This window comes from Tetrao urogallus, assembly GCF_951394365.1.
Source record: "Tetrao urogallus genome assembly, chromosome: 21".
Lineage (NCBI taxonomy): Eukaryota > Metazoa > Chordata > Aves > Galliformes > Phasianidae > Tetrao > Tetrao urogallus.
This window is the reverse complement of record NC_136834.1, coordinates 5,362,505-5,500,759: the sequence shown is the minus strand read 5'-3', so window position 1 is coordinate 5,500,759 and position 138,255 is coordinate 5,362,505. Positions and strand designations below refer to the sequence as shown.

Sequence of the window (138,255 nt, the reverse complement as noted above, 5' to 3'; positions counted from 1 at the left end):
AACAACCCAACAAACCAACACGCAACTGCACATCTATTTTTCAGAAAGCAGCAATGATTTTAATACATCTTACAATGACACCTGAGACTCAGCAAACCTGTTTGAGGTGTTTCACAGGACTGTTTTGTAGTATTCTGATTCAGTTTCTAGTGCTTTCTTCCCAAATTCAGGTTAAATCTAGTTTAAATTCTCATGTTGTCTGTCTACTTGCACTTTGATTACTGCTTTGATGTAAGAGATTGCTGTTTGTTTTCATTACCACGTGAGCTGTATGTTCACTGCTGCTGACTTCATGCAAAGCTGTACTCTTCTACTGCACTTGAGTTCTGCTCCAAAGAGCACCTTAAAGTGAGTATTGCCAGACAGAAAGTCACACTTAGAGGAATACAAATTCTGTTGTTATAGATAAAACTATGGGGTCTCTTCCTTTAGAGATGTATTTAAAAAGATGCTTATTCTTGTAGAAGTGTATGAAATACTTTTGGGCAAATAGCAAATGTGAAAGTGGAAACAATTAAGTTGTTTTAATTCCGTGCCTTTTCATTTTGCCATAGTCTATTTTACAGTATTTACACTTGAAGAATGTAATATCATTATTTTAATTAAAAAAAAATACAACGCAATAGCCAATTCAGCAAGGATTTTGATATAGAAGTAGTTGGGTGACCTTCAGTAGGTGTTCTAATACGATGATGATATTTTAAAATGTGAACATTTAATACAGTTTAATTAATCTTCCAGCAAATGTTTTTCTTTCTAGCAGAGGAATCACTGGAAAGCAAGATATTTACTGCTGGTGCTTAACTTGTGAAGTGCCAAATCACACTATTTGTTTGCTTCACAAATTTTGTTTGCAAACTAACAAAAGGTTGGATTATCTAAACCATAGGGAAAGAAATTAAAATCCCATAATAGAAGCAGCTTTGCCCATCAGAGGTGACCTACTGAAGTACTCTGGCCCACGTATAAGAGCATAAGACAATAAGAGCAGGCTAAATCACTGAGTAAAGCTCTCCAAATTCTTTGATGAATGTTACTTTCCCCTACTAACGTGAAATTGAGTTACCGGTGAATTGTAGCATTTGTAGCTAAGAATACATAGTTCAACTGCATTTCATTTCCATCTGAAAAGTAACTTTAGAAGATTACTTTCTGAGAGAATCAGTGCTACCTCAGGGATGAACCTCTCGTCCATGCCCTTCGAAGTCTCAGAGTTCAGTACAGAATAGGCAGTAAGCAGTCACATAGGGTTTAGTTCCAGGTTTATTTATTTCATCTCTTCAGAAGATGAAGAACTGCTCAGCCCATAGAATTGCCTGCAAACAAGTAGCACACAAAGCATGAAGTTTGGCTTTCACCTCAGCTAAGAGGAAAATTGCTTCATATCCAATTCTTTTCCGGGTTGCACCTCAGATGACTCTGTATGGAAATCTATTCCAGGAGATGCAATCCAGATCATATCAGGTTTTGTGTTAAAGCTCTGTCAGTCAACTGAGGACAAGTGCACTTGCGCACAGATTCTGACAAAGACGCAGATTTAAGGCAGGTAAGTAAGAGGAAGAGATGATTTTTCAGTGCGAATTGCTGGATTTGCACGCATAAGTGCCTGAAAACAGTAGGATTGACTCACACTCAAAATAAAACAAACAAAAAAAAGGCAAGGAGAAGAGTGCAGTAACGAGCTCCAAGAGTCCTTTCCACTAAATCGATAGCTACATAAAGAAAGTCCTAGATTGAATTACACCTGTAATAGGCTTTATTTTTCTCAGGTGTTACCTATATAGCTATCAACATGATCTAAAAGCCCCCTTAGAATGAAATGCTGTCCAAGTTTTGTCCTGACCAGGAAGCGAGGTTAACCTTTCTCATCACATCTAAAACTGATGCTTCACAGGAAGACCATTTCACTACTGTTTCCTATTTGACAGCATTTCACTTCTTTCAACATGAGATGTCTGGTTACAAGACAGTCAAGTGCTCCGATAGATCAGCTTTTGTCATTTAATTTGTGTATGGTGGCAGGCAAAAATAAACTGTATTTAACTGCACTGTGTCCATCTTCACTTACTCAGATTTTCTATGCCACACGTAAAGCTACATTTCACATTCATGCAGTAAAACCTCCTCCCTTGTGCGTGTCTCTTCCAGTGGCTCCTCCAGCAGGCTGTGCCCACACCGTTCTTTCATCAGCTCCTGCTCAGAGATCCAGCAGCACAGCTGGGGGCCCTTTGGAGCCTGGTGAGCACAGACCTCACAGCAGGCTGAGGCAGTTTTCCCACCATGGTGAAAACATTTTTGTACTCGGGTAATGAAGAAGAGAGTGACATTTTCAGTACTATGCTGTGTAGTAAACTGTCTACTAAGGCACCAGCAACACCTCACGGTAAACTACAGCTAGAATACTTGTTCAGGGAGAACAGAGAGGAGAAAATTTGAGGGGGAATTTTCAAAACTTCTATTGTAAAATCCAAGAGACAATATATGAAGAAAAAAAAACCACAGAAACCAACACATAGAGTTGATTGCTAACATGAACAGTATCACAAATTCAGGGATTCAGGGATAGAATTTAGCACCTTAGCTTGTTACACAGAGTATTTTTTTTGTATTTGCAGCTAGCATACAAAATTCATCATGCAAAAAGGCAGGTTTACCACAAACAGGCAGTAAAAGACCTAACAGAGTCCTTAGTGGCTTCCTTTTTGCTTTGGCATTACATCAGGTAATGAAAAACAGGAAGATGGAGAGCTCTCAATTGCATTGCAAGAAACACAAAAGTAACTGTTGCTGGGGAGCAGGTTATTTATCCCAGTATGTTCCTAAGGTGCTGGGGAGGTATTTTGCTCATGGGACAGATTACAGACTTACATGGTCAGGAGCAAAAAAATTAGGTTACAAGAAAAAGAGTCTGCTAAAGATATGAGCAGCAATACAGTGCTATTAACAGCTGTACCCAGCCTGTAACAGCTCTAAGTTTACTACAAACATTACAGTCCAAATGTACAGTTATCAGAAGTGGTCCTGGGGCTAGCCAGATTTGCATGTAATTGTTATGTGAAAGTACAAGCTACTGTCATTTGTTACTACATTCATACAGCAGTTTTGGCCTAGAGAATTGTTTTATATTCATTCACTTAAGTCTTAGCAGAGGGACTATGAAACTGTCTGATACTGATTGCTAGGAAGTTGTTTCCTACTGAGAAACTCAGGCAAATGACAACCATATATATATGCCAAGCAAGGGAAACAGCATACAACCGTGCAGAGGTCAGGTGGAGGAGGTTCACGTGGCTGACAATTTAATTACTCTGCAAAATCATTAAGCTCTGGAGATATGCCATTAGAAGTTCTGGCACATGCAAGTGCTGAAGGGATAATTAAAATATGCCTGGGAGGCTTCATTCCAAATTATTATTTCAGCACATGGAAGTTACTATATTTTTTCATGTACGTTTATTATGCCTCCCACCTGCAGAAGAATCTTTCCATCTGTCACTTTGTGCCTTTGCCAGCACAACCCAAGTGCATGAGCTACAACTTCCCATTACAGAGCACACGTGCCCTATTGCAGTCACACCCTCACCAGTTACAGCCTCCATATCCTGAGAGCTACCAGTGACCTTCATGGAACAAGAACAGATGTAAGCTCAGAGTAATTGTAAGCCAACTAGAGAATGGCACTACCTACTGACCTCTGTGCTTCTTTTTCATGGAATATAATCATGTGCAGGCAGCAGAATACAGTACAGAATCATGTGCAAAGAATGTCTTTCGAAAGAGTAATACAGAACATGTACACAAAATCTAACAAGCTGCTATTTTTCTCTTCTAAGTTTGGAGAGCATTGCTTCAGCAGTCTCAACAACTCCTCACAATCTGAAGCCTGGCATACCACAGTATTTTGGACAGATAAGACTGAACACAAGACTGAGGTAGTGTCTGGCTGGCAGTCTCGAGACAAGTTTGGGGGAAAAAAAACAACAAAAACACATGCACACAAAAAATCTAGTCATCATTCATACAATGTTACACAACATAAGCAACAGTGTAAACCAGAAAGAGCAAGGAGACAGCACGGCCCAGCCAACCCTGACTGAGGGACACATGCTCCTACCTGAGGTTTCATGCTTTCTTCAGCACATGCAGAGCTGTGATGACTTTTCCGTTGTTTTCAAAGGAACATGGTCACCTGGGAAGCCTTGAGTGTGATCATCTTTTTTTCTCTACCTGCCCAGAGAAGTAATGTATTTATTGTTAAGAATAAAATTGTTCTAAAAACAAGGGCTATTATATATTTTTTAAAGAAATGCCCAGTGTCCCAGAGCTTTCACTACTGAAATGGAATTCACACACTCTAGGAAGCAACAAGATGCCTGTTTTAACCCATAGAGCTTTCAGACACAAAGTGCTTTCCCACATATTTGCCCCTCTCAAACCAATAGGACCTGCCAGCCACTCACACCCAGCATTGCTTTTATCATTTGTAGCTGTTTCCAGGCTAGGCCATGTGCAACATGTTCGTGTCTGTCCTCTGCAGCCCCACTGCAGCCACCTCTAACACCCCTCACCCCAACCACAGCATCTCAAGCAAAGCTAAGCTAGTGGACAAACATACACAACTAGGCAGAAACTGCAGAAATTACATCATCCTAATGGGAAAAATCTTCATAAGGGTGTTTAGCTGCAGAGCTGATTCCATTTTATATTCCTGGGTATTTAAGCATCAGAGCAGTTTTGTTACACATCTAGAAAAATTCCAATCCCGTGTTTTCCATTGTAGGAAAACGAAGTTTTCCCTTCTCCCATGCTGCCACCTGGTGGCAAACGAGGCTCCAGCTCCAACAGCCCGAAAGACACGTTGCACGTCTGCAAGCGCTTTCAGACTCCACGTACATCGCTGGTACGACGAGCTGTCTGAAGCTTTGCGTGTCGTGCTGGAAATGTTTTGTGCCCAATACGGTACAAGATCAGATCCAAACTTTCCTTATTCGCATACAATTACAGTGCGATACACAGAAACTGGGAGCTGGAAAAGACTTTCTAGCACTGGCTGACATCCGATCATCAAAACGGAACAAACGCAGGCAGTCACAGCGGCACCTCGCAGAACCCCTCGAGGACTCCAGGCTCCCCATGCAGGGCTTTCCGTGAGCGCTGCGCCCCCTGGTGGCCAGACGTTGCAACACTGGCAAGCTGTCCGAGGACTGAAGTTCCACATTCGTGCTACCATCCGACAGCAGCGCTGGCTGACTGGACAGGGTTTTGCAATAAAGCCTTCTGCATAATAAATACTCCGACAATAGCTATGCACGACTACAGAAAATTACATAGAAAGCTTTCTGCATTGCAAGCTAATCCCTTCTGCCACCATTTCTGGTTCTATTTACATCACAGTAACACCACGTGCACGGCTGGAACGAAGGCCTCACTTCACAAAGCTACTGCCAAGAGCTCCAGAGTAAGAGAGTGAGGGGAGTGCACTTGGCAGTAACCCCTGCCACAGCCCCTGCATTCCCTACAGTGCTAAAAAGCATAGGCAGGATAAAGTAGTGATAACATGTGGCAGAACAAACCATCCCTAGTCATAACAACTGAAGGCCTGCACAGGCAGGGGATGTGAGATTTCTTGCTAGCATAACTGGATTATGGATTTCTAGCCAAAACAATCAGGCTGCAGAACTACCACATTTACTTCATTACCTAAAAACAATGCTTGCATAAGCATAGCCTTATTACCATGATCAGTATTGATCAGTATTTTGCCACAGAATGCGATTGGGCACTAAGCAGTTTGGCAGATGCAGGGCTGCCTGTGGATGTTTCCCATTGTGAACCATACTGCTGCTTCAGAAGCACCTGTATTCCACATTCTGAGCACTCAGAGAAAAAATGAGGAGAAGACATTAGAGGACACGCAGCACTGATGTGATCAAGGCTGCATCCCGTCAGCATCAGGTGAAAAAACTGCAGGACACTCAGATCCCAGCTGCTGCCAGCAGGGGGCCAGATGGCCAAGTTTAAGGCTGGAGCACTCAGGTGAGGTTCTGGGAGGGGCGGAGCCTAAGGAGGAGCTCTGTGCAATTCAGGTAAGAGAATACATAAGTAACAATTGCTTACCTCATGGGGGTAAAGGTGTAAGGCAGAAATGTGAATATATAGAGTAGACATGAACAGGAGCTCCTTTAACTTTAAAAAACACCCCTTCTTTGGAAGACTGACATGTGAGTGCTTTCCAGGGACCAAATGGTTACACATCCCACAGAGAACCCAGAGAAAAGTTGCACACAAATGCATTTTATTTCTCTCTACAAACACAGAGACGCATACACAGTATGCATGTAAGCCGTAGGGCTGTCCCAGGAATGGGAGAAACACTATCCACCATGAATTACAGCACTCAATACAGACAAACAATCATTATTATAATGAAGATGCTAGAAAAAGCATAACTTACACCCAAATATATAACATTGACAAATCGAGCCTTTTATCTACTCTTTTCTTTAACATAAAGCAGTAACACATTATTTTTCTAAATCGAAAAAAGCAGCAAAATAGTAGAAATATTCCACATAGCTTCCTAGCTTCAGTTCATCCATCACACTGTATGTGCTAGGACTATCAAAGAAGAAAAGTCCAGGACAAAGCAAAAACCACCTTTCACACAGTACAAGTTATGAGCAAATGGGAGGAACTGGAATTTAATTAAGTGTGCATGAACTGAAGTTGCACATTTATTCTCCAGAATGACTGAGCAAACAGGAGTTACCAGTCATACCAGAGCAAAGCCAATGGCTCTTACATGCAATATTAGGGAAATTCTCTTACTGCAATTCTTGCCCATCACAAAAGTAACTTCTACAAAAATATCCTCCTTCATTTGGAGACATTTGCCCACAAAGTGGGCAACACTCTGTGCTCTGTACCACCAGTACCTACACAGCTTCAATACCACACAACAGAATGCCTGAGCTTTTGCCAAAGGATCCCATAAAAGTCAAAAGCACACCATTCTTTTCACACATAAATAAAGTATATGGGGAAATAATGCACCCTACAGAAGAGAGGATCAGAGCTGGACTATCGGATGCAGTCAGTTTCTTCCTCTGGACTCTAAGAGGCAAAGGTTCACTAAGTGAGAGCTTCCCTGACTACCAGGGCCTCCAGAGAGTACCGGCGTCTTTTGGTGATGCTTGCTTCAGGGTGCTGGGCTTGCTGGGGGAAAAGGAAACCTCTGGAGCAGTGGATTGGCTCTTCTGGAAGTGACTTAGGAGCTTGGTTTGTGTTTCAGTTCGGACTTTATGAAGAGAGAGGAAATGGAAAGCCTCTTGCAAACACCGAGAATAACCCTCTCTGAAGTCAAACTGAGAGCTTTTATGGAAGGATCCTGAAGCTAGAGAAGGGAAGAAAGAGGGAGGGGAAAAAAAAGTAGTTTAGAGCAATTCTTCATGGCAAAAGGTTCAGAAAACCATCACAGATTTATAGAAAACTAAAGGCTGAAGTAAACTTGATACTCACTCTTCATTTGCAGCTGGCTCTGCTGCTTCAGGTAGCTGACAGTCATCTCCAGGATGTCAGCTTTCTCCAGCTTGGAGTTGGGTTGGTGTCTCTGGAACTCCTTCTCCAGGAGCACCTTCAGCTGCTCAATGCTGCTGTTAATCCGGTCACGGCGCATCTTCTCCACCACCGGCTTCCTGAGCTGTAAAAAGCAAAGGGAAAGAGACTCACTATTAGATCTCCTCTCTGCCATTTCACACTGTTCCTAAACAATGTGGACCAGTTTCTCAGCTTTTGGAAACTGCTACGAGAACAGCTGAGAGCATGGCTCCAAGCTGCCCCACCACGTCTGGACTTACTTTGTTTCTCTCCTTTGGCGTCAGCAGGTTGTCGGGCTCCAGGAAAACAACGCTGGGAGCCATCTGTCCCGAGAGGGGAAGGAATGTCTCAGAGTGGAAGTCCAGGAGAAATGTGTCGCTGGAAGCTGCCTCGGCCCTGCATTTATACTGTGCAGCCTTCCTGAGAGTCTGTGGGTCTGCGGCTTGGCGGAGTTTCCCACACTCTGTGGCCAATCAGAGAGATAGGCAGCACAATAACAGAAGCATCTATTCTTGCACGCTCCAGTGCCAGTGAATAGCCTGGGGATAATGACCTTCCCCCAGATGAGCAGGTGGGGAGTGCGTGGTACATGAAAGCCCGGGATCAGAATTACATGTCAGAAGCTGGGAAAGAGCTGGCCTTCAATGGGCAAAGGCTGCTGACTAATGCCAGAGATCAATGGCATTCCCAGCACTGGCCGGCGGCCACGGGTGCGCAGGAAGGAGGCGGCCAGCAGCCGTGGAGGGCAACGAGCCCCCCGTGCAGGCTGCGTGCGGCCGTGCTCCTCCCGGGCTGCAGGAGGCACACGCTAAGCGTGCACCAATGCAGTGCACACACGAGCAGCTTCTGGCTTCCTGAGATAAAGAGCAGAAGTTCTTTAAGGCTGTTTGCCTCGTTCTCACAGTAAGTCAGGGGCACACCAGTTTTGCCCAAGTGAAACAGAAAACAGCTTTTTCAGTTTGCCTCACTGCAAATACCTTTAAATGTATTTGTAAAATATGTACCTTTAAATACACACAGCTATCCAGAAAAGTTTCTGTGTTGATAATTGTTCTCTTTCCTTGAGATCTTATGAACCACTTTGAATACTCGCAAGCCCTGTCACAAGCACCCAATGTTGTTCAAACATCTACAAGATAAATCCAAGAGGAGAAATATTTGAGTTTGGGGATCAGCTCAGTCTCATATGCTGCCTTCATTTAATCCATGCACAAAGGAGTGCAGAACAAATTCACACAGCCTGTAAAACTGCTAGTAGTCAAGATTCTGATTCCTCATTATTTTGCACTGCAGTCTCTGTTCAAAAAGAGTTAACAGTGCTGCTATTTGCATCTTATAAACAAATGCTTTATTTATGAGCTCCAGCCACACACAAACAGCCGCAGGGAATGGCAGCAGTGTTTTCTGCAATCTCTACACATGCACCCAAGACCTGCACAGAGAAGGGCTGCAGAAGGGCAGAGCAGGCCATGAACCACACATCTGAGCTGTGCCAGCCCCCGATTTGCTCCAGGTGTGCGCTGCAATCACGTCAGTTCAGCTCCCCTTTAGGCGAGCTTCAGCATATCCCTCTGCAAGCAGCAACATGGGAATGTGAACTGTCAGATAAACGACTGTAAAGTAATGCTAGGGATTATGGCTGGGATCTCTTACTGAATCAGTGAGGGTACTACATAAATACTGTGTCTACATCAATACAGTTTGTGTGTTCGTCTATATACTGATACATTCATATATGTGATCATGCATGTGTATTAATGTGAATGCATAAACACGTCTACATTTCTCTCTGACCCTGCAACTCATGCATTTGTTCGCCCAGGTAAGGCCTAAATGACCTCTTCCAAGATCTGCTGTTCCATCCCCATTGTACTGTTGGTGAATAGCCTCCCTTCTTTGCGTACAGAGCAGCAGCTGTTGGGCTCTGAGTCTTTTATGTCAAGTTGTGGGAAAGTTTTTGTGACACCATTTCACGTGTTCTCCTTAAAGCTTGTGGATTATCTTTGAGCTCATGTAATGCCACCTCTGAAACCAATCTTTCTCTCTGTGCATCTCTCTTGGGGAGATTCTCTGAAAGAGAAACTCCTGAGTACCAACTCATTTTTTGAGCTCTTTGACAAGTGCATGAGGAATAAATGTGGCAATGCTGTGATCAATAGGGTCCGCTAGCAATTTTGCTAGAAACAGCTTCAGTTTCTCAGATTAACTCCTAGTAAACAGCCCTAAGAGTCATCATTGCCTCTCACAGTGCAAGTTGCTCAAACAGGCACTCCAGTTTTAGCCTTACACAGGTGGCCAGTGTCAGATGCCTTCTCTGCAACTACCTGCAGCACAGAACTTTGAAACTCAGGTTTTCAGGAAGCTGTGCATTATAGGGTTGCTTCACTGCAGGACTTTTATTCTGGGGAAGGACATATGAACTTCTCATAGCAGAACAGATGTGTGACTTGGGTCTCTTGGTCTGCCCTCGTCTTTTTTACCACGAGTGAGCCCCTGCTGTTCTGGGGTTTGCTCTGTGCTGCTGAAGAAGTGTACATGAGAGAGGGCAGGGGAACCCAGCGGGGCTGCTGCTGCCTGCACCAGGACAGCTGCTGTAGCCCCGTGCCTTACCTCACTGCTGCAACACACGGCCCAAGAGAAAAGAGAATAAGAAAGCAGTAATAATCATCATCATCCCTAGAATAATGCTAACAGAGCCAGTGGACTTTACACTAAGGCTCATGAATTCCCAATTATACACCTTTTACTGTGATTCCAAACATCCACAATATTGGATAGAGAACTTACTAGGATCCCAAGATACTGGATGTGGGTGTTTGAAATATGGCATGAGTAATGCCCCAGAACCTCTGCCAGATGTTAGCTCTGTAGGAAGACTTAAGGATGCTGCTGCTTTCCCAAGTCTTGATGCTCACTGCCCCCATTGCTTCTCTCCTGATACATGCAGCCCAGATGGCCTTTTGGGAGCAGGGTTTCCCACTGAACACAATGCAGAGGCAAGCACCGTTGCTAATGCGGTTTGTAGTCAGGCACACTTCCTTTGTGACAGGAATGAATATAGTTAAGAAATGGTGTGGGAAACTCTGAGGTACACAAACTTCCATGGCAGTATGTTAGAAAGTCATTGAGAATGCCAAAATGCTTGAGAGCAATGGCTCAGAGAACAGGAAAGCTAGCAAAATTTTGGAGACATCATTAAGTGCTTTGTCCTAAAAATCATACTAAGGTTAAAAAATAGAACTGTCCAGGTTTTGGAACTATTTGGGTCCTCACTAAAGCCAACAGGAATTCTGGCCTCCACAAAGAGCAAAGCAGACTGCAGCATTCAGCCTGTAGGCTTTGTACCTCCAAAGCTCCTTTCTCATCTCTTTGTGCACAATTATCCCTCCACCTACAGAGGAATTCATCCAAATTCTAATCGGCAGAATTTGAGCCTTAATTTTCCCCTGTCAAATATCAGTCCTAGAATTTGGTCTGTTCCCTGTTTTGTTCCTTGAACCACCCCGTTACAGTTTAGAATATTAATGAAGAGCTTCCCCATAGAATTACTGATATGAAATCTGAGCTAATTTTCGTAGTAGCCAAGCTCAGCTCCTGTGGTTTGTGGTAAAAGACTGAATACACATCAGGGGGCTGCAGACACGGATGCCTCAGCTGAGATGCAGCTCCCTTGGGGATCTCTGACAAGCACCAGCACAACATCTGCACAAAGCAGTCACCACTCTTCAGGTAACGTAAGGCCTGGGTGAGTGCACAGATCCTCATGGTGCACAGGAACCTTTTGCTCTGAGTGCTGTGCAGCAAAGAGATGCAAAAATGCCAAAGCTGTGGTGATGGGTGACTGAATGGAACCTACACTGGTTGTGTTTTAAAGCTCAGCATTTCCAAGCTTGTTCAAGGAATGGCCGCTGGCTGACACATGGAGCTAGGGAGCAGTGCCCTGCTGTTCCACAGGCAATGTGCTGTACTTATTTTTTCAATCATTCTGGCAAACATTTTTTTATCAAATGCAAGCCAGTCTTTAGTAAGGAGGCAAGACAGAATATGTGGCTCAGAAGTCGCAGTGTGAGCTGAAACCACCTCTGCTGCCTTCAGAGGGACAATTCTCTTTGGCCTTACTGGTGGAAGAGCAAGGTTCTGCTCCTGCAGCTCATTCCTCAGCCATTTCCTCCCAGCCCTTCCTCGCTCTGCTGTTTGGCAGTCCCCTGCTTGGCCCTGTCACAATTTCTGTTTCTCTGCATGGCTTTCTTCACTTTCTTCCTTTTACTCAGACCTAATTTTCCCGTTCAAGCAGGTTTTTATAATCTGATTTTTCGTTCTGTCACTCTTTTTCCCGTCTGTCACAGGCAGATGTGGTCTGAGGACAGCAGTGTCTTACAGCCACTCAGACTGTGTGAGTTTGGAGTCCCTTCCAGTTTCCCACACTGCTCTCCTATTCACTGCATTCAGGCAGAGGATAAAGGAAGTGTGCCATGCTACAAGCTGAATTAGAAATGGTGTTTGACTTCCTTTTGTACTTCACAGAAACCTTGCTCTGGGTAGACCATCTGCATAGCACTCACAGTGGAGAAAACCATTGATCAAGGCCTGTCAGCCCAGCTGGGGGAACTTGGGAAAGTAATTCCTTGTGCCACTTCAGTTCTTTAGGGCTTAACATCTGGCTGGAGGGGGAGGCGACAGTTGATGGTTTAACAGTCGTGCTTCCTTTCAAGTTTGGGATGCTGTTTTGATCCCCTATAAGCCTTTCTGAAATCCTGTTTTTAATAACATGGAAAGCATCCGCAAGGCCAAGAATAATGCACTGGCTTTGCATTTTCAAAGTGCTTTACAAATACCAACTAATGAATCTCAGCAACCTCCTCTGCAATGTAAGAATGTATTACTAGCAAAGTTTTTACAAAGGTAGAAAATGAGACAGAAAGGAGAAACCAAAATTTCAGTATTTCAGCCTACCTGCAGTCTAGTGGTCTAAAACAGAAGTCATTTTAGACTTGTTTTGCGAAGACGCTCAGAGCCCACTTTTGTTTTAATTGGCTTTATTATCTCTGAATAGCTGCCAGTACCCCAGCTTATGGGAGAACAGGGATTACCTGCATGGAGCACACTTGGAGCAGTGCCCCTCCTAGCTAAGCAGATGCAAAAGTTCTCCTCAAGTTCAATAATGCCTTTTGCAAATATGATTCAGTACAATTTGTTCAAACCAAAAAAATAGCTGAAAAGGAAAATGCACTCAAGTGCTCAATCAGGAAGTACTTAATGATCGAATCAATAGAAATGGACTTGATCTGTTTGGAAAGTAAATCAAGATTTAATATTAAAATTAATTTGTTTATTCATGCTCCCAGAGACCTACCAAAATCTCAGTGTTAAACTGCAGCTGTCCCCAGCCGTAGTGCAGAGCTGCCTGTCGGCACCACTCAGTTCATCCAGCTGCTTCCCAGCAGTAACAGCTATTCTGGGACCTCAGAAGAGAGGATACACTGTGCCCTGAATTACATCAACTCTCTGTAAGAAGCTGAACAGAGTTCATAAGAGAATTTCAGGTCTTAGGCAGCTGGGCTGGATGAAACCAGGGCTTAGAAATGCAGAAGGATCCATTCTGCTGTAGTGAACAATTCAGTGCTGTCTGTGTGTGGCTGGTGTTACATGCTGACCACTGTCCATAGCAAAAGGTGTCTGGACAACAGACCCCAGCAGCAGCTCTTAGGGCTTCTTGTCTAATTCCTACTCACAGCCTCAAGCTGCAAATGCTCATGGGCACAAGTGCTGCCAGCTACACAAGGTGGTGTTCTGGGGGTCCCAGTCCTATTCTCTATACTGCTTCTTCTTTAGGGTCAGAAACTTCCCCCATTGCACTACATTCCCTTGACCCTGAGGTCTGACAGTGCACCTTGCACTATGACATGATGGTGAGGGCAACCAACTCTACCTTATGTGCAGTTAGATCCTGCACGTGTCCCTCTGCCAGTCTTCTGGCAAAGAGAAAAAACGAAAAATGTCAATGCAAGCACAGTTCAAATGGTAAGTAAAAATCCATTAAAATACTTCTACTTTTATTATAACTATCAAATAAGTTTTGTTAAATCCCTATGACTTTCTATCCCATTGAATTGTTTGTTGAAACCCAAATTTTGACATCTGAAAGGTTAGCAATGATGCCAGATCAATGTAAGAACTGAATAGCACTATCTTCCAAAGACAAAACCAAGGAAGTGCAGGAGCTCAGCAGCAGCGACAGGCTGCTCCCCTGCCTTGGCTGGAGCTGAGCAGATGACTGCTGGGCTCCAGGTGTTCCTAAGGGCTTTGGAGAGTGCACTGAATTCACTCACCAAGATTTGGGATGCTTTACAGTCTCAAAACTGGCGGCATGTGTGAGCTAAGTGCTGGTCTCAGCACTCTCCCTGAGATGGGAACCGTTTCGTTCCTGAGATCATAACCAACAGGCCACTAACAGAGTAATTACAGAGCAAGGTGTAGCTGAGTCCCCTGCTAAGGACAGAAGGATAGGATATTTTCTGTGACTGTTTTATACGGGTTGCTGGAGAAGGAGGGTGGTAAACACATAACATGGTGGCTCCCGCGAAGCCTGCTCCCAGGGCAATGTGTTCCTTTGAGCCATAATTGATTCCTGCCATCAGGCACCAGCCTGCTCTCCCCCAGGGTCAGCGCTTTCCCACATCCAACCCCATTATCCCACAGACCGTGCCTTTTGTACAACACACTCCAGCTATTCATGTGCAAAGCAGCTGTAATCCCCAGACCTTTCAGAGTCAATATACCAGGAAATAATAAATCCCTCTTGTGCACTCTTGAATATGCTGAGAGGTGACTTGTGGGAATTTCAGCTGGGCAGAAAAATAATAAATTCTCCTTAATTTTTAATTATTTTTAATACTCATTATACAAAGACTATGTCATTGGGTGTATGACTATTTCAGGGTCAGCCACACAAGCAGCTACAGAAATTGCTTTTGCCTCTAACAACCCTGAAAATGCAGATCAAGTTGTCTCATATGTTTCTTAATGATAAAAGACCACTTATGCACCTGGGAATAACAGTACATTAAGTATTCGGGATCTGAAGAAAAACTAATTCAAGAGGTTAAACATGTAAAGAATGTACTTTACAGTAATTAAAGACATTTTTTTGCCAGGGCTCTGATGTTTAAAGAAGGCACAATAATGCCACATTGAGGTTCCTCTCTAACACAGTACCCTGTGGTGCACTCGTGCCCTGCACGCTCCTGCTTGCAGAGTTCTGTCCCCAGACCTGTTCCTTCTCCACTTTGCTCTCACAGGAGTTTGCAGGATTCCCAAGCAATGCCTCTTCTGCCAGGAAAGCACAAGGGCTCTCTAGCACCCACGGCAGTTCCTAACAGGCCTCTGTCCAGTAGCACTGCTCCCATTTCCCAAGAGAGCACCCTGAGGCACAGCACAGCAAACCAACCAGCCAGGGCTGCAGCTGAGCTCAGCACTCCTCCAGCCCCCCCTGAGTGTGAACCAGCATCCCTGCCCCCCGCCCCACCTCGCCCCTTTCTCCTAGTAAACAGATTCCTGAGTAACTGCTGCCTGCACAGCACAACATGAGCTTTTCAGCCTTACTCACTGAAAAAGCCTTGTGAGTTCATAGTGCCCTGACAGAAGCACAGGCTCCACAAAGGAGTTATTAGCACTAGGCTGTGTGGGTTTGAATTTCTCTGCCTTTCCCATACTTTTCCCCTATTGATAACATTTCTTGTAGGGACAATAGAAGTGTGCCTTGCAACTACTCACAACATTAGTGATGGTGCTTGAACCTGAATGATTTAAAGGGAAAGAATCCAACTCCCAAAAGACCATCTGGCTATCAGTTATAAGACAGCAATAAAGGTCAGGCTTGCTTCTCAGGAGTCAGGAAAAAGATGTTCTTTGACGTTGAAGAGTCTCTTAAATTTAACCAGCTTGGTACATGCCTACCTGTCACCTCCTAGCTTCAAGGCCTGACACCAGTGCTCATTTGCTAGGAGGGAGAACACAGGACGCCAAGTTTTGGAGGAAGTCCATTCAAAGGCTACAGAACAAAGGGTAACATCTTATGACAGCTGGCAAAAGCTATGGCATGGTCTCTGAGCTGTATCTTATCTTGTACCATAATCCTTTGACCAGTTCAAAGCGTTCATGAGATGACTTGTCTCCTGGCTTTCCCACAACACAGAAATAAAGGGCTCTCAAGACAACATCTGCCCTTAACAAAGAGCTAAGCCCATTCAGGCCCATACAATGAAAACCATGAAGCTGGCTACTTCAGCGACACTTCCCTCCTTCCTGTCAACTTCTTGTTAAACCTGGGCTTCTCTTAAGGACTTCCAAATAGGAATTTGTCCTTGGCTGTCTTACCTCACACATGCTTCCCTCCGCCGTTTCCACTTCTAGATCCTCAGGCATATTCCATGCACAAGCAGCACACTGGGAGATGAGCACACCTCTGCCCCTGCAGGCCAGGCCTCAGGCAATGGGACACAGCAGTTCGCTCCAGCAGCTTTAGATGGTTTTCAGTGCTGCCTCAATACACCCTGCAATCAGACAAAATCAGAGTTCATCTAAATTGTCCACAAAATTTCATTCATTTTCTTGCCTTTGCCAAAAAAGAACATTTACTTATTTTTGGTGAAACGTTTCATGCATATAAGAGCAAGCAGCACCATCTCCATCTTCCAGATGAGAAAACTGAGCAGGGCTGATATGGCTGATATGGCTGATATGGTAAACCAGTAAAGGTAAAGTATGGTAAAGCAGTGTGCTGGTTGAAGGCTCTTGGCAGGTCCAGTCTGTCGCAGTGCAGGGACACTCCTAGGTGGGATGAAAAGATGTCATGCCTCAAATCTCAGGTGAGCAGGAGAATTGGAGATCGGCCTTGGTTACTCAGTCCCTTGGACAACCTGCCTCTGCCTGCTCAAGCCTGGGGTTCTGGGACTGAACTTGATGCTGTTATTTAGCTCATCCCTACCATCATGCTTGAAAGAATCTGTATGAAAGAAAGAGGATAGAAAAGGGACAAGAAAGAGCTATGGGGTGACCGGGCCAGTTCTGCCAGGAGGCACATGCCTGTCTGTAATAAAAGCCATGCAACACTGTCCCAAGAGGGTCATGGTCCCAGTGTGTTAATGGGAAGAGGCAAACAGAGGTTACAATTTCCATTGGATTCTCATTCCATCTTTATTCAGCCATCCTAGCACCTGACTTCAGACTCTCCACAGCATTTAGACATGCCAGGCTAACAAACTCGTTGTTTCACCCTGATAACACATCAGTTCACTCATTACTGCAGTAAAAACAGTGCAACGACTGCATGCACAAGCACAAACATGCACACATGGCCCGGCACACTGCAGCTAGGAGGCTGGCTGGGAAGTGTGCTCTTCAGAAAGAGTAACAGGATGTGTCTGGTGCTGTTGATTTGCACCCTAACTCTGTTCCCCGCCTTCCTTTCCTATCTTCCCCCAAAAGCGTGCCTCCTCCACTCCACAAATGTGACTGGCACATGCAGGGACGCGGGAGCGCTACTGAGCGCAGACAACCAGCTGGAGGGTCAGTGTTTTCCCAGATCCCTGGGCAGCCCAGCAGAGCCAGGCTGCACACTCCACCAGTCGGTGTGGGCAGAAGGTTATTCTCTCCAGGGCATTTAGGATCAATGCACCGTACACTGATGGATGCTTCCCCTATTGTTCAGCTGCGTGCCTGGATTGGCTGACTGGCTGTGGGAAACACCAGCAACCTCAAGACTCACATATCTGCTAAACGCTTGGGTGTATAAATAGAGGTGGTCAGCACTGCCAGAGCACAGCCTCATGCTCAGCACAGCAGCCCACGTGGACGGGCAGCACCCAGGGCTGACAGCACCTGGAATGGCTCCCAGTAACACTCTCATGATCCACATGGATGAGAAACTGCTGCCAAAAGAGAAGAATAAAGTAAGTAAAGCCCTTGACAGGATCACATTGGTCAGGACTGGTCTGCGCTCTGTGCAAGGCACTCTCTCTGCCAAACAAGCATTACATGGGAAAAGATGGGAGAAGGAGAAAGAAGATGGTCTTGGGGAATACAAATGGGATTAAACATAAAATGAATGAGTGAGTAACAGGTAGGCAGCATGGCAAAGCTCTCCCACCAAAAGAAAGTGTCCTTGAACTTTGTGTGTACCAGGGAATGGGTCAGAAGACAAAGTAGGTCAGGCCACAGAAAATCTCTAATAAGTGCTGCATTTCTTTTACAGCTCAGGAAGCCGGTGGTGGAGAAAATGCGCCGTGACCGGATTAACAGCAGCATTGAGCAGCTGAAGCTGCTCCTGGAGAAGGAGTTCCAGAGACACCAACCCAACTCCAAGCTGGAGAAAGCCGATGTCCTGGAGGTGGCCGTCAGCTACCTGAAGCAGCAGAGCCAGCTGCAGGAGCCAGGTGAGCACAGAGCACCACCACATCACACGCTCCCATGAGCATCTGCTATCCCAGAAATCCCTGGGTTGCTCCCCCCCAGACCACGGCCCAAAGGCACATTCAAGTCTCAAAGACTCAGTCCCCTGAAAGAAGCTTCAAGCACAAGCTGCCACTGCCCCGTGCTTGGATAACAACCTTATCTCACTCTATTTGCTTTTCTTTCTTTTCTAGCATTCATTCACAAGAACCCAGAGCAGGACTTCAACAGCGGATACCTGCGGTGCCTAAAGGAAGCGATGCATTTTCTATCCTACTATGAACCCAGGAAGGAAACTCAGGCCCAGCTGCTCAAGCACTTCTGCAAAGCTCAGATGGGTGCAGACATCACACGCTCTCCTGCCACACGCAGTGCACCTCGCTCACCCTGTGTGTTTGCCAGAAAGCAGCCTGCCCAGAAAACTGCCCAGAAAACTGCAGCAGCAGCTCATACCATCTGGAGACCCTGGTAGACCTACTGATGAACTTTGCGTTATTCCTATGTTTTGCTAAAAAGAAAGAAAAAAAAAAATAGAGGGACTTGTGATTTAATAATCCCTCTTCAAAGTAGGAAACATTGCTTTCCAAAGGTGGGAGGGGGAAGGCTTTGTTTTTCTGTTGTGAGAAATGAAGGTCGCTGAGTAGTTTCCCTTCACACTGAAGGACTGTGTAACTCGCAGCAGATCTGCTGCTCCTGCCGGTGGCTCCGAGCCGAGAGAAGGCTGAGCTCTGCAGCAACCTGGAGCCAAAGCCCTTCGCTTCCACCTCGCCTCCTGGCTGCTGAGCCCGCGGCTGTCAGTGGAAATCTCTCTATGAACTCCCTGGGTCACTGGTTCAAGTGCTGCATTGTCTGCAGACAATGTCCCGACCTTCTCAAAGAAGGAGCACTTCTGAGAATGTACTTTGTATCATAAAGCCAGCATTGAGCTCTCCTGAGTGAAAGATGTTATTCAGAATCACTGATGCTTCTGAAGTTCCTATGCTATTCATAGCACAATTCCTTACAGATCGTTATTATGATAACAGATAGAGTAGGGAAAATTCTCTTAATATCCAGTATGCTGCTCTCCAAGGAGGGAAAATCGATGCCTTTTGTAAAGGAAATACCTGTAATATATCTTGGGTGAGGGTGGGGGAGGAAGGGAGGCAATCAGTACAAAGCATTTGGCTGAATGTGCTAAAGAGCTTAAGAAGCTTTTATAAAGTTGTGATGTATTCATCCTGTGCGATGCTCAACTTTGGTGTCTTTGCTGTACAATACAATAAAAATGGTTTTGGCCTGTAATCCTTTGGTTTTAAATGATTAAAATGGATAATGCTCTGGGACTCAACGCTGCAGGCAGACCCCTGCAGTGGGGAAGGCAGCAGATGCCATTTCCAAGCCCTTCATTCCAGGACAGTTTGTATCTGTGACACTTGGCAGAGCAGGATTTCAGATCCTGCAGAGAAGGATCTCCAGGAGAAGCAATCAGAACCAGAACTGGAGGTGAAAGAGAAGAGGCAATCTGAGTGGTGTAGCCCCAGGTACTTGCAGCAACCTATTTGGACCTCAGCAAATCACAAATCTCACAACCAGTTTATTTCTCCTCATTCTTCATTAATTTGCTCACCAATCTGTGCTCAGTTCCTTGCCTTCTGTCCAATTAAGAGGTAGTAGCACACAAAACAATGGCTGAAAGGACAGATAATTCGATAGCAATCCAAGATTAAAACAGTATTTCTCCTCCTAAATCATTTCCCCATAGTCTTTACTTCTTTTCTTTCCCTGACACCTACCTAGGAGTCCAAAACACACCAGGAATGGGGTTTGTGTCTCAGGAGCTGAAAAACACCCGCAGGCTTCAGAGTGCTCCCTACCCTCCTGCAGAAGAGATGCTTTCTCCACTGCCTCTCTTTCACATGGTCCTCCCTCGTTTTTCTCACCCCAGCTCAATTCAGCACACAAATCTGGCATATCCTCTTACAGGAGATTTACAAGAGGCTGCCTACATGCCTTGCACCAGCTGGGCGCCCCAAGCTAAGCAGGATTTGCAGAGGCACAGTGCCCACGTGCAGCCTGGGCAGGTCCCTGGGCACAGAGCACATGGGTCAAACTCAGATCATCCAAGCTGATCAAATCAACTGTTTGCAAGCCCTGCTATCCGCACCTGGCCAGTACGTGACCCGCCATGGACCCCCTGCCACCTCACAACCTTTTGCTTTATCTCATTATGGCTGCATGGCCCCTTCGGCTTCTTACTTTACACAGAGCACACAAGCCAGGTGAGAGCTGTTCATCCACCTGCCAATGAAGTACAGGATGGGTTTCTGGTACCGTTCTGCAATTCACCGGTGCTGATACCAGTGCTGAGACAGATCTGTTTTTCCTAACGAGATACGCAATAATTCAGAGGCGATATTCTTAGCTTTGCTGGTTGCTTAGTGATGGTGAAAAGTCACCACCTTGCTGCGCTCAACCTGCCTTTGTCAATTAGTACAAGCCTCTGCATCCCAACGAAACTCAAGCTGTTCATCCACGCCTGTGTATTTTTAAACCACACCCAATTAAGGCAGCAAGCAGCCCGGGGTTGGGGCAGCTCCGGCCCTCTGCCTGCAGGGAGCTGTGCTGGGCAGCGCGGGAAGGCGGCCCACGACTGCACGAGGCCCTTCTGCTCCTGGGCCACCAGAGCCTGCGGGCTTCACCTCCCCAATTACTGGTGAGCAAAAAGCCAGACCTCCGGTTTCACCCTTCCCAGCGAAGCAAAGGTTATGTTTACAATTTATTAATTATTATCACTTATAATAATTGAATGTAAAGCTCCTCTGTCCCCTGGGGTTACGCTCCCCTGCCCCAACACATTCCCGCCCCTCGGGAAGACGTTGTTTATTATGCTGATCCCACAGCCCAGGAATACTCTCCTGACAAAGCCCCTATTAACCTCAGAGTGTGGGCCTGAGTTTCTCAGAGTTTCCCACACTTTCTTCCCCATTTATGACATTCAAAGGGACCACAAAGGAAGCGTGCCTCACAACAGCCCGCATTAGTGACGCTTTTTGGCTCTGCATTGTGGTGACCAGCAATTCCTGTCCCGATAGGCCATCTGGAGCGCTATTTTCCCAAGGAGCACATTGATCGATCAGCATTATGTGAGCCCTTTTAAAACTTGGGAACGTTATGCTCTTTGACACTAAATAGGTGTCTTGAGAGGGGTTGTCAGAAAGATTTTAAACCATTTATGGAAGGCACAGAAAAAAATACTGTAATTATTTCTTTAAAAACACCATCAAAAGCATTTCTGAGACAGGCTGACGTGGATACAGGAAATGGTCCAAAATAAAGATGCTCTGTGGAAAGGCAAGGTGTAAGCCACCAAGCCATGTGCACGAAGCACGGCCCAGGGCACACAGGAACTTGAGGCTCCAGTCAGCCTGTGCTGACACTGCCACCTCCCAGCAGAAGCTCCACGGCCCAGCAGTGCTCCAGCTGTTTGGATATGGATGATCTCATGGGTGGTTTTGCAACTCGTGACCACAATGGGATTGACAGAGGAATCACTAAGAAAGCAAGCCCTTGTGTGCACAGCATGGCTGCTGCTTCCAACAGTAGGCCTACCCAGCACATCAGCCTCTGAGAAAAGGAATGACTGTGCCACATTCTGCACATCTGGCAATCTGGGGCCACGTTTCTGTGAACCCTGCTTCTGAGCCCCGCTGCCAGCCTTCCTCCTGGCTCCACACAACAGGGCACAGGTCCCTGGCAGAGAGGGGATGGGGCCTGGACCACCAACAGGTGTCAGTGGGACAGACCAGGAGCTGACAGCTGAATTTCAAGAGCCCCGGCTGAGAAAACTGCTTACAGAGGCTTTGGCACAGAGCAATCCTGCCTCCAGCAAAGGAGTTCTTCCCTTACTGAAGCATTTCCAGAGAGCACATCCCACACAGGATGCACAGCAGGGACACTCCAGGGAGTTCCTTAACCTGACGTTCATGTGGGGAAGTATCTTGTACGTCTCCAAGCCTCAATAATCAAAACAAACTTAAGAGGGGAATAAAAAAAAAGAAAAAAAAAAAGAGACTTGTTTCTCTTTTATTCCTCCCAAGCTACCAGGGTAGGTGAGGCAGATCTGCTGTCCTTTCAGGGGCGGGAAGCTGGGGCTGAAGGCGCAGGGCTGTTGTTTTGTGCACGCTGCAAGGCAGCTTGCCTGGTTCACCATTCACATCAGACGGTGCGAGCCCGCAATTCCAAGGGTTTCCCACATTGCCCCATTCACAGTGTTAAAACTGCCAACAAAAGAAGTGTGCCTCGGTGGGTTCCGAGCAGAAAGCTAACGCCTGCTGCACCATCTGCCCGCACCGAGGAACGGATAATGCTTTAATCAGCGCGAGCTGGTTTAGCCCTTGGGAGCCGTGGGACGTTGGTGATGGGATGGCATTATTTAAAACCACTCACTTCGTATCTCTGGAAATTGGGATGAACTGGAAATTGGGTCACAGCTTCCTTCCCACCTCGCTGAGCCCTTGGCCTTCCCACAAGCCACAGCCTTTCTGCGTGGGCCCAGAGCTGCACAGCACACCCAGAACGGACCTACAGCAGGGACTGCACCTAACAGTGCTGGCCACTGACTGACAAAATAATGCTAGGAATTGATTTCCAACAGGACTCACGCTCTCTGCTCAGCAATAGGTTTTTGCCAACCGTCAGCGATGACAACAGGTTGTGGCCTTGCTGATGGTGACGCTGAGTGCAGGGAAGCAGGCTGACCGCAGCTGGCACAGGAAATGAAAGGTTTCCTCATCAGTTTTGAAAGATTGGCAGAGGAAACAGAGAGGGCTTCCACGAACACTGCTGTAGTGAGAAATGGGTACTCAAGCACTAACAGTGCCAGCCTCTGACCTTGCATTTGCAAGGGCACGACTGCCCTGCCAGCTCCATATTGGATGGAGCTGGGGCAGAGGGCCCAGAACCTGCAGGTGCCTGGAAAACATCTCAGAAAGGCAGCTTTAGCCCCAGATCCTGACTGCTCCCTTCTGCTTCCTTACCTGCCCTGTAATGCACAAGGCAAGGTACTGAGAAAGCCCAGGGTGGCAGAGAGTCCCAGGGTATCCTAGCAGCTGTGCTTACATCCAGCAAATAGGGTAACGCACATAAATTGATAGCAAGAACTGACCTTCCTACACCTCAGCTGTCTGTACAGGGAAACTATATTTAGGGGCTTTGCTTAGAGGCTCAGAACCGAGGGAACAGGGAGGCATTTGCAAACCGCCGTGAAATCAAATAGGACACATTTGGGAAAGGCCTCATAATCATTACATGCCACAGGCTGCCATAGGAGAGCCCAGATTATCCAAACAAAGCAAGGAAGAGCTCTTAATATGCCTTACAGACGGACTTGACACATTTAAACAAGGGAAAGGAAAATATTGCGAGCTAACAGCTTAGAGCAAGTCGTTTCAAGGGTTCTTCCCTTGATTTCACTCTGTAGTTGTCTAAAAATTACCTGGTACTGTATTCATCTAAGCACGGTTTAATGTCAATGAGGGGGTTTACTCCCTCTAATTCTGCATCTTTTCCTTTTCAAGCTCTCTTTTGGTCATTTGGCATTATCTCTTCCTGGGATCAGTCTTCTGTGCTTAATTTCAGCACAGCCTGGGAAAAGGCAGCACATTGAGATGTCGCCGTTCCCAACATCAGGCAGAAGTTGGATTATAATGACGGCAAACGCTTTCCCACGTTCTTACCCCAGCGCCCTCATGCCAGGCCCTATTGTGTCACATGCTCCTCTGTCCACCTGCTCCTTTGGGAGCAGGGTATTATCCCCAGGCAATTCACAGTCAATTTACCATGCTGTAATAGATGCTGTCCCTATTGTCCCGGGGCACACATGGATTGGCTATCTTGACTGTGGGAAACTCAAAGTAGCTTTGGACCCATACATTTGTATGCAGCTCCTGCGTATAAATAGAGCAACTCTCCACTGCTTTCCCCACCGGCCAAGCAGCCAGCTTCGTGCTGACAGCAGCTCTCGGATAATGGCACCCAGCGCTCTCTCCCTGGAAATCCTGACACCCAAAGAGAAGAACAGAGTAAGTATCCGCTCTGACTGCAAGGGCACATGGCTGAGAAGGGCTGAGCCTCTTTAGCAGAGGATGACATAGAGATGGAAGGGGAAAATCATGTCACTAACTGTCCTCCTGCTTTGTGTTACAGCTCAGAAAACCCATTGTAGAGAAACTGCGTCGCGATAGGATTAACAGCAGCATTGAGCAGCTGAAGGTGCTCCTGGAGAAGGAGTTCCAGAAACACCAACCCAACTCCAAGCTGGAGAAAGCTGACATCCTGGAGATGACTGTCAGCTACCTGAAATACAGCCGAGGTGAGTGCAAACCCTGATCCCCGACTCCTTGCTGCCCTTGCTTTCTGACACAACAGCCATCTGAGTCTGCCTGCCTAACGCTTCTTTCCTCATCTCCTCTTTCAGCTTTTGCAGCATCTGCCAAAAGCCTACAGCAGGATTACTGCGAAGGGTATGCCTGGTGCCTCAAAGAAGCTCTGCAATTCCTCTCTCTCCATTCAGCAAACACAGAAACCCAGATGAAGCTGATCTGCCATTTCCAGAGGTCACAAGCAGTGCCCAAGGACTCTGGTTCTCCTTCTGCACCCACTTCCACTCATCACCCCTCTGCAAAACAAGCACCAGCAAAGCCCTCCTGCAACCTCTGGAGGCCTTGGTAGGCCAAGAGCACGTCCACCATCACCTGGACACTGATGCACATTCCAGAGGAGACCACGACTTGCTACAGAAGTCCCCCTACTCCTCTCACCAGTAGGAAAAAATGTTTTCCTTCTGCAGAGCATTACTGCACATGGATGCCTGCTTCCCTTCTTCCAGAAGGACTGAAACGTTCCCACCACGTGGAAAGAAAGTTATTCTGAAGGAATGCAGCACGTAACCCTCCTGCTAGGAGGACCGAGTTGTTCAGAGAGGAACACTGACTGTTCTTAACCTTAGTGAGGTTGCACGGGTACATCTGTTGAGAAAGCTGTAACTGCTGAGATGTTTGGGTCAGTGTTTTCAGGTGTCTGCTCAGCAGCAGCCCCCCCTGCATCCTGCCCCGCTCAGGACCCCCAGACCACCTGCACCTGAGCTGCAGGCAGCAGCTGGGGCTGGGCTAAGCGCAGACATGTGAAAACCTGGCTGCCAGCAGGTTCTATGATATTTGTAGACTGTACTGAGCTCCGGAAATGGTTACACCAGAACTCAAGCTGCGTAGAGGAAATTCCTCGGGATGTCTTGCTCGCAAAGTCAGAGTGCTGTTTGTGAGGTTCAGGATATGTATGCCTTTTATAAAGGCAAGACCTCCTTCTAATATCCTTATAGGAATGAAAGTTACGGCCGTGTTGTCGATTTTACATGAAATATTTATCAGTCTTTTATGAAAGGCAGTTGTACAAATTATATTTACTGTTTGGTAGCCCCACCGGGGAGAATGTAAAATCAGTGCTGTCCTTGGAGGATGTTATGATGTTATGTGCGAGCTGCACCACTGCATAACTCGTGTCAGAAACCATCCTGAATTCAGGGGTTGCACAAAATAAAAATTGAGTTAAGAAAGAATAACTTGTTGGGTTTATTGAATGATTTACACAGCTGATTTCCCTGCAGTTCCTGGCTCGCCCTCGGTTTGTGAGCTGAACAGGCAGATTATGGTACAAAAGCACACATTGCTGGGAGCAGCCGTCACTGCTCCACGTCCACTCAAACCCCCAACGCTGCTTTCCAGGAATGAACACAAAGCTCCACATTAACAAACAGGGCTCTCAATACGAGGCAAAACCAGAGGCCTCCCCACTCTGTGAGAGGTTTGGAAGCTTAGAGCCACATCTGTCAAAGGAGGTCAGAGCAAAGGCAAAGGGAGACTCACACCCCCCTCCCAGGCACAACCCACGGGCCTCACAGTTTGCTGAGGCACTCAACGCCCTGTTCAGCATCCCGTGTGAGCCACCCAACGGGCACTGCACACACTGGGCAAAACCAGCAGGGCTGCCACACAGCTGAGGACCGTGAAGAGAGTGCAGACATCGGCCGCATGGATGCAACGCAGCTCAGGTGAGGAAAGGAGCTTCGCACAAACAGCGCTTACTACAGAAAACGGCAGCCAACACAGCCCTGACAACACTCCTGCTGCCTGGGCTTACCTGCGGCCCACCAGAGACGAAGAAGGTCCACAGGGGCTGATGTAACAGCATCGACAACCGCACGGCGGCTGTGGGGACCCGCACAACACAGCGCCGCGCCGACGCCGCCCCGCTCCCCTCAGCACTGAGGCGGGAAGAGGCGCGAGAGCGACCGTTACTCCGCGCACGCGCCCAGCACGGCCGTTACCCGCCGCACGCGCTCAGCACGGCCGTTACGCCGCGCACGCGCTCAGAGCAGCGGACGCTCCGCGCACGCGCACAGGGCGGCCGTTGCTCGGCGCACGCACGCCCCTCACCTCCTGCCTCAGCCACGCGCCCCGCCTCGTTAACATGCAAATCTATGCACATACGTTTGCATACCGATGAGGCCGGGCGAGGAGCGGGGCTAGTGTTCAAAATGGCGGAGCGGGGAGGCAGAGGGAGCGGCGGGCACGGCAGTTTGGATAAGAGCATCACCCTCCCGCCTGATGAAATCTTCCGCAACCTGGAGAACGCCAAGCGCTTCGCCATCGACATCGGTAACCGGGCGGGGACGGTGGCGCGGAGGAGGGGGAAAGGGCGACGGCTCTCTCCCCGCTGCGGGGACTCACCGGGGCCCGTTTCTTTCTGGCGCGCGGGGCACTCTGGGACGTGCAGTCCCATGCAGTCCCCCGAGCTGCCCGCGCCGCCGCGGAGCCCCGGAGTTTGACTACAGCTCCCATCACGCAACGCGCCGAGGGGGCTGCGCGGGGCACGACGGGATTGGAAGTCCCGTCCCCGGGCGGCGGCGCTGCGCGGGCGGAGAGCAGCACTACAGCTCCCGGCGTGCCCCGCGCGGCGGTAATTGGCAGCGGGGGAAGGGGGGGAAGCCTAGCTGGGAACAGTGCGGGGCTGCCCTTGGCGGCGGAGAGGGGCGAGGAAAGGAAAGCCCGGCGGTTTGAGGGACGCGGGCTGCTCTTCCGCGGGGCTCGCGGGCTCGGCTGCTCCCCACGAGACGGCGGGGCCGGGAGCTGCTTGGTGGCAGCAGGCCCGAACGGCCCCGGGAGCGGCACAGCTGAGCGGAGCCCTGGTGGGGGCCGCGCTGTGAGAGCTGTGAACCGCAGTGCCCCTTCACACGGCCCGCTGCTGTTGTACAGAATGCTGCGGTCAACACAAGCGGTTTCTGTCCCACAAGGTTTGCAGGAAAGCTTCTCCACGTAGCACACAAAATCACTGAGGGTTTTTTTTTGTTGTCCCTGTTTCGCTTTTTAAAGAAGAAAAACCTCACCTGTAAGCGATCAGCAGCTTCGGGTTTTGTGTACCAGGAATGTTATAGCATTGCCCGGTGCCCTGAAATAACATCTGGGGGCAGGAAAGCTTTATTGCTTTTGTTACTATAAGTGTCTGCCGGGGGTTGCTCTGCACTGACCTCGCTTGAGCACTGCTGGAGAATTCCTTCCGTTTTTCTCCTAGATTGCTGAAAAATTCCATGTTGATCTCAGCACTGTGGAAGAGACAAGCTATGTTTGTAGCACTGCTTCGTAGGCAAAGCTACAGGCACCAGCAGATTAGTTTTCAAGCTGCATTCCTTGATTACGTTCATTTGTAAGGCAGCAGAGTTAGGACCACTGCACTTGTCAGTTATGTTATGAACTGACAGACTTCTTACTGGTAGGACTCAGGTTTTAACTAGAAGCTGGTTATAATTGTTTGCTTGGTCTTGCACACACGTACTGAGAAGGCAGTGTGCCAGATCTCTGGCCAGAGGCCAGCTATGCATACAGATTTAAACACAGCTATGGGATAGAACTGTAGCACTGAGAAGTACGGACCTTCTGAGTGCCTTGTAGTCACGTTTGAGACGTGAGTACAAAGTTAAAGCTGCCTTTCTATATGATAAGGGTGCTTGGTTTGCAGCCCATGCTACTTTTATCTGAGTTAAAATTGTTTTTCCTCCAACAACCACAACCACAACACTCCACAACCACAAGCAGCTGTTTTATGAAGCTTACTGATACTTTAATACATGAGAGGTTGAAGAGGATTCCCCTCATACCTCCCCTATTTCTGAGGAAAGAAAAAAGCACATGTTTTAACAAACATTTTGACAGCTCTGTATGTTCAAGCTCAAACATCCACTTGTTTAAGACAGCAGGTACTGATTTGCCCAAAGAAAAATGAGTAAATCAAGTTATTCAGTCCGACTTCGTGCATTGCTCAAACGTGGCAAGCTTACATATAAAATGTCCTTGTAAGCAGCAGATCTGGGGGCTTGTAGAAAGTTTTCAACTACACGGAGTGTATGCTGTGCTGATACCTGCTTTGCCTTTGGTTATTTACTCAGCTCAGATAGCTGAGTATTTCAACTGAGCTACCTGTAGAGCAGGCAAACGTGGTGGTATAGATGAGTAAGAACTTGTGGAGATGGCTGGAGATGAACAGAAACAAGATGCATCAGCTACTGTATGTGGATTTCCTGGAGTTCTTCTCACATAGTCATTTGCCACTAACTATGCCAGGTTTTAAGACAAGGGTTCTTTGATTACTACATTATGCACTTAGCTTAATTGTATTTGGCTTTAGAAGAAGAGAACTCAGCTAAAAACTCTTAGGTAAAGCGTACATAAACATAAGTTAGGTTGTTTGCTGTAAGGTGAGGCATTAATCATAAGCTGTCATCTCTTTTAACAGGTGGCTCATTAACCAAGTTGGCTTATTATTCAACTGTGCAGCACAAAGTGGCAAGAGTGAGATCCTTTGATCATTCTGGAAAGGTAAGGACTGCATCATTAATGAATTGCATGAGATTGACTCATAGCAAAGGTAGAACTGGAAGTAAGGTACTGGGCTTTTCATAGTACAACAGAAGTCTTTGAAAGCTGTCTAGTGCTTCTTTCTATACAAAACATTATTTGCAGTTTACTCAGTTTGACTTTCTGTAATGCCTCTGTTCTGGGCAATCTCCATTTTGTTTCTAGCTTTCACCATGACAGTGCTTAGATTGCTACAGTTACTGTCTGAAATAGTTATTTTCTAGACAGATCAGTATGGTACTTCTGAAAAACATGTAAACTGTTGTTTCATACGTGTTTTGATTCCATGCATGGAAGAAAATTTACCATATATTTTTAATTGTTTTCTTTTAAAGGACATAGAAAACGAACCTTTGTATGAAATATCAGTTCAGGAGGAGATAACAGCTCGCCTGCACTTCATCAAGTTTGAGAACAATTATATCGAAACTTGTCTAGATTTCATCAAAGACCATCTTGTCAATACAGAGACTCAAGTCATCAAAGCTACAGGTGGTGGTGCCTATAAATTTAAAGATCTTATTGAGAAGAAGTTGGGGTTGAAGTAAGTGAAACTGTTTAAAGTGAGTTCAGTATCGTTGAAGTGACACTTCGCTGCCTTATAGCGGGCAAACTTTCTACTTTGCCATTCTTCCCCTAAAAGCCATCTGCATAGAGAAGTGGAGGCTGGAGGACACGTGTGCATCTTGGTCAGGTTGGGCTGAACCCAGTAGTTAGTGAGCAGGAGTTGCAAAAGGATACTGCATCATTAACTGGCAGGGCAGAGGTCTGTAGGAAAGCCAGGGAGCTTCAGGAGAAAGGCAGTGAAGGAAGAAGTATGATGTTATCAAAGCTTTTCTTGAAGGGATTTGTTTGCAATTGCTTTTTTTTTGTTTGTTTTTTAATTAAATTACTCTGTATTAAGATGATCTTTTTTTACTCTTCACCTCCCAGCTAGCAGCATTTCAGTGGTGCTACCCTAGTTGTCAGTGCTGTTGAACTTTCAGTCATCATCCAACTGCACAAAACCTCCAGCTGTATATAAAGTACAGTATTTGAGCTGTAGTAAGCAGGAAATAAGTTTGTTACAAACAAGTTTAATTGGGAATCTTTGATCAGATACTGTGATGAGGTGTATTTATTTTAATTATGAGTCATTACTTAAAATCCAAAGATGCTATCTACAAGAAGGCTGCATTATTAAAAGCCAAGATATTGCTGGCAAGCTTTTTTTTATTCTGTATGTACCTAATACCTATAGCTACCTGGGCTCTGAAGTCACAGTTACAAAACCTTCTACTATTTTTCTGAGCATGCCCAGAGGTAAATAATTGAAACAACACAGTAATTTATTGCATAGATCCTGGCTGTACTTCATGCAGAGGCAGAGCCTTGCAGGAAGCTGAAGGGTTCACCATTCACACACGTTTATCAAAAGCCATATGCTAAAAAAGCTGCTGTAAGTACAGATAATCGTATCATTCACTTACAGCAGTATAGAATGTTACCTCACACAGCATATTTCCCAGTTTCTAAGGCACTCTCTTCGTCTCCTTTTACACTGCTTTTTTTGCATAACTTTCTTTTTCTGATGGGTAGAATTCTGCTGACATGTTGAAACAGACTTGATTGGTCCCCAACCAGCTTTTCTTTCCTGAGAAACATAAAGCATTCTGTATGAGTCAAGATGTTTAATTGTGTTTTGCTTTTGTGTTTTTAGTAAAGGTTTTTGGTACTTCATTTAAGAAATTTAGCACACACCAGTAACAACGTATTAGATACAGAAGTTTGCAGAAGTAACCTTTGGCTAGCTCTAACATCTGCCCTATCTGAGCTTCCCTGCTCAGGGATTCACTGTTCAGATCCTGTTCTTCTCATGAAGTGTCTGTGTGTGTTCAGAGATCCCAGCAGCAGGCTGCTTGCTGTCATCGTGATCTGCCATAAATGAGTGGAAATGATGCTGTAGTCTTTTTCCCTTCTTAAGAAAGCATGGGAAGAGCAACAGATTATTAGGCCACGTTAGAAAATAGTTGTGTTGTGTTAACTGCCAGATGGGTTTCCTGGCCTGCTGTATCACATGGGCACACATGTAGCTGTGTGAGCACTGGAGCAGCGATGGAGACACAGACAGGAGCAGGAGCATTTTACTGAGGAACGATTAATGAAGATCAAAGCAACTGTGTAACTGCAGCCTCACTCTGGTCTGTGTGTTCTGGCACTGAAGTTGAATGGTGGAGCGTATGCAGATCTGGGTTTCGTGCTTTAAAAGATGTGGACTTTTGCTGCATGTAAAGACTTGTAAAGTCTTAAAAACGAATGTTCTGAAGCAGCGCTTGGTTATCGGTGAGGCTGTGACATTTCTAAGTTCCTTTCCCTTCCCCACTTCAGAGTAGATAAAGAAGATGTAATGACCTGCCTGATCAAAGGATGCAACTTTCTGCTGAGGAACATCCCCCATGAAGTGTTTGCATACCAGAAGGATTCAGACACAGAGTTCCGATTTCAGACAAATCACCCAAACATTTTCCCATACTTACTGGTGAACATTGGCTCTGGGGTTTCAATAGTGAAGGTGAGTGGTTGCTAAAATCTGTTGGGTCTTTTTGTTTGTTTTGGTTTTTGTAGAATTGATGAAGATGAGCTGAAGCTTTAAAATTTTAAATTTGTAGCTGTTTCTTGTTGGGTGATACGAAACTTAGAATGAAAATCACTTTTTTTTTTAACTTTCAATTTCTTACAGAGTTAGAAATGCTTTTCCATTCCTTACCGTAGTTAATCTTTTCAAATCACATTTAATTTGGTATTCAGAGAAGTTGCTCCATGAACTGATAGGACAAAGACTGTCAGATAAGAACGACTTTTCGTACGTTGCTTATGGAATTAAATTTAATATCCATATTTAGGATTCTCACCCAATAATTAAATACAAAGATTTTAAGTGCTACTTTCGGGGTGGGTGTGGGGAACCTGTACCTCTGGATAACCTTTTGCCTGGTATTTCTGCAATGAAATTGTTCTGCCTGCACCAATTCCACTTCTCATGAAGTTCATGTACTCTCATATTGTAACTGTTAATAAACAGTAAAATAGGACTTTCTAGATAAACGTGCTCTGTTCTGTTGACAGGTAGAATCAGAAGACAAATTTGAATGGATAGGAGGGAGCTCAATTGGAGGTGGAACCTTCTGGGGTCTTGGAGCACTGCTCACTAAAACAAAGGTATTGAAACCTCAATGTTAAGGAGCGTGTGAATATACAAAATGCTGAGAGAAAGCCTGAAATAGTGGAATGCCAAACGCTTTAAACAGGGAGACATGATGATTCAATGTGGTATTTGTATGGGAAATTAGAAGCCCAATATCAGCACAGTAGAAGATGTGGAAAAATGTGTATGTGTCTCTCTTGCAGAGCATTCTTTTATTTAAGAACTGCTGTCTTTGTACAGAAAGAAAAGGTGCAGTTTTGCAGTGCTTGGGACAATTTTAATGACCTCCATGAGGAGCTTGTGGTCCTGGACTGTTAGATAAAGGCTGAATGCTTGGTTTATGTTCATACCTGTAATGCTTCTGAAGCATAAAGGGGAGCTTTACATGCAAAAGGATACAAGTAGAATGCAGGGACAAAAGTGATTAAATGCTCTGTGGCAAAACAGTGATTCTCTTTGAGGCTGCAGGAGCATCCACAGGAGCAAAACAGAGTGCTTAATTATTGCAAAATGTGTGAGAGCAGGGAAGGGGAATTGCACCTCTGTTATTCTTTTCACTTTCAGGGATTCAGCGCTTAAATCTCAGGTTGGTGATGTGCCAGAATAAGGCCTGGTCTTGTACTGCTGTGCCCAGCTCAGCTCTTCAATCATGCTGTTTTTTCCTGTCTCAGAGTTGCATGTGACTTAAATAGGAGTCACTAAATGTCACCAGTGTAGAAAAAGCTAGAGTTACATAGCCACTAGATAAGAAAATGTCAAAGGGAAGACCCATACTCAGAATATTTTGTTTGATGCATTTCAAAAAGAAATCCTGGAACATGACAGTGTCTGCTCTTTTTTTTTTTTTTAATGTATTTGTAGAAGTGGGAATTAGCATTAGCAAATTCATAATACAAGCTATTAGGACGATGCAGGGTTGTTTTTTTTTTTTTTTTAAAGCTTAATCTCAGGGACACCCATGCATTTCTGCATCTGTAAAGGCAGACTTTGTCTGTTCACTTTTTAATCTTATATTTTTGTTTGCCTCAAGAAGACTTAACTCTACTTGCTGTGTTCCTGACTTCATTCCAAGACAAGATATGTGAAGGTTCTGTTTCATATGCATTAATCTGGAGATTAAAGGTGCTAGACTGGGATAACTTTTTGGTGATTTACTTGCTGAAATATTATAAATCCTTTCGGTGGCGTTGGATAAAGTTGTTTTTCCACCTAGTTTTAATTCTTTATTCACTGGGGCTGCATGTAGGAGAGAAGTTGGCAAATTGTGCTTTACTTAATGCTGTACCAGTTCTGGATGACATCATTTTGCCAGAGAGCTTTCAGTTCTCCAGATTACTGCAGGGTAGACAATTTAGACAACGTGATTCATCTTGCACTCAACCTTTAGTTCTCAGGAAACATGCAACAAAATATTTGCAGGTTAGAGTCACAGAATGACTGAGGTCGATCCTGTGATCCAAGTCCTCTGCAGATCATTTAAGAGGATAGTTGTGCATTTCATCATTAAAGGCTCTCCACTTAAGATCGATGATAAGATGTGGACTCCAGATAGAAGTGATGCATCTTTTACTGGCAGGGTTGGTTCCAAGCCAAAGCCCATATTTTTTCTGTCAATAAGAGTGCTTCACAACTCTTGCCGTGTGGGCAAGGATCTCTGGCTGTCTTGAATACTTGCAGTAACTCTGCTTCTCATCCTCAGAAATTTGATGAATTGCTGCAACTTGCTTCCAAGGGACAGCACACAAACGTAGACATGCTGGTGAAAGATGTGTATGGAGGCGCCTGCCAGACCCTGGGGCTAAGTGGGAACCTGATAGCAAGCAGCTTTGGGAAATCCACTACAGCAGATAAAGGTATTAGTATAGAAATATCTGCTGAAGATTTGCATGCAAATAATACCTTCTATTGCCTGTCAGATTGGATTTGCTACTTGTACAAACTTCCTCCAGACATTTAAAAGGATGGAAAAATAGTTGCCAGTTTTATCAGCAAAAATATGTGTTGCCGTATCCATTTTCTGATGTCATGCGTGTGGGCTGAGAGGGGATGTGGACTGCTGCCTGCACTGCTCCACTTGTTTAGAGTTCTTTGAAACTAATGAGAAGAAATGCAACCATCTCCCCTGGCCCTTGGGTGTCTGATGTTTGTCATGTTTTCAAACAAGTAGAGCTGAAAAATAACCACCTTTTCATGTCCTTCTCATGATCTCACCTACATATTTTGCCTACAATACTTTATTGAATAAGTGTGTTAAGTGGGACTGCCTTGCAAGCAGATGTTTGGATTTTCAGTTTGGGATTCTGGAAGTCTGGGCAAACAAAAAAATATCTGTTGTAAGTTTGCCAGTGTAAATTTATGCATGTGGGAAATATAATTGGCCCTGTTTGTCCAGAAAAAGATGTATGGCAGAAATTTGTAGCTTTCTTTGTAGTGTCATAATAAAATACTTGCAGTGCATCACATATCTAGATGGAAAGATGATCCACCTTTCCTAAAGAGGTGAAATTGAGTTAATGCCATTTATGCTTGGCCTTTCAAGCAGGTTTCTTTCAGGCTATATTTTATGGAGGCTTGGTGTTTTCTTTCTATCTTCAGATTGGTCTTTTTCCCCTGGCTGTAGGGCCTCTGCTTCAAAAAATAAATAAATAAAATAAATAAATAAATAAATAAATAAATATGTAAAAACATTTTGAGCATTCTTAGGCTGTACTAATTTGGCTCACTGTTTCCTTCCTTTAAGAGTTCTCCAAAGAAGATATGGCAAAAAGTTTACTCCATATGATCAGCAATGACATTGGTCAGCTTGCCTGCCTCTATGCCAAACTCCATAACTTAGATAAGATATATTTTGGAGGATTCTTTATTCGGGGTCACCCTGTTACCATGCGCACAATAACCTTCAGCATCAACTTCTTCTCAAAGGTAATGGAAACAGAATTTTTCCTAATTGCCAATTCATGTGCCTAGGCATCTTTTCTAGGTGATTGGGAAGCTTTGCTAAGTCTCACGTTCAGTAAGGACTGGGGTTAGGTAGGTAAGGCAGGGCCTTGTTGTGGGAGGGTAAAACAAATGTGAATTTCCTAGGAGTTCTGTTTGGCCTCTATCTCTCTGTTTATTTGTTTGTTTGGTGGTTTTTGGACAGTGTGTCTTGTAGCTGCCAAGGATTGGGCTCTTATATTTGTTTAGATAGCTACCATTATTATTCAATTCCTCTTGCTGACTTCACCTATTTCTTTTCACCCCCAGGCTATGCAATGTTGGATTGCTCTGCTGAGATAGTTAGCAACTAGCATCAGTAATTTTTGGTTGGTTGATATGTATATATATATTATTTTTAATTTGTTTTGAAAAAGGAAGCAAGCTGTAATTCTTTGCAGCTTTTGAAGCTGTGGCAAACACTAAAGATATTTCAGTGGAACAATGGTCTAATCCAAAAGTTCACATACAGCTCGTTACAGGTGGATCAGTTCCTCCACCATCACACTGCATACTGAAGTATTACAGAATTGATGACTTATTTTTTTCCTAGGTGCTTCAGGCAAGAGTCTCCTATAAAATGCTTGTTATTTCCCCTTGTTTAACCTTGCAGTCTTTCTGCAAGTTAGGGTAAGAACTTGGTTGAGTTTCAAGAAAGCTACAGCTTTAGATTCTTGTAAGCACAGTTTTATCTGTACAAAATCTCACTGTGAATTACGCATTTCCTCACTGCAGCTAAGCCCAGTTAACTTTTCCTACATGACCTGCTATAGACAGAGCTTATTTTCCTTCAGAGGGGACAACGTCTCACCATAAGAAAACTAAGGGTGTTAGGTGGGGGATGATCCTGTTCTCCCTACCGTTTCTGTTAACACTTAAACTGGGTTAAATTCATGGGGAAAGTGCTTGTCTGTGATAATATACAGGGTGACTGTATGTTGCTGCATGTTCAGTATGAAATAGAATAACCAGTGGTGTGGGTGTGGTGGATGCACAGTGACACGTTTATGTTGATGACCTGGAAATCAGATGGTCTTACATTTTCAGCCTGTTCAAGCAAGAGGAGTTGAGTACTCATGGAATAATGCAGCAGTCTTTTCTAGTGAAGCACTGGCTTCCCTCTGCTTCTGTGGTTGTGCAGGCTTAGAATACACACCACTTCTGCATGTAATTTTTTTCCAGCTGTCTTAGAATTGTGGAATGATGTATGTTAGCCGTTCCTCCTGAAGCTGTCTTTCAGAAACACCATTTTTTGGTGCACCATTAAAGTTACTGAATGTGTTAGAGTGTAGTGCAAATGAATATTATCATCTTCTAGTTGTTTCTATTAAATTTAAGTGTAAATCTAGTGACAAAGAAGTAATGTTAGCCATCAGGGACCATCCAATTGCAATGTTTCATATTGTGGCAGGGAGAGGTTCAGGCATTGTTCCTGAGACATGAAGGCTACCTGGGAGCCATTGGGGCATTTTTAAAAGGAGCTGAACAAGACAGTAAGTACAGCATTGCTATGTTCTGTATATGCTGTGTTCTGAAATGTCAGTGTAATGTCCAAGTTTCTCTTAAGAGGCTGCATGTAAGTTGTTGCCTAGATAAACACATTTGGCACTAATAAACACAGATGCTGGGCTTTGCTTTATATATTTGGGCAAGGGTGTGATAATTTCTCACTGTTTTCCTGCTTGCCTCTGAGAATCCAGCAGGATTTGGCTCTTCTCTTTTCTGCATTTCTGCAGTCATGCCTCTAAATCAAATCAGGGAAATTGAGTTTGAGAACTTTCTTCCTCTTAAAGAGGCCAGCTTTTGAATTCAGTTAATGTACTGAAGAAGAACAGCATCTCAAAACTGTGTTCATTTGAGAGTGAAAAGCCTCATAAATGTTTATAAAGAATGAGACAATTCTTTCGAGCATTCTTTGGGTGTAGGATGCTTTGGTTGAATTCTGCCATTTGTATTTTCTTGTTTTCTCTTTGTGCTACGTGCCATTCAGTACATTCATCGTAGTGGAACAAATCACAGGTTGTTATGGTACTTAGCTTTAGTAAATATCACGTATATCTCAGAACAGTGGAAGCCATTTTGTACCACTCCATAGATAACAGCAAGGAACTCAGCTCAGAGCTGCCCAGGTGTGAAAGTTGTTGTTCTGTTGGCCGTATGGCGAACGTCTCAACTTCCAGAAACTCTAAAGAAAAAAATGTGAAAGCAACTTCAGCGCTCATGTGAAGCTTACACTGTGCTCTGAGAGTTCTGCAATCTATTCTGTTAATGATGGACATTTAAAAACAAACAAACAAAAAAAACCCCAACTCTCTAATAATAGAAGCTTTAGCCATCTATAGTGCTTAAAGAACTGGATTTCTTCAATAGCTCTTAATGATTAGGAAAAGAAAGGGGTTAAGAAAAAAATGCTTTTTGAATTGTAATCTTGTGTCTCATTTGAAGTTCTTTAGAGTTGGATGATTCAGCAAGTAGTTAAAATATAACTGTTGGGACTTAGAGGGGAAGAAATAAATATATTTTTAAAGACAAAGAGAAATGGCTTTTGCAGTGGAACAGCTGCTCTGTAGAGATGCTGGCTGTAGACTCATTCATGTGAGTATTTTCAGTTTTATTTTCAGATTATGTGTCTCTCTCTTTCTCTTTTCTAGATCCAAATCAATATAGCTGGGGAGAGAATTATGCTGGGAGTTCTGGTCTTATGAGCACATCACCTGATGTCTACCCCATGCAGAGGACCCGGAGTGGTACAGTATGTGGTTGCCTTTCCTAGAAATGAGTGTTGGCACTTAGATCTGAACTTAGATGGCTATTTTAAAATCTAGTTGCTTCTCACCCCTGGGACTGTGCTGCTTTACCAGAAGTGGCTGACATGGTGCCTTAAGTCACGTGTGATGGTTTGACATGACATTTCTTAAAAGACTGTGCCTGCTACTTTGTCTTGCTCAGCATCACTAAAGGAGAGAGACAGCCTGCTGCTGCTGCTGCCCTTTCTTCGAGGTAGCTTGGCTTTGCTACAGTTGAAATACTGTACTTGAGAATTTTGAATCTGACAGATTCAATAGAATGTCTTGTTAATGGCTGCATATACTAACGTGCAGTTGTCTGCAATCCTGAGTTGTCTGAGAATGGGCTTCTGTAGGCCTTGTGCTTGTTTAATTTCTAGTGAATCAATTTCTGAGTAAGTTCTAATAGATCTTTTGTTTTTCACCTAGTTTGACATGTTTGAAATGGATAGGTTGGAGAGACCGCTGGTTAACCTGCCACTGCTGAAGGACCCATCAACCTATATTCCAGACACTGTTGACCTCACAGATGATGCCATGGCCAGAAAATACTGGCTCACTTGTTTTGAGGAGGCGTTGGATGGGGTAAATATCAGAGGAGTTGTACCTACAAGTGGTGCACATACTTCATGTGGACCAAGCTGTTCAACCAACACAGTGCACCTGTATGTCAAACCTATTGCAAATAAGTACCTCTTCCCTGTCTCTTAATTGAAAATATAAATCAGAAACTTCACAAGTGTTGAGTTGGGGGCTGAGAAAAACACTAGGAGAACACATTGACCTGACCTTACTGTCATAGAGAAAGAATGAACACTGAGTGTTGATGTGCACCCGCACCCTTATCCTTTTTTCTTGTTTGTTTTTACCCTTCTCTAAATAGGTGGAACTTGTGGCTCACCTCTGAAAGCACAGTGTTCAGAAACCAAAAAGCAGTAATAACAAAAAAAAAAAACCAACTTTAAATGTTTAGGAAGGAAAGAGGTGTTTAAAATTACTCTTTGGTGGTTGGCTTAATGGAAAGCTGGAGTATACTGTGTGGGAGGGACAAGCAAATGTGCAGAAGCAGAAAAATAGAGCAGATGGAGGGGTTGCTGTTCATCCTGAGCTTCAGGTCAGTTGCACAGAAGGAAGAATTGAAGTGGTAACTCCAGTACCTCATTTCTCTACCAGGTAGCAAAGCGTGCTGCAGCCAGCCAGCCAGATTCTGTTGATGCACCTGAGAGAGCCGAAAAGTTCCGACAGAAGTACTGGAACAAGCTCCAGACACTCAGACAGCAGCCTTTGTAAGTGTCCTTGTTTCCCTGCTTTTGTAATCTGGCCGCCTCTGCTGAGCAGAGCAAATTAGAAGCCAACTATAAATTAACTGAAAGCTACATAAATGCTTTTGTTCTTAAGCAGAGCAAGCTTAAAGCTAAGTAGGCTGAAGGCAGTAACAAATTGATGTGTCAGGTCCTCTGAACAAAACATTAGAATTTAACAGAAAAATTCCATCTATCTCAGCACAAAAATGACTAAAGGTCTTCAAGTTACTAAAAATGGTACCTGGCATCTTTACTCTGAACATTTTCCCTCTCTGTATTTAAACAATCCATTTAATAGATGTACCACTTAGTGGCAGTATTCAGCACTTGTGGCATGTGAAGACTTCTAACTGAGGTGTTTGTCTTACATGCTGTACCTGTCTGGAATTCATCCTATTAATGGAAAAACAGGAGAAAATTACTTTTTTTTTTTTTTTTTTTCTTCTGTTTGAAGTAGTTGATCTGTTTTCCCCTCTCCTTTTTAAAGTGCATATGGCACCTTAACAGTTAGAAGTCTTTTGGATACAAGGGAACACTGTTTAAACGAGTTCAATTTTCCGGATCCTTATTCGAAGGTAAGCTGTTCTTGCTTTACAGGGCAGGCAGTGTGAGATCAAGGCACTGTTCTGTACTCGAATGCTTTGTATAAGTAATGGCTTACATACAAGACATTAACAGTTTAACTGGTTGGTTGTTGCTGTTTTCAGGACAGTTATTGATTGCTTTTTTTTTCTTTTTTCCCTTTTTTGTAATTCAGATAAGATAGTGCCAACAAAAGATCTTGATGTAGAGGTGGCACTCAGTCCCTTTTTTATAAAAAAGAACTAGCTATGTAACATTTGAGCTCACTGGCGATAGAAGAGGGGTCAAGAGTCTTTAAGCATGTAGGATGATGAACTTTTTGATGCAAAAATTAGAACAACCCACACTTTCCCATCTTTTGCAGAACTGCTAGTGGTAAGCCTTCTCACCCAGGTTACCTGGTTTTGATGTTGCTACTTAAGTCTCTCTTTTTTGTGTCCATTCTCCCACTCCCCGTCTGCCCAAGATCTACCATACCTCTCCTGTAGTAAGACAAGTAATTCTCAGACTACAGAACACATGCCAGCACTAATAAAGCTGTTTATTAGAATCCCAGGGAACTTTTTTCTTGTTGGTACTAAGCATGCTGATAACAGTAACTTGTTGGTCCATTAGAGGCCATGAACGTAGAGGAGAATGCTTGAACGCGGTCTTGGGACTGAGACAGCCAATGATGGGTAAGGATTTTTTGTCCGTAAATGCGATGTTTCATGTCTTTCTTACAGGTAAAGCAGAAAGAAAATGGCATAGCCTTAAAATGTTTTCAAAGCGTAATCGAATCTTTGGATTCATTAGGCTGGGAGGAGAGGCAGTTTGCTCTGGTGAAAGGACTTCTTGCGGGGAATGTCTTTGACTGGGGAGCAAAAGCAGTCTCAGAGTAGGTGTTAAATATTTTAAAAGCACCCTTTTAAGATATAGAATATCCAACTGTTGGTTTTTTGTTTTTGTTGTAGAAATAATGAAATGCACCAATCTCGTTGTAGTTTGTATTTAACCTTAATCATATGTTGGTTGTTCATTTGCAAGCATTATTGCGGTGCAGCAAAGTTTGTTTCCACCCTTAAAATCTGGCAGACATCACTGAATGTTTGAATTAAATGACAGACCACCTAATATTGCAGTCTGGCTCTTTGTTTGTAGCTGTTACTAGCTCTGCTTTTAAGTATGTGTTATATTTAAGCTGATATTATCTTCCTATAGTAGAAAATGTGCTCTCTCTGTAACCCCCAGTTGCCCTGATATCAGAGTGTATATTCAATGGGCTGTAAGCCAGGTTGGTGGTCCCTTAAAATAACTAAATCCCAGTTGTTTTCGATGAGCATACATTTCTACTGCCATTTTGAGAGCTCTCTTTCCATATATCCTGTCAGCAGCCATAAATTCAGAAAAGGATGTAAATGCTGTCAGTTTTGAAATATCTTTGTTTTTGTACTTCTAGATTTTACCTCTTTCTGTGGGGTTGATAATAGAGTAGGGGAGGGGGGCACTGTTTTGCAGCAAACATTCAGCACTTCCTTTCCCTTTCTGCATCTTTGAGGAGTTTTCCCCTCATGAGTAAATAACAAAAAAATGCAAGTCAGTTCAAAACAAGGTGATTTGAGGCTACTTGGATCTGCGTTCTAATGCTGCCCACAACTGCAGAAACTTGAACTGACCCCAGTCACAGCAATTAGTCTAGTTGCCACTTGCCTAAGTGTAGCTCTCCCTCTGTTCGAGGAAGAAGCTAAGAGTTAAACATCACTTGGTACTGGACTGAAGGCACTTTATGAGACTTGACTGGCAAGCACTGCCCATGTGGAGCAATATTTTAACTGGCAGCTTAGAATCTAGCCTCATTATGTACATCCTCATCACCAGCTAAGTTTGAAGCTACTTTTTTATACGTGCAGCCAATAGGAATGGCTTTTAAAACCTGTATTTAGTTAATTTCTTTTTTTCCTGCCTACACACAAATACAACTCAAAATGTTGTAGACAGATCTCCAGATTTAACTTTGTAAAGTGTTGTTTTATGGCTATGATAGTTTAGATCATTACTATATTTATGGTCATCTGCAGATCCAAATGTTTGTTGTTTTTTTTTTTTTCCCCCATAGAGTAGTGCTTGCTAATCTCTAATTTAACTCCCTAATTTAATGTACATGCAAGCCTTTTGTTTTTAAGGGTGGATCTATTTTTCAGTCACTGGACCTGTCCATACTCCCAATTATAATCCTGCAATAAAATTGCCAACAGCCTGCTATGCAAGTATTCAAATTAAGTGAGCTGAAGTTACTTAACTGCGTACCCTTTATTTCTCTTCTGATACAGTGTTCTGGAATGTGAGCCACAATTTGGATTTGAAGAAGCCAAGTCAAAACTGCAAGGTATAGGGGGGAGATCTGTAGTGTTGGTTAGATCTGGATATTGTGTTAATAAGAGAGTAAAGAAGAGTGTGATGGTATTTAAGATGGCAGTTCTGCTTGTGACAAGGACTCAGTAACACTCGCCAGTTTATCTGAAATGCAGTCTCAGTGGAATGTTGCTTTTTGTGTTCCAAACAAAGTGGAACCCAAAAACCTCTCTGCTGCCCCAATACTCAGAATATCCTGAATAGCCTGTGCTGTTTCTTGTAATGGTTCCAGTCCTGTTTTAGCAAGTGTCCCAAGGAACAGCAGCACCAGCCATCTCAGAACAGGCCATTATGAGAGCTAGCTCACATGACTATTGCTATCAGAAAAATTCTATTCCAAGGCCACTGTAGTTGAACTTCCAATAATTAAGAGTTCAGGAACTCCTTAACATTCAAAATCTGAGTTCAAATATTCCATATCTTTAAAGAGACACCTCCTGCTTTGCATAATGTACAGATTTACTCTTTGCCTAAAAGTGATGCTAATACAATTTTGTCTGTGACACAGAACGTCCCTGGTTAGAAGATTCCTACAGTCAGTGGCTAGAGCGGCTGAAGGTACGAGTCCAGAATTACCACTGATCACTGAGTAACTGAATACATTACTCATGGAACAACCCTATTAAGCTTGTTTCTAACATTTAACATAGCCCTGTTCAGACAGCTCAAAACAAATTCTGTTAGTGCAGCACTAATAATTCAGCAATCATACCATACAGAAATAAAACAGACATTTTGTCACTTACCAAGCTTCTTGGCTTACTTTCTTCAGGAACTGCAGCGTTTGGAATCCAGCTGCTTTCAAAGCTCTTCCAGCATAACTGTAGTGTCCCTTCTTTATCAGGGCACTTATTTCTATTTAACTAGACCTGTAATTTTGAAAAATTGAATCCAAATGTAATGTTTGGATTGTCCCTTCATCTGAGTAGCCAGGCTAAAAATGACAATAACGTGGAGCTTTCTGAAAGTAATGAGCAACGTGTTTTGTTGTGGTTTTTTTCCCCTCTGTGGGATGTCTGCTGCTATTTCATCAGGTTTGGAAATGATGGACAGAATTTGCTACAAATCATTAGATATTACATCTTAAAACAAGCGTCAGTTATTCCTCCACAACACTGCTAAAAAGCAGCATCCTGACAAACTGTTCTTAAAAATTACACTGTATTCACTGCAGAAGTTCTTCTGCTGGTACAACTTGGAGTGAACTGCATTTCATAACATCAGATTTAGGACAAACTAAAGGTTAATGGAGAATAGGAAATGTCTTCTTATTTTAGGATGTCACTGCCCCCAGCAGTCCATCCTCCCCTTTCCTGGAGAAGGGAATCCTGTTTACCCTACAGCATACTAGCTTATAACAGCCACAAAGATAGGTTTACCCTAAAAACCACATAGGCAGCTATCCATGCTGCTGCTTGTATTCTAGAGAATGGTATTCTCCAGCTGCATGGCATAACAAAATGTGATTCAAAGCCTAACCACCCCTTTGAAGGAAGCTGATGTTCACAGTTGCTGGAGTCAGACGTGTTTAATTGGCTGTTATAGGTTTAATTAATGGAGTTTGAAAAAGTGCTGTCAAGTGAAGTGGCTAAAAACAGTTTTAATTAATTGTGCAAAGAGAGCGTTAGAGAAACTGATTTCACTTAAAATAAGAGTAGGTAAAGTTTTGATGAGCTATGCTCATCGAATAGATCTAGATAAATATAGGGCTATAAAATCTTGGGTCTTAAAACCGGTGTTTCTAAATAATACAAACTAGTCTGTGAAATGAACTGTGAACTGAATCCTAAATGCATTGGTTTTCTCTTGCAGGAGGGTCCCCCTCATAAATGTGCCTTAATTTTCGCAGATAACAGTGGAATAGACATAATTTTAGGCGTCTTTCCTTTTGTTAGAGAGCTTCTTTCTAGGGGAACAGAGGTAAGTGGTCCTTCATTGTACAGGCAATACATAATGGAGCTTTTGTAACTGGTGAAAGGTTTGTTAAACACCTTCTGGCAGTGAACTGTATGAGACCAGCTCATAGCACCTAAAGTGGGAGTGAACTAACTTGAGACAGTGAGTTTGTCCCTAAATTCCTGGAAGTCTGAGGTTTAACTAAGTTTACTGCAAAGCAGAGCAGGGGTTAGATCAGAGCTAAGCTTTCTAATGGAGGATCTGTAATGTCCGAACACCTGGAGTAGTTGGCTAGTTTGAGGAGAAAATAAGGACCAGGCCTTCAGGCTTTCTCTTTTCTTGATGCTGTTCTTATATAAGCCAGAGAAAGGCAGTGTTCAAACAGACAGGCAGCTCTAACACCGTGTATGGACTGTGTTCATCAATAAACTATTTTGACATCTTTGCCTTAGGTTATATTGGCTTGTAACTCTGGCCCTGCTCTAAATGATGTCACCTACAGCGAATCCCTGATCGTTGCTGAACGGATAGCAGCGATGGATCCAGTTATTCAGTAAGCATATAAACTGTCTTCATAATGTATCTTAATACATCATACATTATCTTCATAATGTATCTTAAAAAGAAGGGAAGAAGCAAGCTCCTGGTTACATATGGAGTTCCTTATTTGTGTTTATTACTGTCTGAAATCTGCAACTAGAAGTAAGGTACAAATGATGACTCGCTTCAATTATGGCAAAAAATTTAGAAAGCAGTTCTTAATTATATTTAACAGTATACATATCAGCTTCTTGTCAGTATCATCCCTGATAAGGACTCAAACTACTAAAATAGTGTATTTTATTTGTTAAAAAAAAATTTGAGGGAAATATATGCTATTTCCAGCCTCTTTCCTGTAGAGGACATGTAGCTGACTATATCTAACCTGCTGCTCATGGAAGTGTGTTTCTGGGTGATTTCCTAGCAGGAAAAGAAGCCTTTGCAAAGAATACTCAGATATTCTTTCTGGCTCATTACCATATTTACATGACTGTAACTTTTTGTTTGTTCCTATTTTCAATTAAAGATCTGCACTGAAGGAAGAGAAGCTGCTGTTGGTCCAGACGGGTTCAAGTTCTCCTTGTCTGGATCTGAGGTATAATGGCAAGTTTGTCATTTGTCAAATGAAGGATGACCTGAGACTTTGTCTGTGTGCTGAAATACCTTAGCCACCCTTCACAAAAATGACTGAGTTGGTCTGCATTACAGACTTGTAATGCTGGTGAAGCCTTACTAATTGCTCTACAGCTTGTTTATCATTTTGCTGTTCAGCAATTACATGTCGTCAGTAATCCACGTGACTGTAAGAAGCACTTCATGTTACCTGTTTTTAACTGCCTTTCTTGGACACAGAACTTAACCCGTGTTTTCTCAGAAATCCCAATTCTGCACACACTTAATGAAGCTTTTAAAACTATATTTTTATATATCCCATTTATTTTGATTAAGGTTACTGGTGTCAGTAATTCCATACCCTGCCACGTTTCCTAGAAGTGACAGGACCCTCAGAACACCTGCTTTTTCAGCTGCAGTGCAAGGATGACTATTTCTAACCATACCTCTCATTTCAGCCGCCTGGATAAAGGTCTGGCTGTGCTGGTCAGAGAACGGAAGACAGACTTGGTTATCATTGAAGGCATGGGTCGTGCCATCCACACCAATTACTACGCGGCTTTGAAGTGTGAGAGCCTCAAGCTTGCTGTTATCAAAAACTCCTGGCTTGCCGATCGCCTTGGAGGGAAAATATTCAGCGTCATTTTCAAGTATGAAGTGCCATGTAAATGATACAGATCTGGTCAGCTGGGTGGACAGGAGCAGCAGAATGGACTTGCACTAGTTTTACTTTAACTGTAAAGAATGTATTTTTATTACAACAGGGAAAAGAGGTCACAGGAAATTCCATATTTATATTGTGCTTTTGTGACTTAAAAAGCAACAATATGATTCACTCTATAGTATACACACTCAAATATATATATGTATATCACTCATTGTTTATTTTGGTAAGTGTTTATTTTAATGATTCAGTATTTGTGATGAAAAGACTTTATTTTTTTGTTCTGTGAGACATTCATATAGAAATATATTTAAATGTCAATGAAACCTTTTTTTATACATCTCTGCCTACTCTGCCAGCAGTGACATGGCACATACCAAATAGTTTTTAAAGTGCTAAGTCAACCTGACATTGTATTTTTCCATGTCAGCTTTTAAACTTACCTAAACAGTCTCATGCTCTTTGCAGTTAATTTGGTCGAGGGACTGATCCACCTCCTAACCTAACGAACTTTATGTCAGCTGCATTTAAAACAGAACTGTCACAATGTGAGAGCACACAGTAGATAACTGAACAGCACTACCACCAGTTAAAGAACTCTTAACTCCTACTGCTTCCACTGTTATTAACAAGCTGAGGGGGGGAGAGGCAGGCTGCATCCATACTAAATTACTTAGCAGTAATCAGAAGTTTAAGTCTGCACTGCATTCACAGTGAATCTGAACACTTTATTCAGGAACAACCAGCTGTATCCCTGTCACAGACATGTTAATTTCTGTTTCCTTCAGTTATTTAATGCTGGAACAGAGAGGAATTAGTCTCTCTGTTCATGCAGTGCAGTTAAAACCACTTCTAAGGAACTGAATTTGTGCCCTGCTCCATCAGCTGCGCAGTACATAAATGCAGTTATTTAACCCTGAATTTGCAAAACAGCCTGTGCATGCATCAGCCATTCCACCTCTGAAATGAAAAACAACTTAATTAGAAAACTATTTAATATGTAACCAAAGTAACCGTTCCCCATAACTTCAAAGATTCTTCTCTGACAGCAAGAAAATAACAAGAAATGCCCGTTACTCACCCTTGCCTACTGAATTTGTACTTTGATTTTGTTTGCCAGTGTTCATGTTCTACTGCTCTTGGATTTTAAGTATGAATCTTATTCCTAAATAGTTCCTAGTCAAGTTAACTAGACAAACTGTCCTCTGTAGCTAAACAAGGAAACATATCTTCTGATGGAAAACAGACATTTCTTAAGTCTAGTTCCTTAACTGTAAGGCTTCCCTTTCTCAGATTTTAGGCCTTTGTGTAGAATACAGTTAAATCCTGCATTATTGGGATGGATGCATCAGTAATGTCCTTTCTGATTCAGAAATGACTTTCACAGTGATCACTATCATTTGCCTAGAAGGAGGCAAAAATACATTCTATTTAAAATTAAAATCTTAAGCAGTTATTCTTGATTAGAAGAGTCAGATAAAAGCTTTAATTTTCAAGATTGCACCTCATTCTATAATTAGTATGCAGAGGCTTCCTATTAACCTATCCCAAGTCACTTACTCCTGCAGGCATTTCTGCACTTACATGGTAAACTTCTAAATTAAATATAGATGTGATCACCCATCTTAACCTCCCTTAATTTTAGCAGTTGCACTCTCCCTCTTATCAATTCAAATTCTTCCAAGCTGCTTGGTTTTGTTCTATAACCAGCTCCACCATCAATCCAGAAGTACTGTGTTTGTAATTAGGAAACTAACACTCTACTCTTCCAGAAAAATATCTTCCTACAGCGATGTAGCTCCTATGACATATAGATGGTAGAAGCACAATATATGCCCATTCCTTAAGAATTTTTGTTAAGCATTAGCCCTCCCTGAAGTCTCCTGGGTTTGTCTTGTATTTTCTTTTATACGTAGACGAGTGCACATTTCTTCTGTGAAAATGGAGCAACAAGATTTCTGGAAAAGAAGAGGGGGAAAAAAAAAAGGGGGATAAGTTTCTCTGTATTGTAGAATCCAGCTTTTAAATGTTCACTAGACTTTCAGTGCAGTGGATGGGAGAACAAGAACGCCAAAATACACATTCAAATTCTAGTGCAGTTTTATTTACGTGTTTTCCTGCTTGTCAAATGACTTGAGAATAGCCATACTTGAGAATAAACTTGTTATTGATGATTTACTGTCCTCTGTACACACGGGAGTATTGGAGTGCAGTCGGTCTGCATTACAGTAAATGCTTCTATTTAATATTTTAAGGTTTTTAAAATTTTTATATTGCTTAGGCTACATAACCGTCACATAGCCCAAGCAACAACAGAGCAAGGATTTTAAAGAGTAAATACATAGCATGTATTTTCCCCATTACATTTCTCTCCTCAGACAAACAAGATTGCCATGGTCAGAAAGCCAGCATTCCGCCCAGTGGAGCACTAATGCCCACACTAAACAGAAGGGAGCCCAAGAGGAAGACAGAGATGATGACAGTCACCCACCTTGACATGTCCAGCAGCATGTCTGCTCTTATTTGACAGCTCCACCATAGCTGCAATCACTCCTAATGCAAGGCCAATTGCAAGAGTAAGAAAGAGCCCACCCAGAGCTTGGGGCTGCAGGGGGCTCCATCTGTCTCTGCTCTGGTGAAGGCAGCTGGACTCCCACCATTTGTTACGCAAATAGTCAAGATCACCCGATTCGCGCAGTTTGAGGACAGCAACTGACAGCTTCTTAGTCCACGGGGATGCTGGCAGCAGAATGAAAGAGAAAAGCACGTAAGAGAGGTCACAGCCACTAACATTTGTAATCAGCCTGCTACTACATGACAAAGCAGGGTTAGCTGGGTGCTGCTTCCCAGCTTTCAAACGGTCTTTCTGCAGAGTGCAGCAAAATAATCTGAGTGCTTTCTTGGATAACTAGATAACAACCATTCCTATCCTATCCACTCACAGAATAATGACAGTTTGAAGTCTTTGAAAAATACTATCAGTCATGCTTACAAGAGAACAAATTTGATTAAGAGTTCTTCTGCATTCTTGGTACCACAGAGCAGGAGGAAAAAACAGGAAAAAAAAAAACAAACCTGGTATCATTAGCAGTGGGAATTTTTAAAAGCTGCTGTTCAAAATAACAGCGAGCACTAGTGATAATTCATTTACTGAATGAAAATATTGGATAACTGGGTTTATTTGTTCATAGTGGATTATTAGTACATAGAACACTTAATACATAGAAAAAAGCCTCTGAGTTTCAGGATTTAGCTATTCCAGGCTCTTTGCTCTAACAAACTATTTCAAACCCACAAAATCCAAGTGGAGAAGTGGGACAGAAGTCATACACAGTGACTCACCCTGGGCAGTGGCAATGCCAAATCCTCTGGCTCCAATAACTTCAGGGGCTCTGATCAAATTGCAGTGCCTGGCGGCTGCAAGGTCTTGAGAGATGGATTCACCAATGAAGGCATAATTGGATTCCATCACACGTTGAACTGCTTCCTGGTAGGTTTTGACTAAAACGTGGTCTCGTCTCTTGTCCATATATTCATAGATCATCTGATGGATGGGATTCTTGGAGTTCTGCAATAAAGTGACGTGTGAAACAATTATCCAGAAAAATATTTGCCTATGTGCAGTGACTGTGAAAATATTTAGAGAATAAGAATGCTTAAAACCATTTACCTTTCAGCCCTCCAATTAAAATTACCATCTTTCTAGCACTTTATGTTCAAGGTACACAAGAATAACCCCTGAAGACTAGTACCACTGTCTTAAGAGAGGATACACTATTAACACAAAATCTTCTGCATGCTTCTCTCTCAAAGAAAAGGTGAAAGAAGAGATAAGAAAACAACATATACCAATCACATTGAAGTACAAGAGAACTGACACAGTCTACAGAGAAGAAGGTGCTGTAAGACCCAATGTGCAGACAGCTTGACTGCACTTTAGCACTTCTAAGGCAGGCATGTACGTGCACAGTTAAATTTTCTGCACCTTAAAGAAGTAGAAAGTGGAGGAGCCATCCAGTGTCCCAAACTCAAGCTTCCTTTGCTTCACAAGATCTTCAAAAGTCTGGATCGGGAGCTGCTCGCTGCCAGAGCTCAGCAGCGCGGTGAAGTTGGCGATGTAAGCAGCCAGCAAAGCTATGGTGAAGAACCACCAGATGGCAGCGATGACCCGCACAGAGAACGCCTTGGGCCGAGGGGTGACACCTGCGAGCCCAATGGAGCCGACAGAAAGTACGGGTGGTGAGAGAGACAGCCTGAGACAAAGCCAGCACAAGACTTTTTAAACATGCCAACCTGCGAAAGCTGCTTTGCAGCTGTTTTAGGAACACACGGGCCTAAAAAGCCCTCAGTGGCTGGTTTGAATAGCATCAATGCTGCATGCTATGCAGAGCCAAAGTAATACTACTGGCCAAAAAAAAAAAAAAAAAAAGACAAAAAAAGACTCCACAAAACATAAGTGCACTGGTTAGTCCTGGAGCAAGAGTTACAGCAGAAAACATGCAGTGCTCACATGAAGCCAGCCACCTGCACAAGTCCCTAATCAAGACATCTCTGTTTTAGCACTGCCAAGAGTCCCTATTTATCATCCTTTCCCTCAGCACCCAACCATACAGTACAGCACTCTATATGCACTGGGCATACACAGTACATATGCACGTATGTGCTGGATATGCAATCAGCTCCTCCCAGCTCACCTTGCAACGTGAGCGCTCCTGCTCCAAACCAGAGGCTGTTTAAAAAGGTGAAGTGATTCTCTTCATTCTTTGGCTCATTCCATTCATAAGGGCTCAGCCTATGAGGAAATAACAGGATGACACCAGACACTAAAGGAAAAAGCAATCCTGCAGCATGATGTGCAGCAGTGCAGACAGCCTGGAAATGCCCTATCTTTCCATCAGAGGTCCTCCTTTACCTGTAGCCCAGTTTATCTAGTAGACAAAAATGCTCCTGGTCAATACCTCAAGTATTTGCAACACTGAAGGCTCAGGACTGGGCATAAAACAGGAAAAGCAGTAATAGAACTTTTGTTCAAAATTGCAAATGCAGAGAGCGTTAGTGCAGCCTCATGAAGAGAGGAGGAGAAAACTGAATGTCCTGGGAAAGGAGGGAGGGGAAAGAAATTCATCCACAAAATTCAGTGTAGGATTGAGTGCATGAAAACACTCTGGGAGAAAGGACTGTGCCAAGGAATACGGTCAGAGGGAAAAACAACTTTGAAAAAAAGTGAGAACGAAAAAGCTGAAACACAAACACACAGTCCTTCTGACAACAGTGGAAAATCCACATCAAGAGATACGGTGATTTTCATTGGGAGTTCCTACTCTTAATCTGCCATTAAGCTTTATTAGCTCAGCTTCTGGATTTGTACAGAAAGTTTCTCAAAGCAAAATGTACCCTGGTACTTTCTTAAAAATAAAAATCTCTCCATAGCTGGGAAAGCAGTTGACTCGAGCAAAAACTGTAAAACACATCTGTACCTGGCAACAAGGAAGAGGCAGACACACGTCAGCACATAAGCAAATAGGAGGCCAGTCCAGGTCTCCTTACTGAAAGGAGCCAGGAAGTGGAAGAAAGACATCTCCTGAGAGCTGGTGTCCTTTCGAAGCAAGATTCCAATCCCAGTCTGCAGGAATGGCGTAGTGAAGGAGATTACCTCTTCCCTTGCTGATGTGACTGTCAAGGGAGCCACTGCTATGTCTGCTTCCTGTAAGAAGTAGTTAAAATATAACCAATCATCCAGCCTGCCTGAAGACTTTTATCACTAAAACAGAATGCTTCCCAGGCTGAGTGGACAGATACCTACGTGGCCAATAGCCAGGTAGGCACAGCTCCTGGGCTCCTTTCCTTGTTAATGCTGCAGTTTCTCAAATATAAAATGAAAGTTACCTGTCTCAGAATCTCTCCAATCATTCCTGTCCAGTTCCCATTGGAAGAGATGGCTCCATACTTCCCATCTCCCACCACCTTCACCTTATAGCTGAAGTGAAGCATTGAAGCGAGTGCTTTCAGCAAATCAATGCAGTATCCCTCCAGTTCTGCACTTCTCACCATGACATAAGGATCTTCCTGCATAAACAGGGAAATACAATTACATGCCACCACAGTCTGCAGTGTGACTGGCTGTGAATTAACTCCAGCTATCTCCCAGCTACAGGGCTTTGTTACTGCCTTACCAAGATTGTTGTGACAGTCAAAGCTGGAAGGTTCTCTTCTGGTCCCCTCAAGTCATTGGCCTACAAATAAAAAATAAAGGAAAAATAATTGGATTTCCCTGCTTACCGAGGGTTTATGTTATAATGTGAGCGTGTTCCATGACAGTAATTCATCAATCAAAAGCATTTCACTTTATGGCATGTTGTCAACATACAAATAAAAAAGAAAATCACGTTAAATGCTGTCACAATTCTTCAGGTACAAAGTGCACATAGTCTTCCAAAGAGAGATCAATTTGTGCTGCTGACAAAACAGCTAGCAGCCAATTAAGGCCTCATTAGAGAGCAATTCCTGGAGACAAAACAGCAGGAAACCTGAGATGAAGCAAAAACATTGTCATGGTTCTATGTTTTTTTTGTTTTTGTTTTTTGTTTTTGGGTTTCAGTATTCCACATCAAAACATCATGTAGTGTACGGGGCATTAAAGTGTCACTGCCCCAGTTCCAAGTACCTATCCCTGTCCATTACAGCAGTCACGGGATCTGGCCCTTCCGGGTGGGGGGGGGGTGCTCTCTTGCTGCCTTGCAGTGGGTGCTGGAGGGTGCTTTCCTAGCCGTTCCAAGCTTTTTCAGGTTTGAATCGGTCCCGGGAACTCTCTCTCTCTTATCTTGTCTGATTTATTAATCTCAATTTCAATTAAATTGTATATAGTGTGTTATTTTGTATTCCGATATTATAGTAAAATAAGTTTTCCTCCATAGATTGTTGCCGCTGTTCTTTTCCTCCCTTCCTTCCTTCCCATTTTTGTGGGACTGGGGTGGGGGGGGGGGGAGGGCAGAGGCCTGTCGCCCCTGTCACGGACATAGATTGATCTGGTCAACTCCGTGACAAACATGAATTCACTTTCACATGAAACACCAAATTCAAGAATGCATCTTCCAACCTTACAGACTGAAGATGCTTTCTGGTCACCAATACTTCAGAACAGTTCATGTTTTTGCTACTAAAGCTGTCTTCACAGATTAAACACATTGCAGGCTGGGAACTCATCTATTTCTGGATTTAATATCCAAGAGCTTTTGTACATATGACTTTATTGGTAACCCTGCATCAATGAACTTCAACATACCTTAATCATAGCATCATCATTCCTCATTGCTCCTGAAAAAATAACAACAAAATCAACTCCTTGCAGGGTTTATGCTTACAGTTCCTTAAAAGTGAACTTTCATAAACTCATTTCACTTACATCAACAGAATGATCATCCTTGGACTCAGAAGTTCACAGTACAGCTGACTTGTAGTAACTTTGTAAGATTGTTTCCTTATTCACAACACAGTATTAATGCCAAGCAAACAGAGGCAGAAACATAGACAGATTCAGGCTGCAGAAGTTTCTAATTCTACCTCTATTATTATTATCACTCACACATTGAAAAACAGATTTTGCAGAATCGCCCTTCCTGATGAGTTGAAAAGCCAGCAGTCCTGCTGCTTCACACGACTCAGATTTCCACCCCCCCTCCCAGCTCCTGCCAAAGCCCCTCTGCACCCCTAAGGAAAAGCCCTGTAAACAACCTGAAGTTCATCAGCATTGAATTCCAAGACAAAAGGGTTTCTTGATAGGTTCCTATTGTTAAAAGCAGACAAAGGAGACCATCTCGCAACCATTGGGGCAGAAATCCTTCTCTTCCTCATTCAATTGCTTTCTCCCCGAGAATTACAGCTGCTCTGACTTTCCATTCCTGTGAAAATTCACTGCAGAACACCTGAGTGTCACCAGATCTGCTACTGATCTGCTGTTCCGTATTACCTCTCCTCCTTCTGTTTCCTCTTCAGTAAAAATCCACTCGTAAAAGTATTATTAATGAGATTAATTAAGCTTTTGGCTCTACTCTTTGCTCCGATGTGCAGCTCTTAACAAAATCTGTTGAATTATTTGATCCACAGCTTCCTTTATCATAACACCCAGAATACCTCAACTCCCCAAATCTGCAAGAGATATAAACTGTAATAATTGAGATGCAGAATGAAAAACACAATTGTGTGGATGTATAGCATATTAACTACCCAGGATGTTCTCCTTTTTTTCCTAGAGTGTGCAACATTATTGCTCCCTGGAATCAAAGAATTCACAGTGCAAAAGCCAAAACTAAATAATAATTAAAAAAATAAATAAAATAAAATAAAATAAAACAAAGAAATTAGAGTGCTTTTATTCTTCCAAGCAAAACTGTGAGTTTCTCATTAAATATAACAACGTATTCATTCATTATGTATTATTCATTCTTTGGATTTGCATTTTCTTGTGCTGAACTCCACATTATTGTTAAAACAAAACCTGCTTTTTCCCTGTCCTCCACAGCTCTCCATGGGAGCTGGAAATCTTCACAAAGGAGTTCTCTTGTCTCTCTTCAGAAACTCATTAGAGCCAGTGAAAGCTGTTTGAGGCTCCTTTTTTGAAGACCTGCTAGGGTTTTTTGGAAGAAAACAGTCTGTACCGAGGGCTTCAGCTCCCCCACAGTGGCTCTGGATGCAGCTGTTCAAAGCCCCATTGTAGGAACTGCTGAAAGGACCATAAGTAATCGAGTTGCAGCCCTAACTCTAAGTTCATCAGAGTGACTCTTCTCAGGGGCCAAGCCCTCGGTGTGAGAATTTACAACAGCACACCACAAAGGGTCTCATCCCTCCACTCCTGCCCCCAAAGGTTTGCTGCTGCAGGAAACAACCATGGTTGCAAAAATCAGCAACCACAGCAAAAACAAAAAGCATTTAGCACAGATAAACCAAGGACTGGCCTCCTCACCCCCACTTTTCTACTCTGTCCCCCCTCTGCCTAGGTTAGTAACCCTTGGTACCTTCTGTCCACATTTCCCTTTATGCAGCTTGTGACCATGCGGGATAGCTGAACCAAGAGGTCAGATGGATGACGGTTCTGGAGTACACTGGGACACTCAGGATAAGAGTATCAGAGAAACTGACCACTGTCACTAAAGCTAAAGACTGATGTATACGTAACCTGAAGCAACCTGCTGCTACCACCAGCTCTGGTCAGGTAGGGGACAGGCAGGTGAGAGGGGCAGGAGAACCAGTAGAGGAGCCAATTTTTGTTTCCTAGTAATGCTGCAAGGCCAAGCTCCTCCTTATGTCTCCCACTGAGACATAGAACACCAAAAAGCCACAGTAAGATTAAAACAGCAGCATTTGTTTCAGCTGCAAAAGCAAGTGCCCCAGCTCCTAGCTCTGGGGATGCAGCATGATCCAACCAGCTGACTGCTGTGCACAAGTCACTGGCAGGCTCCTGCTGGCCCTAAGGTAGGTCCTGGCAATGTCTTCATAACCAAATCTCAAGCAAGTTTTAAAGACGGTGTCCTAATCTAGCACTACTATTAACAAGAATTAAAGAAATGTGAAGAAAAAAAAAAACAGGTTTGAATGCAGCTAGCTTTTTTGGCCAAATATTCTCACCTGTCTGGCTTGATTCTCTCAGGAGCAGCACAGCTGTAACCACACTGAACATAAAGTGAAGTCCTTTGTCCATTGCAGCAGAAATAGTTACTGTTTAGAGAAAACTTCCTGTTGAAGTTAAAGGAAAATCATTAATACTGGTTTTATGATTCCTCAGTGCTGAGTTAAATCAGTACATCTTGGATTTTCTGCATCTCAATTCTGAAGAGCTCCAATTCAAACAAGGTCACATCTGAGACCAAATAGAACAAACATTAAAGAACAGGTCCCTGGGAACACTTTAGTGCAGAAAAACGATGTGATGAACACATGAAATGGATGTATCCACTGCCTGTTGCACTGTATCTTTCCCAGCCAGCTCCCTACAGAGGAGAGGCAATGTCTCCTCAGGTGCAGGGTCAGTGTGCAGGCATCGATAAACAGGAGATTTTTCAGGAGGTCCTTATTTCAGAGACATAAAAGCAGAATGTTAAATTTCCCTTTTTTGGGTTGCAGAGGAAAAAAAAAGCAGGAATGATGCACTTGAGCCAGCAAGGAACAGCTGTTCTGTTTTGTTTTCTGGTAAATTTAACCAGTAAATTATTGCTACTTTTTCATTATGATTGAGTATGTAACTATGAAATGATCTTTACAAAGATTAAAAAAAAAAAAAAAGCTATTCTGAGCTGGTAATAAAAATGAAAGAGTTGTTATCACACTGGTTGTCTAAAAAAAAAAAAAAAAAAAAGGATACATTTTGTGCAAAATGAGCATTTTTGCAAAGGCAAATGTACTTCCTTAACTCCGTGTTGGTACCAAGATAATTTAAGGATAAATGGAATCACCTGCAGGGAGAATAATGGGAGGACAGATGAGTTCAGTGCCTTCCAACCTGTAAGGATCTGCTCAGCTGCTGCTTAAATGAACCACTGCAACACCCCTTCACCCCCTACCTAACAAAGTACCACAGCATTTTCTCAAGTTTTACAGCAAAACAAAGTAAGGATTTATGATGTTACTTAGCTAGAATTGGCTCTAGAAATTTCTGAGTCTTTCAAAATATGAAGAAAAAAGGACAACATTACCCCTCAGCCACTCTTCTGCACACAGTGCTGAAGGGAGGCATTAGAATTAAACCGAGCAGTAGAAAAGATGAACAGCCATCAGCAAAAAAGGTGACAGCCTGTTGCACACGAGCTTCAATCTTTGCCAGCTACAAGCACAGCAGTGATTGAAGGCAGCATCTCACTTACAGCAATTCCTTCAGCCTCTCCTAGCTTGGTCTGTCTGACTGGGTCCCAGCAGCAGCACGTCGATGGGCAGGCAAATGAAGTGCTGGAGCAGAACGCTGGCTGCATCCACGCCGTTATAAGGAGAGCGGGAGGAGCCAGGCGCGGGGCTGCTGCGGAAGGACGTGCCAGCAGGCAGCGCAGGCTGCGGAGCACCTTGCATTGGGACAGAGGAAGGGAGCACCCAGCACAAGAAGTTTGGAAGCAGGTCATTCCGGCGGCTCGATACTGCACTGAGACTCGGAAAGTACAAATACCTCTGCCTGGCCTGCAGTGCGGTCCTCTAAAAGCCTTCCTTCTGCAGAACCTTGCCCTGTTCAGCTGTGCCCACCTCCCGTCTACTCCTGCTGCTAGCTGAAGGCTTTCTCCGTGCTGTGATTTTCAGATCAGTTGGGAGATTCAGGTACAACATCAGAACCCTCGCAAACCAGTTACATACAGTAGTATTTCCTCACATCCCAGAATGCTGAAGAAAGGTCTGAGCTTCAAGGTAAACCACAAACTCTGGGTTGTACAGAACTGTGTACACAGACATGAAATTCCCAACCCCTTCATCCTTCCACTTACAATCTCCACTTCAGAAGTGAGCTACATACAACCCTGCCAAACGGCTGACTCTATTGGGCCAGGTCATTTATAAATGCAGCATCAAGGCTCTGAAGTTACAAAGGATTGCTTTCACAGGAATTCAGCAGAGTAAATCATTACAGCACATCCTGCAGGGGAGTTGGAACATGCCCACACTTGAGTAAGAAAAGAATTATTTCACACTTACTTGACTTTAAGCTCTGTCCATGATGGAAACGTCTCGGGCAGCTTGCACCTTCCTCCCTAAGCCCTTTCTATACATGCCACTGAGTTCATCAATCACTAAATGTCAACTGGTCTTCAACAGTCAGAACTTGCTTACGTTTCAATTTTTGAAATGCTTATAATAACGTACTTGGTGATGCCAAAGTGGAAGGGTGGGACTCACAGTGCACTGCAGTGCAGGGGAGCTCCAAGATTACTTTTACTGCACTTCAGACCAAATGGTGCACATCATTCTTACAACATGGATTATGGCAAGGTGCTACACTATCAATGATAAGCACATTCTTTCTATAGGACAAAACCAAAAAGATACCAGCAGATCAGCTCGGATTTCTCGCAGATGCTCTGAACTGCTTACAGCTCCACTTCAGGTACTAGCTTTGGTAATTAGCACATGATTTATTTCTCACTTTATGTGATAGCCACACTCTGGAGACTCAGGCAAAGCCTTGCACTTAGAGTGAGGTTAACAAAAATCAGACGGTTTAAGGTTCTCAGCTGCTTCTCATGAATACTCTTCTAGGCTTTAGCAAGATGCACATTATGGTATATGATTTTTCACAGCTGGCAGCTAATGATGGCTAAGCCACTAATAAGCTCAGCTACAAGCAGCTGTAAACATCTCAGCACTGTCAAAATGAGTTTTTACAGATACAATGAAATGTTCATCATCAGTGATCTTCAACACCAAGCTGGAGGAATACAGACCATAAACACCAAGGACAACCATGCAGTGTCTGGACTCCTAAACTGGCACTTTAATGAACTGAAAAACATTTGGGACAAGTCCATGACCTCACAGGGAGAACTCAGGATGATGGAAGATGGCTGCTGTTACTCTACATGCCAGCAGGAACAGATACAAAATGGGCCTTCCCTAGACAGAGCTATGATCATTACTGTTGCCTACAAAGCAAGATTATGAGGACCAAATACATCGGCATTAAAAACCCATTAAAAAGAGCTGTGTGCTTGTTATGCACACTTCTCTGAATTCTTACCTGCAGCTTTGGATGAGATAGAGCCAAGCAAATGTTTTCACACATCAGTTGAAGCTCCCTATATATGCTGCCTTTCTCTCTGAATTCTCTTTCACCAGCTTGATTTTGAGATCTCCACTACTGCTCCAGTTCACGTAGGAAAAAAAAAAACAAACAGAATCTAAGTTTTGTTTAATGCTCTCGAGTTTGCTGTTGTTGTGAGGGGGGGGTAGGGAGCAAGACAAGAAAAGCCCTCTCCCAAACCTAAAAGATACTTAAAAACCTAACTGTGATACCAGAGTCAGCACCAATCTTTTCCCTCTGTTAATCAAACACTAAAAATTGGAAATAGAATACATTGATTGGCTAGATTATTACTTGTAATTATTCTTCAGAGCAAAATTACTCTGAAGCAGAAAGGATGAAGAACAAAAGTAAATTCCTGCTGCTCAGCAGTGTAGGTACCACAAAATAAATTCCATTCATATGAATACACAACACATCATTAATAGTCCTATTAATAGTGCAGTGCAACAGAACAAGTTGGCAAGGCAGTTACCACTGATCTGCAAACAGGAGGACAAAATTCACATGTACCCTAGTAAGTTAAACCCAATTGCTGCTTTTTAAAAGTGTGAAAAAGAGATATTTTGAAATGTTGCAAGGTGCATTAACTTAACAAGTATTGCTTAATCAATAAAAGATAAAAAAGCATTGTGGATTTGTCTTTGAAAAGTCGCAAAGAGGCCTTTCACACATTAACCTTCTGAAGCTGTCAATTTGCATCTACTTTCTTGCTTTAAAGATAAAAAAAGCAGCAACTCCCTGCAGCTCTTTGGCCCATAACTGAAGTATTACAGGCTTTCTTGTCTAAAGAATGTTAATGAAATTCACTTTGTTTTATGATACAGAGCAGGACTGATCTTGGCAGATCATACATTCTGCTGATGATTTACCTTTTTTTTTCCTTCAGAGACTGCAAAGATATTGTAGATTTACTTCAGTGCACATTCCAAACCTTTGTTGCACAAACCTCAAGGGCCTCTCATCCAAATTATGAAGACAAGTAATGAAGATCAGAGCTAGGATGGAAAACTGCAGGAGCGTGTTCAGACACAGCATCATTTTAAAATATTTCATCAGAGAATTTTACTCCTCCCAGCCCCCACTTCCTTGTTATGCTGAAATCATCACCCATAGTTAGCTGTACCTTTTGATATCTCAGGGTTGAAATGTTTGTGACCAAATGCCAAGAACTCCCTTCTAGCCTCACATCCATAAGTGAACTGAGGAGCCTTCCAGGTAAGGGAATGAACAAAGTAATGCACATTTTCACTGTGCACTTTGCTGGGACAGGAAGAGATTTTTTGCATAAGTATTTTCAGTCAGATTTTAAACAACCTCAGTGATGAAACAGGTCTATCTACCTTACATGAGAAAACTAGTTTCTCTTTGTACTGTTCTCTATGACATTCACTTCCTTGGCTGTCTCAGAATAGATCAGGTCCTTTGACAGCATGTGTTGGGCTACAAATTCCACGACTCCCCCAAGAATTTTCATCCAAACAGTCACTGCTGGCTGCCAACACAAGTTCAAAATCATCCACATGCTGTGTAACACACGTCAGAATGCCAGTGTCTACCAATACTTGCACGTGTTTTGGTGCACCAGAGAAAATTTGAGCAGGATCTGAACTGGATATCATTCTGAAAAAAGAGTAAAATGAAATGTTATAACGGCATTAAAAAAGTGTTATGTTACAGCTAAACAGTCAGCAGCTGGAAGATTAAATATGTTTATTTTAGTAGAACAAGGTGGTCTTACAAACAAATTTTTAGATTTTGCAATATACACAGAAGAATCATTACAAACAAAAGCAAAATATTTTCTCAATAATAGGGACCCTATGCAGCTTGAAAATAAAATTAAACCTCTGTTTCTCTTTAAAATGCATCTCAGTAAACAATCTTCTCCATCACTGATAAAATACATCTATAATAAATGACCTTGGAGGGGGGAGATGGGATGGAGGGAAAAAAAAACATTAAAAAAAATGGGGAGGAGAAATGGTTATTCTGTTTAGCTTGCTATATAACTCTAAATATGTTCATCTAAAAAAATTAAATATATATATTTTAAAACATATCATTGAAAATTTTGCATGGCAGTGCAATACAGAAGTAGTAAAATTCATCCAAAAAAGTGCTATGTACAGCAGCATTGTTAAAATACCATAAAGAAGGGATGGTTCTGTTTTCAAGAAAAGATCAGTGTGCTTTTTAGTCATTTCTGAATCAGTGTCAGAAGACGTTTCCTGCCTTTTTTGACTAATTCTCCCTTCTCATCTCATTCCCACAGATGATGTTTTGAGACAAGAAACAGTCACAGTTCAGTCTAAGTGTGTGCATGTGTACACATACAAGCAGACACATACCTGCATACACACAGAGGCATACATATATACTTCTATATATATATATATATAAAAACAAGTTTGGTTTAAAAAAAAAGCATTCCTTTGGAACATGGCAACAGATTTTCTTTCTTCAAAGAGTGCGACAATACGGATTTCCATTGAAATAAGACTTTATCTACTATATTATTAATTAAGGAAAGAATTCCACTGCAATTTTGACCGTTTCCCAGATGCCTCCAGCTCTTCATGAGAACACCAAAACAAGCCACGTGATTTCAAATCCAGCCTCCTTTCACAGATACACAATTCATAAGAGTAACATTAGCTGTTGCTAGCATCACTGATGTTTAACTGCTAGACAAAGCAATTAATGAAAGTAATAAGGAGCAAAGTTTTGCACAGAGCAAGTTGCAAGTGCAAAGAAGCGGTCACACCGCAAAGGAGGCCAGATTTGAGGCTGGAAAAAACGTAATAAAAAAAGGAGGTCAGGTCATTAAGACTGTAAAAATATGTCTCTGATTTCACTTGGTTGATCGAATTCCACAGACGGGTGACAAGTCGAATACTCATCTATTCTTTTGGAGTCAGGATCTTAAGTGCCTTTGCCATCTAGGGAAGGCCAGGAAGCACTAAGCCACACAAGGATATTTTGTGCCTCTCAGGTCACTATGTTTTGTCTTGAATGTAAACATCACCTTACTCAGTGCCCTCTAGAATTACAGTTTCAGCATAAAGAAGACTTCTGTGTCAGTATTATAATCAGTTTGGTTCTTAGGCTGGGATGTAAACACAGCAGGAGAAGCTATATCCATACAGACTGCTTTTGCAACGCTGCAGGCTCCCTCTGGATTTCCTCTCTCTTCAATGGGACTCCCACTGAGCTGGCCCAGGCTTTGCAGTCGCTGTCTCTCCTGAGCTTGCTTGGCCCTGTTGGCAATGTACCGCACCCTGCTCTGACTGCGAGATGATGACCTGCGAAGGAGTCCTAAGCTCTCCGCTTCCTCTTCAGATTCGGTTGGATCAAGACTGATGGGGGAAGTGATATCATTTTCCTGCTGAAAGGCTGTTAGCTTCTTCAGCTGCTCAGTCAATTCATCCTGGGGTCTGACAGAGGTTCTCAGGCCTGCGGAGCGGCGCTGCTCACGCATTGATCGAGTGACAAAACTCCTGCTGATGCTACGATATTTGCTTTCAAAAGTGCACACAATGTCATCAGAGGTAAGGTCTCCAAGACTCTTGGATTTCACCTGGTTATTCCCAACCTTATCCTGTGCTTTGGATTTGTTAGAAGATTGCCTGAGACTTTCTATGTACAGCCTGCTCCAGGTATGCCTCCTAGGAATGGATGAGAATGCATCCTGAGGACTCCTTGCAAGAGGACGGGGGCATAATTCATCCGCTGGCAGCTGGTCAGACCTCAGGTTAGGATTGGATTTACTCTTGCTCACTATTGGCATTTCATTACCTGACGTTGTAGCAGACCGTGGGCGAATACCCCTTCTCATGGTAAGGGGCTCAAAGTTCTCATGCCGGATGCCAAGATCTGGAAGGCTTTTGCGAGCTAGATTAGGTAGAGAGAGATCTATCACAGTGTCATTGGAGGACATGCTGGAAGAGGAAGACATGCTGTCACGATGATTGCTGCAATCTAGCTTGCTCCAGATCCGGTCATTAACAGTAGCATCAAAGTATACTTCTGCTGCTGGAGATAGGCTACTTGGATTTTTTATTAAAGCTGAGGAGTCTGACTTTTTCAGCCCTTCACTCTTTGACTTCCTTATTAACATGTAAGAGCTCGTCTGAGAAACAGGTAGAGCCTGTGAAGCCTGGGCTTTCTGGAAAATATCTGGAGACAAATTTGGATGTGAGCCATTAATCACATTGTTTTGCTGCAGGACAGCTACTGCACCAGGCTTTTGGCTTTTCAATACAGCAGCGGTTTTCAAGTCTTTCAATACCTGCCCTGTTTGGTCTTTCTGCTTCTGGCAGTTTTCAACAGGCTGGCCAGCACTCTGAGCTTCTGCCACCACCAGCCAGGCTTTCTGAGGATGCGCTGCCAAATTAACTTGATCTTCAGCTTCACTGCATGCCTGTGTCCAACCATTTTCTTCTTTGAGAGGTCCTGCCATGCTTGTCCTCTCATTGTCTTGGACTAATGCATTGATGTCAGCTGCTTTTGTGGCTGTCTGCATCTGGTCTTCTGCAGCCAAATTTGGTCTTTGTTCTCTAGTGAGCAGAGGTTCTGGAGGCCGGTTCGATGGGTTGCTTCCTTTTGTTTGAGATTCACCGGAATGATCAGACACAGATCCTTCTTCAGAATCACTGTAAGGAGTAATGGGCAGAGGAAAGAAGAGGCTGGCATGATGGCTTTCATTTGCAATAACAGGCTCTTCAGTGATGGTTTCTAGGCTGCATAAAGAAGTGACTGACCTCTGCATCGAGAAATGGCTGACATCTACTTGGAAACATGAAAGAAGAAAAAGAAACAAACAAGAAAAACAGAGATATTGGGTTAATTAGCTATTATGAACTCCAGTTTAAACTGCAGATTTATCCTTTATATGGCATCCTTTTGCTTTTAAGGTAGGAACTGCATATATTAATAATGGTGTTTTTTTAAATAACTGATGATTTCAAATGCCCAAAGGCAGCAACATTTTTGGTTCTTTCTGTTTGAGCTGCCCAAAAAAGCAGTTGCTTCTGAAAAATCCCAGTCCACGCATGCTAGGAACATAGCATTTTTCTGATTGTCTTAATCAAAGAACAGCTGTATCCATCCATTTCTGTGTGTCTTTGGATCCTCTATTAGAATCTAACTTCTTCCTCCACCATTCAGCACTAGCTGCATTGCTCTTTTCCTTCTTTCCAGCACTCAAACATGACAGTACGTCAGACCATAATCAGATCACGTATAATCATCAGAACACCTTCAGTAACCAATAGATGTGATCTTAATAATCAGTTAGCCAAAGAAGAGAAACATCACAGGACTTCTGGAGCAGTTTACAAAGTGAAACAATGTGAATACATTCTATATAATGTAGTCAATGTGCTTTTAAAAGACAAAACAAAAAAAGCTTTAAAAAGTAACTTTGTTTTCCTAAGAGTTTGCCATTTCTTCTTCATAAGACAATACAGAGATGCATGCTTCATGAATACCAGGCTCACAATACGATCCTAATGAATCATTACATCCACTGTACTACCTGAAAAAAAAAACAGCACTCCATCTGCAATGTTCCTATTCTGTACCCTAAGAACTGGAGCATTCATGCCAAAAACACTACTTCCCACGTCTCCAAAGCACAAGGCAAACATGCTTCAAAATAAAAAACAAACAGAAGTACAGGCAACAAGGTGCTTGAATCAGTGACACTCACTTGACAGTTACCTTTAACTTGCTTGTCCTTTCAGTTCTTAACTAGAGAGGGAGAGTGTGCATGTAGAATAATAGGACAGAACAGAGGAAAAATCCAGTTAATGTAGGGAAGGCAGGTGCAGGTAACAGGATAAATTAGTGCTGAGGGAGGGAAGGGAGACAGACAAATCTTCAAACATTTTTGTAGGATTCTAAGAATTTCTGACCAACCAGAGCATTTAATAGAATCCATAAATGGACAGATATTAAATCCACTGTTTTGCTTTAGAATAATATAAGACAATTTTTGCTACTGTTCAAGAAAAGAAACAGAAATGTAATATGAATTTGTTGACACTAGTCATAAGGAAAGCATCTGGATTGTTGAAGGCTTACGTGCACATAAGCCCATCCACCACTCACAGAACAGCCAAATTTTCAAAATCTGGAGGAGTCCAGAGCTGGCCACACCAGCGAGCTCTTCCTCTCCCCATGCAGGCCAGGTCACCTGAACAGATTACAGCACACTCACAAAGCAAAATACCAGAAACTGTAATGCAGTTGCCATAAAGGAAACAAACTAGAGACTATACCTTCCTGTCTCACTGTTGCTGCACATCCCATCACCAGAATGTTAATTATGAAATACAGCCATATTAGGCTGATGTTATTGGTTTCCTTGGTGCCTTGGCCCAAGGCACTAAAATAGCAGGAGGATGGGGAAAGCGTGCTGTTTGCACAGTGTTTGTCACTGGACCATTGGCATTCAGTCCGAGTGACTATTTCACCATTTTAAAGGTTTGCTGGTTCCATGCTTGAGAAGTCAGATGGATTTAATCAAATTTCAAGCGTATCACAATATTTATTTAGTGACTTAAGGGGCTAGCAGGGGAGCTGGCACTGATAATGGGAAATGGTTCCTTATGTCACACTACTCAGAGCTTATGAAAAGCCCAATGCCAATAATTTAGGCATAGGAAGGGTTCTGCTGCCCTGGATTAACTTCAAGTCACAGGAATTGGCAAAGTTCTTTCTCTCCTTCCCACTACCCTGGTATCCTCCTAAAAGCTCAAAGCAGATAAAAAGAGTCAAAAAAAGAGAGAGAAAGAGCAACTGTAGATGTCCAATTAAATCATATTGGTCAAAGAAATAAAATATTTTAAATATCTATCTGAGGCTTTCAGAGCTCATTGTAAGAGAACAGCCAGAATCTGTAACTAAAAGAAGGACTCTGTCACAAACATACAGTTTGTGAGTAAAGATACGGTGACACCATCCCAGTGACCACATGCATACGCCTGGCTTGAAACAACAATATAATAAAATGCTGTAGCTTAAATAATCTTCCTCTAAATGGATGAATTTTACATTGCAGTAGAGAAATGTTAACAGTCGGCACTGCTTGGCTCACGTCAAGTAACATCAGATCACATACCTCATCTGCTTTGTATTATGTAACTGGGCCCTCAGGTCACAGTCAAATTATATGTGTAACATTAAGCATGTCTAGAAATGCTTGCTTACTGGGGACTTGTATCCATAGGACCAGAGTGATCTCTTGAATAACCCAGACTAGAGAATTCCCTGAACCGATGTCAGCAATTTACACAATAAATTGCAAGTTCTCTGAGGAAGGAATTTTGTTTGATTGTTTTTTTTTTTTTTAAAAAAAAAAAAAAAAAAAAAAAAAGCACATTAGATATCAGTTCTGTTGTGGTTTTTGCTCAGTAAAACACAAATGTTGATGACGGAAATAACATTCGTTAAAACAGATTCCCTATATTCAGTCTCTACTTAATGCTCTGGTTTGGATCTTAAAATTTGCTTAGTATCATACCACATTCACTGAAAAAAAAAAAGAAAAAAAAAAGAAAAAGGGGAAACAAAAAGCCCTGAACAAGCAATCCAAACATTCATGGACTATTGACAGCTTTTACTACTGCAGATGGACAACTAGGCGTGGGAAGGACTAGTCTAAACCAAGCACATCTATGAAAAAAAATAAAAATATTTATGCTTTTTTTTTCCTGTAATTGCTAAAAATAAAAAAAAAAAAAAGAGCTCTTGATAGCAGAACAGCACACAGGAGCTTCAAGGTAAAGATGCTATGCAGAAGCTGAGACAATGATGTGATCTAAGGTGGAGAAGGGTGAAGAAAATCTGGTCTTACCAGTAAAGAATATAGGGGATTTACTTCGAATTTCCTCCAATTTTTGAACGAATAAGGCATTCATTTCCCTCTGTAGGGTGCCCACTTGCCTTCGAGAAGTTTCAGAACAGCGCTTGGGAAATTCTGGGCTTCCAAGGCTTTCTAGACTGCTGGAGTTGGAGGATATAGAGCCATTGCTGGCTGCAACCAAGTTGATAGTGCTTCCATACTTGCCACCTGATTGGCACTGCCACCGCTGCCGGGAATGAGCCTTTATTCCATGACATTTAGATTCAACATTTTTCTTCCCTGAGGTCATGAAAGACTGGGTGCTCCTTGTTAGATCATCAGCATTTCCAGGGCTACTGCAAGACTGCAAATCTGACTGTGGTCTGGACTGAGCTTTAACACCCCAGTTTTCAAGCTCTAACCTCTCTTCTCCACTTATACTGTTATACTGATCATGGTGAAGCAAATCTTTAGCAATAGGCCTGGTAGGTTGGTCACTCCACTTGCTTTCTAGATCTGGGCTTTCTTTGGAACCAATCATGCATTTCATGCAGTTGGTGGCCACTCCAATCCTACCAGAGCTGTTGATGGCGCAGCGTGCAAAAACACTTTGCTTCTCATTCTGGTGCTCCCGGAGCCGGACCCTGTTAGACCTCTGTATGGGTTCACTGAAAACAGCACCCCCTTGAGCACAACTCTGACTTTTGGCTTTATGAGAACTCTGGGCCTTACCTTTCAACCCTTTGCCTTGTACCTCCCCACTGGCACCATCCCTGGGAGCTGGTGACAGAGAAGCACTTTCTGACTCTTGCGCAAAGCAAGGCTGTGAGGCAGCTTCTGCTTCGTGGTCTTCACTGGCCCCTTCAGAGCTGTTGTCTTTTGTGTCAAAAACAATTTCAGGAAAGCCCTTCTTCTTCTTCTGGCTTTTGGTGGGTGCACTTGCTGTCCGTCTCAAGATGTGGCTGCTAAAGGAATGTTTGCGATGGAGCTGACCAGCAGCATGACTGTCCAGGGAGGCCTGCTTTGGATTTCTGAGAAATAGGCCTTTTAGGCCCAGAGCTTGTTTGACCTGGAAAATTAAGAAAAAAAAAGTCCTTAACAGAAAATGGAAAGCTCTTCCTTTGGGCCCAGGAACTCAAGTTCAATGATCAAGTGACAAAATGATTCTATGATTCTATACTCGTGCACTGCACACACATGCACTTACACACAGAATATTCTGGTGTATTTCTGACATCAGCATATAAACTAAATAAAAAATGGGACAGGAAATAAAAATGTGAAAAATCAGCAGCAACTGTTTTGCACAATTTCACTTTTTGTGTGTGTGTTTACATAACATTTTCCAGCCAGGCTTATCTCTGTATTTGTCATAAATTTCTTATTAATTTATAGCTCCTTACACATTCAAATTTGAAGCGTGTGTGTAAATAATCCCAAGGAATTAGTACAAGAGAGGAATTAGGACATCCCAGTTCTTACACTGTGAACTCATGTTCTAACAAACTGCTCTATCAGAAAATACTAAACACCACTCAGGCTTCTATATCACACTGTAATTAAAATAAAGCTACAAACACCACTAGTTGATGTTATCCTCAAGTGCCATTACCAGCTTCGGGGCTTTGCTGAAGTTAAGACCTGCTGGCAAACAGAGTACTTAAAAAAAATAGCTGAGCATGTTTTTCAGTAAAAAAAAATCCACCTGCAAATTCATGCAGCTAAATATGTTAGGATAAGGCCAATCAGAATTGTTGAAGAATTAAATTAAATTTGAAACACAGCGCTGAATTCTTCAGCTTATGTAGAACATCATATTTGTGCAAAACTGCACATTAGATGCTGACTAGTCTAATCTTTCCTGTCTCCTAAACTGGGAATGGTAACTACCACTCATATTTCAGACAAGAAATTTGCAGCATGCACCAGAGGTTCCAGCAGGAATAAAACAGAATGTTCTGAGAAAACGAGAGGAAGAAACGAAAAAAAAGAAACAAAAAAATCAAACAAACGTCACACAAAACAAGCTGTAGAAATGGTGGCAATTTCAAAAGATATTTTAAAATCATCTTAACTTTTCTTCTCATGCAATATCAGATGATTACAGAATTTAAATGATAGTGACATCTGCAGCTAAGTATTATTTTTCTCTTATTATGTTATAGATCATGACAAATTTGATGCCAAAGTCTTTACATCTTTGCATCTTTTGTAGCTGTCAGGAAATACACAGTGGACATAAGAACATCATATATTGTTTTTCAGTACTGATTCCTCACGTAAGCAATATCACAAGAAGGAACTGAACTACATGTTTGACATGTGGTCTTCAAAATATTTCTCTTTCTAGATTACATTATGATCATTTCCTACCATACAATACATCCAAAGACACTCATGTATGTTTTCATCACTGAAGAAACACATCATAAACAGATGAAGTTAGTCACGTTGAAAATAGAGTACTTCATATACTTCAGTACTTAAGTATGAAATACAGAAGCACTGTTAAAGATTCCCCCACCATCATACAGTGATTCACATTTCAGTGAAACTAAAAGAATTTCAGCATTCCTGTAAACATTCCAGGTGTACTTGCCAACTTTTAAAGCTGATGTATGATAAAGAGTAGATTGGTCTTGATCCATGCATAGAAGCCTCTTACAAGTAAAGCAGAGAAAGAAGCATGACCCTTCTAATCCGCTTCTCCTTTGTTGCTTTTATTTTCCAGTTAGATTAGGCTCTCTTTATAGCAGTAGTTCACTTCCTTAAGCATAAAGAATGAATAAAAATATAGTACAGAAGCCTATAACTGAAAAGCATTGTGAGAAACCCATGGTAAATTTGATTGGCATCAATGCAGTTTACTTATCACATGCCAAAATCCACTGTGAGAAAGAGATAGCTAAAAAGCAACCTAGAATGGACTTCATAAATATACAGAGAGTAAGATAAAGAAGGCAGGGATTGTCTCTTTCCTATTTGTGGACAGAAGCAGTGCCAATAATACCCAGCAAAGAAAATGTAATTGAAATATTAATAAGCATCCTGTGAGAGCCAGGCTATTTAACAGTCTGCTTGGATCAAAGTAGACTCAGCTTCCTCTAGGAAGCTTCAAAATGAGATTCTGCATTTGTTAAGCAGTGAGGAGAAAAATGTTCCGCTCCAATTGGTGAAAGTTGGCAAGTACACAAATTTATTGCTACAAAAGTCATACAATATAAATATTTGCAAAGTTAGGAAAAAAATGACACACACACATACATATAATTAAAAACAAAAAAGAAAAGCAGTAATGGAATGGGTGACAGGCAATGCAGGGCCCCAGGTATCATTCCTGATCATTTGGTGCATCTTTGTAAAGTTAGACACTATTGCTTGAATCAATTGACTGATTCAAGAATGCAGATATAAATTTGGTTAACATAAAAAAATAATTCTAAAAAAAAGGTGAAAAAGAGAGCCATTTTGATGCAGATCCAGAATACGTGCTTTTAGCCTTTATCCCAGCTTTTATAGGGCCACTTCAGTTTTCAAAATACTTAGAAAGAGGCTTCTCCAAATTTAGAAAAGTATTCACTGCTAAAGGTTCTTTTCCACATGAAAGAATTACAGCTTGTAAGGGAAGAGATGGTAAGCAAAACCTCAAAGAATAGACAGAGATTATAGAAGGACTTTTATCCTGGATCTGCTTCATAAATGAAGGCCTCTCCAGCTGAGCAATGACCCAACAAAACTGACCAAGTCAAATGTCACAATCCATGGTATGAGTTGAAGGGCTTCAAAATGCTAGTAAGGAAACATTGATGCTAACGAAGTTAGAGGCATGCAGGTGTGTGCTGGTGGTCACTACACCTCCCTGAGTTAGGAGGGGGTACCTTCAAGGCGTCTAAAAATGTTCTGCTTCTAAAAGTAGACTTTTTTTGACATAGAGAAGCCCACTGAAATCACAAACAGACAGAGTAAAGGCAAATAAGACACACAACAACAGAGAGGGAGAGTCTCATCTAAGAAAAAAAGGAGAAATTCCACAATACATAAATAGACTACAGAAGAGACGGACAAAGAAAAGTGTCTCCAGGAAACAGTGCAAGCTAGAAGAAATTTCGGTTAAACACACGTTGAAGCAAAAGAAATCTAAGACTCTGCTTTTGTGATGCCAAACTAATGAAAAGGTTGAAAATGCTAAAAAGCTTAATTTTTGCATTAGAATATTTGGATTAATAAAGGATGGGTAAAAACCAGACCTGTAGCTACAGAATACAAGCTTTCTTTCCAAGTCCTTGCATTTTAATTAGGTTGTGCACCACATCAACATTTTAACACCAGAAAATCTCCAGAGACTGCAATGATGATGAGAAGCAACAAGGGGTGTGTAATATATTGAGAACATGAAAAGGGGACAAAGCAATCAAGAAACAAATTAGTGCAGTAGTTTGGAAGCTAGCAGATAAGGACAGGGAAGAGACAAGTGTGATACATAAGGGTCGTTTAGCTGTTTGAAAACTTACCAAGAAAATCTACTGACCTCAAAACAGCTGCCAAAGTTTAAACAGGCATGTCACCCTACTACAAATTATAACTATCACCAGCCAGTTACTCATGAAGAAGCTAATAAGAGCAAATAATTATGAAAGATTAGATAAAGTAAGGATTAAAAGAGTGATAATGCCTCTCAATATTGCCAAATAAGAGTTGAGGTGAAAACTCTTAAGACTGTAAACAATCTCTTCTACAAAGAATCACAATCAGTATCAATGACTTGGAAGCGGAAGTTTTAGTCATTGAAGTTATTAGTCATGATGGTAGACTTAGTTTGTCTTAGCCTATTTGACAGCAGACAGTAAGTGTTAGACTTCAGTTACTAACAGGATATTGAAGTATTTGCTATCCTTGCAACAGCAGCACAGGCATCACCTGAATGCAGGGCACAACTGGAATACAAAAACTGCACACAACACTGAGAGACAGAATAGAATCTCTCTATTCTCCATCATTTTGACTAAGAGTAGAACAGAAAAGAAGAAAAAAGATGAGTAGCGCTGGTAATGCCAGTCATCATCTCTGCTGGAGCCATAGAGCAAATAGATGCCTGCTTTCATTAAAGGATGTAGGTGAAGGACACAGCCACTAAGAAGGTAAGACCAATTCCCACTGGCCTCGTGACCAAGGGTGAGCTTCTCCAGGACTTGCTACAAGTCTGGTGAGTTTGAAAGACCTATTCAAGAATGAGCAATAGACCTGAACACGGGAACTCCAAAGTTCATAATCAAAAGTGAATCTGTTTGAATCTTTGCTAATGCATGCATCCAGCAAGTGTCTGCAAGCTTTCTGAGAGAATCACATCCCTACTCACAGTCATAAAGGCACGACTTAGATACAATTCCCTGCAACACAAAAATACAGTCAGAAAAAAATCTTAGCATTGAATTAGTCAGCTTATCATTACTCTTCCCTGAAGAGCATTAAGTGGTCTTTAATAACCTTCATGTTAGCCTTTTACTTGTGACAGGCACTATGATCATTAAAGCCTGTTCTCTGTCTTACTCAGACCAACACCAACTGCCTCTCTTGCTCCACAGAGCTACATTCAGACATAACGCAGGCAACAGGGAGTTTCAGGCAGGACTCCCATCTCTGTCAGTCTGAAGCAACACCTGCCCAGAGACTCTACTGTCAGATATCAAATAAAAAAAAAGCAGGAACTGAGCTTAACATCTCATTTCATGAGGTATTTAATATCTCATTTCATCCTCATGAAAGCCACACTTTCCAGAAACAGCTCTTTTTATAAACTGAAAATGAAGCTTTCCTAGTAGTTATCTTGGTTTCATCCCACTAAATTAGAGCAATTTAAAAAGCTATTTTCCTTTGTAAGAATTATTTCAGTTCTTTCTGCATGAACACCATACACACACAAAAAAAAAAGACGACCAAGAAAAAAAAAAAAAAAAAACCACCTTAGAATTCCCATCCAGTTCAATGCTGCCTCCTGCTGTCAGGATATTGATATATCACTTTGTTGAAAGGGTTCAGCCTCACAATAAGCGATTATAAACTGGTTTTGAGATTCTCAAGGCCCTATAAGATACTCAGAATCCTGAATCTCATTGAAATTTATTCAGTGGAAGTAATTAAATCCAGTTTATTTCCCCGCGGTGCACTCATTTCTAGCTGGCCCAGGCAAAGTTAGAGCTTTATTTTTAGCTTGAGAGTTATTCACATGAATTAGCTGTGCTTCTCCTGCACATGAAGTAAGCACACTATTACCAAGAAATGAACAGTGAAGAATAAGCCCAACCATAATTATGAAGACCAAATCTCCCCTGCACTTTAATTGCTATTATGGAAGAATTCCTAAGCAAATGATGGCTAGAAACTTGATTAAATTTAAAATGCAAAATCATCAGGCAGACCAGGCCTTCATAGAATAAACTTTACAGGAAGAAAGCACTCACGGTTCAAGGGTGTAACCTCTTCTTTACCAATGTGCACTTACTATAGTGGACACAACCACATTTATTCATAAGAACGTGTGTACACTGCAATGAGATAAACTCCTTTGGCTCCCTCAAAAATGTGCTGCAAGAATCTTTTTTTATAATGTATCCTAAGATTTGTGTTTCGGTGTGCACTCAAAGATCTTAGGCTACTATGACAATCACACAGGTGAAGTTAGAGTAAATAGGTTCATACAGACCCTCACTCACTGGACTTCTCTAGTGTGACACAAAATCCTGTCAGTTCATTGACATACACAGATCACATTGCACTGCACTGACAGCACTTACCTTACCACAGATGTCATTAATAGCCACATGAACAAAGATGGATGCCTCTTCTATACCTTCTAGGTATACATGTCGGTAACCTGAAACGCAGGATAAACCAAGATGACAAGGAAGGGAAATAGATGATAGCAAAAGCATCTAGAGACATTCCTTTTGTAAACAGCAAAAAAGTCCTGAACAACTGATGTGGTAATTCCCCATTTCTTTCTTACCTGGCATCATACTGCTGAAAGCTATTGTTCTTTGTCCAATAAAGTCCCGGCCAATTGGATCATGGTCCCACACAAGGAACCGAATCAAGGCGATCTCTGGCATGTGCAGAGTGAACACCAATGTTTCTTCCCACATTGGGTTAAATCCTGGGAAATAAAGAATCAGCTTTTATTTTGTTCACGAGATGCATGAAGAAAGAAGACTGTCTATAAAAGGAGCACCTGAACTGCAATGACATGCTAGTTTTCCTAGCAGTTTAATCACTGTTCTTTAAAAATCCAGCACTCCTACTCACTTCAGGAGACACAATGGTATAAGCACTTGCAAGAAACATCGATCTTACTTGAAGTTAGCACTGCTCTGAGTAGGTGTTTGGACAAACTAACCTTTTTTGACTCTTCCTTTGAACACTGCCAAGTCCAAATACCTTTCTCGCACGTACAGTGAGAAGTCAGACAAAAGGCTAGTTTCACACCAAGATCTTCAACAACATCATACCAACTCACTTGAATAATTCAAGATCCAAGTCCGATTAACATCAATAACTGTATCAGTTTTTCAGGTTTTTTCTCTATAATTGGCAACCAGTTTCACCTGTTTGTCTCTCGATAAAAAATGCTTGCCTGAAAGAGGATGTTTCAGCCACAAGAAAGCCTAAAAACTCCCGCAATCTTACCATTATCATCAACTACTCTAGTTTGTTCTTTGAAGCAATCAACAGGTAGGCCTATAACTTCTACTTCAACAAATGGATCTATGATCTGAAAAACATAAAATAACAAATCCTGAAAAGAAAAAGGTGATAAAGGCAAAATTCAAGCACATGACTAAACATTACAGCATGGGCATTGTACATTACTGTCTTAATTATAAATGGTCCTAAGACTTTTTATACAGGATTACTATGCTAATGAGATTGAGGTCCAATCACCTAAATCATTCAGAATGATCACAGTGTTTGTGATTCTTGACATGAGGGATTAAGTCTGAATGTTTTGGAGGCTCTTCCAGAGCAATCACGTAAAACATGACTGCAGCTGCAGGGAACTCAATTCAAAGGCTCAGTTTTCTTCCAGGATTATGTTCTGCATGAAAAAAATCCCCCTGCTTCACGGGTTAAAATGAAAGTTGAAGAGATTATTCTTCCTTTTCTTGAGTTCAATCTGAATTAGGAAAAATTCCTTACTGTTGTACATGTGATATTAATAACAATAAAGAAAGAAATAGAAAGAGACTATTGAAAACATACAAAGGTTCACCAACCCTTAGTATGATTCTACTGTATTTACTTTTTAGGGAAGTTTTCCTGGTATGATGTAGTCACCTAAACGGTTCTATGAGGAAAGAATATTTAGAAGCTGATTGCAATATCCATGTAAAAACCAAGCGTGTAAGAACTCATTTGAGAGGCTCAATTCTCTCTCCAAAAGGCAGGAGGCTAACAGGAGGCTTCAATTCTGACAAAAATGCCTCACCCTAGCATTTATTAATGACCAATTAACGTAAATGATATTGCAACAACAAACAAGAAATCAACAAAAACTCTTGAAAAGTATGTCAAGAGGTTTCAAATTTGACTTATTTTAGCCTGGTTTGTCTTTAAATAGAGTTGTCTGTGGCATTATATAACAAAAATGGCATTACAAAACAAAATAAATAACAACTTTAAAAGTCACTCAAAAAAGAGAAGGCAAAAAGAAGAACAAAAAGAAAACATAATAACACAGTGCTAAATGGAGGACTGGGAGCAGATTTATCTAAGCAGAGGGGAGGACTTTAAAGTAAATCTCCCTTGCTTGGCATGCTCAGCAGTTTGGTGGGGGTTTTTTTTATTTGGTTTTTTTTTTGAGTGACAGTTTGTATGTGAGGGCATTTATAGTACTGTTGTGAGTAGAATCCCACAGTCAGGAGCTTATTGGCCTGTTTTTGCTTGTCCTGGTGGCACTGTTTTGACTACTGAAGAAAAAAGATTCCAACTATTGCTGTGATGCTTTGAAGACTTGAAAACCACCTAAAAATCTAGGATGATAATGATCTGCCTGATTTATTCATGTTCTATGTCTCCCAACAGATAACTGCAGGAAATTAAATCCTCATCCTAAGCTCAGCTAATTTGGAAATAAACCTTCACCAACATATAAGAACAATCACTAATAGTTTAATACCTCTCCTCTGTCTCCCAGCATGGAATCCCGTGGTTTTGGGAGCTGTTGACCACTGATAATTCTTAGAACCAGCTGTTTCTTCAACTGACCAGGCAGTGGATCTTCAGAATTTGGATTAAAGATGCCTGAATGAATGAAAAATCATGGAACATTAAAAAAAAAAAAAAAAAAAAAAAAAAAAAGAGTAATAGTAAGGATCTACACTCACTGTTCTCATATAGTAAGTTTCCCACTCATTCTAACAATTTTTCTTACCTTGACACATGCAGTCTGGTTTGAGGACATAGCCACAATTCCCATTGGCACTAAATTTGGCCCGGTTCAGTTGCAGCATTCTCCCCTCTGACTGGTAGTTTAAAGCCACTGTTCACCAAAAAAAAAAAAAAAAGCAAAAAAAAAGCAAAAAAAACCCAACCAAACAAAAATTTTTAACATTATTATTAACAAATTATGTTATCAACATTATTGTTGGTAGAACCAGGTTAAAGGAAGAACATCTAAATATATTTTCACTTTTGATTTCTTGGGTGCAAAAACTCAAAAATGTATTTTCTGAAAGAGTTCTATGCTATAGCACACATCAGCTTCAGGGAGTGAAGCTCTGCAAATGAATCTCCGAAGTTGTCTTGAAGTTGAGAAGGATATTACTTTATCCCCATTTAGCAGACAGTTGCCTTCACAGAAGGCATATGATTCAAGTATTCTATCTAGGAAGCAGCATAGAAAAATAACAGGAAGGACTCAAATGTCAGTAATGTTGAATAAGCAAAGAATTCAAGTACTTTAAGAAATGATTCTTAAAGCTCCCACTGAAACATTCCTTCCAAAATAAAACAAAAATAAACTCTTTTTCTGCTCACCGAGTTGGCAGCCCGCATTCCAGAATGGCTGGGGATTGTAGTTGCTGGAGTCTACGCGGTAGGAAGACGGGTAGATGCGGGATAACTGATGTTGGTTGAAACGAAGATACTGTGCTGGCTTTTGCTGCAGTATCTGGTGGGCTTTTGTTTCACTGAAAGATGAAACCTGCCAGCTGGAAGAGACTGCAAAGGGAGGAAGTGATTAGAGGCCTAATCTCCTTATTTATTTATTATCTAAATAAGACATTCAAACAAAGATAGCATTAATTACTTATAACAATCTATCATAATTTGAATACATTCTACTTTGAGGGAACAATTCTTTTCTTATATTATAGAAGACTAACTGTGTTTACTGGAGGAATTAAAGCTAGGATAAGGAAACTGAATGGCCTGAATCCTCATTAAGAAGTTACAAAAGTTCTCTAAGATTTTTTCAATTTGCTGAAAGAAAGTATTACTTCTGGCAAGCAATTCTCTGACATTTTTAACTAAATTTTGATTCCTGTGAAAATCAGACACAGAAAATGTGGAAAGATTACTGAAATATTCTAGGAATATAATGGGGATGGTTCACCAGGTCTGAAGTAAAATCTAAGCTTTGGAGATACTTGTCTTGGTTTGAAAAGCTCTTCAAACCATTCTTCCCCAGAAAATAACTAAGCCCTCTGTTATATCCAGTGATGTAAATGGTCTGTAGCAACATTTGTAAGTGCTACCAAAAAGTACATGTGTCACTGCTACATGGAGTAGCTTTACCTCCTTTACAGTAGCTGCCACACAACTCTATACCCATTTTATAGCTTCTGAATAGCAAGTGGTCAGCCACTTTGAAACAGCACAGCTTTACATGCAGCTCTTCTGTTAAACTTTTCTGAAGTTACAGTAGAAACAAACACATAAACAACTTTTAAATAGAAAAGATGTAAGAACATAAATCTTTCAATTTATTTGCACAGCAATTACTTCCAGCAGACTTCTACATCAACCTACTTTCAGCTTCAACATCATGGATGCCAACAGACTTTGTATATTTCACCAGGTCTGAGAGTGCCCGGGACAACTTCATTGTTTTCTTCTGCCGGTTTATCCTGGAATAATAAAACATTTAAATTTCCCATGAAATAAGAGATAAACTTTCCTTTTCATATTTAAAAATCAGAGTAGAGAAATAAGAAGGTTTCCTTCACCAAGGAGATATTCAATTTTTATAGCATAGACTCACTGTCAAAGCAGTGGAAGCAACTGCATTGACGTATAAACAGAACAAGTTCTGTTCTTACATGTTAGTGGCAACCATAAATATTCACATACGAAAACCTGATGGAGAGGACTCTAAATTACTTTGACCAAAGGGCAGGATATCTGTTCACACATATATTTTCTTCTCAAGTCAAGTACCAGCAGAAACACTTTTAAATCCCAAAGAAATAGCAAAACTGTAATGCTCTGATCTTCCTCACTTGCTTCAGGTTATCACTAACAGAGTATCTACTAATCTCCTGAAGAAAGTTCCAAAGTATCCTAGAGAATTGCTTGATCTGATTTCCTGCTTTTACAGGCTGAATCTTACAGAGCCATTCCACAGAGGACCTTTGATTTCAGGATTTTTGGAAAGGTAGTTTCAAAAGAAAATTAAAAAACATCACATGAACCTTTATGCAATTTTATGTGGCAAAAAAACAAAGAAACAAACAACAAAAAGCACCGGCAAGCAGATTTACTTTGCAAATCAACTGTAATGGGTTTGCTGGGCTGCCAGTCAAACAGTCTACATGTCAGCTGGATGAGATGGTAAGAGCTCAGATGCATATTGGATCCACTGTACATTGCTAATTAGTCCAAACAGCACCAAGAGATCATTCTGATGTTGTGGCTGACACTGGATCTACCCTCATGTGAAATTCCTCTCACACAACTGAGGATACCCGTCAACAAACAGAGCTCAAGCATGGCTATTTAGCAGGTACATTCAGGCAGGAATCTTTTTCAGAAACAAAACTGCCAAATCACTTGTTACAAACCTGGTGTAATGTACAGAGCCTCTGGCTACATTTCCTTGAGAATCAGCATCATCTTCACCTTCTTCAAGACTGGTTGATTTTTTCAATTTGCTTCCTTTTTTCTGTGTCACAACAAAATAAAACTGTTATATAGAATGGACTCCAATATTCAAGAGATTCGCTTTTTTCTATGAAGGATGTGCACCAATCAAGAAAAAAACTAAACTCATGTTAGACCTTCAGTCCTTTTAGACTTCAGTGTAAACTGAAACTAGATGTTATGCACAATTATAACCAGTTATCTGCCCTGTTTATTCAGCAAACAGAGCAACAGCAAGCCAGATAGTACAAATATGATAATCCTCTCCTACTGTTGCCTAAAAGAAAGAATCTATCAAAGAATGCAATATTCACAGTAGAACTTCCTAGGGTGGCTTACCTTGCGTTTAGAAAAGCTGCCCATCAATGTCCGGCTGTGCCTTTTATTGGTACTGAAGTCTTCCCCAGATTCCACATCATCCTCAAGTTTATTCTAAAATAATCAAACAGAAAAAATAGTGCAGCAGACCTGAGTAGAGTACTACAGGCAGCATGCAAAACATAATCAAAAATAGTTTGGGATGCAATTCACCCTAAAATGTCAACAAAACATGACCAGACCAAAGCAGGGTTTTCTTGTATGTCTGATGTTTTTTTTAATACAAGCTGAGCACAAGATCTTTTATCCTAGCAATAACTGTCATCACTTTCATCCACAGGAACTTTCAGAGCAGATACAGATCACAAAAAAAAAACCAAATTCCATGCATCAGGAAATACTTTTATCCACATAAGCTCTGAGTGCACCCTAGCAGTGTATATTCACTGGTGACAAACTGCTTTCTAACTTAATATATGAAAAGCATAGCTCAACAGGACTTATTTCTGCCATGAAACGTGGCCTAAGTTACATAGCTTCACATGCCTAGTCCATGATAAGAAAGAATCAAATTTCTTGCAGTCCCTAAGAAAGTGTATCATTCATTGGTGCCTCTAATCTTTAATATGACCTCATAGTTTCACTGTTTCCCACTCTAATCTGACACAGACAACTCTGGCTAGTGCTTACTCAGAAGGATTCCTACAGTCTTGGCCTTACAGCAGATTTTACAAAAGTACTGTCTGATACATCACCTAAATCATTCATTTTAAAAGTACGTACAAAACTCACAAAAAAGAAAGTTTTGGGAAGCTGAATTTTTAGCTTTCATCTGGTTTTAATGCCCAGTTAGTTCACCTGCAGATTGGCAGACCTCCAATGTTTTACATTTGCATACAGCAGCATTCCTTAGCTTATTATAAATTCCAAAATTACAACATTCACGTTCCTGAAGTGTTGGCTATTTACATTTTCATAAAGAACCATTAGTATAAGATTAAAATACAAAAGTAGGTGTACAGAAAAGAGAGAGCAGAGGGAAAAAAGCTCAGCTTTCATATGCACTTTTTTATATAATGGGAAACAATTTTTTCTGTTGAAAAGTCATTTCATGTGTACATTTCATGCTCCAATTGCTGAGTGAGAAAAAAAGCTTCACAAATCTGACAGTGATGTTCACCTGGCATCATCATTAACTGAATGAACTCAGCTATGAAATCTGAAGTCTATAATATATTATTTATTCAGTAAGGTAATAAACCATAACAAACTGAAATGCTAAACACCTCTTCCTCAAAACCATTGGAGAAAGTCTTTGGATGTTGGACAAAGAGGTATTTAGCATTTCAATTTCTATTTTGAAGGACTGCCATATTTCATTATTCATATGCAACAACAGGCATCTCTTTGCACCAAGCGTAAATAATGAAAACAGCAAAAATTAAAATATCATTATCATCAAAATAAGAGGCTTCCACTAAATGGACAAAAATGACAAAAAAATCATCTGCATATTTTAGATTTTATATAAGAAATACGAGGTATTAACAAAATACAGATAATAACAAATATCAAGTACTACAGAAGGAAAAGCATTTTCTATTTTGCCATATGAATATTTGGGGGCAAAAATATTATTTCATAATGATGGGAAACTTAAATAACTCTAATAAATTTAACTAAATTCCTACCAGTGTAACAAGACCTATGATTTCAGCCAAAACCAGTAAACAAAATTTTCTAAATCCACATTCATCTTGTAAATCACACAATTTTCTTTTAAGGGCAGAGTTGAGCGTGTTTCAGTTTCATTAGTACTATGACAGCTGCAGATCTCACTGGTAAACTAAGTCACCTTTATTCAGAGTGTCAAAATAGATTTAAAAGTCCAACCTTAGGCACTCTTTTGAGGAACAAGCAGTCACGAAACAGCAGTACTAAGCAGCTATAGAGAGACAAAAGTGCAGCTAAATCTAGGGGGTGAGTGAAGTACAGTACATGTTCACCTTCTTACTGTCTGATTTCTGACCAGTCTTCCCAGATGATGGCAGAGTGGCAACTGTAAAATTGTTTGGATCTTCACAGTCACGGATTTTGGATTCTTTTATCAGTGAGTCAAGTTTTTTCTTTGCTATGTTCTCCACTCTTTTCCTATTTGTAGATGCCTACAAACAAAACATAATCATTAAACAAGATACAGGCAAAACAATCTTAGCAATTCCAGCTGGGATTAGCAGAAAATGGAATGTTATTTGCAAGATCAAACCTTCGATCTAAAAATTATCCGGGAAACCTACAAAATAAGGATCTTAAGTAGCACTGTGACCTTGATTTCAGTAGTTTTGTAAAATCAACTGTTTCGGGGTTTTTTGGGTATTGAAAACACTCCTACATGTCTGGGAATACGGACAAAAGAACTGGAAAACAGGAAAACACGGAAGTAGTTTTTTCTTCCTTTCTTTTGTTTATGATGGAAAGAACACCGTCATGCAATAAGGACTAGTGAGATATTACTAGTTAAATATTAAAAGGAATAAAATCACAAATTTGAAAGATTACAGCTAGAACTGGTGCTGCCTAATATGCACTCCTGCTAAAACTGTCCGCACAAAGGATTAAAACCTTAAAAACCCGTGACGAATGCCCAAAATTGCACAACATGCACATTTGAGAGAACTCATACAAGGCTTCCTCTGTCTGGAATGGGAAAATGTAAAATAGATTTACATTTAAACGATCACTTAACTTACATCTCCATTCATTATTTTACAGTCATCATCAATCTCATCAGCACTGTCCTCATCAGAAACTTCACCCTCCTCTGCATCATCACTAATGTTGGCTGGAAGTTTCTTCCCCTAGAAGATAAGATGATTACACAGGCAGTTTAGCACACAGCTCTTGCTATAACATATTTTAAACAAAACAAAATTAAACAAAAAAAATCATTACTGATGGGAAATTAAAAAAAAAAAAAAAAAAAATCCCATAGAGGTGAAAATCTTAACATGCAAGCAAACACTAAAATGCTCTTGACTTGTTGTTTGTGTTTGTTGAAGGTCAAAGAAAAGAAGATATTCATGAAGAACAAATCTTATTTACTTCTCTGATCAAGGTGAACTAATAGAAAACAGATTCTCTTTTTTCTAAACCTTCTCATTACGCAATTCAACTGTAGCAGCCAGATTTTCTCCATCTCGGTGCTTCACTATTTCATTAACATGAGCTAAAAAAACTGTGAGCTGACTGGATAATAGGTGAAATGATAATATTATTCTAAACAGGAGAGAAGTAGAAAAACTGCCAGAAAGAAGGAATGAGGAAGATGACGTGTGGTTATAATTTAAACTCAATGAACAGGAGCAGATTGCAATTTCCCATTCAACTTCCCATTTGAGTTGAATTCCCATTCAACTCAACAGAGCCAAATCTGTTAAAGACAAAATCCTGTCTGTATTCTCACATATTCAGCTCAGGGTCCAGAAAAACATCACTATTTCAGTGTCTCAAAAATAGCTGCTTTCTAAGAGTTGTGCATCAGGAGCCTGCCTTCTTGGACAGCCAGCCAGATGCACGGGCACTATATGAAAGGTAAAACTTATTCTTTAGCTACACGTATTTCAGAAATTGTTACTTGTGTTGGCTTACCTAGATAATGCTGGCAAACAGCCCCAAACGGCCTTTATCACTGCATTAAACCTTTATTACAGATTGTTTATCGTGATGTCATTTAAATTAGCACACAAGTGATAACCAGGCAGAGATTGTAGTCATCACAAAAAAGGAGAGATGGAACAAACCAACCACGTTTTTACCTTAACCAGTATCTTCCCTTTAAGACTTGCTGGTGAAGGGAGCCTGGTAGAGTCATCATTGTGCACAGAAGACAGATCCAGTTTGTCACCCAGAATTTCTGTAAGATATTGGGCCATCTTCTTCTGCTGAATTACACTGCAGTGGTTCTCAATTGACAAGATAACAGGGTACCTGGCAAGACATAAGGAAGTATCACCAACTGCAAATTTAGCTTTTACGGCATTACAAATATAAGGGTTATTACTGTCTGAGCCATTCCTGTAAGGAGAATGACCACCAATGAAATCTACAGGGTAGATATCCTGATTGATATCCCAGTACTCTCTCCAAACTGAATAGTCTATTTTAGATCACCACAGAATAATTAAACTTCTTCAATCTGATTTGATGCATTTTTTTCCAGAGCACACTTTTCACCTTCCTATACTAGCCAGTCCTGACCTCCACTTCCTACTAGAGAGATTCAAGAAAGCCAATCATAGAAAAAACCTAAACATGCAGTGCTTTCAACTCCCCACGTCTCATGCCTTATGTCTCAAAAGTTAGCAGATTGTACACATACTCATTCTTGATAAAGGCGTATTTGTTGATAGTTTCAATCACATCTTTGAAGAGAATTTTGGAAGTCAAAGTGTATCCATGGTGGACAATCGGTTCACCATCCGGCCCATCCCAGCAGTCAACTGCAGAAGAGAAACAATGACACCCATCATTTTACTGTGTGTAGACAGTTGTACGCATTGTTTGAGAAAGCCCCAAGCAAAAAAAGATCTCTTTAAGAAGTGCTGAGGAATATTATGAAGGTAGAAGAGCTGACATAGCACAGCATTATTTTCATTATACTACTGCTGGACCTTAAAGGGAATGCAAGAGAATCCTAGCCAAGCTTCTCACACCACAGCCAGAGCCAAACTCTAAGCAACTCCGGTCTTCCTTGGATTCTGCCTAAGCTCACACTTGTTTACAGTCATGTTTCTATGAAATGCTTTACTCCTCCGCAGCACGCTCTGGCATGTCCACAATCTGACCTGAGCAAACTATAATATTAGCCTTCTGAAAAAATGTGAAAGCACTTTGATGGTCACGATATTACAGATGATTACAGAAGAGGCAGTCTCAGAAAAGCATTACAAACATCAAAAGAAATTTCAAAAAAGCTCCTGGGTCGTTACAGGACTATCAGTATCTCACATTATAAAACCACATTTTCCTCGTCAGAAATATCAGCTTTCTCCTCTGTTTTTAGTGAGAATTCTGCCCTGTTTGCCTGTCTGGTTGTTGTCATACGTTTGGCCAGAAAGTATGCTCCCCAGAACATCCTAGCAAATGTTAGCATTCTTTCCAGAGATCATTTTCACCAATTTTTTCCTTAGTACCAATGACACTTCCTCCATTGTTCGCCTCACTCTTATATTCAAGAAAATTTATCCACTGTATAGCAACATAATTTAATGTTTTTCATAACAGGAAGACATCATTTCATAAGGCTCCTTAGTCCAAGCAATTACTAGATCTTCTGCTATAGCCCTAAGTCTTTCTTTACAGAGAAGCAAAAGTATGGAGCTTACTGATGATTCCTTTATGTTCTTTACCTTCAACACAGCGACAGCCAGACTGTAGCACCCATGCATACATGTCCACCCTAGACTGGGACATCAGCTGATCTCCCATGAGGTAGGTATTATGTGAAGAGGTAATGAAATAGTGACTCAAAGGGTAACTCATGTCCTGATTCACTTGGTAGTGTTCTGGGTTGAAAATGTCCCCTGAGGGACTCCGCATGTAATTGGTGAAACCTATGAACAAACAATACTATAAGTAAGACAGTTTTGTTCTTTTTGTTGCTGTGGTCTTCCTGAAACCAGCTAAGAACACATCCCTGCATGCACCAACACAGTCATGAACATATCAAGTAAAATAAAGAAGTAAATAATGCCACTGTATCCCACCCAGCACAAGACAGTGCTCTAACCTTCCTGGAAAACACGCCTATATTTAACCAAAACTTGACATTGTAGGTTTATAATTCAAAAGATTTTGATGGAATAGTAAGTGGCGTAATGCATAGAAGACTCTAAAATCTTCCAAAGAATACTAACTTCACCTCAGTAAGTAACAGATACCTCCCCTCCCACAAAAAGCAACAACCCAATGCCAAACCTACTTAAAAGCATTCTCTATGTTATCTGATACAATTCTATGACTTTATAAGCGTGCAAACAAATGTGATTTCTCATAAGCATTTAAGCACTGTTCACCCTCTCCCACAACAGCTATGCCAGTCAACTTACCATCAATCCCCAGAGCTCCTGCCTTCTTGTTTTCCAGGCATGGTTCAAACTTGTCGATAATTTCCAGGCAGTGTTCTCTGGTCACATTTGTCATCTGTAAAAGTAACATAAGTGAAGCGTTAACTAACAATCCACAGCTTCTCCTGGCTTTTCTACTCTGTATGCTGTTTAACAATTGGTCACATCATCCAGAGTGGCACTAAGGATTTCCAGTTACACAGTGAGATTCTCACTCCTGTCAATCAACATCAGGTCAGATAAGAATTAAAATGCTTTGTGAGAAGTTTCTGCCCTATTGGCAGCTGCCTGATCACATCCAATAAAGACAGAGCTCTAGTTTGTAGGTTAAATGTGGTTAGTGTTGGTACGTACACAGAGCATCCAAATTGAAAAAGCTTTGTCATAAGTCAATGGGACACCTCTTCTTCTGTAGAATTAAAGGATTAATTTGCAGTCTGATTTTTTCATTATCAGAAGTGTTTTGACTTTAAAAGAAAATAAGAAAATGTTTCCTCTTTATGCAGTGGACTGGAAGACAAGCAAGAGAAACAGTACAATCTAATATTCCTGCTATTTACTGATAATCTTTCCATTAAACACTATCCGTTCTACTATTTAATATACTTTTCCTTATACTTCCCCTTTCCAACAAATGTTATACATGCCACTTGGAAATACAGCCCTGGACACTAAATGGGCTGCCAATAAAGTGCCTAAGTTGATTGTGGTTTTGGCAACGTGGAATATTTTCTCAGAGGGAAATAAAACCACCAGCATGTCTGCAACCAAATCAATGCCTTTTGGGAGGGGGGGATGGGGGGGTGCGTAAGTTTAAAACCTAGTAAATAAAATCAAAATAAGAGGAAGGAATACAAATAAACAAATAAAAACCAAGCCTTTATTTGCCCATATACTGTAGGTTTGCTGGGTAAGAAGGAAAAGCTCTGAAATAACAGAAGGTTCTTCTGGTACAGCTTCAAACACACAGAATGAACGCTTGTTTTCCCTGCACACATTGTGTAAGAAAGGGCAGAACTAGACAAGGGAGTGAAACCCCAGAGGCATGTGTTGTCCATGTCAGTGATTAGCTGAGCTGATCTGTGTCCTTTGGATAGTGTTCATCTTTCTCTCACCATCTGGAGGATCAATCGACCAATGAAATGGAAACACACCCTAATTATCTAAAATGATAACTGCCAGAGAAGTGGCTTTATCATTCATTCATTTCTTAGACAGCTTTTGAAACTCTGATGCTTTATGACTCACAGGCATACAGTTTCAAAAGAGATCAGGAAAGGAGAAAAAAGCAAAGACAAGTCAATGCATTTGTTCCTGCACTCGCTGTACCTTACCATCCAATTATTTTTTTTCTCATTACAGAAACTGCCAGAAGTCTCTAGAGGAACACAGGATCGTTCAGACAGCTCAGGAAGTCATTTAGATAAAAAAATCCAGCTCAGGGCAGGATCAACTATAAGGTTATATGAGTTAACCCAGGCCTTTATTCCAGTCTCTATACGTCCGTGGTTTAGAGGATGTACAACCTCTCTGGGAACCTCTTCCATTGGATGAACGTCCTCATCGCAAAGATGAGTAAAGAACTCCAGTGTTCCCTTGTTAAGCACAATAAGACATTGTAACTTAGCACAGAGTTTAGTGGTAGTTGCTGAGCTGCATAAACAACTATAAGCATAATGTATGGGTTCACTTCAATTCTTGAAAAGAAAAGCTTATAAAGCTATACACTAGTGTTTCTGCATAAGTAAAATTAGATAGCATCACTATTTACTGGCCAATGTCAAGTCAATATTAATACGCAGGGAATACACACACTACCTGGTTCGTCAGACAAGAAAACAGCCTGCTTTGGATCGGTGCAGTGGGAGGAGTCTGAGACCACTCTCAGCAATGCAATATTGAAGTATTAAAAGGCAACCCAATACGCACTACTACATATCCTCAAACACTTCCCCAGACGTGAATAATCCTCTCAGTAGCTCTTTAGAAACATAATCTACTTTGCAAACTGGGGAAGTGTGACAAAGTAGTGTAAAGTCTCATCATGAACTCTGCACTGAAACAAAAGCAGAGCCAGAAGCAGCATCTTTGCGCTCAGATACTGAGCATGGGAAAAAAAACATCGATGGCTTTCTCCCGAAGAACACAAGGGAAGAAAAAAAAGAAAAAAAAAAAGAAACCATAGACACTACAATTAGGGGCACAATGAAAGACCCTACTCAAAGAAGAGGTTGTGAGGGTAAAAAGATTCAAGAAATAGTCTTGCCAGCATACCAGATGAAAATCAAGAAGCATCTAACTGTCTATTTTTAACATCCACACTCTCCAGAGTGAAGCTGCTAAAACAAAAGCAGCTGCTCACTTTTCACACGCATGACTGCCATTCTGACCCTTTAAAAAAGACAATGCATCCCCAGCGGCAAATGGAATGGCACAAGAGCAGAACTCTTTTCCTGGTTTAGATCTACCTTTTGTTCATTCTCCAGAAAGCGTCTCAGGTCATCTGTATCCAGGAAGTCCTTGTGGTTGCTGTAGGTGAGCATTAGCAAGTACAAATCACGTCGTGTTGACATCATCTTGTAGAAGGTGCAGAACTCATCAAAGCCTAGCGTGCCCTGGTTATCATCTGTATCAGCCTCCTGCATTACACAGCAATAAGGCAATGAAATAGCAAACTGTCTTGTAAGAGCCTGAACAAATTTTAAATAAACAAACGCCTGAATGAGAATAACGTGTCACTGAAATTAAACACATGCTGATGCTGCCTGACAAGGCTGCTCACTGTAGGGCCTGCTAGAGCAGATTGGCCAGACTAATATTTGTCATATTAATGCTTTCCCCTTTGAACCTTTTATATGTATGGATTAGTGCACGAGCTAAGACAACTTCTGAAGGTCCTTATTGCACAAGAACAGAGGGATACTGAATTTCAGATCAACAGATGTAGCAAAAAAGCAACTTCACAACATGTCACAATGTGGTATCAACGCTAGACAGCACCTGGTGTAATCATTCTTTCTGTAAAAAACAACTTATTACTTATTTCTTATTTCTGGAGCATTCTTCAATTTACCAAATACACAGTGCAGTATCTCTCAATGGAGAGAAAACAAATCAGTTGCTGAATCATTGATCTTTTCGACAAATTTCATTTTCATTTCTTACCTTGAACATTTGCTTGACTTTTTGTCGGGGTAGGTTGACATTCAGTTTGTGCATTAGTTGGAGCACTTCATTAATACTCAGACAGCCATCACCATTTTTATCTGCTTCATCAAATGTCTGCTTCAACCACATTGAACAGGAGTTAAGGAACATCATGGAATATCAAGGGATGTTACTGAACATAATATATATACAAATGCTTAGGGAAAACTGTACATATGGGGCGAGGAATAAAGGAAAGCTCAAGATAATATACAACGTAACTGCTTGTCTTATTTCATAAAGAAGTTCCTAGATTTGTTATGCTCAGTATTCAACACTGGCTATTTTACCCAAACTCTGAATTGAATTCTGAGCAAACAGAAATGATGCATCATGTTTTGTCTTGTACAATCAAACGAAAGGGACAGCTTTACACAGGGAGTAACAGATGAAGGAATATACCTGTATGTTCAGTCCATTCTTGCCCAATCACCTTTTTCAGTCCACTCTCTTGCCCAGTCCAATTTTCTTCAAGGACTTCTCTCTCAGTCTCTGGAAACAGGGAATGGAATGGGAATCACTTTGAAACTTTGAGCCTAATGCTTGCTTTTAGTAAAACAAATACTTAAAGGAATTATTGTGCTGTTAAGTGCTCCAACCACAGGAAAATGCTCTCTCAACCAGTTTAGGAAGGATATTGGTCTCTGGTTCTTTGGCGTTTTGAGAGGCTGTCTTCATCACTGATCCCTGCCATCAGGTATTTTAGCCCTGTGATCCAAGTACGTGCTTCATCTCCACTGGAAGACACCAGGTCAAGGGATTCCATATGATCTCCATAGTAGATGCTGAAGCAGCAGTTAGGATCAAAACTGCCATCAGCATAGCGCTGAAAGATCTCCGATTGCTTCCCCTCACAAACTTCTTGAATAGAGTCGATGGAAACTAGAAAAACAAGAGCATGCAGCTCATTAGGAACTGTGTGGGAAAATAATCATGCAGGCTGGCAAACAGTAAGATTGCCCTAAAAAGGAATCCCTTTTTGTCTTGATTTAAGTTCTCTCTTTTAATTACACTGATGAATCACACTGCTGCTTGTCCAAGAACGTAATAAATGATCTTCCAATTGGATCAAAAAGAAAAAGCAGCTGTAACAAAATTAACCTAAACTGCAGAAATTACTGGAGTATGGGAACACAGAGACGTGAAACAATCTGCATATTAACAGAACAGGATAATACTTCTAGCTTCCACTCCCTTGTATGTTGCCTTAGATTCTTAAGGAAGACTACCCCACTCTTCCAAGAGCGTGACTGATTTGAGGACTGCATACTGAAATAAAAAAGCTGAATCATGGTTTTACAAATCTTACTCATTATGAACAAGCGTAGAATTAGGGAAAAGTAACACCAAGACAGTGAAATAGATACAGCCAACAGACTGTTGCAAAGGCTTCATCCTGACACGGAGAGTAGTCCTAGAAAAACTGGTGGTCTGGGACACCTTGAAATCTATTACACTGTGAATACAATCCCTGTTCTAACTCATGCAAAGGGCAGAGAAGGCCTAGCCCAGACAGGTTGTGTTTATCTTCTACTCACATTCCTTCCTCTTCAGATAAAAGGACAAAGCAGATGAAAAATCAATTCCATGCAATTTTATGAAATCAAAATTTCTACCTCTTTGAAAGAGAGGCGAAACAATGAAAATGTCTGCAGTTGGCCAGAAAAAAAAAGATTCATCTTTTCAATAAATTCCAATTTTTCTGCTTTTTAGTTTGATGTAGAGATGTGCAGATGCTAAATACTCACAGCCTGTGCACCTTATAATTACATGAACAATTTATTTCCCTTGTAATGTTCCTGTTCCCAAGCTGATAGAAGATAAATTCTAATAATAATAGTAAGGGGGGAAAAAAGGACAAATTTTAGTTTTGCTTTGTTGTAATTGTTCTCTGGAGATTACAACAAACAGACATCTGTTTGCTGTGGTATAGCTACTGTGCAGCTGGACAGTATGTTATACACAGACAAACTGCTGAAGTTTAAAAGGGAAAAGTTATTAAGGACAAAAACATAAACTGGATAATCAATTAAGTTTCACTGTGCTGAAGGCAAGTGATTGTAAGTTGCTAGGAAGCTCCTCTGAAGGAAACAAGTCCCCTTCTCAGTTTGCTTTGAGGCAAATACCTTGAACACTGAAGCCTAGGCTCAGCCTGATTCTTTATGATTTTGCCCTGGTTTCTCTTCCTATACTTCAGCTTATCTGAAGTACACATCTCCAAAACCAGTGCTGTGCTCTAGTCAGAGACCATTGCACATTAAGGAGCCAGAGCTACACATAACAGTTACACTGAGGTTGTGCTGTGCTCAGCAGCACGTACAGCTTGTCCTCCTGGCCTTTTATACTACATGTGTGCCTTGGCTGTAGGGTAACTTACCTGGCTTACTGTAACTGCTGTCTGCAGGGAGCTTTAACTCAGTACCAGCACTTACATCACCTGTGCATCCCTGATTTTCTCTATAGCTACAGCAACAAGTATCCATGGGAACATCCTTTATGTCTGACTGTAGAAATGATCAATAGAATTGTTCTCTCCCGCACAAAACTGTAAGAGCTCAGAAGAGCAAAATGGAATAACCTTTCCTAGCACGGCATCTACATAGCATGTTGAAACTGACTGATGCTCACCTACAGCACACATATACATATGTTTCTGACAGTTTAAAAAAAAACAAAAACAAAAAACACTAACATTTCACTGTGAAGAACTTGTCAGCCATGTAGTAAGCAATTACTCAGGCTACAGGAATGAAAAGGTAAAAGGTAATAATCCTGTAGAGAAATCCTCTGGAGAAAGGAATGAAACCTCAATAATGCAAGGCCCCCGGTTCACACAGGTTTTCCCTGCAACTGACTTCCAACATAGTTAACTACTGTTATCTGCATACTTAACAACAGCAATTTAATCTTCATAAACCGTTAATCATTATAAAATAACTTAATGCCCTTTAAAATCCACATACAGAATTTTGTGAATGAATCAAATCCTTCATGCCGGTTTGGGTTTATTCACAAGATTCTACCTGGAAGGAATCAGAATAAGTGGTTCTGTGGTTGACACTCACTTTTGGCTCTCTCATTCTTTCGGGAGGGTCTCCAGCGAATGCATGACTTGTGCTCATCCAGGTAATAGAAGCGGACCAACCCTTTGGAACCACCACGGAGTTTGATCATTTGGGTACCAGCCTGCATGGAGCTCATACATCTTTCCACTGAAGAGAGAAATGAAGTAATATCAGTATGTCAGACTTTGTTTCCTTTAAAAGTCACCTTCACAGGAAGAAAACATACGAACAACATACAGTTGTAACAATAAATAACAAAAACATACAATATAAATCACTACAGGAAAAACAAGCCCTGTTTCATGCTTTTTGTTACAAAGATGCTCTAATCTCTGTTCATTATTTGTGGTTCAATAGCACTACTATCTTTTTGGACTTCTAGCGGTTGGTATGTGTTTGTGGAGGAGTGGGAGTATTTTAGCATGTGAGGATGAAAGGAAGTTGGAGGAATTGAGTCATTTGAGTATTTTTATACGTGGAGGAGCTTTGTCTGAAGATCAATGACTGAAGTCCAGAATGGTTCTGGGTGACATCACACGGCTCTGGCTTAAGCCCATCTGTTTATAGACATCCTACAGGCAGCATCACACCACTGCCAAGGTCTGCACCGTTACCTGATCTGGGCAGGATGCATCCTGGTCATATGCTTCAGAACAACTGCTTTTCCAAACACTGAATGGAAAGGCAAATAGATTTCAGAGTCCTGTCTTCAGGGCCTTGGAGCATGCAACATGTTTCTGAGCCTACAGAAACCCTTCAGTACAGGTACACTGTAAGAGCAAGCTGTTCCCTTAAAATCTCATTGAACCAAAGCAGCATCCCCAAGTGCCAACAGAAGACTCCCACACCCACCAAAGGTTCAGCACTGCAAATCCATAGAGAGAGAACGACTGTTTCACTTAATAATAACTCTACAGAAATGACACTACAGCTACAGCTGGCTCTTTGATAGATAAACCCAATCTCCATCTTCTCCTGTCAGGAATATCAGTTCCAGTTCAGACAAGAGACATCAAATCTTAAAATCAACATATAAATAATACATAATGCATACATATATCTCTACATATCCAGTACAAGGGATCTTTCTCAAACTACTGTGGAAGCTTAAGAATTTTGTCACTGCATACCTGAATAAATAAAATAGCCTTACTAGAGTCCAGTGGCCTACTCTGGAACAAGACAACAGGACTGTCCTAAATATTTATTTTGAAGACTGAAAACCAATCAAATATTGCACAAAAAAATTCAGAATTCTGGCAACCAAGACCAGAGAGCAAACCTAGCATTCTGCGGGCATGGAGGACAACGTTTCGAAAGTTCACACGTGACAAAGTGAACAGCATTACATTTGCACTTTGAGGGGAATGAGAAGAGATTAATAATGAAAATATAACTGTAAGGTTCTTGAAGTCTAAAAAGCATCCTGGCAACAGATCAAAGTAACTGCAAAATAACACAGGACTAGGGCTGTGTCTCACCACACCACTGCTAGAAAAGTTGTCGCTAAACAAGATTTAAAAATAAAAGCTCAGATGACCCTGCCTTCAGCAATGGAGCGGCAGGCATGCAGTCCATATCTTACCAAAACGGCCAATTTTCCACCGTGGAGAAGCTACGATGCTGCCACCAACCCAGAAAAATTCTTCAGCCAGGCGGGCAACTGAAAACTTATTCTGAAGCAAAGGGCTTCCCGTGGCATCCATGGCTGAGACAAAGGGCAGCTTCCAATCAAAACGCAAACACTGCAGGCCTTAGCAGAGATTAAAATTTGTAGTTGCAAACTTTTGATGTAAGTTATAGAAATATTATTAAGAAAAACACTTCAAGGTAATTGATGATCTCCAAAGTCCAGCGGTATTCTTCGGGCTGTTACAGAAAGAGCAGTTTAACAGTAAATTCAGGCCTCCTCCTGTGCTGATTTAAACTACTCAAATAGCAGCAAAATCTTTCTCATTCTGTACGATGTTTCTATGTGTCTGGTTTGGAGGACAGATATGTTTCAGTTCAGCATTTTAAAACAGACAAATGAAAGAAACTGAGGCAAAATGGCATGAAGGCGATTCCATTTACAGACAGAAGGATCTTCTGACAACGTTCTTTTCCGGTGCTACGTTCCCAGCTGCAGAGCACCCAAGACAATACACCAGCTCACAGCTGTTGGCTTTCTCCATGCTGCTTTCTTCTGACAGCGAGAGTTACGTAGCAGGACCTCTTTTGCACATTTGATGGCACGCAGATTTGCAAGCGCTCCTGCTGATGGCTTTACTTGCTCTTCAACAACAAACAGCAATTCCCATTGCAGTAAATAAGAGCAATGTCAGTAGCACAATCCATCCCCCCAAGTCACCCTTGCCTTTCACTGTGAATCTGGTGAGGTGTTAAGCTCTTCAGTCTCCTTCCATTTCAGGGAAAAAAAAAAAAGAAAGGAATGACCCCTTTTTCTTCTCACACAGCTCTTCAAAATATCGTTGTAGAAATCTTCATCTTTTCTTAGAAGGTTCTCCTCAGTATTTTAGTGAGAATATTTCTCTTCAGGCAGGAAAAACTAGATACGCTGAAAACACAGCAACATGTTTGCTTGAAATCCTAAATCCCCCGTATGCACTAATCCTAAAGCTGTGGTTCTGCCCTATCCAGTCAAGGGATTTAGGTGACACGTTACAGCCGTAGAAAAATAAGAAGGTTAAAAAAAAGTACTTTTTTTTTTTTCCTTAGTTAGCAGCATGTTTTCATCTCACAATCTGTGTGGTTGTGTCTTTGCAAAATGAGACAACCCCACAGAAGATGCTTTCCTATGAAACAAGTCAGCCAGCTACACTGTACAGAACAAACGCTGTTCACAGAAACATGGAACAGAGCGCATGAAAAGTGGCAGAGATAAAAGCAGGTAAGTATTAATTTTTAAAAAGCACTAAGTTACTATCTCATTCCCTTTGAAGTGCATCCAATAAACCCCAAATACAGAAATCTGTCATTTATGTTATCACAACCTCTTAATCTACACTAAGTACAATATACAATTGCTCTTGCCATCTGTGATCTGCACAAGAAACACAACATGCTTCTAGCTTGATGAACTAAGCACAAGTGTCCATTTAAAACGTACTCATTAAGTACTTCCCACTCCTCCTTTCACAGTTTGCAAAAGCTTTACAGCAGATAATTCTAGAGATGACTGATTCTCAAGCACGTTGTTTATTTCACTGACTGTACAGCTATCTTATAGAGGGCTGGCCTCAGATTTATTCAGAAATGAAAACCAAAGCGAGTCTGGGCTGTGGGTAAAGGACAGCAACACGCCTGTATATACCCTTGCTGCTTTCTTCTACTTGCTCAAATGCTTCAGCAACAGCCTTCCATTCTCCTCACATGTCTTTCAAGAAAAATTTAGTGAGATACCTCCAAGCCAATCACTCCTATAAAAAGCTAAGACACGTACATCTACACAACTGAAAAGCGTGAAGCTACAGGCAAGAACTCCCAAAATACTGCTCTAAAGATCCTAATTCCCTTTTCATGAGAAGCCAGCCCCAGCATGGCCGGATCAGAGAAATGTAAGCTTAATTACATGCTCTGCCCTACACTTCCCTGAATTTCTTAAATAAAGGAGCAAATGTCTTTGGATAGTTTCCCTGCTACAGATTATCAGATCTCCACTTGCAAAATGGGGAATGCACCTCACAAGGGAAGAGGAAATTGAGCCCTAAGGTCCTTAACTATAAGGAGACAGAGTTAAGGTAACTTCTGCAGCAAACCAAAAATGCCAATATACCAATTTCATAGTTGAGAACTAGAATTCTGCACAAGCCAGATTTGCATGTGGATTTGTTTTCATTTCAGTACAGAAAATTCCTGTTTTTTATAATACTAGAAAAGAGAAATTCTCTCAGTGTTCAAGTTAAAGTCAAATTTATATTCTAAAACCCACCAAGAAGAGGTTAATTCAGATCCTTTTGGTTGACATCTCTCCATCCTTCAGGCCTAATGTTCACAAATGGAGAAAAATAATATCTTTTTAAAAGTCCTATGTCCTGTCTGTGGCTAGATACCAGGTAAGTGTAGGGGAAAGAAGCAGAAAATAACAAAGGGTTAAACGTGACTTAATCTCTCCCCCAACTCTTAAGCTACTGAGCTGAGTACTTAGGATATAAGCCTATTGAAATGGGTTTCTATTCTTGCCCCACTTGACATCCTCAGAAAAATCTTGCTCACCTGATAAAACGTGCAGATTAAAGACTTCCTCCCAAGGCACTCAAAAAAAGTTATTATTCTCCAGGTGTACCAAAGGCTTTTCATGGCTCAAAAAGATTTAAAACCGAACATTATTTGAGTCTGCAGGCTGCCCTGTGGCTGTTCTAAAAGTGGGATTCAGAAGACATGAAGAACAATGCAGGAATGTCAAAGGTCTTGTCAAAGAACATGCTCACTGCCACAAAGGGGCAGAGAAGTCAGTCTGCATCACACAGAGAAAGAACATCTTGCAGAAGATACAGGAACACAGCACGGATGGTTTGGAAGAGAGGAGTGAGTAAAATGAACATCTTCCTGAAGTAAATGGGTTGAGGATTAATGCAATCCATCAGGACGGGTGGATTCATTTCCAATGCATGTTTTAATGTTGAAGCAAGGGAAAAGTGCTAAAAATTTCATTTAACTTGAGGGGAAACAGATAAAGCCCTCAGTAGAAAAGAAAAAACTAAAAATTTGAGTGCAAGAATTTTTAATAGCTAGTCCAGATTCTGATCTCTCTTGTGCCTTCTGTACATCAAGGTTCAAGCATAAAACAGAAGAGAAGTAATACAAGAGGTAAATTAGGCTCTGAGCATAACAAGAAGTTTGTGTGTGACACATCTGCATTTCAGCTGAAGACAGCACAGAAGATATTTCAGGTGTACACAGTGAACTAGTTTTCAAACTATAAATATATTTTCAATGTATTAGTTGTTAGAGTACTAATACAATGTATTAGTGTTGCCAGAGTATTGAACGTTACAGAGCTGGTACTGTAACAGGTCTGTAAATCCTCCAGGATTAGATTTGTCACTTCACAGCTACGCACTGTTTATCCTTGCATGAACACACTTCACACTACAGACCCACTTTACCAGATTAACAAACTAACCTCATGCACAAGGCTGATTCTACAATACTTAGAAAGACATGGGCAGCAATTACTGACACATACACGGATGCTAATACAGGTATCACTATTTCCTATTTCCCACACATGGAAATCTTGCTCCTAGTGGCTGCAGAACAAAAAGAAAATGATTGCCAACCTGCAGTAGGAGTAATAAGATAAAAGGAGGAAACAAAAGGTTTTGATGTCAGCTGGCACACAGCCATTATCTGCACTGTCTTTCTCCCCCACTTTTCTCCTTGCCTTTGTACTTTCTGCTGTAAACAGCAGTCAAAAAGCCCAGAAAACCTGCAGAAATTACAGCTACCACTAAATCTTAGTTATCTCTGCATAAGATACCACTGCCTACAGACTTCATATAAATTAGTAAACCTGTCTCTGTCATTTGAAGCACTAAATGCTGAGATGCTTCAAAAGCAAAATAATAAAAGCATACAACTGGCTGAAATGCACATCACTTAGTACAGCTTAGAAATACATGTGAATAACAGTACAGGCACAGAAAACAAGATACATGAACAGCAGGAGCACAGCAATCTTCCCTTGAGCTGAAGTTACAAAGCTCCTTCAATACTGCTAAATGCATAATTTATGTTTTTTGGTTTTTTTTTTCCCCCCACAAGGATACTGCTTCCTAGTGGTCTAAAGCAGCATGATCTAGACAGCAAGACCTGCAAACTGAGTTTCAGTTTCCCTTCAGCTGGATATATTTGATTTTGGGCTTCTGTAACTATGTACTCTTTTAAGGTTGCATCTGCATGGACAACATGAGCGTTCCCCAAGAAGAGGGACACAGCAAGCATACGCTGACAGAATCATAGACAATACTGCTATAATTCCTATGTTTGTCTGGCAACTGAAGCCTGCATTAGTTATATTAAGAACTCACTAAAGCAATTCCTTTTGAAAGGTTCTACTAATTTCCAAAGAAGGAAAAACATGAGATCCACACTGAGCTACAACCCAACTTCCTGCGGTCACCCAACCACAAATGCGTGGTGCAGAAGGCCAGAGCACCAGCTGCACCACAACATTATCCCAGCAGCACATAAGCTGCCTTTTCCTTAATTCTAACACAGCAACCCCACTGACCTTTGGCACAGACCCGGCTCCAGCCTCCCACAGACATGAGGGCCATCTGGCCACAGCTCCGAGCGCAGTAATCCTCGGGCAGATTACAGCCTGCAGCGTGCCCGTGGCAGGTGGGAACAGCGCTGTTTACCAGCTTCTGCTTCTCACCCGCCTTGCTTCAAAGCTGAATATTGCTGTAGTGGCCCTGAACCGACTCAAGTTATTAAGTGTTACAGAAATACAACTCTGTTCAGTATGCATCAATTCACAAGGCCGCTGAAACCTCTGGGAGAGACACCAGTGGCGGCCACACAGCACGTAGCAGAGCATCTTGCAGCACTGGCAGCCACAGAGGGCAAGCCATGAAACAGCTGCTTCAGCTAAGAAACCCCAAACACGATTGCTGCTAGGGCTTTCCAATGCATTATTAAAATAAACTGATCCTGAAATCACTTCAATTACTTTATTCACGTGAATCAATATTTGTGGAACTGAGGCCAGCTAGGAACAGCACCAACGTAATCCTGACAATGAGGCAATCTCCTTCCATGATGCTTAGCTCCCTTGAGCTCATCAGAAAAATTTGATGCAATTATTCTAATTAAATGAGAATTAGCCTTGTGATTTGAGTCTTCAAGTAGGGCTGATTCTTAATGAATTGAGATTTTGTGTCACATTTTATCAGTGAACAGTAGAAATATTAATAACCTTCTTCCATTTAAAACATGTACCATTTCTGAAATATTTCTGCAGTTGTTGCCTGTAGTGATTAAAATATAATAACAATGTCCTATAAATTCTATTCAGAATCCTGCTAGCACTTTCGGAAAGGAAATTCAATGTCCACGTTATCTTCAGTAAAAAGTTTCAGGAACCATTTGACTCTTTTTACTTGTAAAGCTGTAATAATGACATTTTACACACGTACAGACAGATGTCACCATAAAACAAAGATTTTAAGTTTCATCTGAAGATGAATGAATAGATTCTAAATGTTTATCTAAGGTCAACCTTATTACCAACAATTACAAGAAAATGTCCCTATACAATTACAGAAGTAAGATCTTAAACTCTTTATATTTAAAGATCTAAAGATCTTTCAGCGCTTTACCATCTGTTCAGTGACACTGGTCAAAAACACCAAAAGGGAGATGAAGGCAGGTTGGGGGAAGATACCCATCAGTATCACTGAGCACTTTCTTATGTTCCTCCTTGTAAGAAAACACCGAGCTCATGTTCATGCCTTGTTAACATTTTAATTGGTGACTGTTTGTGATACTGAAATGAACAGCTAAAGAAATCATTGTTATCTGAAGGTATGCCACAGTTTACAGCACGCAGTTCATCATGTGTTCTGAACAGAAGAGAGCACGATGCGCTGAGCTGCAAAGACAGAAACACGATTTGAAAGTGATGCAGTGCACTGACATTTCCAGTAGTGCCTGTTACTGCAGTGCACAGGCTGCGTTCTACAGGCTAAATAAAGCTAACACTCTTTTATGTGAGATCTCTGCTCCAAGTTCCACTTCAATTAAGTTGAAGTTGGTTTTTGTTACTGCTTTTGTGTTGCAGTACTGTTTTTTTTTTTTCCAAACATTTGTGACAGAATTACTTGAAAAGCATATTGATTCATCAGTTTCTCATCTTCCTCTCAAAAATATATCACTCCACAGAACCTAGCACCTGTAAACCTTAGAAGCTAACTGTAAGTCTTTTTGCAGGCTTGAAAGATGATCATAATTATGTTTTGTCTTCAAGCAGGAGCCACCTGCTGTAATTCCCAAAGGACAAGATTAAATCCAGTATGTACGGAAGCACAGGCTGGTGAGCTGAAGTCCATCACAAGATCAGTGGCTGCAAGCTGGATTTTTTTTTTAGTCTTCGATTCAGTAGTTACAAAAACACATAGGAAGCAAAGGAATTGCTTCTGGGCTCTTGTGGAAAAAGCATTTATATTTTTTGCTATGGTCTCCCCTATCCACTCCAGTTTGAAACAAAGCAGTGCGCCAGATTCACTTCCCTCTGGGGTTTGGAACCTGAAGACAGGCAGCAGGTATCTGAAGGCTGGTAAAGTCAGCTTGCAGGCTGAACTCTGGAGATGTGCTCTCTCTCTCAGGCCACATCATGCCACAAAACATTGCTGCTCTCTGCCACCAAATGCCTCGAGCTCTGCAGAGAGCAGCGCTGCCATCGCCCTTTGCCCTGCACACAGAGGAGGCAGGGGCTGAGTAGAGGTAACTTCCCCACCAGATTAGAACCCAACAGAGCAGGCAACACGCTGAACCCTGACAGAACACACTGTACCAGATTATTCTTGGGCTGTTGGCTAAATGTTTTACCCAATCTCATGAAAACAGCTGTAACACAAAATGCCTTTAGCAGCACCTGTGAAAGCACTCTCTCTCTCAAAACACCTGAGCTCCATACCAGACCCCTGATGCTGAAATCATTGTGCCATCTGGGCCACAATTAACAACGCGTTCAGTTCTAGATACAGTTTGCAATGTCACTTGCTGTGAAAGTTTTTACTAGCATCTTCCAGCCCTTGGTGTCAGAAAACATGCTAAATTTAAGGGCTTTATGTGGCCAAGCAGGATCTGAAATCCTCTGGGTTTTAAGATCCCTTTTAAATGCAAAGAACTATGCAGGATGCATTTTTCCATTGCAGTATAAAAACAATAGCTTAGGGACTTTCTAAAGCACTGAAAGGAAATTGCATATACATCATAACAACAGCTCACTCAATGTCTTACCGTAGAGAAAAAATGCTTTTGATTTATACCAAGATTGATACATTCTCATAGCAGTCCTTATTTGCAACCCTAAAATTAGACAAGAGTTCACAGCAGTTAAACATACCTTTAAAATGTTATGCTCTTCCTCTCAGAAGCTAGACATTCATCATATCCTCCACTACATTAATTGGATAAAATAAACCATACCAAGAAAAAGATAGTTAGACATAGACTATTTTCTTCTTTGTTTCCCCCTCTAAATCTATCAGCTCTTGTGTAATGAACGCATCTCTGTGGCAAAAAAAATACATGCACTTAAGTGCAGGCCCACAAGACCAGCTGCACTGCCACAGTTATACTTGAGGGAGAGGAGAATGGCGTCTCCTCCAAGACCACCAATGAGCTGGAAGGTAAACACCCTTTAAAAACAAAGCCTATTAAGTGGCCTTGCATGTACCTTCAGCTCATGGAACCTCTGCTCTTTCAAGTTATCCCATTTCTCTTCAGCTTGCTTCCACCACCTGGCTTAGAACGACACCATCTGGCAGAAACACAAAGTTGGTGAATATCCTTGAATCATACAGGTGAATTAACCCTTGTGTCAAGTCTTACAGCACATTTCAAGTGTTTTGTTACATAAATAACTATTCATAGAATCATACAATCATCACAGAACACTAAACTCTTAAATGTGTCCCACTGTTGCAATTCTTTACACATCTCAGAGTAACACACTGGTTAAGACTTCCCCACTCTTCTGATGCATATTGTGAATCTTCCCTTATTTACCTGAATTGTCTGCATGGCGCTTATAATCACTGAAACTGTCACAGACTATAAACATTTTCTTGTTTTTTATATTGCCTTCATTAATAAAGCACATCATTGCTAACGCAGTTATAATAGGCAGAAAAACAAGGTCCATTTCTATTTTTGTGGCTCTGGGCAGCCTGGTCTTGTGGTTGGCAACCCTGCACACAGCAAGGGAGTTGAAACTAAATGATCACGGTGGTCCTTTTCAACCCAGGCCATTCTATGATTCTATGATTTATAACATAAGATTTTCCAGGAGGCATTCTATAGACTTTTTACTCTAATTACAATTCTGCTGTGTAATGAGACTTCCAAATCAATTTCCTTTCATTGTCACATCCTTCCTTCAGATATTGGAAGAGTATTTGCTGCAGTGATGAGCAGGTACAGCCACGCCTGCCTGCGTTACCTTTTCTCACCTCCTGAGCTAATAGCATCACTTCAGCTTCTGCTGGTACGAGAGTAATAATAAATGGAGGAGTCAAAACAGAATTAAAGGCTATCAGGTTCTAGCACCCAAGCATCAAATTAGATCTAAAGACTATAACTGTTTTACTTAGGGAAAGGTTTAATATAGATATGAATTTTTGAGCAAGTGCTCTAAAAGAAAAGCAAACTTCAGTGAGTGCCTTCAGCAGATACAGCAAGATATTCGTGAACGTGTCACAAAATATTCTGCTAGCTGAACACACATGGAGGCAGAGCTACTGATCTGCTTTCCCACTGACATGAAGGTGCTGATAGAACACAGAGCCACTGAGCACACGCAAGCCATCGCTCCTGTTGTGTAACTACTGTACAGCCACATGCCTAATAGGCACAGAACACAAAATGCCCACAGACAAGCAAGCAGATATTTGACTCAATTAAAATACACCATAGCGAAGGATATGATCCTAAATAAATCAACTAGAAGATAAAGCTTTAGAAAAATAAAAATGGTGCTTTTGAGAGCTGGTCTTGAATTGCTATAATTTCTTAAGAAGCCAGAGGTATTTCATCCATTTTTGAGTTGCAGGTAACTTTTGCACACTGTAAGAAAAGGTTGAGGCAGTTCACAGAGAGGAGCGGGGTGCTGAACTCACCCCTGCTATAACTCCACTGGGGACAAATTGAACCCAAACAGTTTCTGCGCACTCATTTAATGGGTGTAAAGAATCTGTATCTAATTAGAAGCAAATCACCTATTAAAAGAAACCATAAAACAATACAGTTGACTCACAACTACTCTGAGCTTCTTTTTTCTCTTCTAATGTGGTAGCAGAAGGTCTGTGGTTAAAAATAGAAAGCCTTTCTTTCTGGTGACAGCTTGCTACTTAAGTGAGCAGAAAAGGGACATAAATATACCTGGTGCCTCCCTTGCACTCATGCAGGAAGAAGCAGCCATTCGAAATACATGCATTATTCAAGGTTTGGAGGTAATAGGAGGCAAAGGTATGGAACAGCAAACGCTGCCTTAAGAAACTGCTACGTATTTGTTTTAAGGGTTGAAGTTTGAATAAAAACAAAATAAGCCACCAAAAAAGCTCACTAAACTCTATTTTTCTCCATAGTCTAACTCACTATAGAAGTGGTTAAAGGTGATATTAAGGTGGTTAAAATAACATTTCTTCTTACCTTTATCTGGGCTGAGGCATTTAATGGTGCTTGTATCATCCATATTCCAGTGAGAGAATCAAGTGAATGAAAAACCAGGGGAAGAAGCAAAGACCATATGCACATCACTGATATCTCAAAAGCCTCTTTTAAATAATAAAAAAAAAATATTGCAGGTGGGTCTTTAATGCAACATCAGGAAGTTCCTAAGGATGCTTGCTGCTTTTGGTCTGAGCAAGCTCATTTTTTATTCTCTGTATAGCAGTGTATCAGGAGCTGCTGACAGGTAGAAACCAGCACAGGAGCTAAATGAATGTTACCAGCCTTTCACTGCAACTCAAGTGTTCAGCCACCTGGGATAATCTTTATTAACTCTTTGTTTCCCTACTCTCAGACAGAATTGTAAGCATGTGTTTTGTTCCTCCCTCCTTCAAGAAAGAGCTCTCAGAAATGGCTATGGATGTTAGGAAATAAGTAGAAGGATAATCCACTTGTCATCCCGAGGGATGATTTTCATTCAGTAGGCAACAAACAGTAATGGGGTGCTAATTCATTCAAGAAAGAAAAAAACTCATTCTGATTTCAGAGCTGCCCCTGTGTTCATACAGCATCCTGCATCCTGCTAAGGTATCTTCCCGTGCTTGTTTAGGTTGAGAAATCAAGTCTGCAGTTACTGATTAAAAACATGCAAGCTGTTGTTTTTGGACTTGCAATTCCTTTTCTTAGCAAGAAAACATTGAATGAATTTGCAGGAAAAGCTTAATGCAGAATTATGAAAAATGGCTCACAAAAGATGCACATTACATTATATGGTGTCCCAAAATACAATACACAAGAGTGTAAAGCCTTCAGGTCTGCCTAAATTCCAGAGAATTTCAGCAACTTAGCATGGCAGTGCTGCCTGGAAGTCCCGAACACATAGTTCCTGTCTGTACTACATGTAATTCAAATACACAGGATAAGAAAATATGTGCCTCTGAGAACCTGAAATCCAAGTAAACAAGACTGGCAAACAAATAAAACAAATAGTTTCTTTAGGTAAGAAAAACTGATGGATGGGAGCAAGGAATGTATGAGAGTGCTCTGCCCTAATGTGTTGCAGTCTGCTGCAGAACCCTGCAGCCCTTCACCCCTAACAGACACTGCTGCCTCAATCTGCCAACAGCAAGCAAAGTGAATTCATTTCTGCTCTTTCACGTTGCTGTGCTGCCTTATAGCAATTTCAAGCTCTAATCTCAATTTACTGAAGAACCTGATTTGCTGTGTAGTGCTTTTACATTCACCTTTCTCCCATCTGATTCAGTCCTTCCGCATAAGAAATGTCACGGCTTGTTCATAGTTTCCAGTTGATACAGCAGACTGTCCTGCTAAGTTTTGATGTTATCTTATCTTTACACCTTGGGCACCCACCAGCATTCCAGACAGATCAATACCATGCAAGATCCGACATGAAAACCCTACTTTCACTTAGGCATGAATTCATTGTCCTAAGCATCTCACGATCTGAGGATTTGGCCCAAGCCTATTTTCAGCAAAACATCATCCTGTTTACTTGCTCTTTTGCAACACTACCTATATCCCCTGAGATGTTATTTCCTGAGCAACTCAGTTCTGATGCACTTCAGGAGCACTTATTCCAAGAGCCTCACGAGGCACAGGCACTGTGTATTTACTCCAAACCCTTTTAATTCCCATTATATCTGCTACAGTTTTAATACATGCTAATAAGGGCAATTACTGAGGACCCTTGCTGCTGTACTGCACTATGCAAACTCAAGCTGACTGAATGCACTGGGGCAGAAGGCACAAAGAACCTGCAGCCATCGTCACGATGACATTTTACACACAAAGAAGCCATGTGCTGTGTAATAGGTTGAGGTTTGGCAGACAGTCCTCCGAGCCTTTGAAAAAAAGATGATCATTTCTCATGGAGTCTGCTCCACTACTGATCCACCACACCAGTCACTGCAGGGTAAACAGCAGCAAGTCTCTACCCAGAAAGCAGCACAGATATCACTCACCAGTAAATGATTTGCTATTAAAATGCATCAATCCTCAGGAAAAGCAAGTCAAAAACTAGATTAAATTGGAATATTTTAAAGGCAAAATATGTGCAGCAGCCGTTTGTATTCTGAATGCACACATCAAATCCTCTCAGGATTTACCCTTTCTTCAGTGTTTTCCATAAAAAACACTTATGAGGGACATCACATTCAATTCTCCTGTGCTTATGGGGGAAGCTGTTTGCCAGTAATGGAAATGATATTACTTAAAACAAAATACTAAGAAAATAAGCACTTATCTTTCAAAGCGAACATATTTCAATGTGACAATTATTCTTGAAGTCCGCAAGAAAGCCAGCTTGAAAATGAATGATGACTATCAATCAGCATCCATTGATAAGAGAAAAACCTGATGAAATTCTGGTCTGACTCACATGAATTACCTTCCAACACCCCCCAACAGGTGTTACAAAATACCTCACTTTAAAACCTCATTCACTGATAAAGCACTCAATTTTAATCAACATTTGTCACGTTTCCTTTTTTTTTTTTTTTTAATTAAAAGTATTTAACTATCCAGATGTGGGACTTCGATACAATAGCTAAATCCTGATGTTGAATATAATACCTATTTAAGAAAATGCTTTACCTCCAGGAGGCTTTCGCTAAGCAGTTAAAACAGAATCACAGAGCAAACATCAGAAAAAATTTGAATGCATCCAACCTCCAAATTTTTCTATTAAAAACAAAAATGTTTTAACATTAAAGATGATCTCACAGTAACTAAGATGAAGTATAAAACAAGAGATTTCTACATGAAAAGCCAGGCAAAAATGGCTTGCACACCCAGAAGCACCAACATGACAAGGAAAGGTCAGTGCACTTGGATGTGGAAAGCACACTGCCAGCATGGCAGAAGCTGAAGGCAGATGTGACTGCCAGCCAGGGTGACCGCATGCGGGCACAACAAAGGTAGCTGGAAAATACAGCCCGTCACAGCGCAACGAACACAAAGAGAAGTCAGTTATACCCACGAGAGCAAGGATCTTCTACGGAACTTCTGCCAGCACAATACTCGGCTCTCATTGAAAGCCATCAAACTCCATGCCAGAGTTCCATATAGCACAATTCATTGCATCACTTCAAGGCCTTCCATAAATCAACTTCAACACATGTGGGTGTCAGAGTTCTTAAGTTTTTGTTCCCATAGCTACGAATGTACTTTACCACAGAAGAAACAGCAGGTGGCTAAGAAACAGAACAAAATCACCATTCTTTTTACATATGAAGAGCTGGGACGTTTCAAATAAAGGTTTTATTGCCAAATGTTTACAGGCAGTTACAAAGACTGACACAATCAGATCAGCAAACTATGGAATCCACACATATATTACTGAGTCAACAGTAAGTTCACCAACACACAGCAAAGCAATTCCAGCCTCGTGCTGATGATGCCACGGCGTTGCACAATTCATTTTTTCTTTAATTTTTTTAATTAGGAAAACACATTTTCCTTGATTTTCTTGTACTACCCATCTATTCTTCTCTGAGAACAGCAAACCTAAAAAAATCCCGGTATCTGCCAGCTTACCAAATACTCATTCATTTCATGTCCTATATTAGTTCCTCACAGGTAATAATCTTCCCCCTCTGGCGCTGTTGGTAAGGCAACAATATTATCTTTTTCTCTAATCATTCTCTACTTGTTCTTAATCTGGAACAGATTTGATTTGCAGTTTCCCTCATCCCCCTCGATGTCTGGGAGCAGGCTGCTAAGGGCACGATGCGGCGCTCTGCACATCTCTATCAAAACCAAATCAAAGGTTTTGAACAGCTTGTGCCCACACCAAAATGTAATCAACATGGCTTGAGTGCTGCAAAACCTATACTTTCACCTTGTGCTATTTTAGTACCAGTTTTAAAGGGCACTGACCACTGAAACACCCAATCCAGAAACTTCTGCTGTTATGTTCAACTTTGGCTGCATAGAAGTAGGTCACACCGTTTTTCCTGCTTGTTGTGCCTTTCGGCAGAACAAAGCTCTCTTTCCTAAGAGCATCCACAGTCTCAGACAAATGCACTGGTTATAAATGCACTGCATCTTCAAAGCCACCAACCCCACTTTGATAAAGCTGACTCCTGGAAAACACAGATACAATTACTGCAACTTTTATTTTTAGATTACGCTTTTGCTCAATTCACAGATTCTTTTCTACTTTCGAGTTACTCTTGTATTATAATAGCACAATAGGACAGTAATAGCACAGTCCTCTTACAAACTAACCTTCCACGCTAAAAAGAACAGGGCATGGTCTCAGGAAACAAACAAACAAACACATTTTTTAACTCCAGATGTTGAAATGGTGTTATTATACTTGTTCTTGAAGGGAAAATTCTATAAACATTAGATAAAACTTGAAAATTTGTTTGATTACGTTCAGTCCTTGCTATCATTTTCCTGCAGTCTGTTGGGTTTTTTTGTTCTGTTTTTTGGTTTTTTTTTTTTACTGATGAAAAAAAAACCAAAAAACCTGCACAAGTTCAGTCTATTCTCATTACTGATTAATTAAACAACATTCTGAGAAGCACTCCTTCCTTAACCGCAGGGCAGCAACTTGGGAAGCTGGACCTCTGCTGCCCTGCAGATCCTTACCAGGTGCTGTGCTGCAGCACACTCCATAACATTCTGCTGCACCCCAGTCAAACGTGAAATGCAAGAGTTTAATCAAAAACCACTGAAAACCTATAAAATCAGAATTATACATTGCTGTATAGTAGAAGTGGAATAGCAGAAGCACGCAGACTGCACCTCCCGGCCATATATCTCAGAATGCTATAGGATTCTCTGGTCAAAAGCATCACTACAAAATCTTTCTAGAGCCTACGTGGCTTACTACTAGCCAGTAACTTTCAGACAGTAGTAAATCCCTGCATTGTCCACACTTTCAGTAGAAAAGTGACAGCGTTACACTAACTATGCAGCCTCCAGCAGCTTCTCAGAACCCTTGGCTGGGCCAGCAGAGGCAGACAGATACTGCAGAGGAAATGCAAAGGATGAAAGCACAGGCTGAAGTGAAATGCTGAGACAGAGTGGAGAAATACTACGTGAGCAGCTAGCAGGGATAGAACTCTATCAGCATCAGATCAGCAGATCTGTGTTCCTGTGGGTTTGAGACTAGCTGGTGTTTCCAAGTAAGAAAATGAACTAGTAACCTAATGCACAATCTTTCCATAATTGGTTCTGACAGCAAAGATCACTTGCAACAGTAGCTACGGTGGGCTTACTGTTCTGCCCTTTCAAATGTACTGTATTCCTGTGTTTCAGAGTTCAAGAGGTAAAATCTCGGTAGAAAATAGCAATAGAGCACTGGGAAGGCTGTCCTGCCTGAGCCGTTTCAGCTTTTTTCACTACAGCACGTCCTGAATAAATGGTACACACAGCTTCTTCTACTGTTTAGTTGTTGTTCTAATTCCAAGATGAGAAGAACTTCACTACTTTATTGAGCAAATTTTCTTCAAAGACCCACAAATCAACTTGGCCATTCAGGGTTTTTGGTGAATTTGTATTTTTCCAAGACAATCTGTATCAGTTAGCTTATATCTAACCAAGGGAGAAAAGCAATAGAGAAAGAAGGAAAAGAGCAGTTCAAGCAACTCTCAGGGTCTTAGAAAGCTTTAAGAACTGAAGTTGCCAACCACAGTGAGCCAGAACAGATGAATTCTCAACCACTTGGTTGGAAAGCACACTTCACAATGTTACAACCTCAGCAACACACATATCTATAAGCCTATATGATGCATTTCCATTTCCTGTAGTGTCCTATAAACAAGTTTCCAGCATGTTTTCAGGGTTGTGGGTAAGAATCTGGGAGCGAGAGACACAATCATCTGCTCCACCTGGTTTGAGCAAAAACATTTACACTTTTTGCAGGAGATGAAAATCTACAGCTGCTTGAGTGCCAGCTGCAGGCAGATACAAGGCTCAGGCTGTTTTCCACTGGAATGTGTGCTTTAAAGACATTAAGAGGAAAAAAAAAAAGAAACACCTGTGACTTGTTCTTCCTCTGTGCTTCAGACATCCCTTCCAGTTTTAATGATTAAAGTGAAATGTGTTATGCCTTGCTGTACAATCACTTTCAAAGCAGCATCATTAAATATCTGACAAACTACAGTGAGCCCATATTCAACAAAAAACAACCTTTGGGTGTGACCATGCATACGCCTCATCTCCAACCATAGGTGTTTCTGAAATGCACTGAGTCTGTATAAACTGTTCCCAGGCAAACCTCGACCTGCCCTTAGGAATCAGATAGAGGGAAGGAGTTGCATTTGAAGTATTCCTAAGTCCATATTTGATGAGGGGAAAAAAAGGAAAGTGAAATATTTTTATTCACCCAGAAAGAAGTCACAGCCAAGACAAAATGCACAAACAGCAACACTTCTATTGTTCATATAAGAATCACTGCTGCTATCCTGGAGGGGTGGCGATGATGTTTCTAAGTCACAAGGGGCAGATACCCATCATTCGACTTCAACTACAGACTTGAGGGAGATGGGCAGTCAAGTCTTCATGCTGTCACCTTCCACACCATCTAAGCCACCTAGTTTCTCTGCCAGGTTCTAAGAGATTCATGCCAGTACATGTATACATAAGCACTGCTTTTCAGACACAGGAAGAAACCCTACTTCCCATTTACTTTACAAGGACTTCATAACCTAAAACTTCTGAAGATTGCATTAGCCACCTACCTGTATCTGGGAATGCAAATAATTTAAAACTCCATCTAACTTTAAAGTACAGATTTTTAAGCTCCCGCCTTTAGGCAAATTGCAAAGTATTCAGTTACCAGGCAAATGAACTCTATATATTCTTTTAAAAGCTATATCAACTGAAATTCAAATACACATTAATGAAAACCAAGTCAAACTTTGCTGCAACAGCTGTATTAGCAACTTTAGAATTGTAACACTAATACCCACAAACTTGGAATTGTTTGACTGTCTCCCCATTGGCTTATGGCTTGCTCTTCAAATCTTAAGGGGGAAGAACAGCATAAGTAGTACAAAAAAAATCATTTCAGAAGCAACTTCATCTACTGCCACAATCACACCTTTCTAATACAATCCTAAAGAGGAAGAGGTGTGTACACAGCATTTCTTATCACTTGAGGGGTAGGTATCTCTGATCTTAGCGCACAACGGGACTGTATTCACCATCAAAAACAAACTGCAGTCTGAGAAACAGCTCAGGGACATAGGCATACCTGAAAGGCCTGCTTTCCCACACATTCTATGCTACTGAAAGTGTTCCTTTGAGTATACACAGCACTGAACAGGAAATTAGGTTTTATTCCTGGTTGTGCTGCTAATGTGAGGATAGCTGCCCTTCCCAGCAGCTCTGCTGCTGCTTCCTTCCAGCCACACCTCTCTGTCTTCCCCAGTGAGGAGCTCCATCTCATCTGCTGCACTGTGGACCTGGTTATTACAGATGCATTCATGTAACGCCTTGAGATAGCTCACAGATTAACGGTAAATGACCTCAGATGCCTTCATTTCTCCACATAATCCTTTTTTTTCTCCACTTAAAATATAAATGCAATGAGATTCTTGCTTGAATGCAGCCCAGCCCAATTTCTTTACTTCATTTTTATTCTGGTGGTAATGGAACGGAGCATGTTTACAGCTCCCTTCGCTGTGCCTGCCTGCGTTACTGCTTTTGACATACTTTTACCCTAGCAGCCTATTATCTGCAAAGCTCCGTATCCTAAGAAGCTAATGTCAGCATTATTTCAGTGCTGTGGAGAAGGAGCAAAACAACTACAACCAAAAAAGGATAATGACTGCCAGAAACATATGAATTGTCCTTATAAGCAACTAAAAGACTTCATAATAAACTGCATCTTCATCATATGCTGGGGATAAGACACAAGATACCCGAAGTCAGGAATGGAGCAACAACAGAACAAGTTAATCTTTTCATTTTTCAGAAAAGAGAGCAGACAGAACACACAACAGATACAAAATTCAATAGGCAGTATTTGGAAGCCAAGTCTATTCTGAGCTAATTTTCTTTGCAGCGTTAAAATCTGCAATTCATTTCATCACACCTATGACCTCAACTCCTGAACAGTTTTCATGATGTGTTGAAAAAATGCACAGTGAGGTGGTCTCAATTATAAATTAATAATGGGAGACAACACGTATACACATATGAAAGTAGCTGTGTTGCACTCAGCTCAATTTTTTCAAGCAAACTGAAAAAGGGAAACGCACTGCTTTGTAAAAGCACCAAGAAAGTGAAGCATTCATGCTTTGTTAAACTTTCCAGACACTTGAGGCTGTTTAAAATTACAATGCATGTTAAATATGAGCAGACTTATCATCCACGTGTTCTGAATGTAATGAACGTTTCACAGTCCTGCACTTTTTACTGAAACACAAAACCTGCCCAAACAGTAAACGCATGTATGCCTTGCATAGAACTACCAAAAAAGCCCTTAGCCATTTAAATATTCTGAAGTAACAAGTAACACCTAATGTTAAATATATAGCTTTTTTTTGTTGATGATTTTATAACTTCAATTACCCACAACAGTGGTTAGAGTGACACAGGCTCCCCACGGGAGGAGTCTGAGAGTCAGAGGAACTCTGGACACTCTGCACTGGAAATTCTTGAATAAAAAGTTTCATCCCTGCTGAAAAAAATATAGGAAATTTTAACAAAGATAACATCTACAACTACTTGTAACAGAGGGAGGGACTTTGAGCAAGAAGTCTCAGCACATTCTGCTGTCACAGAAATAGAAATGTATACTGCAGCAGATCCTATGGGGACAAGGCTGCAAGTTCTAGAGAGAGAGTATGAATGAACACCCAAAATAAGATATCCAAATCCTACCTGAAAACGTAGGGCTTGTTTCTTTACTTCCATGCATTACTTCTGCAATATTGCAAATTACCCTGAATAATGGCACACAATTAAAGAGGTCACTGAAGGCAAATAACAAATCCTGGGTACTCCACCTTAAATGCTCTTTTTTGCCATCAGCTCAACTCTTACTGCTCCTATTTTTAAACAGGTTTCAAACTGGAGACCTATGAGAGGAGTGGGGAACAGACCCTTCTGCAGAAATGCCATCAAGAAGGGGCCAATAACCTAAGCTCTAGATTTTTTTTCCTTTTATTTTTTTTTTCCCTACAGCTTGTTTACTGGATTGTTAAACATTCTGGCAGCAAATGGAAGGGGGTGGGGAGGAAGACGAGCTGCCACATTTCTAAAATTAGCATCTACTGCCTCTGAGAAGCCTGTGGAGATTTAAAAAATTAGGTTTCTCTGCAAGATGCAGACGGACGTGGAGTTTAAGCTGAGTTACACAGTTAATATCTTACGCTCTGTTTTACACCAGAAAACTACTTCACTGTTCTTTCCCCTGTGCTCTTAGCTGTCGTTCAGACTATTACCACAAAACATAAAGTACATTTACACAAAGTAATTGTGTTCATTTGTCCCATCACCCTGAAGCAGCTGCGAAACATCTTCCACTGGAGCTTGCCTGCAAAGTCACACACCATTCTGTAGGACAGGTCACCCCCACTGCGCCGCCACAAGGGAGCTGTGAGGCTCCCAGCACACAGCGTGTTGCCCTGCATGGTGGCCAGTCCTCAGGTGCCCACTGTGCCCTGCTCAGAGACAGCACTGTATCCTCTGCTGGTTTCTAACAGGTAAATATTCCTACCAGGAGCTGCTGCAGTTAATAACTGCTGTAATACACACGCACACACAGATACGGCCATCGCAGTACTAATTCTAATTCTGAAGAATTACATAAAGCAATGCTGATTTTAAATAAACATACTGCCATTAGAGCAGAATTTAAAATGACATTTGGTATTTGTTATTTATTAATAAAACCCAATCCTCTGTTAATACACAAAAAATATTACTTTCTTATCTCCAGAAGCAGAAATAATATCTTTATAAAACCAAGCTATACGAAGATTGCTCTTTGCAGGAACTCTTTTAAGTGGCAAGCAACATTCATATCAATTAAATGGTAAAATGCAGATCACAGCTTTCAAGCAAATTAAAACTGTATTAGCAGTAAATCACTTTTCAGCTCATTTCCCCAAGCAACAGTTCTGAGGGTCTGGCAGTTCTTGTCTGCTGTGCAGCACATGGCACGCAGCTCAGGCTTGCCTATGGTTCTTCAAGATGCTCCCTGTGGGGGTCAGCATCTGCCCGTGGTGCCCACGCCCTCAAGGCTTTCTGGACAGAGAAAATGACAGCAGCCCAGCCAGACCCAGTCCGTGGCTCCCATCTTCAGGCCACCAGCAAAGGTCAGTTGCTGCTGTTACCCAAATCTCAAAGTGGTCAGACCTGGTAAGGTCACTTCCCCACAAGAGCCAGCCACACAGCATATTTCAGCCCTCCAAACCTTTGCATTCTATTATCAGCCTCCTGAATTACTCAACCTGCTGAGAACTTAGTCACAAAACAATTCTGTCTGAGCCTTTTATCTTCATATCTGTTTGGAGGATGCATACATGTTGAAGGAAATATTTATTTCTTTGTATAGAGATATTCATTTCCTTGTATAAACTCAAGAAGATCTCAGAAGACAAAAGGAACTCTCTCTAAACTTGCTCCCAAGAGCCACTGACAGGGAAAAGTACTGAAAAATATTAATAACTTCATACAGCAGCACAACAAACAGACGCTGCCGTGGAGTGTGGCATTTTATCATGTTGAATGACAGAATGAGAACATATTTTTTTCTCTCCAGACTTTGTGCACAGCCAACTTGTCCTGTAGCTTTGACCATGCAGCAGCAGCAGCTTTGAAAGGAAGAAACTTAACGTCCTCAATTTTGGTTTAAATGTGACTGCACTTAATGGTGCTCATCACGATGCATAACATGTTAGGCAGAGTAACAGTGACCCACTGCTGCCGTGGGTTCTCAAAGGACAGTGAGCATCACTTCCAAACAGATCTCTAAAAATTTAGCAAACAGGGAAAATGCAGGATGCTGAGGCTGCTGAAGAACACACAGAGGAAGAACATTCCAACAGTTCTTGCCGTAGCTGCAGACTTGGAAAAAAAAAAAAACAAAAAAAAAACATGGAATCTGCTTTTGTCCTGATAACTTTGCATTAACCACACTGACCTCTACACTAGAAGCTATGTATTAAAATACTGTTGTGTTGTAGATCCTTTTCAGAACAAGACAACTTTGCAGGAGTAAAATAAGTAAAAGAACAAGCACAACTAAGCCAGCTGAAGTCCCACTCCTCTCCCAGTTCTTTAGCCAAAGAGCTATTCCAATAGCAATTCCAGCTCTTTCTCTAGAAGTATGAGGAGAATTAGGCTAGCTAAATAACTCAGTTTGCCATGTGTAAAACAGAAGGCAGCAATTTTATACCTTAAAGCACCATTAACATTCTGAAGCCTGTGAGATGCTCTCAACTAGTTTTATAGGCTGTATTGCAACTAACCCAAGTCAAACACATACTAGGAATAGTTTTACTCCTCATCTGCTTTACATGCAGTACTGCCACGAGCTTTCCTACAGCACCTTGTGGCAGCACAGCTTTCCCTGCGACCTCACACAAACCTACAACCACCCCACAGGCAAACATATTTTTTGTTCTATGAATGGGAATACGTAGAGTTTCCCATGGCACTTTCACAGCCTTTGAGTGAGACTGGCCTTTTGAAGAGGATAAACCCTGTGGGTTGACTACAGCCTGCTTTGCATTCACAAGCTTGACATAAAAGAATATCCTGGTAACAACATGAAGCAGCTGCTCTTGGTCTGAAATGTCCTATTAATTTGAATTTTAATTTGAAATGAAAAACAAGAAAATCTAACTTTCTGTAACTTTTCATGTTTGGTGGAGCTTATAGATCCAATGTAGGTGGCTTCATTCAAGTACCCCTGGTCATCTCTAGTTTAGATTTTCACTACAAAACCCTGCTGCATGTTGGAACCACCTTCAGATTTCACTGAAGATGTCAACAAAAAACAGTCTTTTCAAGTACATCCTCACTAGAGATAGAAACATCTGCATAATCTCAAACCAAAACCCAATATGCAAAGAAGAGCATTCAACAAGCATTACTTCATGTCTCATCACATCCTAAGCATTGTGTTGTCCTACAATTATCACAGAGATGCTGCAAGTTTTAACGTCACACAGGAATTCAGGGCAAATAAGTCTCCAATATCCATATCTCTACATATACGACAGCTACATTGCATGCAGCAGCACTGTTCTCAGCACCCAACATGCCTGCTCTGTCACGTGCACCTCAGGGCCCAGTTCTGTTCACCAGGGAGCTGAGCATCCCTAAAGGTGACCAAAATCCTTCTCTTTTAAGAGCAGCCTGTGCTCCCAACAACCCAGCAAATTTAGTCTGCCCTCACCATCCACAGACCGTGGTTTGTTCCCTCTTGGTAATAAATTATTAACATCCCCCTATACACATCTGTTACTCAAATCACCAGCTAAATAATATATGAATAAATGAAGAGATTCCTCTTAGGGGAGAGAACTGTGGGGGACTAAACTTTGAATGATGTGCTACAGCAGCATGCATCAAAGCTTTACTATCAGGTTTGACCCCAGATGGCTTTTATTTTTTAAAAAGAGCTAGAACTAAACTTTTATGAACACAAATGGCTAAACAGCAGTTTGCCCAGGAAATTCATGGGGGAAATACACAGCAAGAATGAAACCTTAAATTAAGTAAACCAGGAGAAGCAAAGGCCATCAAAAGATCTTTTTTCTTTTTTTTTTTTTTTTTTTTTCTTTTCTTTTTTTAATCATTCTTAGCTGTGGCTGAAGTCCACAAATGAATTGTTAATGCATTTCTGGTGAAAACTGTCAATTCCCATTAACAAATCTGATGTTCTGGTTAAAATAACTGACGCAATTTGAAAAATACAAAGCCTGAAAATCAAACAAAAGTTGAAAAATGTTGTTGTTCAAGGAAGCTTCTGATTCCACCCTACATTTCTATAATACTAAGGTTATTCTAAAGACACTGACAGTCCTTGACAGCATTCACCTAGTCAAACCAACCACACAACCATGCCTTGTAAAAGCCTAAACTTTGTCATTCCTAGTAGTGCATTATGAGACATCATGCATTTATAAACATGTGCAAATAATTTAGTTTCTGTTATGCAGTTCTCTTACTGCCACTTCAGGCAAGAAGAATCTGCATTAAAATATATCTGCAAATCTGTATTTCAAAACACTGCATTTGGAAAGTGCAGAAAGTGAACACTACACTGCATTCGTCTGCATCTTTACATAAGACAGCCCTGAGGTATATCCCTGGAACAGTCAATGAAAGCTTGTTAGACCAACATTTGAATGAATCTGAAATGAACCAAAATTTCCCTAACAGATTAAAGGATGAAGAAAATTCTTTATGTCATAAAGGGAAGGTAAGGGAAATTACTTCCATTCTTACATACCTTATATGATTACACTAAAACAAATACTTGTGGATAATACCAGCTACATTGATTCCTTGGGCAGTCTCTGGTGCCTCATCAGATATTTATCTGATCACTGGAAAGCATGTTGAATTCCATACCAGCATTATACAGATAAGCAATTTTTCTTTCTTCTATGTAGGTAAGTCAATGCTACAGCACTACTTTCAGTTTCACTCCACTGATGCATTAAGAGCTTCACTGCACTTACAGATCAGCAAGTCAGTCTAAATCCACTTACTGTACTCATTATCTTCATTTTCTGTCCTTTTCTTGAGATGCAGATTGTGTAAATCTCCTGACCTATGCCAAACAAGTTGAACTGTTACCTTTTAGAAGTTTGTGACAACAACCAGCACACCACAATTCCAAACTCCTCCAACTGGTGCAAACAGTCCTGTAGCAGAACACACGGAAAGGGCAGCTTTCTTCCTCTCAGAAATCTTCCTTGACAGAATTTCTACAAAGAAATCATTTCCTACTGGCAGTTACATGTATTGTACAAATTTGATAACCTCCTTTACCACACTGCATGGATGTTGCTGTAGGAATCCACGTGACTGTTCCATAAGAGTTGTTTGGGATTTTTTTGTTTTGTTTTGTTTTCACTTTTTTATCATCCTCCGTCATTAGACGTGGCAAAACATAATGATGTAAGGATACTTCCACTGCAGCATTTCCCATGTACACAGTCCTTCTTCTGTCCATTTCCAGCACTCCCATGCCATCATACAATTCACTCAAACCTCTGACTTACAACCGGATCAGAATTTATTTGTTCCAATCCAAGAGGGAAATCCGCGTGGTTTGGATGTTACGTGAAATCAGTTAACAAGTTTCACTGAGAACGGAACACCAAACTGCACACAGCACAATTAGACAAGTTACCTGGACTCACTGTAGGAAATACAATCAGGGTTTAAACCAGATAGTAAAGAACCCAGCATAGACTTTCTGGATACATTTATCAGCAAAATCACTGACACCAAAATCCTATTTACGGGCCATCATGGCTATGGTACACAGCACAAAGAATGCAGGCTTTATCCCTATCCTACTTGTCTGCAAGCTGCCTGTGGAATCTAACATCTGGTATTTGGACTGTCAACAAAACAACTCTCACTGGAGAATTAATTTTAAGAATTGCAATAACACCGTGGCAAATGGATGCTAGAAGAGTAGGAAACATTATATAAAGCCCACAGAGAGAAGAAAACACAAGAATAGAACAGTTGCTCTGGAAAAATGTCCCTAAGGTCACTTTTCGTGGACACAGAAAGAACACAGTGCTACAACCTGCAAAGCAGTCAGTGCATGTTCAGCAGAGCTTAGAATAAACTCCGATCTCCTCATTTGATATTTGCTGAGGACTTGGCATTGTACAGCACCTGAATGCCTGCAGGTGCTTTTAATAGTTAGATGTATTCCATGTGTTAGCTGTAATTTACTTGTCAGTCATTTACTTGACTAATTAACTACTTAAAATTGCTCATCACACACAATATCTGAAACATTATAACCATCATTAAAGATGCGATAGAATTATCCTTAAGCAGAAGATAAAGAAACATCATCCTCTATGCAAATATACTTTGGCACAAAGCATACAATTGGAATATGCACATGTAGAGCCACAAAAACACAACACCAGAGAGTAAATGTATGATTTAAATGGCTGATAGTGGCATAAATGCACTATGTAAGCCAGGCAAAGATGAGTGACTACGCAATCAAAACTGATCAGTATAATCTACAAGAGCAAAACTACTGTATAATCACTGAGAGAATGCAGGTACATCAGAACTCGGTGTCAATTAGCATAAAGTTTTCTATTCCAGATAATGCTTAATGACATTATGAAATGGTATGTAAAGTACCACGCACTGCACGGTGGCACAGTCCCTCTAATTTAAAAGCCAACGTTCCTTCTGTCAGCAAAGCCTGCAAGGTACCCTCCACGTCTGTAGCTAATGAAAGTGCTTTGCAGGTAAGCACATTTCACACAATTATGCATTGCTGTATCTTCAACATTACTGTTTCCCTCATACAACATTACTACTTCCCTCCAGTTCATATTTCACTTCCAGTAAGTGGAATGGATTTTCATTTACTTAAGTCTTCCTATTCATCAGGATACTATGGCCATAATTAATAAAACATGCCTACTTAGAGATAAAAGAGCTTTTGAGTGACAGTGTGATGATAAGATTTTAACAAAATATTATCCTCTTAACAGTCACTGGCAGCTAAATTAATAATTCTGGACAAGTGAGAAGAAGAGGAAGAGTAATCAGATGTTATAAGAGTACAACTAAAAAATAACCATGCCCAAAAGCACAAGTATCATTTATCCTCTAGCCAAAACAATCAGAGTATACAGTAAAAAGAATAAATCCACCTACTGTGCTTCTGTGCTGTGCTTCCTAAATCCATTGTCTTCTAGAGATAATATTTCTTTTTCCCAATTGCCTCTAGTAGAATGCAAAAATACTCAGGATTTTCCCTCCGTCATGCTCCCTCTTCTGCAAGTCTCTCTGTTTGTGTGAGAAGGCAGTTTAAATTTCATCCCATTTGTTAGCTCAGCCACTGAGGAATCACTGTCACTTTTCGGATGCTACAAGCTACTTTGCTGTAGATAACACCCGAGGAAATGTGGGAGAGAGAATAAGATTTTATCTAAACTGTTTTTTTGCTGGAACAATTAACTCTTCATTGGCTGATATCTCCTTCCTTCAGCTGACACAGAAGTGTCAGCTCCTCCTTGGCAACTGGAAATTCTTCATGACAGCTGGTTAATGCTCACGCTCCTTCTTTTTAAGATTTTCAATGCTTTTCTCTTCCACTGCTTATCAAGGGACTGCAGTCAGACACCACCACAGCCATGACTGCTCACAGCCATTAGGTGTCCCTTTTCAACTAATCTGAAGTGACTAAGGATCACAAATTCCACAAACTTTCTAACTCTACTCTGATTCTTAGTCACTAAAAGCTAAAAATTCCAGAGATCTGTTGGAGAGATTTATTCTCCACAGACTCATGTTTGGTTACTCTTCAGGTAAAATTTATAACGCCTCTAATCCCAACAGCAAAAATAATTCAATGAAGTTATCAGCAATAAAATCAAATTTACTGTCTCCAGAAGAAAAAAAGCTGCTGCACTTGTCTACCACCTTTAACCTCACATTTTTGAACAGCGAGAACCACTTCTGTTCCTTTGCTGTGAATTTACACTCATGAAAGAATGGAAGATTTTGCTCTCCATTTCTCAGTCACCCAGGAGAGCAAGAATTGCAAGAACAAAAACACAAACACATTTGTTAGCAGCACCTCTCATCATTAAAGGTAACATTCATATTCTTCAGCAACAGCAGCTGTACCAGTTCCTCACAAAGCTGCCTTTCTCAAGATCTTTTGCTATACTGGCTTGACATTCCTGAACCTTAAGCATTGAAAGAAACATGGCTCCGCACTGCTACAAGTAAGACTCAGTTCACTAGCAACGCAGTTAAAGAACCCTGACAGCAACCAAAGCAAGCAGTTCCTCACAGTTACCTACAGAAAACTACTATGAGCTGCTTCAGAAGAAAATCAGCCAGAAAGTTTTCTTTCTCTCAAGAATCAAAGCATTTAACTCCAGATAAGATTCTGATATGAACGAAGATAAAAGAAAAATCCCTGGTTTTAGATGTAGGACATTTAAATATTTGAAGATGTAAGCAATATCTAAGGCCAGACAGATTTCACATTATCACAAAGATAAGCATGGCTTGGATTTTAAAAAGCCAATTACCCAACTCTAAATGCAAATCAAAGGCAGGCAACATACCGTGTTTTTAGACACAGTGTCTAATACCAGTTCGGGTATATCTGCATTCAGTGACTTTTAGAAGGATTAAATTTACCTCAGCTACCAGCAGATACAAATTATTCACTTGCAAGAAAATGTAGGAGGGAGAGATTTCATTTTCAGTGTTTACAAGAACAGCATCCTTTTGTGAGCTGCCTTGTTTGACAGATTTAATGGTCATATCTTGAGAACTTCCCACAGATAATACCAGTGTAAAGGAACACTGCATTTTTCCCCAACCTTCAACAAAAACACAAGCTAAGATTTCATCCAAATGAATGAAAGAATACATTCTTCCCTCATAGCATTCATTATAAAGATTTGGGTTTTGATCGTTCCAGCTTTGCTCAATCCAGAACTCAGTTTACTCCCTCTAAACATACTGCACATATTCTAACCATCTGACTATTATTTTTATATTTCATGAGTTTCTAAGAATCCAACTATAAAGAAGTATAGCAGCCCTGCTGCCATATACTCACATCCACTAAAAACCTTTATTCTGCTCACAAGCTGTTCCCTAGGCCATAACCAGGGGGATGCTGAGTTAGCCTTTACAGCTTGCAAGTTTTTTGCAGTATCCTAAGCAGATAAGTGTAAATCTTGGAATAAAACCATACGTATGTAAGCATAAGCAACTTTCTAGTCAGGTAAACCATGCAACTCTTCCTTTACCTGCTAGTAGATAAGAAATTCTTGGAATCTGAAGTGCCTCAAAGCAAGGTAGGATTGGTTTCTTGTTTGGAAAGCCATTTTTGCATTCTTCCTACTCACCAGGCACTAGTTTCACCATTGGAAACCTCATCTTACTAACCACAAAGAATTCACAACTATTACTTCCCATTTTACAACTTAAATATAAAAACTGAATCAACTTCTTCAGAAATAGAAAACATGGGTAGTTTATACCAGATCTGCAAGTTCCCAATCTTTGCTACTGAAGTATCAAGATCCATGTACGCAAAAGAAAAATGGGTTTCTTTTTCTTCCTTCTGTGATCATTTCAGGACTCAAAGAGATGTAAATATACTCATTAAAACTCCTGCTAAGGTGGCATACAATAACCACTATATAATCAGAATGAAAGTTCTAAATGACAGCAGGCAAATAGTCTTACACAACTGCTCCTCAGAAGCTGTGTACATACAGGCACACACACACAGCATTCTTCTCTGATTTCTTTTTCATGGCAGTGCTGCTCATGTACAGTAGAAGAACCACATTTATGCATTTCCTGCCATTGTACTGTTAGTTAATAACTGAGTAGTAACAATGGAAATAGCATATATATCCTCTCATTCCAAAGCCTCTCTTTTTCCCTCTTTCAGACAGGTTTAGTGCTCAAGACGCCAGCTTAGCAGGTGTATTTCCATCCAGGAGATGGCAATGATGATACACAGCCCTATCAGCAGCACTTTCCCTGCAGGTTCTGATGTGTGTATTGAAACAGTCCTATTTACTCTCTTGAACTGTCCCATTTTCTCTACAGGCTTACAAAATGTTTACGTGCAACAAGAGATACTTAAGAGGGAGCGAGGAAGTGATAAAATCATTGAGGATGGAGATTTTGGACAGATAACTCGGTAACATTCAGGTGATCTACTTTTATGATCCACGTTCAACCATAAAGCCCTTTCTGAGCGCTAACATTTACATAAACATTTAACATGCTCATGGCTTTGCCTCAACAAACAATTCCACTTCTTCAACACGTGACATATAAATAAATCTATTAACATTTCAGTACTAGCTTGGATTAGACAACATTGTACTCTGCTAGCAAATTGTTCAGGTTCACATTCCAAGCCTAGGGTAAAGAGGCATTTAGTTGCTCTCCTAGTGCAAAAGTAGCTCTTCCCCTTCTACTACAGCTGAATGATTTCAGCAATGCCCAGCACAGAAAAGCAAGGCCAAGCCGCAGTATTCCTACTGACAACGGAGAGCAAGCAAGAAACCAGACCTCTGCTTTATGTACCTTTATGGCTCCTGTTGCTATTTCTTCTGGTTTCACTTACCTGCACAAAGCTCACAAAGTAAGGCTGTTACCAGGTCAAAGGATGTCTGAACTGGAGACAGCAAACTGAAGCAAGCTCCATTGCAGGTGTCAAATTCAACAGTATTTAGACTCCTGCTGCCAACACATTTCAGTGGGAATGTCTGTGCCTAAACAGGAGATAGGAGACAAACCACCTTTCTCCATCTTGGCACAGATTCTGAGAACTAGACTGCAATACTCTAGTAAAGCAGGCAAGCAAAAACTCCAGCCAAAGAAGAACAGGAAAGAAATTCATCGAGAAAGCTTGATAGATTCACCAATGATTCAATCAATAACTGTTTAGGATTCTAAGGCTTAAAAAGCTCATTTGATCGAAGCTAATATTCTTATGGAAATAAATATCGATTTCTCAAAGATAACAGAAAGGAGTATATGAAATGCACCTGCTGAAAGATGAAGCAACAATATTTAGTAATCGAAATGAAATGCAAAGACTTCATGCTGAGCCAAAAGTCTTCCTGGTACCTTCTGTCATGCATGATTAGCAAAACTGTCCTGCACCAGCTGCAGTAGTGGATGGATGGATAAAAGGAAGACCACCGCTGCCCTCTAGCGTTAAAGGACAGTCAAATATGACCTTCTGAAATGCCAAATGCCTGAGGAACAGAAATTACTGCCGTCAGTACGAGACCTCAGAGCACTTCCAGGATGATGAGCAAGGATTCAGCTCGCATAGGATAACTGCAGAAAGCAACCCGCCTGTTTTGTTGTGCAGGAGTAGCAGATCCCATTTACAATCAAAATAAGTTGCATGACAGAGGAGGAAGTGAAGTTGCCAAAAACAGTCAAACAATAAGTTAGTGACAGAATCAGAACTACCCTTAGATATCCTCACTCATGTCTTTGTTCCAACTGTCAATAGACTCATGATCGCTTCAAATCAGTCAGCTGACACTGCACCAAAGGAGACAATAGTGAATTCTGCAAGCCTCACTTGTTCATTTATGCCTCTGCAGCACAAAGCAGAGTAAATGGCAGCTTGCAGTAAGCATTACACTACAGTCTCCATTCAAGAAGGAAAAAAGAGTATTGAAAATCATTATTTGAGAAAACACTAATTCTTGGTGTTAGAATTTTCTAGTATCCACAGTTGTACCAAATCAAGGAGGAGACTGCCACATCTAAATTGGATCACTTGAAATTAACAGCATGTCTTTCCAGATGTTATATTCAAACTGCATCAACAGAAAAGGAAAAATTTTTGTGGTCACTAACACAAGCAAAACTAGTTGAACAAAAGCATCAGTTCCTATTTCATTTTCAACTGATGGGCAATATCACAGCAATATATCTTTAATCAGAGCTACTCTCAAGCAGCTGACGCCAATTAATATAATCTCACTTTTGTCTGCTCAACTAAATTGATATGCTAGAGGTTTCTGGGGCAGAAGCACGTTAGAGCTGCATGTTAGAGCCACACGTTGAAGGCCATCTTAAGTACATCTCCAGGCTAATCTGATGTACCGTGTACTGAGCAAACAGGATTTTGCGTGTCTGTGCACAGCGCTCTTTCATCAGTTTAGAAGGAAAAATTGAGTCTAGACATGCAAGAACATATTTCAAAAATAGGGGATTACTGAATTTTCCATGTATCTCCTTGATTTTGGAATTTCCCAATGCTGCTACAATCTTGAATCACTATTATAAAGCAAAATTACATGCAAGTTAAATGCATTCCACTCAGATTTACTTTTTACACAGCAATCTTATTCCTCATCCATACACACCTACACAGGGAAGGAGAATTCTGATTCTAAAAGAAATAACAAGTTTTGAAAACTTCTTGTATCAACTGATAAGAAAAGTCAGAAGACCACAGATGAATGTCAAAGTTTCAGGCCACCTGAGATAAGTATTGTTCAGAAGTAGACCGTAGGTAGCTGTGATGCTGTGGGATCAAGTTGTCAAATGAGGAGCCTTTACTTAACTGCATAGATTCATACCAAGTAGGGATGTAACTCTCCAGCCCTGTGCTTCCCAAATTTTCTTGGGGATACTCTCACTCAAATTAGAAAGCTGAAGGTGCCAACATTTGAAAGCATAAGCTTGATAAAGCTGAAATGTCATTTTTGAAAGCACAGGCTACTCAATCAAGACAACTAACAGCTGAAAAGTAGTAATATCACTTCTGCACTGTTTCTTTAGAATTTATTGTTACACTAAGGTGAAATAAGATAAAAGTTGTCACTGCAATATATGGCATTTAAACTGAGTCATACTAAGGGTTAATTGGAGAGATAAGAACAAAGTCAAGTGGGTGTTCTGAACAAGTCTGCTATGGGATTCCTGAGCAGGAGCCCAGCTTTTGTTTGGGTTCAGACCCACTTGCACAGGAATGCTGGAAGGGCTGCACAGGCACAATAAAGACTTTCTCTCCCTCCAGCTATTTCTGCCATCTCTGTGCACTTTGTCCTACATACACACTCTGACAGAGCTTTACGTACAGAATTATATAAAGGACAGCTCTTGTTCAAGAGGCACTAAATTTCTTTTTAATACAGCAGCAATACAAATATATTCAACTCCATTAATGCTAGCAAAAGCTATAGATATCACTTTGAACAGCAAGCCAGCAGAAATCAATCTTGCAATTGCTGGAAATTTGGCCAGAATTATGAAAATAGTTCCTGTGAGCACCCAGCTAAAAAAAAGTGTTGTCTGCTTCATGACTGTTGGCAGTAGAAGGAAATATTTCAAGAAAGTAAGTCCTGTGTTGAATACATTAACTTCTAATTAGAGTCTTGGGCTAAATCAACTGTCTTGTTTTCAATGCAACCAAGCCCTCTTTCTCCCTCTTCAGATCCATCCTGTAGCACAAATTCATCTGCCACAGACATCAGTTACACAATTCCCTTCCTCCTACTCAATCTCCAATCAACACCTGATATGCAGAATCACATCTGTAATCTCCAGAGCTTCCTAAGATAAGAACTCATTTTCCTCTGAGCAAACTGTCAACACTCAAAAAAGACCAACAGCCAACAATAGTTGTTCTTTGAGCTCTGCATCTTAGATTGCTTCGGACAGATTCATGGCACAGAGCCACAACCTGAGGCAGTATAAATCCCTCCTCCCCAAATCAACTTCAAGAAGGATTTTCCAGAAGCACTTGAATCAAGGAACAAAAGCTGCAATCAATTCTGACAGTCTAGTCCTATGATGCTAATTCACTTTTTAAAAATATCTAGCCCAAAATATTTTGCTGTGAGAAAGAGCTTGGGTTCTCCTTGTTCTTCCAACAGCCTTCATAACTACATTCTACCACAATTCCTCCTTGTTTTCCCAGAATTCAGAGATCCCCTTGGAATTCATCTGTTAAAAATTAAAGAGTAAAATATTTAGGAGCACCTGGTGCTGCTGAATAAAGGAGTCTGGTTGAAAGCCAAAAAAAATTGCTGATAATCAACTCTACTGGTGTCACACACAGAAAAAAATACTGATGCGCCCTAAATGCAGTTACAGTGCTGCCATCATCTTCAAGAAAAATTACTTTGATAAGAGAAATATTTCCCCTCCCCCCCCCACAAAAGCTTCAGCATATCTTACTGCCCTTTAAAAGAAACACAGCACTCAGATACACGTATTTGCTCTAGCAAAGCTGCACAAGCTATGTTCTCAAGCTCTTGTTAGTTCCTTTCCTCTACAGTCTGTAAAGGCACCAACATCACAATACTCTGGTAAAGCCCCATCATCTGTCTTTTCAAAAGCAGATGAGCACATACATCCAAAGATGATTACTGATCTTTGAAAACATTAACCTTCATATATTCAGCAAACCAGCATTTCAAACAATCCCTACCATAAGGGATCAGCTGAAGTTCCAAAGGAATCACATGCACATTTCTATAAAATGCCCATCCCACTGAAGTCACAAGTCTGACAGTGATTCAGAGGCACTTTGTTACTGACACAAGCCCACATTCTTTGAAGATCTGGTAAATAAGAGGACAACTCTCCTTCAAATCTACCCATGAATTTTGCCACATCCCAGCTTATTGCTACATTATTATTATTTGCAGCCACAGAAGACAATGCCTCAAGATTCTAATCAGCACAGTAGGTGGAGGCATTATTTATATTTTACATTAACTCTGGAATGGAAGCGCTTGAATAGGTGGGAAAACTGACATCTCAAAAACACTCTGATCATCTATTCAAGTACAAATGTCACCATTTACATGAAGATACAAGCCTGCTAGCATATCTTGGAGAATGCTGATAACAGTCAATCTGTTTGTTATCTAGCAGTGAAAGGGTTCATAACATAACTCACAGTGCAGCAGGTACTTCTAGCCTTGTGCACACCAACTCCTGGACATTACAGGAACAGGTCAAACACGGGCCAGAGTACTGGCATCTCGTTTTTCTACACTTCAGTTAAGTTTTCATCATGCAAACCATACAACAAAATTTGAAATTCAGCCCCCTAATTTACAAGCACAATTCCCTCAAACAAATTACAGAAACTTAGCATTTCAATGTGAAATCTCAATACCATACAAGAAACTGGGAGTAAAGTAAACATTTTCAAATACCAAACTATTAGGTGAGACAAACTTTCACTTACCTACTGTGATGACATTTGTAGAGAGGAAATGAAAACAGCTTTCATTATGGAGCATGAGTTCTTCTCTTTGTGTTAGATCTCCTGCCACAGATTTTGGAGAAGGCAGAGCCATCTCTAGCTTTCAGAGCAATCTAGCAACACTGCTTGCTCTTTCAGTTGAGTAATAAAAATCCGCAAAAAAAAAAAAAAATTTAGAGGATGTTGTTGGCTTATTCAAGAAATCACAGCATGTGCCTTCTGTGTAATTCCATTTTCAGGAGATTGTCCTGGTTTAACTCTGCAGACACGTATTCCACATGTTGAAGAGTAAAAAATACAGTGTCAGTGCAGACAGAGAATGACAACTGAGCTCAGCCCTGGTAGAACGGATGCGATGGTCCTTCCCAGCATGACACGAGTTCAGCAGTCAATCTTTCCAGGATCTCTAGCATGCCACAAACCTGGAGAAGACAAGATTTTTTAATAATGGAATTTGCTATAACTGTTCATTATACAAGATTTATTGCAGCAACGTAGTTGGATTACATATAATGGACCAACTTCAGCAGCTGTTTATCACCAGATAGCTTCTTGCACAAGAGAAGGTGCTGACACCTCTTTCCCTCACCCTGGTATTTTCTATAATCATAGAAAATTATGCTGTTGCAGTAGCTTCTCCAGAAATCAAACTACTCTGGGTTTCATTATGCATACATATATATTTACATAAGTATAAGTAAGTACACATAAGTACACAAGTACACACAATTTATACACACATAGTAAGACATTTTTCAGAATTATTTAACGTATCAATGAAATCCCCAAAGAGCAGCTGGGGATTTGATTGCTGGATATTCACTCAGTTCTGGTTTTTGCCCTGCACAGCTCTCTTCTCTTACACACTGTCAAATGCCTACATACTTGTACCTCTTCAGACGTTCCCTGGCATTGTCCTTCCTCTTCCCACCTCTCTCTTGCTCACTGGTTACAAAAGACTCACATTTTCAAAATTTTCAGGTAACTTCCTCTGAGAAAGGAGGTCAAGGGCTCTCTCCAAAAACAGCAATCACACAAGGCAGAAACCTGGGATCCTTCCTTATGCTGTTAACTATGAATCTATGGGTGTCTTCTTCAGAGCATAATTACAAGCTGAGCTCTGAAACATTGCCCAAACATGTTTTGTTGTGAAAGCACAGATCCAGTTTGACGTTATTTTAGAAGAGACAGGGCAATGAGGCATCATTGTTAATTTAGAGTGTGTAGAAATTGGCGGAGGGGGAGCTATGTAGGAAAAGATGGTCAGAGATGACCCTGCCAGATTGAAGTACCTCTCCTTTTCTCTTTGGTCCCTCATTCAGCATCATTGGGAAGTCATTTCCTCTCTATGTTCATCTTTGCACCACGCCCCACCTTGTCCATTCTCTTGTCAGAAACTCCTCTTCCAGAGGTAACGTGGCAGTCAGTGAAGTGAGATCCATGCACTGAGCCAAATGCATAACTTCATATACAGAACAATAATGATTAGCAATGCTAACACTGTGAAAATCCATCATCGCTAAAACCACTTATTTCCACGTTTTAATGGGAAGTATCTTGAAGAGCACCCTGTGGTTCTGAAATAATTTGGGGCATATCAGCAGGTGAAATTTGTTTGGTAAAGAATGTTAGCTACAATCACAGCTGGAAACCAAAACACCAGCACTCATGGAGTGTTGGTCCTACTTTAAGCAGAAGCCTGTCCTACCCCCTGAGGGCCTCTCAGGGCTGAATTATTCCAGGATCTGAAATTAATTTATTACTTGAAGTAGAAATGGCATATGACACATCATAGGAGTTAATGATCCTATAACCACAGGCCCTTATGGAGATAAAATTCAGGAGAAGTATTTTTTGTTAACGGCTTCTGTAGGAACATCAAATATCCCAAAGCTAATAAGTTATCATACTCCTTTAATGGCACCATCTTATCTAGCACTGATGTCATTAAAGCACACAAATGTTGTAACAGTACAGCAGCTGTTCTCTGATAGTAAGCAAAGTTTAAGACTAAAACTTCACACTGTTACATTTGTGGCTGCTATTCCCCACACATTGCTTATGCTTTGCACCTATGCACATTTTTGCTGAAGACAGAGAATACACTGAGGCAGAGCACAGACAGGGAAAGCTCTTAACGCACGGTTCTGCCCTGTCCACTCCTACAGTTTCTCCTGTTACCTTCCAAAACAAAAGCTGAGTACAAGATCTTCCTTGCCTAACTTACCCATCCCACTCAATAAGTACCCTCAGAATTTCCTGAGCTTATCAAAACATGCAGGAAAGGTAGATTCACTACAGGGAAGAAGTTTAATAGCTAAAACAGGATGAATCACAGAATCATAGAATTGTAGGGGTTGGAAGGGACCTCCAGAGATCATCGAGTCCAACCCCCCTGCCAAAGCAGGTTCCCTACACCAGGTGAATAAACGTAGACAAATATTCTGTATGCTTCCTTTCATTCCACCCGCCCTTGGATCGACGGTGAGTTAGAAAAGTCCTAAGACTTCAGTCTTTTGAACTTTAGGATAAAAGCAAAACCAGAAATCAGAACGTAACTCAAGAGTTAAATCAGCAGGGGTCACATCAAGTGTCCAGGGAAAAAAGCCCAAAGAGCACTCACCTGCATTTCTGAAGTTACTCCACTGCATACACAGAGCAAGTACTTCTAGGTGAAGGTGACAGACACTTCCTCACAGTAAGTATCTGCTTTGGCAACTTGGGCACATTTTCCTCCTAACTACTATTCTGTATCCACCAGGCACAAAGTGTCCATCCTGGTACATCTGCATTACACGTCTAAACTTGAGACTAATCAAGGAAGCCACAGCAGGACACATGAAGCTGTTTTAACACTGAGACAAGATCTATCCACTTCCTGTTCAGAAATTTGGACTGTTTGGTGGTTACATTGCCAGGCTCTTTCACCTCTTTCCCTCAGGGGTTATTTCAGAGGTCCTTCCTTTGTAGGAAGTTCAATCACTGTGACTCACTACATACCAAAAAACATCCATGAGAGTGAGGAAGACTTCACAGGAACAGATCTTTCTGCTGGTACGTACTGACATCATTTCAGTGAAAGCAATCAAGCCACAATACGTTACATGAGGATGTGGCTCACTGAATATTTTGATGTCGAATCATGTCAAATTCATATCCTTTATTCTCTCCTGATCTGAAAGTGAAACTACTGTGAGTCACCTGATCATAAAATGCTTTTTCTGCAAAAGATGCTCATTCTCCACTCCATTACACACTTTAGAGCTTCTCCACATCCTCAGAAATTCACCACTAACACTGCTTCAGAATACCTGGTTTGATTTTGGTTTTGTATTTGAGTTTTGTTCTGAATTTTTTTTTCCTCTAAAGAAAAAGCCAAACCCAGCCCCAAAATAGCAAGCTGTATTTCCCTATAAGTCCAAGGCAGCCAACAGAAAAGCATACAACTCATCCTTAAAAAAAATACAACAGGAAGCAAATCGGCATCTCAAAGCAAGAGTCAGTGGACGGACTCCATAGGAAGGTAAATGAAAGACTCAGCCTTGCTGGAAAATTTCTTGTGATAATTACATGATGAAAAACACTGGTAACATTCACTGAGAATACTTCATCTCTGTTATGCCAGCAAAAACTCTGGTCTCCAAGACCAGCACAGTTCATTGACAAAAGCCACAAAATGCACAAAAGAGCCACGCTGTACGTGGGGAGACTGCATGAAGAAGATCAACTGATGGCTCATTTAGAGAACCCTTCTCTAAGTCAGGTTTAATTGTGTCAGATTCCTTGTTCCCTTCAACGACCTCAGGACAGATATCACCCTGAGACAGAACACCCTGCATACAATGTGATCAATCCTTTAGCCAGTTTACATCAATGTAGTATTTAAAGTTTAATCCCAAAAGACGTACTTTGGTGCTCAGAAAAGTATCACACCACACCAACTAGAACTCAGAAGAGCTCTAACATCTTCCCAGAACAAATTCAACAATACTGAAGATGAAACAGAAAAACTAAGCCATCACTTCAAACTCCATAGTTTGATCAGGAAGCAGAACAAAATATCTCACAATCTTCTCAAATGGGGGGGGAAAATAAAACATTAAAATCTGAGACTTGGAGTTTGCTTTTACACTCTATTGCAGTTCCACTATGACATGCTGTGCATTTTAAAGAATGTAACTTCATTCACTGAGCAATTCCATGAGAGATAACTTGCACGCCCAGGCAAGTTCCTTCACATCCAAAGCAACTGCAAAAGGAAAGAAGTCTGTTTCAGCCCTATGGAACAAGGGGGTGAGCCCACACCTTAGGGTGTGATACAGCATTCTTTTTCGCAAGGGACAGAGAAAGCAGAGAACAGAGCAAACTGGCACGAGATACAAACCCCTCTGGCAAAAAATAAAGCAGTTAAAAATATAAGAGGGAGCAGAGAAAAGGCAATCTAGAAAAAGGGAAACGGCAGTATTTTCCTGGCATCTTGATGAACTCACCTTATACCCAAAACACAGTCATTCCACTTAAAAGGAACACTTAACATTTGTCAGCTTTTTTTTTTTCCCTCTCCTTAAAGCTTGAATTACAGGAGCACATGCAGAAGAGCCCTGCGTTTTTGCCGAATGATGTAGCTGGATATTCCTTGTGCAAGTAAGGAGACCTATTCTTAAACCCAAAAAGTATTTATTCCAGGTTTATACCGACTTTGTCATATGATTACTGCATTTACTTTACAAAGCTGAACTTAAAATTGCAACAATTTCTCTAAGCTATGTAGGGGATAGACTTATTTGTGATCTTTCCTATTTATTTAGAGCTGTCAAAAAAACCCCAACTATTTCACAATCTTTACTTGCTGCTAGCCAGTTCCCAAACCTACCTGAAATGACAAAGGAAACAGCACAAGGCACCCTACCATGTGCTAAGGAGAAATTTGCATCTCTTGTCAGTATGGAAAAGCTGATTTTTTTTTATTAGAACACAAAAGAGAACTCCATTATCTATATCTCATCCAATAGCTTGGCTCAGAAGTACTTTAGAAGTTTCACACTACATATCACAAAACAAACAAACAAACAAACCCAGAGAGGAATAGGGAGAGGAAGATTCCTGTTAAGAGACAGGCAGGAAGCTACTGCTGGGAAGAACAAGCTTTTGTTGCACATGGGAATTTGTGAGTCATATTAAAAGAGGAGAAACAGATTATGGGCTCTGATGCCATTTATGTTCAAGAGATTTATAATACTGATAACAGTAATGCTCCTAATTATGTTAGCAGTCTTGGTAACTCTGTAGAAGCCCTACAATTTTTTATTTTTGCAACCTCATCAAGGAGAAAGGAGTTTCTTTAAAGAACAGCACACAGCTTTTATTCGAGTTGCTTTACGTCTGTACCCCAGTTTATTGCTGTACTAATCAATCACTTGGATATTAAGGAATAACTTGTGCTGGAGGAGGCAGAGAGAAGGCAGCAATAACTGATGTATATTTGAGCGCCTTGAATGACAAATTGGGTCAGCACTGAATTCTCAGGATTGACAATTCAAAATTCATTTCCAATAACTACTCCTAGAACAGTGCTGACAAAACACTGCCCTGATGCATTTTCCTAATGCCACTGTCCATAAAGATCATCTTTCATCTTATGAAAGCCTGGTAAGTGGTTATTTTTATCAGCCTGGGTGAAGTGTTTCATCAGGTTTGCACAGTTGACAACATTTTCATTCACCACGTTAAGGAACCTGAGCAGAATCAAAAGTACGGTCTCTTTTCAAGCAGGTCTTTCTTTGCACCACCCTACTACAGAACAGAAATTGAGATGGTGAAGTGACTGCTGTATTTGTAAACTGCAAACAAGAAAAGCATGCTCATACTTGGACGCTTAAAGGGAAGCCTTTTTCTCCCCACCAAACATCCAAACTCATTTCTTTAATAAATTTATTTCATTCTTCATTATGACGAAGGGGTCCAGGAACCCCTCAATCCATTCCCAACCCTCCATTTCGAGAAACAGCAGCAACAAGAACAAACAGTGACTAATGAAGTGCCATGAGGCAGCAAGCCTTTAGCATCCAATCCAATAAATGACCAAGCACAGCTCTGCCTTGTTCACCACTTTACCATGGACTTTAACACTTAGCCAATAAATAACATTACATCCATCACTGCTTATCTCATTATGTACCTCTCTGAACTCATAGAAAAGGAATAAAGAAGTAGGATGCTATATACAGTAGAAGATAACAAAAGTACTGAGTGGTTTAACAAAGGATGATCTAACACCAGTCACGGAATGCAATCTCTCTATCTAAAGCCACCAGCACCAAATCCACTAAGTGTTTTCCAAGTGGCCATTACACAAACAGTAAAACTTACCTTTAAGAAAGGCTTATTCCAAGCCAATTGAGTTTATGCAAGCCTTCCTGGCCATTTCAGCCATCTGACAACCTATCTCATGCTTTTTCTAAAAGCTCTGGCATGGCTCCCCTCAGCCAACTCCTTTTATGCAGCTGTCTGATCACATCTTTGACACACCAAATCAAACAGAGAATACATTTTACTCCGTTCTCTTACCAACCCCACTAAGCAATATCAGCACATACCACATTTCCAGAATTCTCTGCTCTTCCCTCTCTTGCAGACTCTGCAGCTTCACCTTCTAAGCACCTCAATCATATGCTTTACCGTAGCTTCCACTGTTCACCCAAACTCCATTCCTTGCTCACTTATTTAAAATAAGCAGATAAAAATTCCATGCTGTTAGTCAAAGGCAGAGAAAACTTGCAGAAAATTCATTTCAGTGTCCACTGTCATTCTACACTTGATTTTCCTATTGCAAGAGGATACTAGGAAATTCTGGAAGCAGCTTGTGGAATGTGTGTGTAAGGGGTGGGGGCTGAAGGAGAGAAGTGGAGAGACAGGAGCTTCTTTTAAGTTCCTTTATAGTGACTAGTCCTGCAAGGAGGAGACATCCACTTAACATCAGATTCAATATAAAAAGTAGTATTGCAGGTTTCTGCATAAGGGCCCTTGGCAAACACCACCTGGAAGTGATGGGAACTGCATGCTTTCTGCAGCACTTACAATCTCTCCCACGAATATTAACATATAAAGCTCCTTCAACTTCCCACCTGATTTCCCTCTTAATTTCTGAGGCAGTCCAGAGCTCCACGACAGCTACACAGATGTAAGAAGATTCTCCAGGAGCCATTCCTTAATTAAATGGAAACAAGAGAGGCTGTGACAAAGAATAAAAATGCTGGGCCAGATCTGAAACATGTATACAAAATCAATCTCTAAAGTTGCATGCTGCATTTCTTCCTCAAAGAGAGCTGAGGATCTTACTCAGCTAACATTGCAAGTCCGTGGACGAGGAAGCTGCCCTTCTAAAATGAATTCAACGGTTATTTCTACAACTTAACTCTTTCTTGCTTGAAATCCAACCTTGGATGGACCAAATCGTGAGTTCTTACAAATGCCATTTTGCACCTGAGGAAGTTATTCATGACAGGAAGCCTGAAGCATTATCTTCCCATCCTTTCTATTTTTTCATCTCCTAGGTTAAAGCTTCAATATTTTGGTTTAATTCATATTAGGAAAAATGGAAATAAAATTCAGGTGTGGGCTTCAGCTACCACTGCTCCTTTGTGAGCTATTATGCCTCACACAGCACAATGTAAACGAAGACTAAAAAAATACTGAAGCATTAGCTCTGCTTGATTGGAGGACTACAAGAATTTGTCAATAACGTAGACGCTCGCATGCAGTCTGCCAGATGGCAGCAGACAGAAGGGAACAGGAAAGGAAGTCAGAACTTCGCCTAAGCACGCGTAAAGATTTGTCACAGCCTGCAGTTTCACCAGTACCCAGCCAAAGTCTTTACTGTATACTTCTGTGTGCTGAAGGCAAGCGCTCCACCCCCAGCAAAACAGATTACACAATGGATTTAAAAGTCTGGAAATTCCCTACAGATTCGAAGTCTGGGTTCTAAGCAGTGAGGTGGACTTTGAATCGGATCCTCTCAAAGAGAGGGTTCTCTACTTCTGCAAATAGATTTTATGCCTACCTTATCTATGGAAAGAACTAATTGTTCTCATCTATAAAGTACTATAACAAGCTTCCAGACTTCAATCATTTCCTTTAAAAACAGGAGGGAAGGGCAAAATTACAATTATTTTTTTATATTATTATATGACTTGATAAAAATATTGCAATAAAACCCTTTGAATCATTACAAGAAAAATAGAGCTCTACTGAGCCTATGAACAAAGTGCACAGGGGCAAAGTTTCTTTACTAGGCAGAACACAAAAAGCCAGAACCCTGCTTAATCCAAACACTGAAACAGAATTAATAGCTGTTCTGTGCTGGCCTTCTGTATTTGGGGTGGGCAAGGTGGCTAGAAGTCAACTCACTGCTGGTATATATTGGGACAGTATTTTGTTCCCTTTCGCTTCAGATCCAGCCACAGACCAAACAAACCAATGTAAAAATAAAAAATTAAGAAAGTCAAATAAAGAATTTTCAAAGCAATCCAGCCAAGATTACCCCTGTGTCAATACTCTTACCAGTATACACTTCTACTGCCTGTATTCAATTTATAACGTATACAGAAAGCAGAAACCAAAGTTCTAAGCAACATAAATACAAGTATGCTGCAAATACAGAGTAAATTCAGCCACCCCATTACACCTGCTTAGAAGAAATCAAACAGTACACGTAAGTTTCCCTAAGGATTTGAGGAGTTCTTCCATTCAGCTATCTGCCCACACAGTAATCAGTCATGTGCCTTCCTGGAGCATGACAAATATGTTGCAGTAAATTCAGATGATCCTTACTAACTGGGAGACCCTCTTTTCTGAAAAATCTCTTCAGCCTCATCCTGTTTCCCTCACAAATGTACTTACACGGTCATTTTCCCAACTCTGGACAAACTAATGGAACTAATAGGAACAAATTACAGTGACATGCACAAGCAAGTTGGCCCCTTTTAATTATATTTAGTACCACATTCTGTATATTTTATTTTAAAAGCAGAGTAAATACTGCAGCAAGCAATATAATTACATTAAGCTGCGAGAAGAGTAGCTTTCCAGTGTTCTGAAATGGAATACAGACTTAAAAATGCATACGCTGTGTATCCTTTATTCCTAACCAAAATGTTTTTACAAGAAGAATTTCAATCTTACCTTGGCAGTTACAATTTGTTAACATTATCAACAATCTCCCACGGTAGAAAGGACTACCTGCAGCAACATTCATTCAGATGCTCTCTCAGACAACTTAGGATAAGTATGGAGCAGCTTTTAATTCAGCCTTATCTACAGAAATGCTGAATGCCACATTAGAAGAAATAAAGCCTTTCCAGATTAACATATAAAGAGTCCGGCCATACAACACAAAGTTCTCATGTTTACAGAGCAAACAAAAACAAACCAAAAGCAAGGAATAACTGAAAACAGCACTGCAGTCTCCAGGGCGTAGATTTCATAGGTTTTACACAAATTTATAGGCAAGTCATTTCATTAGTTTGTTGCACTTCCTTGCCAACGATAAGGCTGGAGTTAACAAACAGTCCATGCGGTTTGCAGTCCTGAAGGACCTGTGGCTCCATAGGATGACAAGTCCATGAGTTACAAGGACAAGCAAGGCTAAATTACGTTTCTGGGACTAACAGAAGGATGAAACAAACTCACAAAAAAAAAAAATCTTGGAATAAAGTTCTCCTGGTTTTATACAGGAAGACACATTTCAGGCAAACGATCAGGAAGGTTGATTCTTTGGGTGAACAAGAACCAAGATACAACACAACCAAAAAGAACCAAGACAGGACACGACTAGATCTAAATTAAATAGAAAACCGAGCTATCAGTGCAAATTTTTCTATGCTTGCTCATGGTCTCCAGTCTATAAAGGCAACCTTCGGCACCTAGAAGCAGACAGCCCACCTACTAAACAGCTCAGAGATGAGCAGGCAATTATTTGTTCTTCACACACTGGTACTGAGGTAATTGATTTTGGGGAGGATGCAGCCACTTGGATAGCATACAATCTTTCCTGCGCTTGGATAACCAGTGTATCTCATCAGCAGTCGCCGACCTTCCTTCACAAACCTTCTGTCCTTCAGTTGGTCTAAACTGTTCCTTCATACATAACAGTTCCTTCTTAGCAAGCTAGAAAGAGTGTAATCTAGATAACATTTTTCTCCACTCAGTAAGAACAGAAAATGTCATTTAATAGACAAAACTTCAACCACAACAATTCAGATTCCAAAGACAGCAGCCCACGCATACCACAGCCGGCAGTGACCCCTACCCTGCTTCAGTTTTATTATTCAGCAGCAGAACCCACCTGTATCATGAAACAAAACACGTTTCTAGCACTTATCACCATCAGGATTTGGGGTATGCTTAAGATCTACATCTAAACTCATCTAAACTCTGCAGCCTGAGGCATTTACAGCACAGCCATCCTTGTTATCTGCCAATCTCTGCAATGCTAACTCACTTTTTTTTAATGCCAAAAAGAACTGAAAATGCCTTGTCCACAGTCCAAACCAATGACAAAAGAAATCCAGACCACAGGCATCCTTTCAACAGGTCACACACACCTTTCCAAGTCACGATTCACTACTCCTCCATCACAGAATCACAGAGGTTACATTACCTTCTGGTATTTTACTTAAATACCTAAAGTTGATTTTAAAATCGACTTCTCTCATTCAAGTCAGTTTTAATTTTGTCTCCATACTCCTGCAAGAGCTCAATGCTCAGGTCATCATTCTGCAATGAATGTGTTAGTCCCTTGTACTGAAGAGAACAGTCCAGTTCAGAAAGTCTGAACTGCTAATTTAAAATGCAGTTCCCCTCATTCCTACAAGCTCTGCAAAATCCATACATTTAGGACTAAGAGAATTCCAAGGTCCTACACGTTTTCATAACCAGAGAAAACACGACTAGAATAAAACAAGCACTACACATGGTGCTCTTTCTATTCTCTCTCTTCAAGAAGAGGAAAGCACAAGAAACAACAAACTCTGTTGCAATCATAAAGCTATATACATTCCTGTGGTAGCATATCATAACATTTGCTGCTAATGTTAAGAGCACACATAAGTGTTAAAAGCACACCAGAACATTCCTGACACAGAAGGCAGAAAATTGAAACAAAACAAACAAACAAACAACAAACCTTTGTCTCTCCTCTCTGGACTGTGCAGTCAACCTGTCCCAACTTCTTTCCATGTTACATCGGAACTTCCATGAGCATGACAAAAAAAAAAGTGGAGGGGAGGGAACTGCAAAAGCAGAGAGAGAAGGCTCCTCCCTGCGCTTTACATGTTGAGGGCTCTCAGCTAACTGATCACAAAGCAGCTTTTTACAGCCCTTATTCAAACAGTTCGGCTCCAGGGTAACAAGTTCAAAGTGGGAGGAGGCAGAAAGAGTCAGAGGGCGGTAACAATCTTGAACAGACACTTAGCTGCTTTTATATCTGCAGAACCTGTTCTTCAGGTTGGAAACTGA

The 138,255-nt window shown here is 41.2% G+C and overlaps 6 protein-coding genes across 7 annotated transcripts; 3 read left to right on the top strand and 3 right to left on the bottom strand.

Moving 5' to 3' along the window:
* Positions 1-7,151: 7,151 nt before the first annotated feature.
* LOC306954373 (transcription factor HES-5-like) lies at positions 7,152-7,919 on the bottom strand (the record flags this gene model as incomplete). The annotated part of the gene is made up of 3 exons (XM_079545457.1): positions 7,152-7,393; positions 7,519-7,699; positions 7,857-7,919. 3 exons carry the CDS (start codon positions 7,917-7,919, stop codon positions 7,152-7,154), a joined length of 486 nt encoding a protein of 161 aa, XP_079401583.1.
* A 9,504-nt stretch (positions 7,920-17,423) lies between these two features.
* LOC306954340 (transcription factor HES-5-like) lies at positions 17,424-18,517 on the top strand (the record flags this gene model as incomplete). The annotated part of the gene is made up of 3 exons (XM_079545419.1): positions 17,424-17,546; positions 17,849-18,029; positions 18,240-18,517. The coding sequence occupies 3 exons, from the start codon at positions 17,424-17,426 to the stop codon at positions 18,515-18,517; spliced, it is 582 nt and encodes a 193-aa protein (XP_079401545.1).
* A 5,360-nt stretch (positions 18,518-23,877) lies between these two features.
* On the top strand, positions 23,878-24,756 carry LOC306954312 (transcription factor HES-5-like; the record flags this gene model as incomplete). Its single annotated transcript, XM_079545377.1, is given in 4 exon segments — positions 23,878-23,919; positions 23,922-24,107; positions 24,232-24,397; positions 24,503-24,756. Coding segments are annotated over 4 exon segments (648 nt in total).
* A 1,861-nt stretch (positions 24,757-26,617) lies between these two features.
* On the top strand, positions 26,618-45,934 carry PANK4 (pantothenate kinase 4 (inactive); the record flags this gene model as incomplete). The annotated part of the gene is made up of 19 exons (XM_079545649.1): positions 26,618-26,738; positions 28,870-28,952; positions 29,327-29,535; positions 31,359-31,542; positions 32,097-32,189; positions 33,875-34,028; positions 34,916-35,097; positions 36,563-36,644; positions 37,803-37,903; positions 38,367-38,522; positions 39,111-39,223; positions 39,729-39,816; positions 40,549-40,700; positions 42,133-42,188; positions 42,723-42,772; positions 44,030-44,134; positions 44,563-44,663; positions 45,177-45,245; positions 45,721-45,934. 19 exons carry the CDS (start codon positions 26,618-26,620, stop codon positions 45,932-45,934), a joined length of 2,313 nt encoding a protein of 770 aa, XP_079401775.1.
* A 1,848-nt stretch (positions 45,935-47,782) lies between these two features.
* LOC306954400 (putative glutamate receptor) lies at positions 47,783-55,626 on the bottom strand (the record flags this gene model as incomplete). Its single annotated transcript, XM_079545488.1, has 10 exons — positions 55,548-55,626; positions 53,209-53,240; positions 52,100-52,159; positions 51,813-51,992; positions 51,404-51,630; positions 50,621-50,718; positions 49,912-50,129; positions 49,269-49,494; positions 48,418-48,665; positions 47,783-47,884 (listed from the first exon to the last, which is right to left on the bottom strand). Exons 1-10 carry the CDS (start codon positions 55,618-55,620, stop codon positions 47,783-47,785), a joined length of 1,464 nt encoding a protein of 487 aa, XP_079401614.1. The 5' UTR covers positions 55,621-55,626.
* A 6,115-nt stretch (positions 55,627-61,741) lies between these two features.
* On the bottom strand, positions 61,742-126,835 carry PLCH2 (phospholipase C eta 2; the record flags this gene model as incomplete). Of its 2 annotated transcripts, none has more annotated exons than XM_079545477.1 (22): positions 61,742-63,480; positions 67,274-67,610; positions 73,333-73,412; positions 73,545-73,691; positions 74,222-74,306; positions 75,711-75,835; positions 75,966-76,073; positions 76,571-76,753; positions 77,564-77,661; positions 78,595-78,695; positions 79,013-79,105; positions 80,998-81,156; positions 81,742-81,849; positions 82,807-82,978; positions 83,370-83,490; positions 84,400-84,603; positions 85,099-85,192; positions 87,585-87,755; positions 88,282-88,411; positions 88,962-89,205; positions 91,389-91,535; positions 126,724-126,835. In XM_079545477.1, the coding sequence occupies 22 exons, from the start codon at positions 126,833-126,835 to the stop codon at positions 61,742-61,744; spliced, it is 4,758 nt and encodes a 1,585-aa protein (XP_079401603.1). The 2 variants fall into 2 exon arrangements, with proteins under 2 accessions (XP_079401603.1, XP_079401602.1); XM_079545476.1 differs by lacking the exon at positions 126,724-126,835 and adding an exon at positions 92,974-93,094.
* Positions 126,836-138,255: the final 11,420 nt, after the last annotated feature.